The sequence below is a fragment of the Delphinapterus leucas genome, chromosome 1, assembly GCF_059928025.1.
Source record: "Delphinapterus leucas isolate spDelLeu-1000000601 "Yukka" chromosome 1, BTC_Dleu_Yukka2, whole genome shotgun sequence".
NCBI classification, from domain to species: Eukaryota; Metazoa; Chordata; class Mammalia; order Artiodactyla; family Monodontidae; genus Delphinapterus; species Delphinapterus leucas.
In genome coordinates this window covers 155,072,481-155,210,146 of record NC_143129.1, presented here as the reverse complement: position 1 = coordinate 155,210,146, position 137,666 = coordinate 155,072,481, and the positions used below count along the sequence as shown (strand labels likewise).

The following is a 137,666-nucleotide window of genomic DNA, read 5'->3' as shown; positions in this document are numbered from 1 at the left end:
GGCATTTCAAAAAACAAAAACAAAAAACTTCTCTCTCAAGGGCTGATCCTTGTGATACAAAGCCTAGTGTCCGAGGCTATTGTCTCTGCCATGCCTTTAGAAAACTCCCTTCAGAGATTCAATCGGCCTCTTTGTTCCAGGCTGCATTGGCCTCCTTCTGAGGTCAGTGTGTGCAGAAAGCGGCCCTGGCTGTGGCAGGAGAGGGTCACAGGTACAAATGTGGAGGGAAGGAGTAGGAAAGCAGCCTTAACTGGGTATAGCACCCTGACATATATCAAGATGTACCCCTGCTACATGCACCTGCGTGCGCGTATGCGTGCGTGTATACATGAGCGCGTGTGCCGGGCGTGAGTGCACGTGTGCGTCCCTGTGAGTACCCCCATCTGTATGTGCCTATGTCCCTGATACGTGTGTCCCTCTGCTTGTGCTCCTGCTTGAGCACATGTCCACGTGTAGTTCTCATGGATGCCCTGCATACGGGCCACCACTAGAACATGCGTGTGCATGCTGGTGTGTGCCTTCAGCTGTCCATGTTTTGTGTGAATCCATGTGACCTGTGTCCTCAGCCCTCGCCCCTCACGCTGGGCTGCAGCTCACGTAGGGACCGCACCCACCACCAGGTCTGTCTTAACCCTTCTTTTGGCTCTCATATTGGCAGCGCCCGTGATCCTGTTTAGCGGTTTCCTCTTCCTATCAGCCCTGCGCAGGTGGCCCAGCTCCTACTTGGTTGTGGGGAGTGGATGTTCCTCTTTTTTATGCTCTTTCTATCCTCAGGTCCTGGGGTGATTTGAGAGCTATGGGTGGCCACCAAGTGGGTGGACGGGGTAATCTCTGCTTAGACTGCTGTGGAGAAGAAAACCCATCCACTGGCTCCCAGCAGCTCACGGCTTAGCATGGAGTAGGTGCACAGTAAATGTACCCTAGCCCACTGCCCAGGGCTGGAATCCCCTCCAGAGCGTCCTAGGTGACAAAAAAAAAACACGGGTTGTGGGATCAGCACAACAAGGGGAAGCTCATTACTCCCCGTCACAGTTCATTCCAATTCCTTTCAGTTTTAAATGTTAGGAGTATCATCCTTCCATCGACTCACGCCGTGGCTTCTAGCAATTTTACCCACTCCTTGTTCCTCCAGAGCCCCACACACCTGATCCCCAGGTGGCGGCCTCTGCATTTCTCTCCTTGGACATCTGTCCACTCAACAGCCCACCTGTGGCTCCATCTCATATGATTCTGTCTCGGTATGTGTCCTGTGTCTGACTGTGCTTGGCTGGCCACAAGGGTGCCCTCTGTCTGAGTCTCTGTCCATTTGTCTAACCACTCTTTGTCTGCCCATCTGTGCATCTTGCTGCCCCTGTCTCTTGTGTGGACTGTCTGCCCACTTGTCCCATCCTATGAAGGGTGAGGAGACCATCCTGCAGTTCAGCTCGGGCACCTTGACACTGACCCGGAGGCCAAAACCACAGCCCGAGCCCCTGAATTACCCAGTGCTGGAATGGGAGGACATCACCTTTGAGGATCTCATTGGGGAAGGGAACTTCGGCCAGGTCATCCGGGCCATGATCAAGAAGGACGGACTCAAGATGAATGCAGCCATCAAGATGTTGAAAGGTCCGCTGCGAGTGACTCCCGCCCAAGCCCTGACCCTCTCCTTTGTCCCACAATCCCAGGCCCCACCTGGCTTCCACCAGCAACTGACACCAGCCCTCATCAGCCCATACCCTTTCTCCAGGGTTATTTTCGGCAAAAGTGATATTGGATTTTTTACACAGAGTATGCCTCTGAAAATGACCATCGTGACTTCGCGGGAGAACTGGAAGTTCTGTGCAAATTGGGACATCACCCCAACATCATCAACCTCTTGGGGGCCTGTGAGAACCGAGGTGAGCCCCCAACTCATCATCTACCCCTTCTTCCAAACCCCCATTATCTGCCGTCACCTTCGTATCTGTAGCTTGTGGGAAGCTTCGGGACACAGAAACATCACTATTGGTTCTCCTTTGTGCACCAGGTTCCCTGTCTAGTACCATGGGGTGCCTGCTACCACCCCAGGTTGCCTGAGTATAAACCACCACCCTGTATTCCTCACCTCCCAGGTTACTTGTATATCGCCATTGAATATGCCCCCTATGGGAACCTGCTCGATTTCCTGAGGAAGAGCCGGGTCCTGGAAACTGACCCAGCTTTTGCCCGAGAACACGGAACGGCCTCCACCCTCAGCTCCCGGCAGCTGCTGCGTTTTGCCAGTGATGCTGCCAATGGCATGCAGTACCTGAGTGAGAAGCAGGTGTGTGTGAGTGTGTGTTGGGGGAGGGGAGGGGAGACCATGGAGCGGACTTCAGGAGATTAAATCAGCAGGCTCTAATTGATGTGGGATTGAGGAATAAAGAGGGACGTGACCCCATCCTGTCCTGGATGAGCGGGTGAGAACACAGGGCGAGAAGCAGGTCTGAAAAAGGTGTTGCATTTGAAGCATCCGAGGGACATCCTGGTGGAGGTGTTGGCTTAGCGGTTGTAGAAGCCAGCCTAAAACTCAGGAGGGAGGCCTGGGCCAGGGACGACAGTCTGGGAGCTGTCACTTCACAGTTGGTGACACTGGTGGCCAGGGAGTGGGCGAGACTCACCAGGAGAGGCTGGAGGGTAGAACAGACAGGGGAGGCCCGAGCCCAAGTTCGAGGACACCCCGCTTCAATAAAAGGAGAGAGGGGACAGTTGAGACTGAGGGGAGGCATTTTGAAGTTATTAAAGTTTTGAGTATCTTTGAAAGCAGAGGGGAAGGGGCCAAGATAGAGGGAGGGGTGATGGAGAGAGGTCTCTGAGGAAGGTGGAGGGCCCAGTGGGGAGGATCTGGAACTCAAGGGAGAGGTCACTTTGGGCAAGAGAAGGGCCTTTCCACGTTCATCAGTGGGGTGGGGGTCGGGGAGAGGTCAGGAAAGACGGGGTCAGGGAGCATGCAAAGAGGAGAAGGTGCAGTGTGGTCACTGGGGAAAAGCCCACCTTCGTCCCAGGAGAGGGATACAGCCTGAACTTGGCCGTGGCCCAGGTCACTAGAAGGAAGGGATGACAGTCAGCACTGTGGTTCTTCTCAGGCAGGAGTTTCTGATCCAGAATGAGGCCTGGGTTCGGGGGCAGAAGAGTAAGGGGCTACTAAAGGCATGGAGGGGCCCACGAAGGCAGCCACGGGGCCAGACGCCTCGCTGGCCCCGGAGTCTGGGGCTCACTCATCCCCCATCTTTCCTGACTTCTGACCGTGCCTGCAGTTCATCCACAGGGACCTGGCTGCCCGAAATGTGCTAGTCGGAGAGAACCTGGCCTCCAAGATTGCGGACTTCGGTCTTTCTCGGGGGGAGGAGGTTTATGTGAAGAAGACGATGGTAAGTCTCACTGGGTCCCCCTCTCAGGGCCAGGCCTGGCCCTGCCTCCCAGAACCTGCTAAACAGCCCCTTTCTCGTCACCTGACCCCTCAAACCCACTCTCTCCCAGGGGCGTCTGCCCGTGCGCTGGATGGCCATTGAGTCTCTGAACTACAGTGTCTATACTACCAAGAGCGATGTGTGAGTGTGGGGGGGAGGGGCGGGAGGGTTTGGTCACCTGAGGATGCTTGTAGGTGTAACCTGGACGCACCTCAGAGATGTCTCAGGTAGTCCAAGGCATGACTTGGCCATCCCTACGGTGTGTTCCAGGTGTGACACAGGTGTGACAGATGTGTCTCAGGTATACCTTGGCCATGCCCGGCATCTTAGTGGGAAGGCGTGGGGCTAGCTGGAAGGAAGTTTCAACTTGGAAGGTGTGTCAGGAGTAGGATTGGAGTAGGGGTGGTTTAGGGCTATATTTGACTAAGAGACTGGAGGATGCCTTGGAGAGGCTTGGGGATGCTGGTGGATAACGCCTGGGTGAATGGAGAGACCACTCAAAGAATGTTCTCGCCTTCATCTCTGAAGGGGAGGTCATCCCCACCCGAGGACCTAACTAGAGCATGACCCCCAAGATGCCCTCTCTGTGCTCGCTCCTCCAAACAGCCATCCTGGCACACCCCTGCCCTTCTCTCCAGGGAGCCTGGCCTGCCCAGCGCTCCAGCCCTGGCTCTGCCCCTTGCCCCAAGCCCTTTGGCCTGGCCTGCCCGGCTCACTATCCACCACCCCTCTGATCACTACTCACCTGCTTCCCGCTTCTGCCCCAAGACCCCTGAGATTCCCTCCCCCACTAGAACTTCCACCCTGGCCTCAGCCGCCTCTAACCTGCACAGCTGTTGTTACGATATAAGAGGCAGTTAAGAGCAAGGGCTTTGGAGCGAGACTGCCAGGGTTTGAATCCCAGCTCTGCCACTTACTAGCTGTGTGGCCTTGGGTGAGCTAGCTAAGCTCTCAGTGCCTCTGTGCCTCCATCTGTAAAATGGGGATAATAATTGTACCTATACCATAAGGTTGGTGTGAGGGTTAAATGAATTAACATACACATTAAATGATCAGTGCCTCGCCTACGGTAAGTGCACAGTAAAAATGTTAGCTATGATTACATTAAGCCTGGGAGGGTGTGAAGGAGTTTCAGTTGCAGAGACAACAGCTGGCCAAGGCCAGACCCTTGCAAAGTAGATACACACAGGGGCTGGGAGGGGCTGCACACCAGGGGTAGGTTGACACTAAGCTGCTGGGCCCCGGGGCCTAGAAGGTAACTAAGTACATCCTCCTCGTTTCAGTTGGTCCTTTGGGGTCCTCCTCTGGGAGATCGTGAGCCTTGGTGAGTTCCTGACCCCTGTTCCCGAGAGGGTCCCCACCTTCTCCCTACCCCCCCCCGACCCTCCCTCCTGGGCCCTGGGCTGAGAGAGCATTGCCCCTCCCGCAGGGGGCACCCCGTACTGCGGCATGACATGTGCCGAGCTCTATGAGAAGCTGCCGCAGGGCTACCGCATGGAGCAGCCTCGCAACTGTGATGATGAAGTGTGAGTCCCCTCAGCCTTGAGCCCCGGGAACCCCGTCACCCCAGCAGGCCCTGACCCTCACCTCGGCGATCCCCCACCTGCAGGTACGAGCTGATGCGGCAGTGCTGGCGGGACCGTCCGTACGAGCGACCCCCCTTTGCCCAGATCGCGCTGCAGCTGGGCCGCATGCTGGAAGCCAGGAAGGTGAGGAGACTGGGGGGGACGGGGGCTGGTCTCGCCGAGCTCGCAGGGGTGCCCTCTCATAGGAGCCAGAGAGCAGCAGCCTCTGTGTCCCTGTCCCCACCACTAGCTGCACCACAGCTAGGCCGGGCCCTGGGATGCAGCCCCGCTTTCCAGCTCTCACTGGGTTGGGCACTAGGCCCTTCTAAACTCTTCCAAGGCCACTGATCAGCCTCAGCAGCAAGTCGTTGTCCCAGGTCCCAGACTCCCTGCCTGTCCTCTGCTGGGGCCATCAGCCCGCTCTCATCTGGGACACCTCACCTGGCACAGAGCCAGAGTGGAATCATGAATGGTCAGCTCACCAAATGGATGAAGGATGAATGAATGACCCAGTAACTGAATGAATGAATGAATAGAATTAGTGGATGGATGATACAATAATCATTCAAATAAACATGTAATTAAATAACTGAATCTAGTAACCATATAAATAAATGAATTATCACATAAATGTAAGTGAAGAAATGCATCAAAATGAGTAATGTGAAGAGTTCGTCATATGAATTAATTAATGACTAAGTAGTTAAAGGAATTATAAAACTATCTTAAGAGTGAAGGAATAATCAAATAACCAGAAATATGGGTAAATCATCAAAAATAGCCTTATAAACAGATGAATAAGTAAATGAATGGATGAATGCATTAGCAATCAATTCATCGGATAAGGGCATGAAAAAACTCCTATCGAACAATTGTGTCAAGGGTCTCTCACGTGAGCCCCCAGCTGTGGTCTGATGACCTTGCTGCTCTGGGCTGGTGAGGACCACCCTTGGCCATGGGGTCATCTTGAGTCTCCGAAACAAATCCGTGTCACTTCAGATACCCCAACCACATGGAAGTCAAGGACCTCCAGGGCAGGCACGCCCCCATCCCTGGCCCCCACTAAAGCTTGCTGTGTTCCCCAGGCCTACGTGAACATGTCGCTGTTTGAGAACTTCACGTACGCGGGCATCGACGCTACAGCTGAGGAGGCCTGAGCTGCCATCCGGCCAGAATGTGGCTCTGCTGGCCAGAGCAACCTCAGCTCTTCAACCTGTGACTTCTGATCCTTGTCGCCTGAGCTGCCTCAAGGAATTGTTTTTTAACTTAAGGAAGAAAAAAGGGGATCCAGGGATGGGGTGGGCTTAGCGGGGGGGCGGTCCTCATCCTTTGCAGTTGCTCCCAGTGCCTCCTGAATTACTGACGGCTACCCTCACGTCCTTCGTTCTAGTTCAGCTGCTCCACGTTTGTGCTCTTCTTTTCCCTGCCCTCAAACCCCTGCTTCAGCCCCTCCACTCAGGCCAGCACTCACACCACTAACATGCCCTGTTCAGCTGCACCCCACTCCCAGCCTTGTAATCAGGAAAAATAAATGCTGTGAGAAGCTCCATCCGATGTCTACCATTTACTGCTGGTCAATCCCAGGGAAAAGTTAAGCCAAAGAGGGAGAAACTGGACTTTCCAGGAAAAGAAATGCTATCCCTGGTTACACTGTCATTATTCCAAGCCCTCTACGGGGGTTGCCTCTCCATGATGGGAGATATTCTTGAAGACCCATTTTATACATACACTGCCCCCACATCTCCGTCATAATGAGAAGTCCAGTTCTCCCCTGGTCTCTTCCCAGCTTTCCAGCCTCTATCACCAATGTGTCTCCCTAGGTAGCTGCCAGCCTAGGATTCTTTGCTCTGTCCAAACAGTCCCCTCCCAGGATCGGCTCTAGGCCAGCCTCAGCTCAAACTGACACCTCAGCACCGGACAGATTCTGGCCTGTCTTGAGCTCCCATTTTCCTTATGTCTCTAGGCGGCCTTCCCTGGCTTGGCACTGCCCGGCTTGTGGGCCCCAAAGGAAGAAAGCAGAGGTCACTTCCAACTTCAGCCAGCCACGGTAGGATTCCTTTGCCTTCCTCAGAGTCTCTAAGTGTGTGGGGAGGTGATCCCTGTACTGAAAGCTAGTCCCAAATCACTACCCCATGCTGTGTGGCCTTCAGGTTTGCCTATCCTTTTGATTTGTCACTGCTGGCCTCAGATTTCTCTCCCACTGGTCCTTAAGAAACAAGACTTGTCTTGCTTCTCACATTTTTTCAGCGAATCAGATAAAATCGAAGAAGACATAAAGATAGGATGGTATTGTGGTTAAGAGCACAGATACTGGAATCACACAGACCCATGTCCAAGTCCCTGCTATATCACTTACTATCTGTGTGACCTTGGTCAACTCACTTAACCTCTCTGAGCTTCAGTTTTCTCCTCTGAAAAATGAAGTTAGTAACAGCTACCTCACTGCTGTTAGCACTAAATAAGATTACACAGGGACGTTTTTCACAACTATGACCTTGGACACAGTGTTCAGCAAGTGTCAGCTGATATCATTATACACAAATGCAGGAAGTTGGGGAAGGAGGTGATTATCAGAATCTATATTCCAAAAAGACTTGAGTGGTTAGAGAGTGGAGCTGAATTTAAGAAGAAGAAATTAACTGGAGTAAAGGGGAGGCTATGCATGCTAGGGGAGATGGGATTCTCTAGAATGAAATTCCATTTCAGATCTACTGCAGGGATATTTCCAGGTCTTGGATGTGCGGATTAAAAAGTTATCTCTGGTAGGGACCAATATATAAACAAAGATGCCCCTGTGGGGTGACAGGTATGTAAACAAACAATAAAATATAGTGGTGTATATGCTATAAGAGAGGGAGACGGGACCTGTGGATACATAGAAAGGAGATGCAGTCGGGAAGGCTTTTCCAGAGAAGGTAACATTTTAATATGGGCCATGAAGAAGAAGCAGGAGCTTAACAGAAGAAAACACCTGGCAGAGGAAACAGCACCTGTGACATGTGGTATGTTCAGGAGCTGCAAAGAATTCCCTGTGTCTGGAACAAAGGGAGAACATAGCTCCATGAGGGTAATGACCGCAGAGAGGTGACCGGGGCCAGCCCATACTGAACCTTATAGGCAATATTAAGGATATGGGTCTTTATCCTAAGGGCAAAGGGCAGCCATAGAAGAGCTGGATGCAGGGGTGTGTCATGATCAGATTTGCGTTTTTGAAAAGATCACTGGTTACTCTGTGGAAGATGGATTATAGAGGAACAAAGTGACATGCCTATAAATTAGATACCTTAAATAAAATGGACAAATTCCTAGAAAGACAGGAACTACCAAAATTGACTCAAGAAAAAATAGGCAATCTAAATAGACTTATGACAAGTAAAAAGATTAAATTAGTAATCAAAAAACGACCTACAAAGAAAAGCCCATGCCCAGATGGCTTTGCTGGTGAATTCCACCAAACATTTAAAGAATAAATACAAAATTTTCACAAACTCTTCAAAAATAGAAGAGGAAAGAATAGCTCCCAATTCATTCTGTAAGACCAGTATTACCCTGATACACAGAGCAGACAAAAGATCACAAGAAAACAAAACAACAGATCAATATATCTTATGAATATGGACACAAAAATTCTCAAGAAAATACTACAGAATCCAGCAACATATAAAAAGGATTGCATAACATAACCAAGTGGGATTTATCCCAGGAGTGCCAAGTTTGGTTAAACATCCAAAAACCAATTAATGTAATACGTCAACGTATCAGTAGAATGGAAAACAAAAACTACATGATCATCTCAATAGGCACAGAAAAAGCACTGGACAAAATCCAACACACTTTCATGTTTAAAAAAAAAAACAACTAAAACTAAGAATAGAAGGAGACTTCATCAACCTGATACAGGGCATTTACAAAAATCCACATCATACTTAATAGTGAAAGACTGAATGCTTTCTCCCTAAGAACAGGAAGGAATAAGACAAAGATATCTGTCTCCCCACTTCTATTCAACACTGTACTGGAGGTTCTAGCCAGGGCAGATGGGCAAGAAAAATAAACAAACAGCACCCAGACTGGAAAGGAAGAAGTAAAACCGTCTCTATTTGCAGATAACATGATTGTGTATCCAGGAAATCTTAAGGAATCCACTAAAAAACTATTAGAACTGATGAATGAGTTCAGCAAGTTTGCAGGACACAAGATTTATATACAAAAAGCAGTTTTCTTTTATATACTTGCAATGAACAATCTGAAAATGAAAATAAGAAAATCCCATTTACAATAGCACTAAAAATAATAAAATACTTAGGAATATATTTGGCATGCAAAACTTATACTCTGAAAACTACAAAACATCATTGAAAGAAATTAAAGCACATCTAAATAAATGGAAAAACATCTAATGTTCATGAATTGGAAGACTTAGTATTGTTAAGATAATAATACGTCCCAAACTGATCTACAGATTCAATGCAATCCTGTCAGAATACTAACTGGCTTCTTAGTAGAAATTGACAAGCTGATTCTAAAATCCATATGGAATTGCAAGAGACCCAAATCAGCCAAAACAATCATGAAAAAGAAGAACAAATTTGGAGGACTGACACTTCCTAATGCGAAACTTATTATAAAGCAATAAAAATCAAGATAGTGTGGTGCTGGCATAAGGATAGACAGATAGATCAATAGAATAGAACTGAGAGTCTAGAAAGAAACCCATGTGTCTATGATCAACTAATTTTAAACAAAGGTGCCAAGACCATTCAATGGGGAAAGAATGGTCCTCAACAAATGGTGCTGGGACAACTGAATAGCCACATGCAGAAGGATGAATTGGACCTTTTACAAACACCATAAACAAACTCAAACCGGATCAAAGACCTAAATGCAAGAGCTAAAACTATAAAACCCTTCAAAGAAAACATAGGGGTAAATCTTCATTACCTTGAATTTAGCAATGAATTCTTAGATATGACACCAAAAGCACAAGTAACAAAATTAAAAATAAATGAATTAGACTTCATCAAAGTTGAAAACTTTGGCATATCAAAGGACATTATCAAGAAGGTCAAAAGACAACCCATAGAATGGAAAAAAAATATTTGCAAATCACATATCTGAGAAGGGACTTATATCTAGGATATGTAAAGAAGACTTACAACTCAATAAAGATAAATATCCCAATTTTTTTAAATAAGCAAAGGCCCTGAATAGACATTTCTCCAAAGAAGATATACAAACGGCCAATAAGCACAAGAAAAGATGTTCAACATTATTAGTCATCAGGAAAATTCAAATCAAAACTGTAAGGAGAATTGGGGTGGGGGAGGGAAGGATTGGAAGTTTGGGATTAGCAGACACAAACTACTATATATAGGATGGATAAACAGTAAGGTCCTACTGTACAGCACAGGGAACTATATTCAATATCCTGTGATAAACCATAATGGAAAAGAATATATATATGTAACTGAATCACTTTGCTGTACAGCAGAAATGAACACAACATTGTAAATCAACTATGCTTCAATAATTTTTTAAAAAATACTATAAGGAGATACCACTTCATATCCACTAGGATGGCTATAATCAAAAGTCAGATAATAACAAGTGTTGGCAAGGAGAAATTAGAACCCTCATACATTGCTGGTGGGAATGTAAAATGGTGCAGCCTCTTTGGAAAATAGCCTAGCAGTTCCTCGAACAATTAAGCATAAAATTTCCATAGGACCCCGCATTTCCATTCCTAGGTGTATACCCAAGAGAAACGAAAACATATGCCCACACAAAACTGTACTTGAATATTTATAGAAGCATTATTCATAATAGCCAAAAAGTGGAAACAACCCAAATGTCTATCGACTGATGAATGGATAAACAAAATGTGGTATATCCATAGAATTGAATATTATTTCAGCCATTAAAAGGGAATGACATGCTGATGCACTCTACAACATGCATGAACCTTGAAAATACCATGCTAAGAGAGAAGCCAGTCACAAAAAGACCACATATTGTATTTGTTTGTATTTCATTTATATGAAATGTCCAGAATGGACAAGTCTTTAGAAATAGGAGGTAAATTACAGGTTGCTTAGAGTTTGGGATTAGCAGATGGAGAATTGGAGGGCAAGAGCTAAAAGATACAGGATTTCTTTTTTTTTTTTTTAATATTTATTTATTTAGTTGCGTTGGTTCTTAGTTGCGGCAGGCGGGCTCCTCAGTTGCGGCTCGTGGGCTCCTTAGTTGTGGCATGCAAACTCTTAGTTGCGGCATGCATGTGGGATCTAGTTCCCGGACCAGGGATCGAACCCAGGCCGCCTGCATTGGGAGCGCAGGGTCTTAACCACTGTGCCACCAGGGAAGTCCCAGGATTTCTTTTTGAGGAGATAAAAGTGATCTAAAATTGACTGCGATTTCATATATCTGTGCATATACTAAAAGCCATTGAATTGCACACTTTAATTGGGTGAATTGTATGGTATGTAAATTAAATTCCAATAAAGCTGTTAAAAAAGAGAGAGAGAATGAAGAAGTGATGGTGTGGTGGTGAGCTGGAAGAAATACTTAGGTGGAAGAATGGCCAGGGGTTGAATATGGGCGTGGAAGGAAAGGGAAGGAGTCTAGGATTATTGCCACACTTCTGTTTAGATGACTGGGTTGCTCGAAGTGTCAGTCACTGAAAGAACAAAAACAGCTGCTACGTACATGGTGCTTAATTGCCAGGCACGGCCCAAGCACGTGGCATGTATTAATTCCTTTCATCTTCAACAACCCTATTAGGTAGCTACTATTATTATCATTCCCATTCTACAGAAGAGACAACAGGCTCAGAGAGGTTAAGTAACTTAGCCAGAGTCTGACAGCTCATAAGTGGCCAGAGTTGGGGTTCAAATCGAGACATTCTGGATCCAGAATCCTTCTCGTAGCCACAGTGCTGTGGTGCTTCTCTGGCACAGGGGAAAGGGCCCGACTGGGGTATAATACCAACTTGCAAATCCAACACCAATACTTTGATTGCATACTGCACGCCAGGTCCTGGGCTAAGGGCGGGCCCCAAGGGCATTCTCCCCCAACAGAAGAGCTCACACATCCACTGTGGCACCATAGGACCTAGGACGCCACTACAAACAAGGCAGAGAACTTCAGGCCAAAGCACCTAAACTCTCAGCCTCACCTGCCCCAGCCCTGTCTAGCTGCAGTCCTCACTGCCTCGCTCGGCAGCTGTATTCCCACAGGGGATGACCTGGGTTGGGCAAGCGTTGGAACAAGAGACCTACTCAGCAGCACAAACTTGCTTCCAGGGAAATGATGGAAAAGGGAAGAGGGAAGGCCGAGGCATGCCACTTGAAGCCTCATTTGGCTGGTGGCTGTGGGAAAGGCGAACCCAAGTGCTTTGTCCAAGAGGCCTCACTGCAGCCTGCCAGGACTGCAAAAACGGAACTCCCACCCGTCAGCCCTGAGTCATCCCCCTCTCGGCCCCAAGGAAGGGGTGATTTCCTGCCTGGCCCTCTGGGCAGCTCAGGCTCCTCCCACGGGCTGTGCATCTCTTATCTCACCCCAGGCCCGCTCCCAGAGTCTGGCCGGAGTGGTCTGGTCCTCATGTTTCCTCAGCAGGAAACATGGATTCAGGGGTCAGAGAGAGCCCAGCAGGTCAGGAGGACAGAGGGCTTATCAAATTGGGTCCCCTGTAGCTCTCGCTTGGGGTCGCTGCTGGGCACCTAGGGGCCCTTTTCCCATTTACTTGAATAAAACCTCTCCTGATGTCTGTTTTGAACCCAGCCTCATCCTGTGGGAGAGACTCTGGCCTGGTGGCCCTATGCCAGGCACATAACGTTAAATAAATGAATAAAGTGGAGAAAACAGTAGTCCTAGTCAGAGGTGTCCATGTAGTAGTTATAAGAACAGGCTTTGGAGTCAGACAGACCTGAATTCAAATCTCAGTTCCCCTTAATAGTGACTTTGGACAACTCAGTTAATCCATCTCAGCCTGCGTTTTCTCTTCCGTAAGGTAAGAACAAGGGCACAGAATGGAGTCCTCGTGGGATGTAATGAGACAACGCATTAACGTACGGCTAGCAAATAGCAAGGACTCTTTTTTTTTTTTTTTTTTTTTTTTGCGGTACGCGGGCCTCTCACTGTCGTGGCCTCTCGCATTGAGGAGCACAGGCTCCGGACGCGCAGGCTCAGCGGCCATGGCTCACGGGCCCAGCCGCTCCACGGCATGTGGGATCTTCCCGGACCGGGGCACGAACCCGTGTCCCCTGCATCGCCAGGCAGACTCTCAACCACTGTGCCACCAGGGAAGCCCAGCAAGTGCTCTTTAATGGTAGCTGGTGAGACAGGGAATCAGGGAGGAAGAGGCTGGCCCACTCCCACCCGACTTTTACCCCAGGATGAGTGAGCTAAGATGACAGTCCCCTCTTGGCAGGGTTCACATCTTGTCTCGCTAAGGGGGAGGTGTGCACAGATGTTTATGTATAAAAGCACCCTCACAGGGGCACAAAATCCTGGGGGGACTCAGAGGGAGGAAAGATTGTGTGTGTGTAACCCAAATGTCCTCAAGGCTTGCAACGCTTTGGTGTCACCTTTTCCCTTTACATCCAATCAGAATAGCCCAGTCCCTATTCCGATCCTCTGGGAAGTCCATGCCCTCATCTATTTTGACTAGGACTCCAGTACATCCTCATGATCACCCCTCAGTCTGAATTCCTGCTCTTGCTAAATTCTTGATCACTGGATTGCTCACTTTCTGTGGCTGCCATCCTCTCTTGACTCCACAGGTATCATTACCTTTCTCCCTTTGTTCCTAAAATACCATGAATATAGGGTTTTGCTACAGAAGGCCTCTACTGAGTGTTTGGGGATGCTTTAGGGAAGCTAAGCTTTCACAGAATAGGAAGTAAACTTAAAACTGAGTATTAAGCATCACTGTTCTGAAATTTTCCTCCAACAGTCCTTCTACTGGAATTTCTCACTGGTGAAGATTTCTTTCCCTCAGGCTGCTTTCACTTACTAGCTCTCCTCCTTTTTTCTCTGGAGTTACCACAATACACTCCAAAATTCTCATTAATTTCATATTTGGCAAATTTAGCTCTCTAACTCCTTCCTACGCCCAAAGTGTCACCAGGTTGCTTCTGATCACAAAACAGTTACAAGGCCTCTGAAAGGAATGTGAAATTGCATTTTTCTTTTTAAGTAAGGCTTTTTTCCCCATTATATCTTGGGGGATAAGAGTCCCAAGAAGTAATGACTTGAATCCCAAAGACAGCTCCAACAGGCTGAGAGTTTGGAGGGTTCTGTGCTTGGGGAGGCAAGGAAGCAGGGCCTGTGGCAGGGTTTGGGAAAGAGTGAAGGGAGCATCATGAGGGAGAGAGTCCAGGAATAGGAAGATGAGAGGTTTAAGGACTTTAGTTCTAGCATCGAGAGATGAGCCCTGGTCCAAAGGATCACAAAAGGATTTTAAGCAGGGAAAGAATAAAAGCAAATGTGAGCTTCAGAAAAAGTACTGAATAAGGAGAGACCATTTGTCAACTATGGGAATAGCAAACATAACACTGAAAAAGGTGTGGGGAAACCACAGTGCTCTGACACACTGCTCCAGGCATCAATGGAACAATGGTCCTGGAGAGAAGCTTGGCAACGCTGGGAAAGAGACGGGGAGATGGAGAAACCAAGTGCCCAGAGCTACCTCTCCCGGGCTTTCTGACTGGAAGAAAATGACAGATGTTGGGAAATCTGGGAAAATTGGGAGGGAGAGGGCAAGGGCACAGGCATGGGCCCCTGAGAGCCCAATTCTCTTCCCACTCACTGTTCAGGGATATCACATTAGTAGCTTGAAATTGGCCGTGTGGGAGTATTTATACCACAAAGAGCAGCAAATACTACCCAATGGGCTCCCATCCCCCAGCCCCAGAGAGCAGTTCAACAGCACACTACTGCCTGAGCCAGTCCGCACCCAGCAACCCCTTGAGTTCTCTCAGCAGCAGCGGCACAGAGATCAAATGCAGACTTTGATACGCCAGGGCTTTGGCCTCATATCCCAACAGAAAAGCCTAGGCCTGCTGACCTGGGCTGGACCCATTGGCCCCTGACCAGAGAGTAGCAGATCTAAGTGATCTCCTTTCCCCTAGGGCTATTCCAGTCTCTGTTTAATATTCTAAAAAAGCAAAGGATTGGGGAAGGCATCTCTTTCCAGCTGTGTGGAAGCAGAAAAAAATGGCAAAATGACAGGGACAGGTAGTTGGTCGTCCTTCCACGCAGAAGCAGAAAGGCCCCAACTCAACTCTCTGATGGTAGTAAACAAGCCCCTTGTCTTGTGGGCCCTGCACCCCTAAACACTATTATGCTGCCTCCCTGTAAAGGTCATAGGACTTGGTAAGACCTGGATGCAGGCGTGGAGGGAGAATGAAAATTTGAGGATAACGTTCAGGTTCCAAGCTGACACGCCCAGGTCGCCTATGGTGAGATGCAAACATAGGAAGGGAAGATCCGATAGGATGCATGGGAGGTAGGAATAGCTCTGTTTGGGACACGGTGAGCTTGAAGTGCCCATGGAGCAACAACTCAAGATGTCTAATAAGTAAGTGAGAACTTGAAGTTCAAAAGAGTGATAAAACCTTGAGAGTTACTGGTATATAGATGGAACTGAAGCCATGAGACCACTCGGGGAATATGAAGGGGGAAACAAGGACATCTGGGGAACACCAACATTTAAGAGAAAGAGCAAAGAGAGAGAGAAACTGGGAGGGAACGTTACAGAAGCAGGAGGAAACCGGGAGAAGGTGACACATTGCAGAACACAAGGAAGGAGGAGAGTATCAGCACTGCAGAAAGGTTGAGCATGAGAAGGATTAAGATGAGAGACACAGTGAGGTTATTGTGGCTGGTGGAGATGGGATCTAAGTAGGCAGGGGCCGGATCAGGCAGAACCTTGTGTGCCTCTAGGAGGTGTTTGGATTTTATTCTAAGTGCAGTAGGAAACCGTTAGGGGTTTTAAGCAGGGGAGTGAAGAAATCTGATTTGCATTTTAAACATCTCACTCCTGTTCTGTGGAGGATCTGCCGGAGGGGTTAAGAGTGGAGTTAGTTAGGAAGTTACTCAGTGATCCAGACTTGGACAGACTAGGATGGTAGCAGTGGAGGTGGTGCAAGTTCAGGGTGCATTTTGAAAGACTATCTGGCAGGACTTGCTAATGAATTGAATGTAGGGTAAGAGGAAGACAGGAATCAAGGAGCACTGAGGTTTTTGGTTTGATCAACTGAGTAGATGGTGGTGCCACTTACAGTGTGGGTAAGACTAGAGGAAACAAAACAGGTTTAGGGGTGGGAACCAGAATCAAGAGTTTTATTTTGGCCATCGGTAAGTATAAGATGCCCATTAGACACATAAGCAGAGATGCCAAGTAGGCAGTTGGTGATCCAGATCTGGACCCCAGGAGGGGGAGTCGCAGCTAGAGATATTTTGAAGCCATCAGCACATACACAGCATCAAAGCCATGGGACTGCATGAACATTAGAGTTGTTTCCCCTCTCACCTGACCCGGCGGAGGTTGGGTGGCCCTTGATTGGGGTCTGGGAGAGGCATCCAAATCACCCCCGTTGGGCAAAGGAAGCTGGTCCTTGGAACTTGAGAACCGAACAGGAATCGGGACAAACCTAGCCTCAGGGACTTCTTGCAGAGAAATGGTGCGAGAGAAGCTAAGACTTCACAGGGGAGCTGTAGGTTTCCATGTCCCTCCTCCTACCCCTTCCCACAATTCTCTGTTAGTAGCATTAATTCAGGAGGAAGAGAGAAAAGTGATATTGAGGATACTAACTCTGTAAAGCCAGGAAGGGGAGCCCCAGCTGAAGCCAGAGGGGCTAAATGTGGGAGTTAATATGGTCTACACTGGCCCCATGCCCTGCAAGAGTCAAAGCTCCTGAGAATCGGCATAAAAGCTACCAGTCAGAGCAGTCCCAGGAGGGGACCTGGGCTACAGAGAAGGGATCACACCCACTCTTCCGCTACTAATGTGGAGATGAGCTCAAGCTGGAGGACTGAGACCAACCACCCCTTGATTCTGAGCCAACCTGATAAAAGTACTGAAGACCAGAGCTTCTCCAGCTTTAATATGTATTTAGAGAGAGTGCAGATTCTGTTTTAGAAGGTCTGGGGCGGGGCCCAAGAGTCTGCATTTGTAAGACACTCCCAGGGAATGCTCTTGCTGCTGATCCATGGACCACACTTTGAGTAGCAAAGGATGAAAGGCAGCTGTGGAGGGTCCCCACAATGGAGGTTTTTGTGTAGTTCCAAGGAGAATGTGTTTATTTGTGCACAAAGTGACAGAACCTATTAAAGTGGAAATAGCCACCATTTTGTCACAGTTGCAAGGCAGACAGTCATTTCTTGGCAAATTACACCTTCCAGCGGCACTGGTATGGTTGTTAAGCACTTGGGGTCTTAAGCTTGATGTCCTGAGTTTTACCTCTTAGGAGGTGTGTCATCTTAGGCAAGTCTTTATTTGCATCTCAGTTTCCTCATCACTCTAATGGAAATAATAAGACTATGGTGAGGGTTAGCTGAGTCAGTAGATATAAAGTGCTTAACACATGGCAGCATTGTAAGTAGCACTCAGTAAGTGTTGCTCTCCATGCTCATAATACACCCTTCTACAGCAGTGAACATGGACACACATAGAGGCTTACTCTGCTTTTGGTACATGGTCAAAAAAATGTAACCCCCCCATCTCCCTCCCACCAAAGGTCTGTATCCTCTCTTTCAAATTCCTCCTACCCTCCTGCCCACTCCCACACCCCCTCCCCTGGCCCCCGGCCCCAGTGTGGTCTGGATGGGCCCCACAGGGGCAGGGACAGGGACAGGACGTGGGGCTGTATCTGACAGGAACCTGAGGGGCTGGCCCGGGAGGGGATTGGGGCCCGGCTTCCTGCAGGGAGGATGGGCTAAGGCAGGCACACAGTGCCGGAGAAGATGCCCTCCTGGGCCCTCTTGGTGGTCATCTCCTGCCTCCTCCCAGCCCCCCAAAACATGGCACAAGTCACCAGCCAAGGTGAGGTATGTGGAGGGTGGAGATCACCTATACCCAGGAAGAGGGAGCCCTGGGAGGGGGATGTGCAAAGTAGGAGGCTCCCATTGGTCCCCGACTCTTGCCCACAAACACACCAGGGAGGACCCAGAGCCCAACTCACCAGCTATTCCTCAGATGCCTCCTTGCTGGCCTCGGACTCAGAGCCCCTGAACTGTTTCTCCCGAACATTTGAGGACCTCACTTGCTTCTGGGATGAGGAAGAAGCAGCACCCAGTGAAATATATCAGCTGCTGTATGCCTACCCGGGGTATGTGCTGCCTCATATATATCATATATATGTACCATGTATGTCCCACTCCCCTGGATCTGTCCTGTACATACCACAGCTGAGCCCCATTCCAGTAGCTTCCCTGCCTTTGGCGCTATCAGAGGACTCCTCCAAGTACATGCCCTAAGTAGCCACTTAATGAACAGATGTGCTTTGGATATACCCAGCTCACACCCTCTACATAACCCCTAATCCCACCCAGGCACTGAGAAGAAAAATGGCAGTATTGGAAATAGAACTTGGGTTTGGGCCCAGACCTGGGTCCTCAGGGCTGAACAGGTGGCCGTGTAGGTAGGATGGACTTCTCCTGTGCCCACAGGGAGAAGCCCCGTGCCTGCCCCCTGAGTTCCCAGCGTGTGCTGCCCTTTGGAACCCGGTACGTGTGCCAGTTTCCAGCCCAGGATGAAGTTCGCCTCTTCTCTCAACTGCACCTCTGGGTGAAGAACGTGTTTCTGAACCAGAATCTGACCCAGCGGGTGCTCTCTGTGGATAGTGTGGGTACGGACCATCCTCCTGTCATCCTGGCCCCCCCTGTTTGCTGCCCTCAGGCCAGCTCCTAGAATCAGACTGAGCTGTGCTCTTTCAAGACAATGTGGATGTCCCCCCACTACCAGACCCCCAGAGGCACCTCAAGACCCCCTTCTCATTCCTCTTAGCCTCAGCATCCAGAGCTAGACTTCATTTCACACCAGAGACACCCTGACTTTCCCATCATTAACCTATTCATTGACTCACTAATTCATCAGTTACAGAATACCTACCATGTGCCAGGCACTGTGCTAGGTGAAAAGGATGCACAGATGAAGAGACATCCCTGCTCTTGAGGAGCACTGAGCCTAAAAAACCTGCAGTGAGGTCACTGTTCTGAGGACAGGAGAACAGGATAAGGAGCCTCCCTGCCTTGCCCCAGGGGCTGCCCTCAATCCAGCCTCCAGTATCCCCTCTCCACAGTCCATGGGTTGAGCTGTAGACTGTGGCCCCCAAAGAGTTCTCACGTGCCCTGTCTCACCTTCAGGCTTGCCAGGTCCCCCCAGCCTCATCAAGGCCATGGGAGGGAGTCAGCCAGGGGAACTTCAGATCAGCTGGGAGGTCCCAGCTCCCGAAATCAGTGAATTTCTGAGGCATGAACTCCGCTATGGCCCTAAGGATCCAAGGAACTCCACTGGTCCCACAGTCACACTGCTGCTGTCCACAGAAACCTGCTGCCCAGCTCTGCGGAGACCAAACCTAGGCCCAGCTCCGGACCAGTCTCCATGTGCTCAGCCCATGATGCCCCAACAGGATGTACCAGAGCAGACCCCCACAACTAGAGAAGTATCCTGGCCTTCTTCTGCTCCACCTCCTGATCTCCTACCCACAATTTTGCCCCCAAGAAAGGATAGGCCATACTTTGGGGATTCCAGACTGGGTTGGTCCTTAGAGAGTTAGTATAGGCTCTGATTAGGAGCCATGTCTATTTAGGGATCTCCCACTTTGGGTCATTCATACCAACAAAATTGAGAGCTTCAGGCCTCCAAGTTAATGGGGATTTCCCTAAAAAGCCCTGCACTCCACCTGAAACCCACTGACCTGGCTCCCAGTCTGTGTGCATATCTATCCAGTGAAGAACTGAGTGTCTCTCCACAGGCATGTTGTGGGGCTTCAAATATAAGGGGTGGAGGCTCTCTTGGCTGAGAGGCAGACCTAGATTCTGAGGCTGGGATTCTTCTCCCAAGGCTCCATCTCTGACAGTGAAGGGTGGAAGCTGCCTCATCTCAGGGCTCCAGCCTGGTAACTCCTACTGGCTCCAGCTACGCAGCCAACCTGATGGGGTCTCCCTCCGTGGCTCCTGGGGATCTTGGTCCCTCCCTGTGACCGTGGACCTGCCTGGGGATGCAGGTGAGTCAACAAAGGAATGGGGAGATGGGGAGGAGATAGAAAAGATCTCTAGAGAGCCCTGGGCTCGATATGGAAGCTCTGTAAACCATGGTCCTTCCTGATGACCTCAAACTTGCCACTGGACAGAATGAACTATGTTCAGGGAGAGAAGACAGAATAGGAGTAAATGTTCCAAGTTACGTGTGTAAAGATGATCTGGACACCCTATAGAGTAGGAGCACATGGGCTCTGATGGGACTTCCTTCTCTGACCCCAGTGGAACTTGGACTGCAATGCTTTACCTTGGACCTGAAGAATGTTACCTGTCAGTGGCAGCAACAGGACCATGCTAGCTCCCAAGGCTTCTTCTACCACAGCAGGGCATGGTGCTGCCCCAGAGACAGGTGAGAACTGAACTGCTGACTGAGCTTGATATCATGGGAGAGAAGCACAGCCTTGCAGAAAGAAGGGAGAGATTGTCCTGGTCCTCTTCACTCCCCTCCCTTGTCCGCCAAACCAAACAGCCTCCATGCTCTCATCCTCCAATGGGTATTGTATCTTTTCAACCTCTCTTCATACTCGCTGGGAATGCCTTGGTTTCATGCAGCTTTAATCATGTCACCTGGACCATTCCAACAGCCTACATTCTCATCTACCTCCGATTTACCCCCCATGCTGCTGACAGACTGACTTTTGTTAAACTCAAACTTTGCATGGCCTTTCCCTACTCAAATATGTACTGCAGCTTTTCACTATCTATCAGATCCAATCAAAACTTCGCCTGGCCTTCAAGAATTTCCACCAAACACCTCACTGACCTGTCACTTCCTTCATATCAAGTATATAACCAAGTCTTACTGATTTTACCTATTAAACATCTCTAGAATCTGTCCACGTTTCTTCTTCACTGCCATCATCCTAGTACAAGCCATCATCATCTCTCACTTAGACTATTGAGAAGTCTTATTAACTGATCACTTCTTGGATCCTCCAAAACATTCTCCACACAGGAGCTGGAGTGAGTTTTTAAAAGTGTAAAACATAGGGACTGCCCTGGCGGTCCAGCGGTTAAGACTTCGCCTTCCAATGTAGGGGGTGCGGGTTCGATCCCTGGTCGGGGAGCTAAGATCCCACATGCCTCGCGGCCAAAAACACCAAAACATAAAACAGAAGCAGTATTGTAACAAATTCAATAAAGACTTTAAAAATGGCCCACATCAAAAGAAATCTTTAAAAATAAATAAAGAAATAAAAGTGCAAAAATAAATACAACATCCTCTGCTTAAAACTCTTCCAAGGTCCACAGCTTCCATTGATCTTAGGACAAAGAAGAGAACACTACTGTGGCCGTGTAAAGTTCTAAAAGGCTCAGCCCCCACCAATGCCTTCAGTTTCATCTTGTACTATGCTGCCTTCTGTGCTCTGTGCTCCAGTACTGGCCTATTTTTGTTCCCCCCTACCTGCCATGTCCCCTCCTGCCTCTGGATCTTTGCACATGCTGTTTACCCAACTCTCCTATCTTTACTTAACCTTTATTTATCCTTCAGATCTCAACTCAAATGTCACCTCCTCAGGGAGCCCTCCCCTGACCTTCCTCCTTAGGTCCAATGGCACTATTATACATCCTTGTTGTACCACGTACCTCTCCTTCTTAAATACTTATGATAGTTACAATTTTACATTGATACCTCACATAGTTTTTTCTTTTGGCTGCGTTGGGTCTTCGTTGCTGCACGCGGGCTTTCTCTAGTTGCAGTGAGTGGGGGCTACTCTTTGTTGCAGTACGAGGGCTTCTCATTGCAGTGGCTTCTCTTGTTGCAGAGCACGGGCTCTAGGCGCGTGGGCTTCAGTAGTTGCGGCACGTGGGCTCAGTAGTTGCAGCACGTGGGCTCAGTAGTTGTGGCTCGTGGGCTTAGTTACTCTGCTGCATGTGGGATCTTCCTGGACCAGGGATCGAACACGTGTCCCCTGCATTGGCAGGCAGATTCTTAACCACTGTGCCATCAGGGAAGTCCCATGGTTATTTGATTGATGACAAAATTCTGTCTCAGAGCTCCAGTTGAGAAAGGCTGATCTTGACTAGACATGATCCATGAGGGCAAAGTCAGTGTCTGCTTTTACTCACCAATATGTTCTCAACTCACACGGTGCCTGGAATACAGTAGATGCTCAGTAAAAAAAAATTGTTGAATGAATGAATAATGAAAAAAACCACTATTAACAGTTTTAATGTATTCTTCCAGATTTTATATGCATTTACATATGTCTATACACAATATTCAATTTTCAATATAAATTGGATCACATTATATGTATGATTTAGTAACTTACCTTTTTACTTAAAAATATGTCTTGGAGATCATTACAAAAAGATGTAACTCATTCTTTTTAATAACTGCACAGATTTCCATAGTATGGAGGGGCCATGAATGGATCAAAACGTGGCAAAACTGAATTCACATATTCCCTACCAAAACCTGCTCCTCCTCTTCTTGTCCATCCTGCTATCAAATCAGTTTTCCACCCTGAGCTTCTGCCATTTCTACACCCTCCATATCCAATCAGAAACGCTTGTCATTTCTACCTGTACAGTATCCCTTGAATCCATCTATTTCCCTCTACCCCAACTACCACAACCCTACTTTCAGATCCTCATAACTCTGCATGTAAAATACCTGCATGTAAAATTGTCCTAATAAATTTCTCTGCTTCTAGTGCACCCTCACAAGTCCTCTCCTACAAACTGCAGTTAGAGTGACTTTCCTAAAGTACAAAGCTAATTATGACAATTCCTGTTTAAAATCTTTAAGTGTCTCCATCATTACTGCAAGATTAAGTTTACGCTCCTTAGAAAGGCAATAACGCCATCCATGACCTTGGTCTGCTCACACTTACCACTCCCCACCAGACCCTCTATGCTAAAAGCATTCTGCACCACTGAGAATTTCCCCCAGAGTACCACATCTCTTATCTGTGCACAAGCATGTGCCTGGGATGTCTGTCTGTCCCCTTTGCCTGTCCTGTTTAGAGTCCAGGACTCAGTCTAAGCACTGCCTTGCACGGGAACTATCCTCTGACTCTCCCCATCTGGGTTAGATGATCCTCCTTGATATTCCCAAGCCAGCCCGTGCACATCACAGAAAAATATCATCTGTTTGTTTTTCTACCTTTCCCATTGAAATGACAGGTCCTTGAAAATTATTCCTCTGTGTATTCATAGGGCCTATCACAGTGCCTGGCACATAGTATCAATTATTTGTTGAATAAATTAGTAAACATAAAAATATATAAAATGATAAATAATTTTAGTAATAGCTAGTCATTTAGGGGTTATAATCAGGAAGGAGACAGGATTTACTTGTTCAATAAACAATTCGCGAAGGCGACTATGTTCCAGGCACTGGGGATAGAGTGACAAAACAGAAAAGCTTCCGGCATTGTTGGGGCTTCCATTTTAGTCGGGAGAAGGGAAGAGGGGGTGAGAAACAAGTAAAGAAATAAAGGAACAAGGTTATATGATAGAGACTAAGTGGGAGGGTGGGGGAGGGGTGCTAATTTCACCTGAGTGGTCGGAGAAAGCCTTGCCAAGGACGTGACAGGTGAGCTGAGATCCAAGTGGCAAGAAGAAGTGAGTCACGTGAGATCTAGAGGCAGGGCAACCCAGGGCAAGGTGAGCTGCAAAGACAGTTCATCTGGCACATCTGCTGCACAGAGAGAAGGCCTGTGTGCATGAAGGGTGGTAAACTGGTGTGAGAATTGTAGGAGATGAGAATGGGGAGGGGGGGAGGAACTCAACCGTATGGAGTCCTATAGGCTCTGGTATGGAGTTTGGATTTTATTCCAAGGGGGATGGGGAGTCCTTGAAGGATTTTAAGCAAAAGAGTGACATGATATGATTTACATTTCGAAAAGATGTTTCTTTGTGCAATTAAAAAGAAGTAAGAGTGGAAGCAGGATCACCAGTTAGAAATTTGCCTTAATCCAGGCAACGGATAATGGTTTCATCTAATGCAGCAGGGGGTAAAGATCAAAATAAATGGACAGATGTGTCAGATATTCTGGACATTATCAGATCAACATTTTGGATCTGGTTGCTGTGTGGAGAGTAAACTGAAGGGAGTGGCAGAAATGGAGGCAGAAAAGCCAGTAGGAGGCTGTCGTAATAATCTATTAGTAAAATAACATTTAGAGGTGACTAAGAGGGCCGCCTGATGAGAACAGGTTAAGAACATGTTTTCCTCCAGAAAGATGAAAGCTCTTTAATCTCTGAAATAATACCATTCAAAGTAGGCATTATTAACCTATTTCACAAATGAGGAAACTGAGGCAGAGATAAATCAAGTAATTTGCCCACAGTTATACACCAATAAGCCAAGACCTGAACTCTATAGCCCATATGCTATTTTCCTATCTCATCTAGCTCTTTTCTTAAGAAGAGGCTGGACACCAAAACAAACCTCAGAAAACCAAACATTATGACACGGGAGAGAAAGCCCTGTAGGCCCATCCAAAGAACAAGTTAGATTATAATCCAGTCCCCTGTGGGATGGGGGATATGAGGATTAGTCTCTGAGGCAAGCCTGATTCAGTGACTCCATGGGACTGATTCGTAGGGACCCCGTCTGGGAGAAGTGTGAAGAGCAGAAGAAAAATCCAGGATCACAGCCCTCCCAGTTCTCCCGCTGCCACTTCAAGTCACGAAATGACAGTGCTATTCACATCCTTGTGGAGGTGACCACAGCCCAGGGTGCCATTCACAGCTACCTGGGCTCCCCTTTCTGGATCCATCAGGCTGGTAAGAACTTTCTCCCCTTCTCCTCCCACATAGTTCCCACCTCTACCATATCTGACCCCATGCCCAGGATCACCAACTCTGATACTTCTGACCCGTGGCCCTGGTGACATGATGTCTCATGCACAGAAGGGCTTAGGCCAGTCCCTGCTGACGTCCCTGTAGTGCTCATTCCCACTCCAAACTTACACTGGAGGGAGGTCTCCAGCGGGCAGCTGGAACTGGAATGGCAGCATCCATCACCCTGGGCAGCACAAGAGACCTGCTATCAGCTCCGATACACAGGAGAAGGCCATCAGGACTGGAAGGTACAGTCAAGGAACAAATGCCCCCAGACCTCATAATCAGGGTATCCCTGAGTTTCACTGTATCTGTTATCAGGAGTGAAGGTGTCTGTGTATTCACGTCTGAGCTTGTTTATCTATGTTTTATCTGATTCAGCTGGTGTCTTAATCTCTCTTTGGCATCTGACATGCTGACTACTCCTATTTAAAATTTTCTCCTTCCTTTGCTTTTGGGATATCAGTCTCTCCTGATTCTCGTACCACCTCTCTGACTGAACCTCCTCGCTCTTTTCCTGGCTCCTCCTTTCTACACTTCCTTAATAGGTTGTGCTTCCAACAGTCCCATCCTAGACTCTTTTCTCCTCTAGATAAATATATACGCTCTCCCTAAGTGAGTGCTTCAACTCTGTGGTTTCAATGACTATACGTTAACCATCCCAAACTTATCATTCCAACACCCATATGAGAAGGAACTTCTATACCATAGGTGAATTACGTAAATTTTTGAAGTCTCAGTTTCCTCATTGGTGAAATGGGGATAAAGCTATGTACTTTCCAGAGTTACAGTAAAAATTAAATATATAAATATTTAGCATACTGCCTGGCAGATAGAAGGTGCTCAATATTCATTAAATATTAGTTTCTTTACTTTTATTCTCATTCACCACATGTATATACAACTTCAGACTCAGTATATCTAAAACTGAACTCATCTTCTTCCCCAGACTTATTTTACTTTTTTACTGAAGTATAAGTTACATAAAGTAACACAAATCTTAAATATACCACCAATTAATTTGTACATGTGTATACAGCCATGTAACCATTACCCAGATCAAGACAGAGATTACTTCTAGCACCCCAGAAGCGGCTCATGCCCGCAGGTCACATACGCATACCCTCCAAGGAAACCACTACTCTGACATTACCACTCATAATTTCTGACTGTTGTTGAACTAATAAAATAGAACCATACAGCATTTCTTCCTCAGACTTACTTCTCCTGTTCCTTGTCTCTGACAGTGGCACCAACACTTACCCAGTTACCCGAGTCTGGAATTATCTTTGACTCTTCTCCCTTTTCCCTTCCCTCTATTCATCAACAAATTAGTTGAGTTAATTGCACTAATCGGCCTCATGTCCCTACTACCGCTGGCTTAGCCTCACCTTTGACCATCCAGCCGGCCCATGCATGCTCTCAGTACACAGAACACTCTGTAACCTCCAATCAAGCAACTCAGGCAGCATTACACTCTTCTTGGTGCTCCCGTGGTACCTTACTTATATCATTATTATTGCACTAATTATTTCTTGTAACTATTTACTCGTTTGGGTGTCTTACTCTTCATGTTTGCTAACTGATCAAGTTAATAATGTCTCCCTGCTTGTACACACGATTCTTGTTCCCTGTGCTTGGAATCTCTCCTCGTACCCCCAGCACCTAGCACAGTGCTGGCATCCTCTACTCAGAGGATGTCATTTGTGGCCTGGTCTACGTGGCTCCGAGTATCTGAGCGTGTCCGGGGTTTCCATCGGCCGACCCGGTCTGGTGCGTGCCTGGTCACTGTGTGTGTACCAGATCTCTGTCGGTTTATCGTATGTATATGTGTCAGGATGAGTAGTAGTCTGTGTAGATGAGTCTGTGTGACGGGGGTGTACCGCGCCAGGCTGGGCGAGGCCGCAGGCAGGGCGAGGCTCTCTGTCCTGGTGTCCTCTCCAGCCAGCTTCCGCCGGGATGACCGTTTTCTGCCAGCGAAGCTCTCTGGGGGAAATCCCCGGGGACTCAACGCGGTAGGATTTCGGTCAAACAGATGCCGAGTTCTAGAGGCCCCGACGCCGGCCCACCCGGACCGGGAGCCTGACCACCCGCCCGCTTCTCCTCTGCGCAGGTGCTGGAGCCGCCTCTCGGGGCCCAGGGAGAGACCTTAGAGCTGCGCCCGCGCTCCCGCTACCGTGTACAGTTGCGCGCCAGGCTCCACGGCCCCACCTTCCATGGGCCCTGGAGCGCCTGGTCCGACCCAGTGAAGGTGGAAACCGCCTCCGAGACCGGTGAGGGCCGAGCCAGAGCAAAGGCGGTCAGCGCCTGCGCGAGCGGAGGGGCGCCGGCGCAGCGAGGGGCGGGGCCGCTGCCGAGCCGACTTACCCGGCGACCCGGGGCGGCGAGGGGTGGGGCCTGGTGGACCGGGGAAGGGGGCTTCTGCCAGGCGTGGCCCCCCGAGATCTGACTGCTTTTGTCCATTAGCCTGGATCTTTTTGGTGACCGCTCTGCTCCTGGTGCTGGGCGTCAGCGCCCTCCTGGGCCTGCTGCTGCTGAGGTGGCAGTTTCCTGCGCACTACAGGTACCGCTCCGGTCAGGCGGGAGACGGGGCCGTGGTCCGGGCGAGGCCAGCGGCCTCTAAAGAAGCATACCCGCGTCACTCTATGTCACCCGCTCTCCGGACAGTCCCACATCCACACCTGTGGCGTCAGCTGCTCCCAGCGCGTCTTCCCCGGGAGTCGCACTGCCTTCTTACACCCTAACATGCCCACTATACGGGACACCCCAAACAGGCCCACCTTCTGACTCCTCATCTCAGTAACAAGGCTACTGTCCCCCTGTCCCCCAAGCCGGAACACTTAGGCGCCACCCTCGCCCTTATCCAGTCTGGTCCGGTCATTCCACCTCCTAAAGCTCGCTCAAACAATAGCCCTCTTTCTCTAGCGGTACAGGCACTACCTGACTCACCAAAACGGAGCCCCTTCTCCCTCCCGTCTAGCCTCACGCAGCCATCAGAATAATCTTTCTAAAACTGCACACGTGAACTTGTCACTCCGCCTCCTTAAGTCACATTATTAGCGCCCCAGGATAAAGTCCAGACGCTAGAATGACAAGGAAGGCTGTGCAAAATCTGGCCCCTGCCAGGATTTCCACCCTCCCACCATGTGCATCAGCCTTGCCAGACTGTTGGTGATTTCCTCCCCAAGTCAAGAGATTCTACTTCTCAGTGCCTTTGCGCATAATGTCCCGTCTGCCAGGAATATCCTCCCTGGATGACTAATACCCATTTATCTATAAATAACTTTCTTCCCCAACTCCTAGGAAACCTTTCCTGACCTTCCCCTATTGGCTACTTTCTTTGTGCCCCAATGCAGACTTCTTCCATAGTACCAGAAGCATTTTACTGCATTCATTTCTTTATCTGTCTTCCCTATGCTTTACTTGGTCATCCTTAAATCTATAGCACAGGGCCTGCTAAATAGCACACACTTAAATAAATGTTATTAATGAATGACTTGTTTATGTGGGGAGACTAAGGCTGAGGAGAAATGTCATTGGAAGTTATAAACATGAAGGACAGAATCCATACCACCTCAGTCCTTCAGTTGGTAACATCTCTCGATTCTTGAAGACTCAGCTCAGAAGGTAACTCCTGCACGTGGCCTCTTTAGATGACCCTAGGCTAGATTAGATGCCCCTCTTCTGTGCTGCATCTCTCCTTGAACATGTCTTTGAGCTTTTAATCCACTCATATGTATGAGCAGACCGCAATGCAGCCTCTATGCAAGTAGACAGCCCAACAAAAAAGTTGGGAGAGAGGAGGGAGGTGGTGCTGCTGAACCAGGCGTACTCAGTTCCTTTTCCCCAATTTACCAGATACATCACTCCTCCTTCCCTGGAGAGATATGAGTGAGGTCACAGAAGAGGCCTGAAATGTCGTTCAGCTAAAGTCCCTCCATGTGGAAATATGAGCCTAAGGAATTGGAGGTTCCCCCAACATACCTTAATCCACGTTCTTCCTGGAGAGACCACCTTCCCCAGTAACTTAATAAAAGCCCCATTGGTTCTCTCCATTCATTCATTCAACTAATTTCTTGAGAACCTATTATGAGCCAGACACTGTTCTACACCCTGGAGCTACAGGAGTGAGCAAATAGACAAACTCTTTGCTCTCATGGAGTTTACATTCTCGTATATGTGATATATATAAGGATCTAATAAATACACAATAAGTCAAGTGCTATAAAGAAAAGTAAGCAGAGCAGGAGACAGAGAGTGATGGGGAAGGGAGGTGGTTCTATTTTAGGGCAGTCAGGGAAGCCCTCTCTGTCAGGACGACGTCTGAGCAGAAACCTAAATGAAGTGAGGGAACAAATCAAGTGTTCCAGGCAGAGAGAACAGGAAGTGCAAAGGCCCTGAGGCAGGAGTGTTTGAGGACACTCAAATCCCTTTTTTGAACCTCCGCACTGCTGAGTTCCCTCCACCACCAGAGGTTTCCTTTTCACCTATGCTCCACTACCTTACTTTACCACCTTGACTACACTGTTACCTCTCCAAGCTTGCTCCCCCACCTCACTGCCTCCCCCCACGGCCCCCCCTCAGGGCTCCCCTCCTAACTCACTCCCACAACTCAGTCTCCTTCTCTTCCTTCTCCTCAAGGAGCCTGAGGCATGCCCTGTGGCCCTCAGTTCCAGACCTGCACCGGGTCCTAGGCCAGTACCTTAGGGATACTGCAGCCCTGAGTCCGGTGAGTGCACCCCTGCTCTCCACCACCCACCACCAGCCCTGTGTGGAGCTGGATCCTTGCCCTACCACACAACTTTTCCAAGGCCCTTGCCCACCAGCATACCATCCCTGGGCCCTACCTCCAGCCGAACCCTCCTTTCTACACAATCCAGGTCCTGCTCCCACAGGACCTGCTCTAATCCAGACCCCTTCCCCCCCTCTCCCATCTCTCCCAGCCCAAGGCTGCAGCCTCAGATGCCTGTGAGGAAGTGGAACCCAGCCTCCTTGAAATTGTACCTAGGTCCTCAGAGAAGACTCCCTTGCCCCTATGTTCCTCCCAGGCCCAGATGGACTACCGAGGATTGCAGCCTTCTTGCCTGGGGACCATGCCCCTGTCTGTGTGCCCACGCATGGCTGAGACAGGGTCCTACTGCACCACTCACATCGCCAACCATTCCTACTTACCACTCAGCTGCTGGCAGGCCCCTCGCTCCCAGTACCCTGGACACATCCAAACCCTCTAGTTCTTCCTTCTGAACTTCCCTACCCACCCCATCCCAACAACACAACCATCTCAGACCTCACATCCTTCCCGGTTGTCTACCCTCCTAGCTGGGCTTCATAACACTGATCTTTCAGTACTGCTGCTGACATAAATCCAGGACAAGGCTCATTTGACTAAGCCCCTCTAAATTTCACCCCCTTTCTCTCTCTTCTTTAATGCCAAACTCCTTGAAAAGGAGTCTCCACTTCCTGACTCCCATTTGCTCCTCAGACTACTTCAATTCATTCCCCTACTACCACTCTGCTAATGAAACTACTCAGGCAAAACTCACCTCAAATTTTTCTCATCACAAGATCCAATCAGATTTTGTTAATTCTCAATCCATTTGATCTCTCTGTTGTCATTTGTCATGGTGACTACTCATTTCTCCTTTAAATTCTCTCCTCCATGGCTTGCATACATCACCATCTCTCCTGGCTCTGCTCCGGCCTCTCTGAGTATACTAATAGTTAAGAGCATAAGCTCTGGAGTCAGAGCTGGGTTCCATTCCTGTCTTTCCCATTTGCTAGCTGTATGGCCTTGAGCAAGCAAAGTCTTTGAGCCTTAATTTTCTCATCTATAAAACAGGGATAATAACAGAACCCCATAGAGTTGTAAAGAGCATTTAGTGAGATAATCTAAGTAAAGCACAGTAACTAGGACATAGTAAGTGTTTGATATGTCTAAACTATGGTAATTATTCCTTCCTAATCTTATCCTGGAATCTCTTCCACTCCTTAATTACTGCAGTCCCTCAAGAGTCCATTCTTAACAGTCTCCAATCCCATCGGCTCTCATTGCCTTTCCTATATGCTGACCATTCCAAAGTTCTTATCTCCAGCCCAGACCTCTACTACAGCACCTGTAATGGTTTATGCAAGTAACCGTTTACATGTCTGTCTTCTGTTACTAGATTGTGAGCTCCTTGAGGGCAAGGGCTGTGATTTATTTGTCTTCCCTCCAACCCCCACCCCCCAGCACCTGGAGTAGTGCTTGGTGCATGGTAGCAGGCCTTCAATAAATGTTTTCTAAATGAAGGAAATCTTTCTGGACAATGCCGCCTTAACCCCATGCCTCTCATCCTCTCTGCCATTCATATGCAGCAGTAAATGTGCTTAGCCATTCTGATTATGGATTCCCCTGACCCATTCAAATTCTCAAACAAACAGTATTTTTTGCTGACTCCAAATATACCCACTGTGTCAATCAGGGTCTTGGCAGAAATAGATGACGCACTCAGTCTGGGTATCTGGATGAGAGTTTAATAAAGGGCATATTTATAAAGATGAGGCAGGATTTAGGAACACCATCAAGGAATAGTGCAGTAACCCGGGGCTAACAACAGCTGGGAGCGGGTACCCACCGCACCCCACCCTGGGCATCGAGGGGTAACGGGAGAGAGTAGTTATGAGACAGGGAGAGAGTAGCTACAGAGAGGGCCGCCTGGCAGGAGCTGTGGCAGAGAGCTACAGCCAACCTGTGGCGATAAGGCAGGGACGGAGCCAGGGGAACAAATAGCTCATGTCTGCCCTCCGCTTCCCCCAAACCTCACTCTCTGATCTCCTGATCTCCTCCATCTGCCCTAACAAAGTACTGCAAACTTGGTGGCTTAAACAACAGATGTTTATTATCTCTTAGTTCTGGAGGCTAGAAATTCAAGGTGTCAGCAGGGTTGGTTGCTTCTGAGAGCCGTAAGGAAGAATCTGTTCCATGCCTCTCCCCTAGCTTCTGGGGGTTTCCTGGCAATCTTCAGTGTTTGGATTGTAGAAGCATCACCTACACCTCTGCTTTCATCTTCACATGGTATTCTCCCTGTGTGTGTCTGTGTCCAAACTTTTCCAGTTTACAAGGACACCAGTCATACTGGATTAGGGCCCACCTAAATGACCTCAAGTCAACTAATTATACCTGGAGTGACCCTATTTCCAAGTAAGGTCACACTCTGAAGTACTGGGGCTTAAGTATGCAACGTATAAATTTTGGCGGGGAGAGACACAATTTAACCCATAACATCCTCCCATTGGTGGAATACAAACAGAAACCAGAGCCCAAGGGAGTCCATTGACGCAGGCCATATGAGTCAGCCTCACAGGGCACAGGGCAGAGTAGAGGATGAAGAGTGGACCTGGATGGGACAAATGGATGACATCCGGTATACTCACTTTCCATAATTCCTTCCCCAAGCCACGTTCAAGGCTCCAACTCTACTCCTAGGGACTCAAAACTAGGATTGAGATCCAAACCACTGAACCTCCCACCTTTACACCGATTCAGCCATCATGTCCTGACCCCTTATACTTCCTAAATTCGGCCTCCTCTTCTCCATCTCCACTGAGCTATTACTACCTACCTCTACCTAATATCTCTGCCTCCAGTCTCTCCCCCTAAATCCAACCTGTATGTTGCCTCTAGATTGATCTTCCTGTTCATCTCACTCCTTGCTCACTCCTTACCTCTAAATCTTTAGCTTGACCCTTCAGAACTGATCTCGTTCTCTTCTACTATTTCCCCGTGTGAGGATTAACGGTGTTAACACAATGCCATGCATATAGTAAATAGTCAGTGTTTACAGGGTTATCTTTTTTTTTTTTTTTTGCGGTATGCAGGCCTCTCACTGTTGTGGCCTCTCCCGTTGCGGAGCACAGGCTCCGGACGCGCAGGCTCAGCGGTCATGGCTCACGGGCGCAGCCGCTCCGCAACATGTGGGATCTTCCTGGACCGGGGCACAAACCCGCGTCCCCTGCAGCGGCAGGCGGACTCTCAACCACTGCGCCACCAGGGAAGCCCAGGGTTATCTTTTTTTTTTTAATTAATTTTTGGCTGCATTGGGTCTTCGTTGCTGCGTGCGAGCTTTCTCTAGTTGTGGCGAGCGGGGGGCCACTCTTCGTTGCAGTGCGTGCGTGGGCTTCTTATTGCGGAGCACAGGCTCTAGGTGTGTGGGCTTCAGTAGATGTGGCACGCGGGCTCAGTAGTTGTGGCTCACGGGCTCTAGGGTGCAGGCTCAGTAGTTGTGACGCACGGGCTTTGTTGCTCTGCGGGCATGTGGGATCTTCCCGGACCAAGGATCAAACCCGTGTCCCCTGCATTGGCAGGCGGATTCTTAACCACTGAGCCACCAGGGTAGTCCCTACAGGGTTATCTTTATTTTTATCCCAACTGGGCTGTTCCACCCGCTGAATATCACCTATATTTTATTCCCTCCATGTCCTCTGCTTCCCTACATTCAGGTCCTTCCGGTGGGAGTTCCCCAATCCAAGCAGCTCCTCAGCCTCTAATTATCTATCTCTAAAGCCTTGTTCTCCTTCCCTCCAGCCTAAGAGGAATTAATCTTTCTCCCCTAGACTGAAAAAGCTGCCTGTGTTTTGTATCCCCTTTCTTCCTGGGCAAGGTGCTTGTTCTACCCTCTTCCATCTCCTTTGGCTCTTCACCTTCAAAGATGCATAGGCATCTTGATGCTGGCATTCCCTCCAGCTCCCATGCCCTACCCTCTTTTTCACTCCCAAATTTCTTATACAAGTAGCCCATGCTTGCTGCCTCCACATTCTCCCCACCCTTCTTTCTGCAACCCCTTCCAAACAGAACCCAAGCACCACCTCACCTGATCCCTTTCTCTCCAAGGTCACCGAAGATTTGTTTCCCAATAGCCAACTCTGACCTTTTCTGTCATCACTCTATTTGACCGTTTTGTATCATATTAGAATCCCTCCAACTTCAAGGTCCATGTCAGTTATAATCTCCACTGGCTTCTTTCATTCCTTTATTTTTAAATGTTCAAATTCCCTGAAGTTGTACTCTCATTTACCCTGTTGTTCTTTTCCTCTACAGTGACCCTTACACCAGAAGCTGCAAATTGCTCGCTATGTTCTGCCCTCAGAAATGTTTTGTTTGGCCCTTACCTGCACAGAAACTCACTGACTCCACAATGCCTGGCAGATAAAGTCCAAATTCCTTAGCTTAACATTGAAGGCCCTGACCAGCCTGACCTTTCTATGTCCTCTGGGGTTCAGGGACTCCCCATTTCCAACCCCAGGATATCTAACTCCTTGTTTTCCAAAGTAATTGGAAAGAGACAGCATGAATGCTTCAAAATTAAAAATAATAACAATATCATTTGGGTTAAAGGCCCCCAAATTTTCTCTGGCATCATCAGAGTTGACCTTAGGCTAATGATTGAAAACGCGATTTTTTTCTAGCCTCTCACTGGGGCAGTGTAGCATATGGTTAGATTGCTGAGGTTCGTTAGATAGTTTGGCTCCACTAATTACTATGGCCTGTATGCCTTTGGGCAAGTTTCAAACCTTTCCCTGACCAGGTTTCTTTTTTTGTAAAAAGGGAATAAAGCATCTGCTTTATGGGATTAAGGATTAAACGCAGTAATGTATGTAAACTGTTTAAATACCGCAGTTAGCAGATGGCCAGGAAATGGTACCCATGATTATTTTTATTATTGTTGCTTCACCTCTAAGCATATCATACAATTCACTGAAGTCATTATTAGAGCACGGATTGAATGGGAGTCAGGCCTGGACTCCTAACAACATGGGACCTCGGGCAAATCCTTTCTTGGGCCGCGGTTTCTTCACCTGTAAAATATGGGTATGTTGCTGGGATGGGGAGGGTGCACCATGTGCAGATTAGACTAGTGGATCTCTAAAATTCCTGACATCTCTAAAGCCCCATGGGGGTGAGCCCCTGTTTCCCTCGCAGGGCAGTCCAATCTTATCTCCCAGATAGGCAGATCTGAATCCTGAATCCTGATCTTTTTTCTTGACCGTAAGGAATTCACCCCTCTTTCAGCCTCATTTTCCTTGTTTGTAAAACAACAACAAACAAAACAGTTTTTAAAAACAAACAAATGAGCAACTTCCTTCCTATCAGTGTTTCCGCAGGCACTAAGCTAACAGTGGACGCTCCCGCCTTCTTTCTGCTTCTAAGCTGCTCAATCAACTCCTGCCCCGGCCTCCCTGCCCGCGGGCCGGCTGCCCGGCCGGCCACTGCATGTAACCTCCTCTAAAAAGGCTCAAGTGCTTTACGTCATTACGCCGAGTCCTGCACTTTGTATCATAAACACGATCCACAAGCAGAGTTAAGCGTGAAGGGCGGGTGCGGGGAGGCTGAGGAATGAATGGAAGCGACTGGGGAATGCACGCAGCTCAGGCCCCGCCCCCAGACGCGACGCGACGCGACGCGCCCAGCCCAGCCCCGCTTTCCGACACCTGGTGGCGCAGGACCTGCCTTTGCCTCTCTCCCACCCTTCAAACCCCGCTCCACTGCTGGACTCCCGTGAGATCTGCGACTTGCCCCGGAAGACCCGCCCCCTGTGCTGTGGAGGCCAATGGGCAAGGGCGACAGTTGCGACGGTTGGGTTTTGAAGGAGCCAATGAGTGCTCGGAGCGGAGAGTTTAAGAAGTGTAAATCCGCACTGCTAAGGCCGGTCTGGAATCGGAGTCTGCTTTGAGCTGACGGTGAGAGGCGGCTGGGCCGAGCGAACCGGGGTGAGGCCGCGGCCGGGGGTGCCGGGCTGGGAGGGGCTGCGGCCGGGGGTGGCCCTGTGTGGTCGGCTGTCCCAGAGCACGGTCGCCTTTCTTCCTCCGGGGCTCAGTGGGTAACCCTCCCCCTCCAGACACTCCCATGGCCCAGTTCGTGTTCGAGAGTGACCTGCACTCGCTGCTGCAGCTGGATACACCCATCCCCAATGCACCCCCTGCGCGCTGGCAGCGCAAGGCGAAGGAAGCCGCGGGGCCGGCCCCCTCGCCTATGCGGGCAGCCAACCGATCCCACAGTGCCGGCAGGACCCCGGGCCGAACTCCCGGTCAGTAGGGTGCGGCGGGACGCGGTCAGGAAGAGGGAAGGGCTGAGAACAGCCTTCACGACTGCTCCCATGGGAGCCTGTTGTGACAGTCTGACTTCCCTCTCCCTGCCCCAGGCAAATCCAGCTCCAAGAATCAGACCACTCCCAGCAAACCTGGCGGTGACCGCTATATCCCCCATCGCAGTGCTTCCCAGATGGAGGTCGCTAGCTTCCTGCTGAGCAAGGAGAACCAGCCCGAAGACAGTCAGACGCCCACCAAGAAGGTATGTGTCCCAGGGGGGCTTAAGGCAGGAAACCGATCTGTATAATCTGGATGATACCACCACCTCACCACCACCCTTATGTGCCAGGAGCATCAGAAAGCATGGGCTTTGAACCTGAACGGTTTTGATGTGGAGGAAGCCAAGATCCTTCGGCTCAGTGGAAAACCACAAAATGCCCCAGAGGGTAAGACCTGAAGTTTTCAGCTCTTGGAGGGAGGTGTCATTCCATCCCCAGGGCTCGGGATAGATGAGATGGCTCTTCCCACCTAAGACTGAGAGGAGTGAAGGTGCTTCTCTGGCCTTCCTGGTTAGGGGCAGGGGGAGGTGTCAGTTCTCCCAATGTCTAGACCTACTCCGTTGCTACAGGTTACCAGAACAGACTGAAAGTGCTCTATAGCCAGAAGGCCACGCCCAGCTCCAGCAGGAAGACCTGCCGTTACATTCCTTCCCTGCCAGACCGGATCCTGGACGCCCCTGAAATCCGGAATGACTACTGTAAGTGCAGCCTTCTCCCTGACCGGTGGATGGAGAAAAAGGGAGAGAGAGGGACTAGGCAAACTAGAAAGCTCATGCTCTTCCCTTCCCCCTCTGGCAGACCTGAACCTTGTGGATTGGAGCTCTGGGAATGTACTGGCTGTGGCTTTGGACAACAGTGTGTACTTGTGGAGTGCTAGCTCTGGTGACATCCTGCAGCTGCTGCAATTGGAGCAGCCTGGGGACTATATATCTTCTGTGGCCTGGATCAAAGAGGGCAACTACCTGGCTGTGGGCACCAGCAGTGCTGAGGTGCAGGTGAGACTTGTCCCTGTGCTGCAGCTCTATTGTTCCCCAGAACAAGACCCCCAGGGACCTTGCCCAGCAGGAGGATGTTAATGCCAAGCCCTGGTCTTCATGGTCTTCTCTCTCTGTAGCTATGGGATGTGCAACAGCAGAAACGGCTTCGAAACATGACCAGTCATTCTGCCCGAGTGGGCTCCCTCTGTTGGAATAGCTATATCCTGTCCAGGTTAGTGGTTTTTGCTAGTCTGTTACAAAATCAGTCTATGATTTTGGCCCCCTCTCCCCGGACTGTACACCTCTGAACTGAAGCAGCTCTGGCCTGCTGGTGGCGTTTGGCACTGCTATAGGACCTGATTCCCTTCTTTCCTCCTGCAGTGGCTCACGCTCTGGCCACATCCACCACCATGATGTTAGGGTAGCAGAACACCATGTGGCCACATTGAGTGGCCACAGCCAGGAAGTGTGTGGGCTGCGCTGGGCCCCAGATGGACGACATTTAGCCAGTGGCGGCAACGATAACTTGGTCAACGTGTGGCCTAGTGCTCCTGGAGAAGGTGGCTGGGTTCCTCTGCAGACATTCACCCAGCATCAAGGGGCTGTCAAGGTGAGAGTGGGGCTGGGCTGGGCCTCTGCAGACTCTCACTCAGAACCTCTGGGGACATGGGATGGTGGCATTGGACTGGGTTAATCTGTGAGCCCTATAGCTCTGTGTCTAGCTCTAGTACCTGCTGACCCCAACTTTTTATCACACCTAGGCTGTAGCTTGGTGTCCCTGGCAGCCCAATGTCCTGGCAACTGGAGGGGGCACAAGTGATCGACACATTCGTATCTGGAACGTCTGCTCTGGGGCCTGTCTGAGTGCTGTGGATGCCCATTCCCAGGTAGTCTTCCTTATTCCAGCCTCTCACTCCCAGATGCGATCTTAATTCTATATAGCCTTCTGGGCAACCATGTCCCCTCCAGTGGCTTCACCGATGCTATACCCTGATGGTTTCCAAACTTCTAACTCAGCTCTCACTCATGAGCTCCAGACCCACATTTCCAACAGTCCACAGAGAGCTTGTCTCTAACGCCATGTGCTATAGGTGGCACCACCCTAATATGTCCCAAATTAAACTTGTCACTTCTCCTTGCCTCCCTGAAATGCATTCCTCATCCTCCTATGTTGTTGTGAGGGACACCACTCAGAAATCTGAAAAACCTAGAATCTTTCATCCTCCCCACCTAGTCACCAAGATGTCTCAGTTTTACCTCAGAATATCATTTACACGTGTCCCCTCCCCTCAGCCTCATCCTTCTCCCCGGTGGAGGCTCACAGCACTGGTCTTTTCATATCTCTTCCAGTCTGTCCTCTTTTCATATCTCTTCCAGTCTGTCCTCTACACTGGTCTGGGTGGTCTGTTTCTGTCCTCTTTAAACCCTGCAAGGGCTCCCTATCACCTACAGTATATAATCCAAATGCTTTAGAGGCTCTTGCTGGTGTGTCTCCCTGCAAGCACTGCAGCTTCCTCTTGCCACCCCCTTGCCCAGCACATGCAGCCTTCATTCTAACCTTGGGCTCAGGTTCAAATTCTGGCTCTGCCTCCTACTAACTTAACTTGCATGTGATCTTAAGCAACTCGCTGAACTTCCTTCTGCTTGATTCCTGATCTGTAAAGTGAATAACAGTTATAACTCTCCAAAGGCTTTTGTAAGGACTACAGTCATTCAAGTCTGAGTCCGTAGCACCTGGTAGGGTGGCTAACACCACGGTGGACTTGGTTCTGATTTGAGTAGTGTTGGCTCTATGTACGTCATGCCCATGCCATTCCCTCTCCACAGGTGTGCTCCATCCTCTGGTCTCCCCACTACAAGGAGCTCATCTCAGGCCATGGCTTTGCCCAGAACCAGCTGGTTATTTGGAAGTACCCAACCATGGCCAAGGTGGCTGAGCTGAAAGGTAGGTGCTAAGTGACAGAAGCCAGAAACAAAAGGGCACGTATTGTATGACTATTTATATGAAATGTCCAGAAGAGGCAAATGCAGAGAGGGAGAAAACAGATTTATGGTTGCTAGAGGCTGAGGGGAGAGGGTAATGAGGACTTTCTTTATGGAGCGATGAAAAAATTCTGGAATTACTGTTGTGATGGTTGCACAACTCTGAATATACTAGGAACCAATGAACTGTACACTTTAAAAGGATGAACTTTATAGTGTGTGAATTGTTAATTATCTCAGACTGTTATAAACAAGTTCTCAAAATTGGAAGGCTGTAGGTATCTACCTTCACTTGCACTGCTCTCCCTTCTTCCCTCCTCACGCCCCAGGTCACACAGCCCGGGTCCTTAGTCTGACCATGAGCCCAGATGGGGCCACAGTGGCGTCAGCAGCAGCAGACGAGACCCTGCGGCTGTGGCGCTGCTTTGAGTTGGACGCTGCCCGGCGGCGGGAGCGGGAGAAGGCCAGTGCAGCCAAAAGCAGCCTCATCCACCAAGGCATCCGTTAAGGACCAACTCAGCTCAGTTTTTTGCCTTTTTTTTTTTTTTTTTTTTTTTTTACTTTTCTAATAAAGTCACGTCTCCCTCTTCTCCTGGCATGACCTCTGTCCCAGCAGCCTTCCCCGGGGCTCCTCTCTACTGTGATCAGAGAGCTAGAAACATCCATCCTGTGGGCACCTTGACCATCCCTCCTGTTTGCAGACAGGCTGGCAGGCTTTGTACCCACCTCCTCCATTCACACATGTACACACACAGCCTCAGCGGTTTCCTCTGTCACTTTTAATGAAGACATAAAGGAGTGAGCAGCCTCCACAGGCTGTATTCCCAGGCCCCCACCACCCTGACCTTTGGCCAAGAAGCTCCTACTTCAGTGTGGGGTGGAGAAGGAGGGAGCCTGGGTCCACAGTGACAGATTATTGCTGACCTCTTCAGTGTGAGGAAAAAGGCCACACGACCCTGGTGGGGACCAGCCCTGAGTGCTCCTCTCCCACGTGTAAGGCAGGGAGGGGGAAATAAGTGTCCAGCCCTTTCGGCCCCTGGCTCTGGAGTGGCAGAGAGCAACGAGGCCTTGTCCCTGGGGCTGGCCAGAAGAGGAGGAATGGAAGCAGTGGTCCCTGTGTACCAGCTGTGGGGAGCAGAGGACCTGTCACCTGCTCAGTCCTGACCACATAAGCCCTGGTCACAGGTGTAGCTGGGGAGGACAATGACAGATGCTGCCCGAGGTGCAGTCCTGAGGCACTTAGGTGGGCGCCTAGCTAGGCCATGTTTCTCAGTTAGCCTTGACTTTGGCAGTACCTGGAGCTCCATTTTGCTGAAGTACACGGGGCAGCCGCTTGCCTTTGGTGTAAGACTGATACCAGAAATTGGAGAAGAGCAAGAAGAAGATGGTGCCGTACATCCAGATGAGATGGATGATGATTGGATACTGGTAGTTACAGCCGGGCATGAAGTAGTACTGGGAGATGTGCAGCGAGACCAGGACAAACTGGATCTAGGACAGAAAGGCAAGGGTCAAAGGGCACAGTGAGAGGACCGGAGGGAAAGGGGGTAGAAAAACAGAATGCTGAGTAGGGAGGGCTGGGGTCAAAGGTGAAGTAGGCTGGCTAAAGGTAGGATCCAGACCAGAATGTTGAGGGGATGGTTGTAGGTCAGGCTCAGGCCCCTCACCAGCTGGACAGCTGTCATGTGCTTTTTCCACCAAAGGTAGGGCTGAGCCACAGGGCCAAGGGCAGACAATCCATAGTACAGGTACATGATGACGTGCACAGAGGAGTTGATCATGGCGTGGAAAGAGCCCATTCCTCCTGTGCATGGACAATCAGGACCTGAGTTGGGCCTCTGGTCCCCAGTGCCTGTCCCTCCTCCCCCGTGGTCTTCACCACTCACCTGGAGCAAATTTTACCCCCCACCACCAGCTCCAGGGAAGCACTGAGTGGTGGAAGACATGTAGGAAGGTCACCTGTCCATCTTTCTTCCGGAGAATAAAGATCACCTGAGAGAAGAGTGGGGTAAGGGGTTTCAGAGCCAGGGCCTCTCACTCCCTTCTCCCCATAAGTTCTCGAATCTCATGTAACTACTCACCGTGTCCATCAGCTCAATGAACTTGGAGAACAGGAAGAGCCAGGCCACTCGAACCATCTGTAAGAAGTCAGGGCAGCCTTAGGACCGCCAAGAGCCTCTCTAAACTGGCTCATGAGCACAGGGCACATCCAAACTGCTCCTAACCCCAGGCTGCTAAGGACCTGGCCTCCGTCCCCACTTACCCTCAGTGCCTCGGGATTGTTGGAAAAGTCCACTGGGTCACAGCGCCAGGTGTAGGTGCTCAGCCAGCCAGACATCAGGAACTATGAAGGGGTGTGGATTAGACCGCCAGACTTCCCTCCCTCCCCCAAGTCTCTTCTGTTCTCTAGATGGAGAAATAGAGCTGAGCCTCTCTGGAAAGGAGATGCCATGCTCTGGCCCTAGGGCCTGCCCCTTATCCTGCCGGCAGGAATTAAAGCCTAGGCGTCCTGGGGGCCCACCTCATAGACGATGTAGAGGGAAAATGCCACCAGTGAGAAGTTGTAGACAACCATGAAGCTGCGGAGCTGGAAGGGCTTCCGATTGGCCATGACGCGAGGCCCAAGTGAAAGAACGAAGTACACGTAGGTCAGGAGGATAGAGGTCATTAGCAGGGGGGACCCCATCAGAGGGTAGCCCTGGATCCGGGGATCTGTGAATAAGGGTCAAAGGAGTCAGGAAGGGTCACAGAGTACAAAGGGTCCCCACCAGGTGTGCAGACATGAGGTCAGGTCACAAAGGGTCAAGGGATTTGAAGGGACTCTCCACCATTAGGAGACAGCCCTAGATCCAGGGATGCCAGGGTGGGAGGGAGAAAGGGTTGGAGGACAGCATCTCACCTGCATGCTTCATCATCTCCTGGTACAAGTTCACAACAGCCTCCATCCTGGCTAAGGACTCTGGCGAGGTAGGGAGGATGGGTGTCAGACAGGGCCGACTGTGTTCCCCCCACGCCCCAATTTCACCCCTGACCCACAGACAGGACACAGACCAGACGCGACAACTCCCAACACCTCACTGCAGAAAGGACAGAGCAGTGAGAGGAAGGAATTGCTGGGGACTAGGGTGAGCAGGAGGCCGCTCGGGGTGGGGGGCGGGATCTGCTTCCCGCATACCCTGCCTGCCTGGGAAGGGCTCTTCCGCCCTTCCTCTCCACACCTTCCTCTCCTCTCCTCACGCTCTGCTCCTCTCCAGAGATTTTTACTTCCTGACCTCCCCTCCCTTCTTCCACAAGAGGACTCTCAATTTCTGGTCTCTTTCCAGAGAGTCTTACTTCCTACCAACAGGGAACTCACCTCCAGAACGAACCTCCTCTCCCTTCCTCGCCAGTCCCTCACCTCTCCAGCCCTGGAGTCTTCCTTCTCTCCAGGGGTCCTCCCCTTCAACTTCTCCTGCCCCATTTCAGGATGCACATCTCCCGGGATGGTCCCTCCTGTCCTCTCCCCTGCTGAGTCACCCCCTCGGGCTCTCCTCTGCCCTCCTTGGCTCTCACCTCCAGCCTCTCCTCTCGTCTCCGGAGCTCTCCTCTCACCCTCCCTCTCCAGGAGCCTGGCTCTTTGAGACTCCTGCCCTGGCGGCTCCACCTGTCTGACTAGATCTGGCAGCAGCCCCGCCCTCTGCTCGCCCCGCTGTACTGCACATGGGGTGGAGGGTGGGTCCAGGCCACAGGTCAGTACCTGGGGGACCCACCAGGATTGAGAAAGCCAAGTAAAGCTCAGGACTCACCACCCGCCCACCCCAGACCAGTCAGATGAGCTAAGGTTCTAGGTTTTGGCTAGAAACCTCCCAGGACGCCAGCCCCAGGCCTAGCCTTGGCCCAAAGAGAACTGCTGAAAACCCACACCCAGCATCCCCTCCTAAATTAGCCATAAATTCTCAGTTTGTCCTACTTCAGAATGGGTACCATCACCCTTCTCTCCCAGGGAGGGGCAGGGAGTGGCATGTGAGGAGGTGGGGAGTAGGGGAGGTCTCAGGAATCTTCCCCTCCCTCAAGTAGGGGGTCATAATGGGCTAGGCCCTCTTCCCCTCAGAGCCTGAAGGAATGTCGGGGGAGGGCTCACCGGGACACAAAAGCCTTGGCCCAGGCGGAGGACAGCCTGGGACTCGAGGCAGTCCCAGAGGGGCAAGGCGTTCCCCGAACAGCCAGGACAGCAGATGCTCTGCGAGCTGCCTGCACTCTGGTCGGCCAGGCTCCCTCTACCCAGAGAAGCACCTGTGCAGGTACTAAGTGAAGAACACACCTTCTGACACAGCTACGGAGGCTGCACACGCGCCCCTCACACACACATGTCACAGACGCTCCCCCAACTTCCATGCCGACCCACAACTGTCCCATCAAGGTCAGGCTCCAAGTCCTCCCATACACACAGCCCGTCACAGCTCCCCGCCACCAACGACAACTCGCCAGCGGCTATAGCACGCACGTGCACGCAGAGCCCACCTGGCTCCTGCAGGCTGCAAGTGCCCTCCTCTGACACTCTGACCACCCGGACAAGTCTTCATGGACTTTGACATGCATGGTCTCTAACACTCAGGCCTGCTCCTAGCTACGTTCACACTGGCAAACACACCCAAACACACACACACTCTTTCACAGGACCCGCATTACCATGTGCAAGTGCTTGTGCTCAAACGCAGGTTTCCTCACACGTCTGAGTCTCAGATGAATGTGGTCACATACATAAACTCACACAGCCCACCTGCAGGTGAACGAACCCAACATCACCCACACTGTGTGCAGACATATACCTGTCCTGGGTCAGGCACCCCCACAGCTCTCTTTTCACGGATGGCAGTCACCATTCATTCATTCATTCATTCATTCACAATCAGACTTTTGTTGGCTGCTTATTCTGGGGTAGGGCCTACCCAGAAGCATGTGATCTAACACACAGTTCCTCTCGGCCCATGTGAGCTTGCCAGCTTGTTATCTCCCAGGCTCTCTCAGCCAGCATCCCCAAGTTCACCTCCCCCCAGCCTACACACGCATGCACCCTGGAGGTCAGGGGTGGCTCGAGGCTTCTGGAAGGACCTCTCCCCAAGTCTGAGCTGAATCTGGGTGTGTCCCCAGTGGGGGAACTCAGTCTGGTCCTTCCTTCCTTTCAGATGGATGAAAGGGAAAGGCAGACAGGCAAAGGAAGGGGGCGGTGGCGGTGCACAAGGGCGCCAAGGGTTGGAAGGAGTAAGAGGGGGAGAGGGGCAAGAGAAGGAGGTGGTAGAGGAAGGCCCAGGTTCAAGCAAATGGGGGCCTGGCGGGAGGGAGGCTGCTGGGGAGGCCCAGCCCCGGAGAGCTGGGACCTCCCACCCACCCTCCCCAGGAACGGCCTCGCCCACAGCCTGGGCAGGGCAGGGCAGGCCGGGCGGCCCAGCGGGGCAGGGGCCTGGGCACGTGGCGAGCCCGCCCTGGGAGGTCCCGACTCACCAGTGGGGGCCAGGCGGGCAGTCGTGGAGGGCTCGGAAGGAGCAGGGCCGGAGAGGTGTCCCCAGGGCCAGGCTGCCTGCCACTTCCTCATCTGCTGGGCCGACTTTCTGTCACCAGAGGGGGAGGGGGCGGGCCGGGGGGGGGGCGCCCGCTGATTGGGCCGCGGGCTGAGGCAGGAGGGGCCGGCCAGCCCCGTCTCTGCTGGGCCCGCGGGGTGGGGGCGGGGGCGGGGGCGGGCCGCCGGGCCCCGGGCAGGAAGCACGCCCAGCCCCTGCTCCCTACCCCTTCCCGCCGCATCGCCTCCCATCTCCGTCAGCTCGCGCGGCCTGGCCCCGGCCCGCCCCAGTTGCACCCTGCGCCTTCCTGACGTTCAGCCTGCGCATGGCCTCATTCTGGGCCCTCTGGGGGTTTATCCACCAACAAGACCAACACAGCTTCTTTCGCGGCCGGTCCACCCGGCCTGGGACCCTGGGAAAAGTTCCAGGGTCAGCCCTCCCCGCAAAGAGCTCCCTGTCTAGAGGGTGGGACCGGAGGGGTGGGCTGCAGGCAGCCTGTGTGTGTGCGGAGAGCGGACTTGGGCAGCGGGGAGGTCTCAGCCCGAGGGAGAGGCTGCGCGGGGAAGCCTTCCCTACCAGCCCATAAGCCTGGATGAGCCTAGCGTTAGGAGTTGTTGAAAGGATTGTGTGGACTGGAGGTGGGCGAATGCAAGTAGCCTGGGGCAGCAACAGTTAGTGAATCACTGGCTACACTGGCCTTCAAGGCAGTGAAGGAAAAGGAGGGAAGCGACGCCCGCTGTGGCTGAATGTAGTGGTCTTGAAGGCCACATGGAGCGGTTTGGTTTCTTCTGGAAGCAGAGGAGAAACTGAAGAGTTGAGGAGGCTACAATCAGACCTGTATTGTTAAATATTCATCTCATATTTTTCGACCACGTACGGGGTTAAGTGCTGGTGGAACATCAATGAACGAGGCAGGTGCCGTCCCTGCATGGGGTTTACTGCCTAGCCCAATCACTTTGCTCTGGCATCCAGTGAGATGAGGGTACTGGCGGGGAGACCAGGTGAGAGAGCACCCTGACCTAAGAAGGTTTGGAAACTGACGGGATTGGAGAAGCAGACACTGGAGATTTCCCCAAGACAGCTGGGCCCTCTCTGTACACTTAGCTGTGTGGTCTGGCTCCGTGCGCTCTCCCTTCCCTCACCCACACACTCACCAAGTAGACTGAACTACTGGGGGTGAGGACTAGGTTTCTGCGAAATGAAATCTGTATCTCCAGCAGCGCCTGAAACAGTGCTAATAACTGCATACAGGATTATATGATGTACACGTGGAATTCAGAGGAGGTGGTGGTTTGGAAGAAATAATGTGTTCCTCGGTGGTGGGATCTAGCTATGTGGAAGTTTAGTCTCAGAGTTAAGAGGTCAGAGCCAAAGTACAGCTATGATCTAGCCCATTAGTACCTATGCTTGAAAGGAAATGGCAAAAGAATTCAACTATTCAAAAGGCTCAAACTTCTTAGCATGGTACACGACGGGCTACCTGATCTGGCCCTCAGCCTCCCATTCTACCAGTGCTATTCTCCTGGGCCACGTCCTATGCTTCAACTGTTCCCCAAGGATATCAGCGTCTTTCATATCCCCCCACCCCTCCAAGCCTTGTCTCCTAACTCAATACAAGATACAAGCCGCTCTCCCAGGCAATAAATCAGTCCCTGCCTTCGCTTCCACAATCTCCCTGCAATGCAGTTATCTGCGTGCCCCCTCACTATGTTTTAGTTGTCTCTGTACCTCTAGCATCTGGCCTAATGTCAGACTCACTTGACCCTCCACGATGTTTGTGGAATATTAGAGTGAATGAGAAATGTGTGAAGTGGAAGAGAGGTCAAGGGACCCAGAGTCAAGTGGGGAAAACATTAAGAATTCAAAAGACTTTCTACTTCCCTTGGGGTGGTACTATCTGTTGAGTCAATAAATATTTACTGTGTTAGGTATACTTCAGTGGCTTTGGGGTCACACCTAACTCCAAAGGCCTGAATTTAAATCTTCCACTTAGTACCTATATGACTTAATGTAAGTGGCTGAACCTCCATAAAATGTGAACAACGGTACCTGTCTCATATGATTGTTGTGAAGATTAAAGGAGATGACCCAGGTAAAGTGCTCAGCATGGCTTCTATCTTGACATATCATAGACAAGGGGGGAAGCAAGAAGGTATATACTTGTATGTAGATTCATAAGCATTCATTTAACAAACATTTCCTAAATGCTTACTGTGTGCAAAGCACCGTTCAGAGAGCACTATTGAGGGGCTTTGGACTAAGTGTCCATCTAGAGATGAACAAAGTCGACTATTATAAATGATGAAACAGTTCCAGAGGTCCGTTAGAGATAGAGAACTTCAACTATCCATTACTCACCTGGACCACGCGGGTAAATGACCACAGCAATCCCTCAGTAAATGCCCACTGACTACATGAATGAACATGCCCAAAGACTCACTTCCTTCAGTTCCTGTCCTAGTCCTAGGAGAAAGCGTCTTCAAATATCTGATATAGACCACCTATAGACCACCCGAGGTCCTACCAAATGGTATCTCCATGGCCCTGGGGTTACTGCAAAATACTCACAGTCTAGACGAGAAGACAGACGTATAAATTAACAATTACAGAAGCGTGTGGGGGGCATTCCCACAGAGATAAACCCAGAGAGTTAAGAGAGCACCAAGGGGGGCACCTTACCCCAAGGTGGGGATTAGTTCTTGAAGCCTTCAAAGAAATGACACCAAAGCTGAGCATTAAAGGACGCTTTCTAGAAGGCAGGGGAACGTATTCCAGGCAGAGGGAAGCATGTGTGTGAAGGCATAGAAGCAGGAGATGTGGCAGGTTTAGGGAGCTCTGGGTAGTTTGGTGTGGCTCCAGCCCAAAGGTCGTATAGCTAAGGGGGAAATGTCAGCAAGAGTCAGTTATGAAGAGCCATGTATGCCTCGCTTGGTAAGAAGTTTGGATTTTAATTGTTTATCTTTTTCAGCCCTGGCTACACACTAGAACCACCTGGGAAGTTTTAAAAATATCAGTGCCTCGCTCTCACCTCCAGATTGATTCTAAGGGTTGTTTTTAATGGGAAGGGGCTTGAGCGTGTTTATGTGCTGTATGGAAGGCAGTGAGATCCAGCGCACATGGACGGGTTAGCCTTTGGCTTAAGAGAACCCCTCCCAGTCTGAAATACATAGAAAAGAAGGATAACCTTGTCAGTGGACTGGGAGGAAATGGGACCATTTGGGACCTGCAGAGAAGCTAGGATGAAGGCCTTGGAGGTAAGAGGGTCCGCAGAAGGGTACCTACACCAGGGGCAGGCTGATGAACTGGAGAAGCTGAAGGGGTCCAGGAACTGTCTTGATAAGGATAAAGGCCAGGTGTTCGTGTGGGTAGGGAATAATAGGCAGTCCAACAGCTGAAACTCCCCCTGAAATACCTGGCGCCTTCCTGACTAACGGGAAGTGATGTGACAACGTCCCCTTGGCCCCGTTCTCTCTGACTCACATCTTACTCACGGCTCTCTGAGGGGCCTTTCTCCATCCTCTTTCCCCAGAAGACAAACTACTGATTTACCGTCTCCAATGTTCAGCCTGAAAACCACCATCTGCGTGAACGTTAACAACTCTGTTTCCCCGATTATGCAGCTTTATATGTTTCTGCAGAAAAACTAAAGGTAAATGGGATCACAGAAGCAGGAAAAAATGGGAAAAGGTATGCCTGTATGTGCATGAGTGGGTGAGGGAGGGAGCAGGTGAAGCCGTGGAGGGAACAGGGCATGGGAGACACAGGGGAACTGGCTGAGAACAACAGGCACTGAGGGTCGAGGCTGAGAGACAGCAGGAGTGGCAGATAGGAAGGGAAGCAGCCTCCCAGGGCCTGTGTCAAGCTTCTCCCTTCCCCATCCTGTAAAGGGCAAAGGGCGCTTTCTACACAGTATCCACACAGAGGAGCTGAGCAGAGGGCTGAGTCCGTGAGGACAGTGGAGTGAAGACGAGGGTGAAGGGCTCATCAGTTAATCATTCTGCACGTCCCTGGGCCTTAGCTCACTAGTGTCCTCTGCCTAAGGCTGGGACCTTGGCTGAAGGAAAGATATCCGGCCAGCAGAAGAGAGAGGCTGCATGCAAACAGTCATCACACCATCTGGAATTTGGGGATTGCCTGGACCCTTGAGAGGTCAGGGGCAAGGTCTGATCCATTGTAGGTAGCCAATGCCAACGCATTATGGGTATCATTCAGTGTTCACTGAACTGAAGTAAAGAAACTCAGCTTGGGGGAGAGGGCTGCGATAGAATGTGCAGGAAGAGCTCTGGAAAGAGAAAAGGGAAGGCTTTGGTGAGGGGACAATCCAGGGGAGGTTATCAAGGTGGAAGAAAGAGAGTTAGCAAGATCTGGAAGATGTGGGAGAAGGGCCAAAAGGGGAAAAGAGGAAACGCAGCTTACTGTTCAATACTTTCTCTGGCAAGTGTAGGGCCAGCTGCTTTCCATATGCTCTTATGGTTCAGTCCTGTAAGGTAAATACTTACCTGTAAGTACTTACCTGTAAGTACTTACCTGTAAGGTAAGTACTATGATCACTGCTTAACAGATGGAAAAAAAAACAAAATCAGAAAGGGTGAAGGATTTTCTCAAGGTCACACAGCAAGTGAGGTGGAAGCAACATAGATGTTCCAAGCTGAGGAAAAAGTGTGGACAAAGGGATGAATGGAGGGAAGCACAGGACGGGAGTAGAGAATTGCAAGTGATTCTGTTTGGCTAAAGGATATGGTGAGTGAAAGGCCTTCATATGCTAGGTTAAAAAGGAGGTTGGCCCCAAATCATGAAGTGTTTTAAATGAAAGACTGAGGAGTTTTATTTGTACTGGGATGTCCCTGAAGATTTTTAAGGGGTTGGTATGATCCCCATTGTTATTGATAACGAAAAACCTGGTGAGAGTGAGATTATCAAGAGGAAAGCAGAGGAAGGGAGAGCAGGTGGGAGACCAGCTCAGAGGCACAGGTGTGACAGAGTGAGGGCCTAACCTAGAGCAACGGAGTGAGAAGGAAGAAGAGGGGATAGAGCAGAGAGAGGACCCAGAACTGACAGCAAGGTTGGCACGCTGGATAATGCAGGTGGAGCAGGATGGAGGAAGTGAATGCAGTTTGGGACATCCGGAGTTTGAGGAAGGATGGCACATTCCCCAGGCAATCTGAAACACAGTACTGTAAGCTTAGGAGAAAGGATGGGGTTCGGGGGGAAAAATATCTGCGGATTGTCTGTAGAGATGAAACCACACAAAGTGGACTGTAGTAGCTGTAGGTCTGGTCGTATACAGATACTGTCCCATCCCCCTGCTTTCATCTCCTTTAAGGAACTCCTGTCCTGCTCCACTGGCCTTTTAATCATGGTGTTCTCTCCACTTCCCCCAATGCTCCTAATGGTACAGAATCCAAGCAGCAACAATCAGAGTTCTTTCATGGGATGAGCTATATGCGGTAGAGTGGAGAAACGCAGAGACAGAGAGCCTAGATGACACTGGAGCCCCTGACCCACCTGGAGCTGGCCACCCTTCAACTCCACATCCGCATAACCCAAATCCAGTTGGGTCTCTCCCTCTCTCTCTCTTTTTCAGTTAAGCTAGTTTAATTGTAATATGTTGCAATCAAATATACCATGTGATAAAAACGAGACTGCTCAGGAGAGAGTAGGAGAAGAATAGTATTAGCATTTCAGTGCTAACTATATGCCTGGAGGCCCTTGTGTGCTTTTCTAAGAAGCTTGGACTTTATCCTGTAGAAAATTAAGAGCTATTTAAAGGTTTAAATTGAATCTTAAATATGCTCGGTGGAAGGTACCTTTCTGAGGTTGGTGCTATAATCCCATTTTACAGAGGTAGAGATTGAGGTTCTTGGAAGTGAAGTAACTTGCCTAAGGTCACACAATGGATAAGTGTCCAGGTCAGGTGTAATTTAAGAATGGTCAAGTGTACAGGGGAGGAGGTGGTAAAGACTTTACAGAAGTAGGTGCCACTGGGAGGATGAATTGTTCACTAGGTGAACAGGGGTTTGGAGCAGGAAAAAAAGAGGGCAGACATACTGAGAGGGCAGAGCATGTGTTAGGTATGGAGGTGTGAGACAGCACCTGACCTGCAGGTGTTGCCGATAGCTTAGAGTAGTGGCAAGAACCAGGACGTTGCCATGGCAAAACAAGGCCTAAAGCACTGGTGGTGAGTGTGAGGAAGAGGCAAGCATGGAGCTCTGGTTTGTGATGCCCAGTGAATCACACAGCCACCCGTGAAGACCTGAGCCCGGATTGAGTAAGCACAGACAGAGGAGAGAACACATCCCAGCTGCACAGAGAGACCTCTGAGTGGTGAAGGGCCTCCTTTAGAGATGGGATGTAGGCAGACTGTGGAACTGAGTCTTCAGCTGGTGTGGACAGGGAACAGACACAGTTTAGAAGGGAGGAAAAGGAACACTGCCAGTGAGGGAGCTTGTCATCTGATCTCAAATCAAAATCACACAATTTAAGAGATCAAACTGGGCTTTAATAGAAGAGTGTAGGTGACAACTAAGTGCGAGAAAGTTCACACAACTAGATTTGAAAATGACTTATCACATCAGGCAAACCAATATAAAAATGTTCCAGTGCCTGTTCTGCACATTGTGGGGGATGAAACGTGCCCAGAGGGTCTCTCCTGACACGTGAGCATAGCTGTATGCACAGATGAGCTGCAGAGGGAAGAAGAGTTACCTCCTCATAGAGGGACTGGTCAATCATTGATTTAAGCAACAACTACCGACAGCAGACTTCTAGACACTACCCTGAAGACAGTTAATATTTGAGCTTCTACTATTGTCAGGCACACTATTCTAAGCACTTTGTATATACTAATGTATTTAAACTTCACAGCATCCCCCAAAATAAGGAAACTGAGGCACAGAGAGGTAAATCAACTTGCCTAAGGCCACACAGCTCGTCGGTGGCACGGCTAGAATTTGAACCCAGGCAGTCTGGCACTAGAAACTGCTCTTTTAACCAAAATGCTACATTATACTCTCTCTCCAAAGTCAACCTAATAATAATAATGATAGCAGCAACTACACTTAACGTGTTTATGATGGTCCAGATGCCGTAGGACGCCAGGCATGCACATTCCTTGCCAAAGATCATATGGCTCCCAGACAGAAGAACTGGATTCAAACCTTGGCACTTCAGGGTGCTTGAACCTGGGGGACAATAAAGAGCAGCAGGAGCTAGAATAAGTCTGCACAAGGCACAAATGTGGAGCGGAAAATAGGAGGTCGTTGACCTTACCTGGTGGGAGTGGCACTGGGTTGTAGACAGACTGGGTTGTTGGAAAGCTTCACAGAGGAGTGACTCATGAGCTGAATTTTGAAAGATAAGATTGAGTAGTCATCACAGAATGATGGGGCAAAATGTTCCATGCAGAGGGAACAGTGGGACTAAAGGAATGGGGTCTGTTACATTCAGGAAACTTCAAGCAGTTTGAAGTGGGTGTCAGGACAATACAGAAAATAAGTCAGAAGTCAGGGGCTGGATCACACAGAATCCTACTTGCCTTTCCAGGAAATCTGAGCTGTTTTTCAAACTTCCACTGAAGTAAATGTGAAAAAAAAAAAAAAAAGGAAGAAGAAATATCCCCAGAGAATCTAACGGCTAATTATGAAGCCCTTCAGACTAGTAGGAGTTCTTTGAAGTCTATTTTCTCCTACTGCATGCATGGTAATTCTGCATTCTGTTTAAATTATTTACCCTCGAGTAAAATGGGCATTCTAGAATGATTTTTTTAAAAAATATTTATTTATTTAGGCTGCTCCGGGTCTTAGCTGCGGCACGTGGGATCTTCGTTGCGGCATGCAGACTTCTTAGTTGTGGCATGCGGACTCTTAGTTGTGGCATGCATGTGGGATCAAGCTCCCCGACCAGGGATCGAACCCGGGCCCCCTGCATTGGGAGTGTGGAGTCTTACCCACTGGACTAGCAGGGAAGTCCCTCTAAGATGATTTTTATCCTGCGACTTTCAGTATGCCTAGCACACTGCCCCTACCAACCTGCCAGGTATGTGGACTCCAGTTTGAGAAACATGGGAAGGAAACTATCAAAAGGATTTTAATCAAGGGAGTAAGGTGATCAGACCTGCAGTTTAGATAGATGTATCTGGCAGCCATATGGAAGATGAGTTGGAGTGGGTAAGACTGGATACAGAGAGTCTGAACAATACTTTTAGGGTGAGAGGCCCAGGGCCTAAACTGCAGGGCAGGATCCTGGGGAGACAGAATTGACAGGATTTAGTATCTGATTGAGTTGGGGAGGTGGGTGTTTAGGATGGCTTCCATAGACCTGGCTTAGGTCACACCTAGGATGTTAGAAAAAAAACAGATTTGAAGGGAAAGATGATTGGATTTGGACATTCAGAACCTGAGGTACTTGTGGATCATATGGGCAGAGATACCCAATAGGCATCTGCAAGTCAGCAAAGAGGTCTGGGCTGAAAATAAAACCTGTTTGAGTTATGTACATAAAGGTGGTGGTCACAAGGAGAGCAGGCAGAATAAGAAAAGAGGGTTAAGGACAGAGTACTGGAGAACAACAACATTCAAGAAGCAGGCAGAGGGGGACTTCCCTGGTGGCACAGTGGTTAAGACCATGCACTCCCAATGCTGGGGGGCCCGGGTTCCATCCCTGGTCAGGGAACTAGATCCCACATGCATGCCGCAACTAAGAGTCTGCATGCCACAACTAAGGAGCCCGCCTGCCGCAACTAATACCCAGCACAACCGAATAAATAAATGCTTTTTTTTAAAAAAAGGAAGCAGGCAGAGGGACAAAAGGCCAAGAGCTGCAGAGAAGGAATGGCCAGAGAGGTGGGAGCCGGTGAAGGGCAAGAGGTGAAAAGTTAATGGCCAGCACTGTTAAACACCATGGAGATAAGTAAGAAAAATAAGGACTGAAAAAAGTCTGGATTTAGCCATCAGGTCAGCAGTGATCTGAGACAGGGTAGTTCCCGAGGAAGGGTGGAAGCGGGGCTAAACAGCGAATGGGAGGTGTGCAGGAAAATGGTAGGCTCTGTATTTCACGAGCGTGGCTGTGAGTCAGGGAGTGGGGACATGGGCTCAAGAAGGACTAACATGGAAGGATACTAACCAAGGCCATGAAAATGGGTGCAGCCCAGAGAAATTAGTACAAAAAAAGAAATAAGGATGCTCTACATTTGGGGTGTGGGCCAGAGAAGATGAAGAATCAAAATGACCATAAACTAGGGAAATTCGGGTGAGGGCCAGGGAAGGCAGTGGAATGGCCGAGGGAAAGCGGGAAGGGGAGCAGCCTAGGGCTCCTTGGATTTGATTTAGTAAGGAAGGGTATCATGACAGTGGAAAAGTATAATTTACTGCTTTTATGGGGGAGTCTCTCTGGTACATATATCTTGCCCAGGGGAGAGAGGGGGCTCCCTGAGTGGGAAGGTGACTTCTGGCATTCAATGCATTTATCTCTGCGGTAACTTACTACCTCTTTGATGAATTTTCACTAAAGAACTAGTGAAAGCTAGAAAACAATTTTAGGGAAGTGATCTAGAGGGATGTGGGTATTTTAAGCTGCAGGTGACAGGGAACTTTAGGAACAGTTTGGAGGGGTTCAAGGGATTGGCGGGCTGATCTAGGAAAAACCTAGCCTATAATAACATAGTCATGCAATGAGGAATATGAAAAATGCCAGGGGTAAACAGGCTGGAGAATCATTGCCAGAGACTTTAAAGCTAGTTAGGATCACTGGGAGCACCTAGGCGAGAAAACCGAGGCCTATAGGGAAGTCACGGGCCTTGTCCATGATGTACTTGGGGAAGCTGCCATGTCCAAGTGGTAGGCGACATCTTGAGAACATGTGAACTCATCAAGAGATGACAACAGGGCTTCCCTGGTGGCGCAGTGGTTGAGAGTCCGCCTGCCGATGCAGGGGACACGGGTTCGTGCCCCGGTCCAGGAGGATCCCACATGCCACGGAGCGGCTGGGCCTGTGAGCCATGGCCGCTGAGCCTGCGCGTCCGGAGCCTGTGCTCCGCAATGGGAGAGGTCACGACAGGGAGAGGCCCGCGTAGCGCAAAAAAAAAAAAGAGATGACAACAGAGATCCAGGAGCTGCCTCAGAGATGCACAGGAGCTCAAGAGCAAAAGAGAGATAAGTTAAAGGGAAGAAAAGAGGAAGTTTGTCCTTTGGGACAAAACACATGTTGAAGCAATGGATGCTATGGCCCTGTCAGATGGATTGGAGTTCACCTTCTGTTCCAGTTAGAAAGCCCCATCTGCAGGGTGGCAAACCCCTTCCAAGTGTTAGCCCCTGTGCGTTCAAAGCTGACGGGCCAGAGCCACATCACGCCTCCATAGGTTGGTACAGTGAACCCTCCGGACTGAACCAGAGAGGGACCACAGCCCCCAACCCTACTCCTGGTCCATTGCTAAACTTCAATAGGCTAGCCCCCAAATCTGGAACAGATGGAAGAAAATGTACACCCCTTGGTAGTTTCTCTGAACAGTAATCAGGAGTTGACCTAGGGTGGGCATTTGGAAGCATTCCGCCTCCGTCCTGCCTGGTGCTGGGATCAGCTCACACGGCTCCTGTGTCCACAGGGCACAGAGAATACATTGTCCATAAGGAGGATTATTCTGTACAAGAAGCTCAGACAAAGGGAGAGGTTGTTCCCAGCTGCCTGGGGGAGGTGAGAAGGGGGTGGGAAAGGGACCAGCCTTGCACTGGGGCATTCCTGCAGAGCTCAGCTTCTTCCCTTCAACAGCAGGACAGGAGGTGGCCGCTACACCCGCTGCAGCTCAGTCCTAATGGCAGGACTGATAATGGAGTTAGAAGGAGCACTTAGCTAGAACAACCTATCTACCTTGGCTGTTTCCCAAGAAAATGCAAGGTGAAGTTAGGTGACCTAGCTAGGTAGGGCAGCAATAGACACCAGGAGGGGAAGAGAACAGGGTGACTGGGGCAATCAGCAAAAGGGACATTCAACAGTGACTGAGTCCCAGCCTCAGGGCAGAGCTGGAGAGCGAGTGGTCCTAGCAATGGGTGTCGTGGGGACACTGATGCATCCACCTTCAGCAGGATGACCTCTGTGCTACAGAATATTGAAGTTTCACAGCTGCTGCTTCTTTCTCCATCCCAGACACACACCTGGGAGACGATGGCCTAATCTCATTCTCCCGGGGCCCCAAGAGTAGGAGAAAACACAAGCCCTAGGCCAAACAGAGCCATCAGAAACTGAGCAACACTACCAGAGTGGAGCAAGAGGGCCATCTTTTGCAAATCTGAAATCTGAGCAAGGGAGCAGGTCAACGTCCTCTTCTTGAAAGGAAACTCTGTATTCCCTCCTTTGGGAATGAGTGTGTTAGGGATGGGAGATACTCTCCATTGAGGCATTTACTGAGCTGTATGGGCCCCAAAGTTGGCAATGCTACATAGGTTTGTGCACTCCAGAGGATCTGGGGTTGAGGGGTTGGGAATGAGAGCACGTGCTCCCGGAGTGAATATAAAGACATGAGTGCCTGCGGAGTAAGGACTGTTGGTTTAAGGGCACAAGATGTAGGTGGGGTCCTGCATGTGTCCCTGCTGGCGCAGGAGGACATTTCCACTCTGGGAGGACAAGGAATCCATTTCAGATGGTACTTTGGGAATGACGTCGATATTAGCCTGGGACAACAAAGAAACTTGGGGTGGTTTCAATAGGTCCAAAAAGTTTTCAAGAAACTTTCAATAGGAAGGAATCTTTTGGTAGAATAAAGGACAGCAGTCACCAAAAGATGCTCCAGGGGTTTTAGAGAAGCACACCTTGAACTCTATCCAATATGACAGTTAGCTCTGACATTTCCAGTGTGAAGGGAAGAGAAGATAAGGAACATCTGAGTGGGCTGACAGACCAGTAAAGGAGCACTGTTGAAGTGGGGGACAGGTCTGACATTGCCTCAGAGCTGATGGCAGGACTTTCCGTGCTCTTGTGTACTATGATCAGTGAGCTGTGTGAATACCATTTCTTGTCTTGATGGAACAGGAATGGATGTGACATCTGCAACCACTTTTCCAGCCCTTTGCTGCCACAGCCTGGCAGAATTCTGCCTGGCACTGAACAAATGCCAAAGTACTAATGTGTGACAGAAGAGAACAGAAAAAAGGCAGCTGGAAGGTGTGAGAAGGGCCTCCTATTACCTCTCAGGACATTTAGATCAAAGCTAAGAAAACTTTTTATTGGAAAACAAATTAGAATTGCCTTGCAGCAACCTTGAAAGTCTCTGACATGTAGTCTCCAATCCCTACGTAGCTGTCTCAATTTATCTGTCAGATTAACCCTGATACAGTGGCCATCAACTTAAATAACTTTATTCAGAGAAACCCTTTGGTCCACTTCTGCTGACTCAACCCCTGCCCTAGCTCACAACAGAGAGCTAAGCAAGGCAGCTTAAGCTGGAGACCCAAGCCCACTCTGCTCTCAGCTTTATAAAAGCAGGCAAAAGTACTGGCGGCTGCCACCTCCCGCCATCCACCTGGCCCTTATTGGAACCACAGGCTCAGTGTACTGGAGAAAAACCATCCTGGCTGGAGCCCAGGAACCAGGCAAATTATGAGGATAACTCAATCATGATGAAAGATGGTGTGAGGTGCAATTCCCCTCTCCCTCTAAAATAAGAAAAAAAGAGTCTGGGGAACAAGGGACTTTTTCATCTGCTAAGAAAAACCCTTTCTCACATAGTCCTGCCTGGTAGAGCCACTTCCTGAAGAAGCCCCCATATACCGGGCCTTCAACATCTTCCTTCGTGTGTGAGGTGTAGGGTAAAGGATAGGGTTCTTTGTGACTATTTCCCAGGTAAGAGCTGAACTGGCTTCTCAGAGGATGGAGAATAGAGCAGGCCTGAGCTTCTCCAGAGCCACAAGTGGACGGTCTGTCTCAGACCAGAAGCCTCGTCACCTGCAGCTTGGAGAGATGGCCAGGATGGAATCTGGGCAGGAAGGCCTGCGGAGACAGTAGGCCTCTAAGGACACAGAGGCTGTCACCGTTTCTGGCAGCACGAAATAAGCACAGGCTTTCAAATAGAGCTGAGCGGTCCATGATCTTGTGTCCATCAGCTCACCACAGACATGAAGCAGTATCAGACCAGGATAAGTTCTGGATCGAGGACTGAAGAGGGGGCAGTGGGGAGAAGTGGCTGTAGAAACTCTCATTTATTGAATACCCATTATTTCATAGACTGTGCCAAGTGTTTTACATGCATTTTCCCATTTTAATCCTCACAACAACCCTTTGAGGTAGGTATTATCACCATTTATAAACAAGAAAACCGGCTCAGAAAAATTAGGTCACTTGCCCAAAGTCACGCAGCTAGTCGGCAGTGGAGATGGGATCTGTCTGTGGCTGAAAGCCCGTATTCTTTTTATTATACCCATCTAGGTCAGCTTTGGGCAAAAGGCAGCTTCACTGCCGAACTCTGCAAAGAGCACCTGGGAGTGGAGGTTGTCGGCCACACTCACCGCTGGTAGGGATGCATGGAAGCCGACTTGATGTTGGTTTTTATTCCACTTGGCATTTTCCCTAAAAGGAACATGAAGAAAGACACCTGAAGCACAGTAAGACGTTCATGGTAAATCAGAAATGTGGTCCCTCAGGTTCCCTTCTGCACCTCCGCTATCATCTCAGAATCTCTGTGGCATCTGACCCTGGACGGCAAGGCTCAGAGGTATGGCTCTTCGTCCAGCCCTCTCCCTGAAGGTGTCTAGGAGGAGGAATAGTGGGAGGGGTTGGAACACACCTGGCTCCTGCTCACCCCCTCCTAGAAAAAGAGAACTAAATCTGTGGGACCCCCATTTAATGTCACAGGTAAAAGAGTGCTACGTTCTCTCTTATTTTAATTGTCCCTTTGTCTAGACAGCTTGGAAGAAAATACCTCTTCTAGCTGCTTGCATCTGAACTCTGCCAGGCTGTTCTTATAATTACTAAAAGCGAGCAGGAGAGACAGGATACGGAGAAAGGACTACACACAGCACCGGGAAACTTGCCTGCTTGTCCATTCCCAACACACCTACCCAATGGTCCTAATGAAGGTCTGACCATTCATTTTTCTACCTAAGACAAGACAGTGAGAACACACCTAATACCCGGAGTTAAAGGGGACAGAAGGGTAGTTGAGACCGAGATCTGAGATGGGGTGGGAGGCGAGAGCAGTTTCTGCTTGTCAAAGTTCTTCCTCGTTGTCTGGTACCTACTAAGGGTCTCAAATGAGACTTTTACTCCAAAAGTTTTTTTTCTGGGTCACAGTCCAAGGGAGAAAAGGAGAATATCTCCAGCTCTGGGGACGCTGGGGCCCCAGATAACCCAGCTTATTCCCACTTCCCTGCTCAAGGTCTGCCACCATGCCAATCCCTGTCACCTTACCTGGTTGACCTGCTTGGGCCATCTGCACCCCACTGAGCATTGGCTGCTGCTGACTCGGAGCTCCTGCCATCTGCACCTGCTGTAATCCTGAGGCTCCTGCGAGGATTGTCCCAGCTCCTGGCTGGCCCGGCTGGCCAGGACCACTGCTGCCTGAAGGCCTCCAATTAGACAGCCCCTTCCCAAAGGCAACAGCTGCCACTAACGCATTGGTGTCTGCTGGGTTAAAGGTCTGCTTGTTCGGCCGGAGACCTGAAGAAAAAGTAAGTGGGGACCCCGAGGTATGCCTCTGGCCCTGGACCGAACCTAGCAGCAGGAAGACCAGTATGGGTACCAGGGCTTGGAGTTCTGACTTCAGCAGAATCTAGGCTCCCTGGCAGCCCAGAGGAAGAGCCAGAGGACCCCCATGACTACTCAGAATACTCCCTTCTCCCTTTGCCCATTTCCTCCACCTGCTCCAGGGCTGGCCAGAAATACAAAAGGCTAACAGAATGGACGCATACCTTTTCCTAAGCAGCACATCCTTTCGTCCTCACTTCACCACTACCAACACCACCCTTCCTATTGATCTTATCCCTCTTTCCTCCTCCGTTTTGCCACCAATCCCTCCATACCTCCACTCTCCGCTTCTCGTTCCTCTTTGCTGATTTTCTCCAGAAGGTTTGAGCACATTTTATTCAAGCTCTGGATCTGCTTCTGCAACACACATAAATTTGTGCAGAGATTAGGGCAAGCAAGAAATGATTACGGGGACGTTTCTTCCTTGGGCTATTCCAGGGGCAACTGAGGGGTAACCAGCTGTGAATCCCTACCATACAGAGGTGGTAATGCCCAGCTTCTCATGATAAAATTCGGGGTTGGGGGAGCAGGGCAGTGACTCAGTCCAACCTGAGCTGCATCAGCACCAATGCGGGCAGCATCTGTTGTCAGCTGCTTCTCTTGCTCTTCTACCTCAGGGTCAGGCTTGGTTCTCAGATGGTCAGGGACCACCTCATGGCTAAAAACAGGTACCCGTCCTTCAGTCTGCCTCTGTAACACACAGAATTTATTGATCCTACTGTGCACTCCAAGAAGATTCAATCTGGCCTGATATATACATAGTTCCTTCCACAGGCAAAGAGTGCATTTTCAGGGAAAACACAACCTGAGACTAACAATATCTGGCTTCCTAAGACACTATCCCCCTCACTCCATCCTCCAGTTCTGTCTACTCACTCCCCTATCTCTACCAGACCTAAGGATAAACCTCTTTCTGCCACATTTAAATCAAAGATTGAAAGAGAAAAAGTCAGGGACTTCCCTGGTGGTCCAAAGGTTAAGACTCCGTGCTTTCACTGCAGGGAGCACGGGTTGGATCCCTGGTCAGGGAACTAAGATCCCACATGCCGCGCAGCTCAGCCAAAAAACAACAACGACAACAAAACCAAAAAAAAAAAGAAAAAGTCACAAAAGAACATACTTTCTGCTCAAGACAGGTGTTGAAGGAAAAAGGTCTTTGTCTTAGTGACATATGCCTCAGATTAATTCAGTTTGGGAATGGCTCTCCCAACTCCAGAAGGACAAAAAGCAAAGCCTCCAAAATGCAGCCCTCGCTTCTTACTGCCACACACTACTGCAGATTCAGAACTTCTAGAATAGCCAACCAACCACTGTGCCCTCAGTCCTCATCTAAGAACTTAATTTCCCAAGTTGCACCCCTCTCCTCCTCTTACCATGAGATCTTCATCTCGGTCTGGGGACAACACCAGAGGGATGATGACCTGGTTACGGAACAGTGGTGTCTTTTCATGCTTCAAGACCTTGTTCAGAGTGTTCAACTGTCCAGAGAGCAAGGCAAAGCTGTCCAGGACAGATGGCCTGGTGGTGGAAAGAAGGTGTCAGAATGTTCCCAGTAAAGGAGCCTCAAAGGGGTCCTTCAGACTAGGAATACCCAGACTCACCCCCAAAACACTCATAGCCCTATGGCTGGCCTGGGCAGGAACTAGCCTGGCTCACAGGTATTATGGGGTTAAGAAAGAGGGACACACTTTCAGTTTCTGATACAGATGGAGAGGAAAAGCAGGTCATTATAGCAGGCCCCCCTTATCTGCAGTTTCACTTTCTGAGGTTTCATCTACCCGTGGTCAACCACAGTCCAAAAATATTAAATGGCAAATTCCAGAAAAAAACAATCCATAAGTTTTAAACTGGGTGCTGTTCTGAGCAGTGTGACGAAATCTTGCTTCATCCTGCTCTGTCCCACCCAGGACGTTAATCACCACTTTGTCCAGCATATCCATGCTGTATACACTACCCACCCCATTAGTATAGAAAAAAACACAGTATCTACAGTATAGGTTTCAGTACTATCACAGTTTCAGGCATCCACAGAGGGTCTTAGAACTTATCCCCCACAGATTAGGGGGACTACTATATTTGAATGGGGGTGAGGACAATGGCAAAGTAGGAACCATGGCTACACTATTATCACTAAAACTTCAGAAACTGGGTAAAAGTCTCCTTTCTGGCCTAAAAATAGTATCCACACTTCCAGAGTAGATTGGACCTAAAAGACTCAGCAACAGCCATGGCAAGAGATCCAGTATGAATACTGTAGTGGGAGGACCCACTGCGGGAGGAACTCCTCCCAGAGAAGTCAAATGATGAGAATCAAAAGCTAGTGAGAGGGGCTTCCCTGGTGGCGCAGTGGTTGAGAGTCCGCCTGCGGATGCAGGGGACGCGGGTTCGTGCCCCGGTCCGGGAAGATCCCACATGCCGCAGAGAGGCTGGGCCCATGAGCCATGGCCGCTGAGCCTGCGCGTCCGGAGCCTGTGCTCCACAACGGGAGAGGCCACAACAGTGAGAGGCCCGTGTACAGCCAAAAAAAAAAAAAAAAAAAGCTAGTGAGAACCTGGGCTGGGAAACTGGGCATTTCTCTACTTCCTTACCATGGGGGCCCAAAGCCAACTTCAGTGTTAAATGTTGGGAAACCCAACTCTTTCTAAATCAAGAGATGTTTGCAAACTGATAAATGGTTACGTCACTGGAGATGTCCTATCCAGCAGGTAGCCTGGCCCCCCATCCATGGAGCCCTCCCCAGCTTGCCCTGGCAACCCTTACCAGGTCAGCCGGTCATATTCATTCTCCAACTTGTAAATGAAACTCCCCAGCGAATTCTTCAGATCAGCCACTTGACTCAGCAGTGCATCTAATGATGCCTCAAGCTGCTTCTCCTCCCTCTGCACCAATAGGAATAGGTTGGTTACTCAGATGAGTGTGAGGATGACACATACAGAGGAAGGCTGAAAAGCCAGGATGACAGTGTGCGATACCAGTCCAGTGACATAGGATCTCATTGGCGTAGTGAGAGCCAGGTTGTTTACTTTCTTTGGTATTAGGGTTACAGACAGCGTCAACCCTTAGACCTTTACACCCATTCATCTGACCTCAATTCCTCCTACCTACTGATTCCTTTCTCTCATTGCTCCTAATCCAGGCCTGGTTTTTCTCTGTATTAGGTACACTCTATTCTCTCCCACTGAGTAATTTTCACCAGACCTAAATGCCTGGGGTTTATTATCTTTTGGGCACCTCTGCAGCATACATGCTCTGACTTCCTCTGTCCTAAAACCTGCCGGTGAGTGTAGCCGTTCTTGCCCATGATACAATCTCTGGAAAATCTACCTACACCTGAAGGCTCTTCTGAATACCTGCCACTGCCACCGCCACCACCGCTGCCATCCCCACCTTCATTTGCCCTCAGTCTTTGCTCCTTCAACCTCCTCCTTGCTAAATTAATCTGCACTCATTTTATCTCTGTACCAATATTCCTGTGCCCCTTTCACAAGCTTAGTCAGCCTATAAAAACTTACGGAGAGGCTACCAGCTGCAAGAAACTAAGTGACAAATGAAAAACGGGCACAGACTAGGAAGAATGAAGCAAAACTGTCTTAGCAAATTGCCAACGTGCAGGACAGGAGCCTTGATCCTGGGTTCCACCCACGGCCTCAGATTATATTAGTCTGGCTTTTGGCCACCGCGGTCCCATAATTCCTTCCACCCTCGGGCTTCTCTCCAATTACAGATTACCTGTTCTGTCGGCATCCGACAACGGCCATCCAACAGCCTAGGCCGGGGCCTGAGCCGATCCACCACTTTCTTGAGCCGTCTTCCTTGGACTGCACCTCAACCTTCCCAAATTACAACCTGATCCTTTCCCACACCCTAGCAAGTCAGTGCTGCCTTCTCCCTCCCGACTTAACCGCAGTCTGTCTCCCGTCAGCCGGGCTCCACCCCCATCTCTCATCTGCGCCGCTCCCTCGCCAGTGGGCCTCTGCCCCATCGTGCGTCCCCTTATTCGACGGTCGAGGGCTCTACCCCCTCCTCTCAGCCCCAACTCCTCACTCACTCCTCCGCCAGCCCACTCTCTGTACCGATACCCGAAGCTAGCTAGCGGTCACTAGCGCCAACCTGGCCCTCACCTGCATTGCGGCAACAGGGTCAGTGTCAAAGACTTCCTCTTCCGTTTCCCAAGTCAGCCAATCACAAAGCTCAGGACTCGGCCCTCCCCCTCACTTCCTGTCCCGCTGGTCGCCAGGCCGCCGGGTCAGGGGTCACGAGCGGAGCAGCTTCTTTGGCCCGGGCCGGCGCGGGAGGGCTGTGTGATGGCCTCGGAGCGCCCGGAGCCGGAGGTGAGGGGCGGGCGGGCGCAGCGCTGGGTCCCGAGATCCGAGGGGGAGGGTCCGGCGGCCGGGCGCGGCCGTGGCCTCCTCCGGGTCCGGAGCCGCCGGGTCAGCCCGAAGCCCAAACATTCGTTATCTCCTCCCCCGCACTTTCCTGGGGGGCCTAGAGGAGCTTGTCGCTGTTTTGTTTGCCGAAATTTCATCCACGACGCCAACCCTAGGGCTCTCGGGTTCTTTGACCTCGCAATGGTATTAAGAAAACCTGTATTTTGATTTTCCGTTGCAGTTTCAGTGGGCAGCTTTGCCAGTTGCTGCATTTCTTCAAATATTGGAATGCCATAAACAGCATGAATTTAGTTCTAGCGCTCATGCTTTTGGAGAGCAGCTTTGGTTTCATGAAAAAACATTTGACTCAGAGAGAAGCCTCGTTCCGGTATTGGCGCTGCCGTGTAAACTATCTGTGCAACTTCGGGCAAGTCTTGACTTCCCGGCCTGTTTCCTTCTTCATAAAGTACTTATCATTGGTGTATTGTTAGGGTCACATGTTTTAAATCAGAAAATGCAAATAAAGTATCCATAAGGTGCTAAGGACCATGCAAGGAACTTTATATACATTGTGTCATTCAGACTTGTGCAAAGGAAGGTGGCAATACCCGCTGTCATTTACAGGTAAGAATCTGAAAATCGAGAGAAGTACCTTACCCAACTGCTACTCTCAGCTGGGGTGTAGCAGAGTTTTGGAGTTAGATGATCTGAGCGTAAAATCTCAGATTTGGAAAGAACAACGTCACTAGGAGAGGGGCGCAGTGTTACAAGAGAATATATGAGTAGATGGGAAGGGTGAGAGATGTGTATAATGATGCCAATAGTTGTCATTACTTATTGAATGCTTACTGTGTGTCAGGGACCATCTCAGCACTTTACCAACAATTAATACTCTGAACCCTACGCAGTAGACAATATTATCATCCCCATTTTTCAGTTGAGGAAACTGAGGCACAGAGATAGATATTAAGAGTAATAAAGTTGCACAGCTAGTAAGTACCAGAGCCAGGACTCCAAAACTGGTGGTCTGCTGTAGATCTTGTGTTCTTAGTCATAATGTTTACAGTATAAATAATAAAGTAGCCACAGGATGGTAAATCTCCAATTCGATGTCACGAGCCCCAAGATTAAATATGGTTGTAGGAAACTACCCTGTTAAAAAGGATCAGATGTGTTGACAGGGGTGATGGAGTAGCGTATGCATCAGAAATATTGAGAAAAACCGATGAAGGAATTTGGAGTATGTTTTGTTATGGATTAAAATGAGAAGAAATGGAGGGATGTTGTGGTGAAATACAACGTACCTTTTAGGCAGGTAGTCTAAAACAGCATTGCATCCAATGCAAGGCATATATGTCAGTTTTCTAGTAGCCACATTTAAAAAGGTTAAAAAAAACAGGTAAAATTAACTTTAATAACATATTTTTCTTTAACCCCATTATTTCCAAAACATCATTTCAATATGTAATAAATATTAAAAATTATGAGATATTTAACGTTCTTTTATTGTACCAAGTCTTTAAAATCCAGAGTGTATTTTACAGCATATCTCACTTTGGACTAGCAACATCTCAAGTGCTCACCATATGGTAGTGGCTACCATATTGAGCAGTGCAAATCTAAGGGAACCTGGAGTCAAGACATACGCTCCTGGAAGTCTCACTCAGCCAAAGGTTCATTTGTTGAATTCTTGATTTACATTTCTGAAAATTTTATCTCAGAAGGTAAAGGGAGTGAAGAGTCCTGCCCCTGAGCAGAAAAGTGACTGATCGTTAGATGTTATTACAATTCTAAGAGAGAAATATTGGGCATAGTCAGATTTCAGAAGTCATTCATTCCTCAGATACTTAAATTATTTTATGCTGCTGCTATGGACTCAGAATTGTGCTAATTATCAGGGTGGATATGGAGCAGTGTAAGACACATTCCCTATTCTAATGGAGTGCACATGTTGAATTATGATAATAAGTGCTTCAAAGGAAAAGTACAGATTGAATGAGTGTTTAACAGGGGTTCTTAACCTAATTGTTTAGTGGAGGGGGTGGATCAGAAAGCCTCAGAGGAATGACATTTAAGCCGGAAGAAGGAGTGGAAGGTGGCTGTGAGAAGAGGCAGAGCGCATGCATTACAGGCAAAGGGGACAGTGAAAACCCTGAGGTAAGGAGGAGCTGAGGACCTTCAGAGAACTAAGACGAAGCAGCTGCCAGTGTGGGCGCAGTGGCAGTGAGAATAGCTAACACTAGTGCTTACTGAGTATCATCTAATACTGGGAAAACCCCTGTGAAATAGGCACCGTTGGGACTTCCCTGGCAGTCCAGTGGTTAAGACTAAGCCTTCCAGTGTAGGGGGTGCGGGTGCGAGTTCGATCCCTGGTCGAGGAGCTAAGATCCCACATGCCTCGCGGCCAAAAAACCAAAACATAAAACAGAAGTAATATTGTAACAAATTCAATAAAGACTTTAAAAATGGTCCACATCAAAAAAAATCTTAAAAAAAAGAAAAATAAGCACTCTTACTATCCCTGTTTCTCAGATGAGGAAATTAAGGCACAGAGCGTGTAAGTAACTTCACCAAGGCCTTATACTAATAAGCAGCAGAACCAGCGTTTGATCCGAGGTGCTCGAACTCAGGTGGACGCGGGTGAGAGAGAAGGCTGGTGAAGAAGATTCAGGTTGAAGCCGTGCTAGAGGTTCAGGACTTTGGCATAAGTACAGTGGTTCAAGGGCAGGTGGAGACTACATTATTTTGTGGGATTCTGTTAACAGAAAACAGCACAGGGGTTGGAAAAGTCCAGGAATAATTTATACCTTAACCACCAAGGGACAGGGGCAATGAACAAACAACAAATTAACGAGATGGACAATGTTTGCTTCATCCTGGTATACATGGTATGCAGCACAGTGCCTGATAATGTTTTATTCATCTTGCTATAAATGGTATATAGGCCTAAATAAATTTTCCAAAGAATGATAGGCTTCCTCTATCATTGTTCTGACTCTCCTGATTAATTGCCACAACATCCTTCTGAAGTAGACATTCTTTTCCTTTTTTAAAATTTATTTATTTATTTTTGGCTGCATTGGGTCTTTGTTGCTGCACGTGGGCTTTTCTCTAGTTGCAGCGAGTGGGACCTACTCTTCGTGGCAGTGCGCGGGCTTCTCATTGCCGTGGCTTCTCTTGTTGTGGAGCATGGGCTCTAGGCACACGGGCTTCAGTAGTTGTGGCACTTGGGCTCAGTAATTGTAGTTCGCGGGCTCTAGAGTGCAGGCTCAGTAGTTGTGGCGCATGGGCTTAGTTGCTCCGTGGCATGTGGGATCTTCCTGGACCAGGGCTCGAACCCGTGTCCCCTGCATTGGCAGGCGGATTCTTAACCACTGCACCACCAAGGAAGTCCCTGAAGTAGACATTCTTATCCACATGTTATAGATGAAGAAACTGAGGCCTGGGAAAACTAACTTGTCCAAGCTCACCTAGATAGCAAGTAGTAGAGCCAGATTTAAATCCAGATCTCTGACTTAGAAACCCTGCTTTCCCTTTGCCAGACTGCTCCAGTGAACTTCAGACTCAGAAGGATTAAGTATCAGGGATTAAAGCTCCATATGAGTATGGGTGCTGGGAGAACACAACCAATTCAGGGATTCTCAAACAGTAAAGCGGAAGAATCACTTGGGGGAGCTTGTTACGTATAGCTTCCCAAGCTCTCTCAGCTCTTAATTCAATTGGTCTCAGATGGTGCCCAGGAATCTGCATTTTAACAAGCACCTCAGGTGGTTCTGATGCTGCTGGTCCTTGGATCACACTTGGAAAAATACCATTCTAGCTGCTTTAATTAATTCTTGAGTCTTTAGTTCTGTTAAATCACCTCTTGAATGTGAAGAAAACTTAGAGATGATGTTTGTGAAAATGTAGTCGTTGACTTGGAAGGATCATGTATGGGGGGAATGTTGCGAGAAAACTCGAGTTAGGAAATGTTCCTGGTTTCAAGAGAGTGGATTCTATAAGAACTGATTGGTGAACTAGACTTCAGTTTGGCCTTGAAGAGTCAGTCATTCAAAATAACCTTCGAAACAAGGTGGAGAAATGGAAGCTGCACAGCAGTGGAATTCAGCAGCCTACGAACAAATAGTGTGAAGAAAATCTAATAGATCAGTGCTTGTTTATCCTCCATCTGGTGTATTCCCCTTTCCCTCCTCACTAGGCCAACCCTGCTCAGTCTTCAGGGTCACCTTCTCTTAAGACTCTTGCCTGAGTCAGGTTACTTTGTTACATGCTGTCATAAAACCACATTCTTATCCTTGGCACACTTAGTTTGTATTAATGTAGTATTTAGAGTGATTATTTGATTAGTTTTTTCCTCCATTACAGGGTAAATCTTGCGAGGGCAGAGAATGCCAATTTTTGCTTTCCATTGTATCCTTAGGGCCAGCCCAGTGCTAGCATGTATCAGGCTCTCCGTAAATTTGTTGACTGATAAATGAATGCATGCTCACCTTGCCTTTGTCCTCTTGGGACTTGGATGAGGACTTGATGGCATCCTGATCAAATTAGCAGGGAAATTAAGCTGGAAAGGGATTTACTAGCAGACAAAACAGCAGTCAAGCTTCACAATAGAAAATAGGCTGGATTTATCCAATGTAATAGGACGAATTGAATAATTGTGTGTGTCCCAAAAAAGCCAGCTGCATGAGGAGAGAATGGGGGATGTGTCTAAGCAGCAGCAAAAGGGAGAAAGTCAGAGAGGTTTCTTGGGTCAGTAGCATGGTAAAGCTTCGCCTGAAGTAAATAGAATCTAGGAGATTCTGAATCTGTGACCTCACCTGGGTATTGTGCTCTATTCTGGCCCCCATATTTTAAGTTGAAAAGTAGACCAACCAGAGTTCATTCGTAGGCACGTGATCTAAGATTTAAAATAGTGAGGGAACTTGAAACCATGCCGTTTTCTTTTTATTTTATTTTTATTTATTTTTGGCTGCGTTGGGTCTTTGCTTTCTCTAGTTGCAGCAAGCGGGGGCTACTCTTCGTTGTGCGGGCTTCTCATTGCGGTGGCTTCTCTTGTTGCAGAGCACGGGCTCTAGGGACGCGGGCTTCAGCAGTTGTGGCTCGCGGGCTCTAGAGCGCAGGCTCAGTAGCTGTGGTGCACGGGCTTAGTTGCTCCGCGGCATGTGGGATCTTCCCGGACCAGGGCTCGAACCCGTGTCCCCTGCATTGGCAGGCGGATTCTTAACCACTGCGCCACCAGGGAAGCCCGAAACCATGCCGTTTGAGCTACATTTAAGGAACCTGGAGATGTTTATTATGGAGAATCAAAGACTCAGAACCATCATCAGATGTTTGATAGCTTCCCCTTTGGCAGAGGTTCAGATTTTTCCCTGTGTGGCCTCAGGAGGTAAAACCCAAAGTGAGTTAGATATGTTCAAGAGAACAGATTTCAAGAGCAGGCCAAGGTAATATCAACAAGACAGACTCTGGCTCAGTGTGAAGAAATTTCCAACTCTGCCACCTAAGTGGGGGTGAGCCAAAAAAGCTGAGGGGAATGGCTGTGCAGGACTTCCTCCAGACTCAAAGAAGCAACACCTTGTTACCACTACTATGTGCATTTATGTGACACTTTTAACTTTACAGTGTGCTTTCACCCATCATTGGGGTAGGTGGTGGTATTTTATAGAGGAGGAAACTAAAATTCAAGCCCGGAGTCTCAGCTATCATATCACATTTTCTTTCCATAATACTGTAATTCTGTCTAAAACAAATCTATTCAAGTTTACACAACTCCCCTTCCCCCGATTCCAGAATTGTGGAAAAGAAGATGATACCAGTAAAGAACATACTAGTGAAAAAAAACTTGGTAAAAACAACTTTCAGGGAGGCAAAGTCCAAACAACAGACTGGGTTAGTTTTTCCATAAAGCAGATGAGGAAGGATGAGAACTCTTGAACAACAAAAGCCAGATGTTGATAAAAATGAAAAATTAGGAATCTCTGGTAAGATACTAAGAACATAGCTTGAAATAGAGAAGAAAATAAATATAGCTTGCGAGAGCAATTTCCCTCATTCATACATTCATTCAACAAATATTCAAACCCTTAGTGTGTCTTGGCACTGCGCTAGTTACTAGAGATACAACAAAGAACGATACAGACAGCCCCTACCTCCCTGGAGCTTCTACACTTGTAGGGGAAACCAACATTAAAAAATACACAAATTCTTCATTATGAACTGTGGTGGATGCTATTAAGTAGTCCAGACTGCTTTGTGAATGCCTAGCAGAGATAACCAACAGTGTAGGGAATCACGGAAAGGTTCATTTATTAAACCCAGAGTGGCCAGGATTTTAGTCCTAGAAGATGAAGTGAGCAAGTGTCCCCAACTGTCCTTATGGTGCTCCCTCCTTTAACCCTGGCTCAATATGGGCCAAAACTCCTTTCCTGGATATTTCCTTGCATAACTGAAACAGGCTGGCATTTGAAAAAAAGTCTTCACTAAGCACCAAAGAAGAACAAAAGGAAAAATATGGAGACTAGTGTTAAGATTACCTTACCTTAAGAAAAGTTGTACTGCGTGTGATTCATTTTAAATGCCGCGTTTGCTTTGCTTAGCTTAGAACATATAGTGAATTCGCTTATTCAGCAAAAGTTTATTGAGCATCCGATTGCCAAGCAACGCACCAGGCTCTGGGGATAGAGTGATAAACAGAGAGGGCTGCTGAACTGGGATATCCTTCCTATTCTGATAACACTGAGCCCAGCCCGTCCTTTTTTAGATAAGAACCTTGGCAAGGATCCAGCATAGTCAGCTTGCAGACGAGAGCGGTCACTAATACCATACCCACACCAGTTCAGCCAATCCTGAGGGAGAGGTTGCCTACTGGCATTGAGCACAGTTGCTCTTTCTCTGAGAAAGCCAAAGCCCAATACAAATGAATATATTTTATGGTGTTTATTGGTGCTCTAATCATACGTATGGAAGCCATCAGGCCTTGAATTTCTTATCAGGGTGTTGACAAAATACCAATGAAAAGTTAATATTAAATGTTTTACAGTACAGTATGTAAGTATACCCAAGTTAATAGACTAACACTGTGGGAAAGAAATTAGGCAATCTGGCAGAATTTTCGAGATGTTAATCAGGGAGAAGGCCGTCTTTTCTATTTATTTATTTATGAGAGTATCTCCTCTTGAGACCAAGGATCAGAGAAAGAGAGGGCAGGTAATTGCTGCAGTTTCCTTCTTTGCCAGTAGACCCCTTTTGTCTTTTTAGGAGTTTGGCAATAAGAGCGTTCAGTTTGATGGGACCTTTTGAGGGGGATGGTGGTTAGAAATGATGGGAAATAGCTATATCTGATTTCTCTAGCTAACGGAAATCATCCTGCAACTTACTGGTTTCTGATGTTGCCTTAGTCATCCTTGACACCTTGTTTTTTTGGCTTTTTTTTGGTTACTTTCCTCCCTACTTCAGTTAATCACCAGTTCTTGTCCACTTTTTTTTTTTTTTTGCGGTACGCGGGCCTCTCACTGTTGTGGCCTCTCCCGTTGCGGAGCGCAGGCTCCGGACGCACAGGCCCATCGGCCATGGCTCACGGGCCCAGCCACTCCTCGGCATGTGGGATCTTCCCAGACCGGGACACGAACCCGTGTCCCCTGCATCGGCAGGCGGACTCTCAACCACTGCGCCACCAGGGAAGCCCCTTGTCCATCTTATTTTAAAGATTCCTTAAAGTACAATTGAGCTCACTTCACTTGATCACTTGTCTTGAAGGTTAGTTCAACTGACTTTTCCAAGACTCTCTCAGTGAAAGGCAGTGCTGGTTTTACATTCTAGCACAACTACTTGTCTCTTCAGGAACAGTCTCAAGCAGTTCACAGAATGGCTACTTTGAGTAGCTCTGGTCTCGGCCATTGTCATCTCCCCTGGTTGTTAGGGGATCTTTCTAAGTCATGTGGTAGCCAGATGGAATTTTTTTTGAATGCAGATATAATAGTACTGCCCTGCTGAAAAAAGAGTTTGGTAGCTTGACCTAACTCTTGGATAAAATCCAAAATCCTAGCCAGAGCCTGCCTCAGGCCAGTGCAGGAAAACAGTACAACAGAGAGTAGTATTTCCCAAAATGTGATTTTAGATGGTGCAGAGACAAAACACAAAATAATACTAAATCACATCATATTGATGTTTAAATTGTCTTTTTGATTATGTCAAAGCATCCTTTCTATTTATAAACACCCATCGTGTTCCTTCTTGTAACCACTTTAAATCTTTTCTGCTCTTAAGTCCCCAGTTTGATCCAGTTATCACACTCAGTAGATGGGTTTTGCAGCTCACCAAGCCTGGGTTTGACTTCTGACCCTATGCCTACGAATTCTGCTAAGAATTCTGCTGAGAAATTAACTTTTTTGGACCTCAGCTTTCTTCTATTAAATGTTTTGTGTGAAGACTGAATGTAGTTACTTAGGTAAAGAGCCTAGTACTGGGCCTGGTAATAACCTGTAATAGTTGACTTCTATTATATTCTTATAAGTGCCATGCACCATGCTGAGTGCTTCATATGCATGGTTTCCCTTCATCTGCAGGACAGCACAATTAGATTGGTATTAGGATTTATCTCCATTTTACAAATGAGGACACTGAGGCTTAAATAGTTTAAGTACCTTTTCCACAATCTCACAGCTAATAAGAGGCTGAATTGGGATTCAAACCCAGGCTGTTTGAGTCTGAAATTCTTGTACTGAACTTTTACAGTGTACAATTGAATGTATTTTAGGTGCTTAATAAATATGAGTTCCTTCCCTCTTCTTCCTTCTCCTCTCATCCATGCCATTTCCTAATATCTGTTTCTGTACCTCTTTATGCTTGCCTTCTGAGGAAGAAAGACTTCCTTCATCTTTAGTCATTGCATCTCTGCTCTCCACACTCTTCTCCGACATCAGGCACCCTTCATTATTGCTTTTCCAGGACTTTTTCCATCTCTTCTCCATGCATATTTCCCCATTATTGAAAAAAAAAAGCTTCACTTCCTTTCAACATCCCGTTTCCCAACAGGTAGTCACTGACTTCTGCTCACTTCCTCACAGCCTGTCATTTCCGCCTCACTAGGAACACTGGAGGAGAAATTTGCAGTTTGTCTAAACAGGAGGAGAGTAATCTTTTCATCTGAGGCAAGAGTAAGGGGGTAAAGGAATGTTACAGATAAGGGTTAATCTGGAGGAAACATTGGGGGAGTTCACACCAGTTGACCCTTATTTTCTCTGCGAAACAGTAGGCACATTTATCTGCTGGGATGGCGGGGGTTGAGAGATTGGAAAACCTGAGTGGAATAAGGAAAGGTTACTGACCAGGGAGAAATAAAAGGATTGGTAAAGGCCACTAGAAGTGGCACCACTGGCGAGTTGACAAGTTTCTTTCTGTCAAAGTACAGCTGGTGTGGTATTTGTGTGGATAAGGAAGAAAGTCAAATTCATCCTGAGTCAAGATTTAGCTGGGCTTGTGTAGTGACAGGTGAGGACACGGGCAAGGGAACTGACACCTGTTAGGACACAGTTGAACCGACTGCCCATGAGGCAGCGGAAGGAAGGAACTAGAGCGTTGACAGCTGAGAAGGGTGTGGGTGGGAGACTGTGACCCACAGAAGTTGGGCTTTGAGGTCTTTAGTAGGCTTGCCATTCACCCAGTGAAGATCCTTTAGTGCGTGCTGATGTCAAGGCTTATTAGGAGAAACTGCCAGGCATTATTGTCTGCTCTGTTTTAAGCAATTTGCTAAGCACAGGGACACAAAAATAGAGCAAGGCACAATCCCCACCCTCAAAGAACTTAGAGTTTATAGGAGAAACTCACATACCCGTTGAAATGTGCAAAAGTCACTTGGTCTACATAGAGGTCTTTATAGGGGGAATGGGAGCCAAGAGTTGAGAATTGAATCCTTGGGAAGCCCTTGCACTGAGGTGGGGGTAAACATTTCACTTCTGCTGCCTTACCTCTCACTAATGGATTCTGAGCTCTTTGGACAAGTTACTTGCACCATGATCTATATGTACTAGGAACTAGTGAATTTTTATGGATTTATTAAATGTCTCTTTGTCCCCAGGTGGAAGAAGCTGGGCAGGTGTTCCTGTTGATGAAAAAGGATTATCGAATATCCCGAAATGTTCGCCTGGCTTGGTTCCTCAATCACCTGCATCAGACTGTGCAGGCCACGCCCCAGGAGATGCTGGTGAGGCCCAGAGACACACAGGATGTGAAGGGCTAGCCCCGAGGATCTGTTTTTTTAGGAGGGTGCTGGAAACACTCAGGAGGGGAGACTAACTCTGAGGGGTCTGATTCTAGGAGGGGCAAGTGACTTTGCCCACAAGATGATTCCCCAGGGGAAATCTTGTTTAATTGTTTTTCCAGCTCGGAAGAGTGCTTGGTTGGGTTGCAGAAGGTAGAACCAATGGTGTGTCATTTTGGATATGGAAGTCAGGTCCTGGAAAGAAAGGGGTGACTTCCTGACTCTTCCCTTTCCTCCCCGTCCTAAATGTCAGCTTCAGTCTGAGCAGGAGTTGGAAGTCCTCAGTGTCCTGCCTCCTGGATGGCAGCCAGAGGAACCGGTGGTCCCCAGGCCATTCCTCCTTGTACCATCCACCCGGGTCACCTTCCTGGCCTGGCAGTATCGGTTTGTCATTGAGCTGGACCTCAGCCCATCTACTGGCATTGTGGTAAGGGGTTGGTTGAGGGGAGGCAGTGGGAAGAAAGGATTGGGTGGGAAGTGAGGAGAAGAGGAGGGGCCTGGGATAAGTGAAGAATGATCCCACAATGATGCCGTTTTGGAAAGGAGACAGGTTTCCTTTACACAACGGAAGGAGTGGGGGGTGTTTGAAGACAGATCCCATTCATCTGTGGCACCGTATTTGGATGTGTGATCAACCTTAAGAGTCCCACTGACCCATGGAAGCTGCTTGTTTCTGCCCTCCGCTCAGGGCTGCCTTTGGTTACCCTTGAGAGACCTTTCTCTGCATTGCCCTCAGGATGATTCCACAGGCGAGATCTTGTTTGATGAAGTTTTCCATGCCCTCTCCCGCTGCCTAGGCGGGCTGCTCCAGCCCTTCCGAGTGCCTGGATCTTGCATCGACTTCCAACCTGAGATCTACGTCACTATCCAGGCCTACTCCTCAATCATTGGCTTGCAGTCCCACCAGGTATTGCATCCTTTCTTCAAGTTTGTATCCTCAGACCTAATTTCGGATAGTCCACTGACCAAGTCCTTATCCTGTCTCCACTGTCCGTGCCCAAAGTCCCCAGCTCTCCTCGAACCTGTTCCTAGTCATCTCTGTGAGTCTCTGTCCTCTTAAGAAGCATCCATTGCTCTGGTCTTAAAGGGCCTTCCCATAGCATTAGGTGAGTTGGCATTGACTGGACAAATGCCCCTCTCATTCCTCCTCTAAGTCTCTGGTCCTGGCCACTGAATGACTGTTTTCTCTCCCCCGCTCCCTTTAGTTCCATCAGAAGGTTAGCTAATGTCCTAACTCCTTGCACTACCAGCAGGAGAAACAAAGACCCAGAAACATAATTTCTTCCAAGGACAGAGGAGGGTCATTTTTCTCCTAGAGCCCTGTGAACTGGTGGGTGTAACGCTGACCACACAGATAATTATAGGGCTTATCCAGCACCCAAGCAGGCCATCAGAAGGCACTCCTTTTTGGAGAACGGCCAAGTCTGTTACTGGAATATCTGTATTGGGCTTAGATAAGCATTGGTCCAGTTTCCCTTCATCTACTCTTAACCACCCTCAACTCACTGGTAGAGGCTTACCCTGAAATTGTCCCTGATGGCTTCATTGTCACCTTAGCTATCAAACTGGCTTTGAGAGAGGGGGATGCAAGGAACAGTATCTGAGGGGCTGAAATATACACAAGGCAATTGGTACATGCCTGGATCCCAGCCCTCTGCCCTGGTTTAAAGTGTTCTCCTAGTGCAGGTGTTAGGACTGTTGGTTGTGGGCTACATCCCCAGACTTTGCAGGTGCTCACAGTCAAGGCGGGAAAAGCTTGGATATTAGGTAATCACTCAACACTTGGTTCACTTTGACAAACACTTACTAAAGCCTGATCTATGCCAGGCCTGGGCTAGGTCCTGGAGACACATGAATCAGACCCTGTCCCTATCCTGATGGGAGGGGTTGAGAGTTAGTTGCGGAGACAGATATTAAAGGGGGTAATTTCAGTTGAATGTGATAAGGGCACTGATAAGTTTTGACTCGTGATATGGGAGCACCCAGCCAAGCCTGGGGCAGCAACAGGAGAGACTTTTGGACAAAGAGGCATTTGAACTGAATCTTGAAGGATGAATTGATGTTAACTATTCAAAGAAGAGGAAATGGGCTTTCCAGGCAGAGGGGCCAGCAAAAGCAAAGGCACAGAGCTATGAAACTGTGCTCTCAATCACAGGGGTTCTAGGGAACTACATGTTACTCAGTTGGACACAATGAAGTTTGAATGATGGGGGGAGGGTTAGGGGGGTGGTAAAGAGGAGACTGGAGAGATAAGTGGGGGCAGAATTATGAAAGGCCTTGAATGTCATGGCTAAGAACTTGTACTTTATTCTGTAGGGGAGTTTAGTGTGGTGGTGAAGAGCACTGGATCTGGAATAACAGTGCCTTATGTGCTTCCTGGCTATACCACTTACTGGCTGTGTGCTCTTAGGCAAGTTACTTAACCTCTCTGTGCATCTGGGTCTTTTCTCCAAAATGGGGATGTCAACAGTACCAGTGTTGCATGGTGATTGAATTAATACATGTCAAGCATTTAAAACGGTGCCTGCCACATAGAAAACATGCAAATGTTAGCTTTTAAAACTATTAGCCATGGGTAGAGAACCACTGGAGGTTTGGAATGTCAGTGACAGGATCAGATGCGAACACTAGGAAGATCACACTTGTTTGTGGCTGGTGAGAAAGATGGATGGGGGACAAATTCTGGATTGGGGAGAACAGGCAGAAGAGTATTGCAGCATGGGAGAGGAGATAAGTCCTGAACAAGGACAGCAGCTGTGGAGAAGACAAGGAGTGAGAACTTAGGTAAGCCTCCAGGGCCACTTGCCACTAAGTCAGCTAAGAAGTCAGACAGCTTCCTCACTTGTCTCTGTAGCTCCCTCAAGATGCATCCTGCTGTTTTTCAAAACAAACAAACAAACAAACAAACAAAAAGTCACGTTTATAATACATGCCCAGTGAAGATGATTTGAAAAATACGTAAAATATAAAAAACTCACAAAACTCACTCATAATAACCACCCAGAAATAACTATAACTACTATTGACATGTTGTGGACTGTGTTTCTTCTCTTTGAGTTTGTGTTTACTTCCCTCGCCACCACCCCTCCATCCAGAGAGAGGAGAAACATCAGGCTCATTCTAAACACACAGTTCTACATCCTGCTTTTTTAACGTGTGATACGGGCATTTTTCCATGTCACTAAATATTTTTGAAAACACAATTTTTAATGACCACTTGTCTTCATATTTTATCATATTTTGTCATTATATATTTAGCCAAACCTTTACTGTTGGACCCTTAGGTTGACCCAGTTTTCACTCTTCTAAACAATACAGCTCTGAGCATCTTTCTCACCTTTTCACAGCCCCAGTTCCCACTATTCCTCTGATTCTGTTTCTCTTCTCACAGTCAGGCCTTTAGTGGTCCAGAGTCCCGCTCTGCCCTCTTCTGGCTGTCCCCACCCACTCACCCAGTTCTGAATAGAGAGAAGAAGTAGCTGTTGCACGGGGGGGCAGGGGTTGGGGAGAAGTGGGCAGGCTGTAGGAGTCTGATGGGGGCAGGGAGAGAGGAGAGATCCCGAGGGCCACCACAGGGACCACCAGGCCTTTATAAAATTTTTAGGATGGGGGCACTTATTTATATCTAGAGTAGAAGGAAGGAAACCCCATGGAGAGAGAATGAAGGTATTAGATAAAAGATCCAAGAGTAGATGGAGCGATTAGCTTTAGGGAGAAAAAGGAGGAAGAGGAATCTTTTCTTCTGAGCCTGAAAGGAAGAACTAGAACACATAGATATAAACATCTAGCAAACACTGAGGACATTTTCGATGGGTTGGAGAGCAGTACACCCTCAGGGTTAGGGTGAGTGGGTAGTTCCTGTTGACTTGTTTCCTTTCTCTGTGAAGAGGGGGGTGGGGATTATCTGCTGAGGGTAAAAGGAAGGAAGGAGCATTCACTGGGGGAATAAGATTTTGAGCTTAAAAAAGAGAAAAGGTCCAGAACAGCTTCTGTGTGCAGTGCTTAGAAATCAGCAAGAATAAGAAAGTATGAGTCAATGAGAAAGGCTTTGCCTGACCAGATAGGGCAGCTTATAGACAATGTTCCAGAGGCCGAGGTGGAGGAAACTGGAAGATCTTCTGGTGCCTCCATGCTTGGGGAAGCCCAGTGTGGAGAATAAACAGGGAGACCAGAGGGGTACTGCCCAGTGTCCCCCTGACCTTCACGGCTTGCTCTTTCCATCGTGCTTCTCAGGTGCTGGTCCAGGGCTGCCTTTTGGACCCTTCCCAGCGGGAGGTGTTCCTGCAACAGGTGTATGAGCAGCTCTGTCTCTTTGAGGATAAGGTGGCCACCATGCTGCAGCAGCAGTATGATCCCCAGAGCCAGGTATGTGGGAGAGAAAGTGGGTAGAGGCCACTTAGAAAGAGGAGCTGTTAAGGGACAGAGAGGAGAGAGGAAGGACAAGCCAAATATTATAGAGGGAAAAGACAGCAGAAAAAAAGGGCTAAAAGCCGGGGACAGAGGGAGCCAAGGAAAGAAGTGATAGCGAGTGCACACAACAGGTTTCCTGTTGAAGAGCGCTCGGATACACTCCCCAAGACACACGTTCTTGCTGGGAGAAAACGTGAAGACAATTTGCTTGTGTTTTTTCAGTCCTGCATCTTCTCCCCCAGTGGCTCTGAGAAGGTGATCATGGGTGACTTTGATCTCTAGTATTTTGTACAATCAGTGATAAAGCTGCTTGGGCTCACTACAGTGCACTTTCTCATTCCTTTAGATATCCTAGAAGTAGCCAGGCAGATAGCAGGTCTGTATGTCTGAAGACTTAATCTGATGGATGTGTAAGACATTTCATAATGGCGATGGGAAAAATATGGAAAAGGGGCCTTATTGGCAAAAGGTGGGGAAGCCCTGCTGCAGTGCAGTGTGGTGCTTCATCTGGTGCTGGACCCCCTGCCCATCTGAGGGTCAGTATCCAAGCACACACTAGGGGAGGGAGCATAGTCAGGACTTGGCCGCACAGTAGGGGAATTGGGGCCCTCACAGGATTAGGCCCGTCTGGCCTGGGCAATGCTGGGCTATAAATTCTGATTTTGCTGTGGAGGGGGCAGCAGTGCCATCTGTCCCATTCTATCTTTTCTGTAACTTGAACCAGGCAGAGGACCAGTCCCCAGACTCAGGGGAGCCCCCGGGCCGGAAAGTGGGAGTCTCCATGGTGACAGCTGATCTTGGACTGGTCAGTATGATCCGTCAGGGCATCTTGGCACTGCAGTTGCTGCCATCAAACTCTAGTGCAGGTCAGTAGAAGGAATGTCGGTGGGATTGGGGAAAAGGGGGAATACAGGAAGGGAAGGGGGCATTATCAGCAAAGATAGAGGTTCCAGGGGATCAGTGGGCCCCAGGGAAGAGTGTCTATTTCCTTGTTTGTAAAAGGTAAGTGTTTATTAGTGTATATCTCAAGTACCCCCTGCTCTGACAACCGTCATGGACCCTAGTGGGAAGGAGTAGAGCACCAAGGTCGTCACTTAGGAGGAAGTTGGGATCCAGCCCTCCAGAGGAAGGAACAGGAGGGAAGGAGAGAAGGAAAGGTGCTGGAGGATTATAAAACACATTGGTTGGTGGACACTGACGCCCCGTCCATCAGATGGCTCCCCGTGACTTTGATCAGGCCAGGGTCCCCAGGTCTGAGTCTGATGCTTCCTGCTCCAGGTATCATTGTGATCACAGATGGGGTGACCAGTGTCCCTGATGTTGCTGTCTGTGAGACGTTGCTGAACCAGCTTCGCAGTGGCACTGTGGCTTGTTCCTTTGTGCAGGTGAGGACTTTCTGGGAAGGAGGAGAGGGAAGTGTCGTATATCACAAGGTGGGCTGTGGCTGGTTACTTTCTTGCAGGCAATGATTTCCCAGGTAAAGCCAATGACATAGTTCTGGAGGGTGTGGGGGACATCATGTCTAGAACAGGGTAGGTACTGTGGTGGGAGAGGACTCTCATCTTTGTCCTCTTTCCTTAGGATGTGAGAGACAGCATGTTATAGGAAGAAGAATGCAGAATTTGCAGTCTGGCAGTCAGTTCCAGTCCCACCTCTTATTAGATTAATTATTACTGTTTTGGTTGCAAGGGTCAGAAAACCCAGCTCAAACTGGCTTAAGCAGAGGAGGGAGTAGGTATATTCAGGGACCTGCAGCCAGTTTGGATTGACAGACTATAGGATAGGAGGCAGAGAGCTGTGGGAAACAAGGCTGGAGGGTAGGCATAGGCCACGCATGGAAAGCTGCTTCTGCTGTGTTAGGCGTTCCAGCATAATTCTGCGGGTGATACAGATATATGGAAGGAAAACCACTAGCTGGGTTTATGTTTTATAAGGTCACTCGTGTTGTTGGGGGAAGGGCAGGAGAGAAGGCAGGGAGGCTGTTAATTGCAGTGGTCAGGTAAGAGAGGATCAGGGTTTAAACTGGGGGAATTCAGGGTAAGAGAGAAGGGGGTAGGATTGAGGAAATGAAGCGGTAGAGTCAACATAACTTGTGATCAGCAGAATGTAAGGGGTGAGCAAGAGAGAGGGGCTAAGGATGTCTCCAGGTTTCTGACTTCACTGATGACTGTGTATCTGGCAGAGCAAACAGAGAGCAGCAGTTGGGGTGGAGTGAGGACAGGACGGTGAATCCAGGTGTTGTGCATGTTGTGTTTGAGGTGCCTGTGGGTCAACAGGGTAGCTGTAAAGCATCACCTCTGGAGTTAGGCATGCCTGGCCGGCATCCTGGCTTCAGTTACTGGCTGTGTGACATGGGGCACATCACTGTCGCTTCTTGGTTGGATTCATTTGTAAATGGGTGAGATGATGCATTTAAAGGGCTTAGCATAATTACGTAATAAATGACTGCTGTTCATAGCAGCTAGCAGTTGGATATGCAGATCGGATACTCAAGAGACAGCACTAGCTGAGAGATAGCAAGTTAGGATTTGGCAGCCTACACATGGTGTTTGAGAAGGGAGGAGGGTCCCCAAAGAACCTGGGGGCCGCCAGTGTTCAAAGATCTTTCATAGGAAGAGGGCCCAGCAAAGAATGAAGGAAAATCATCAGACAAGAGCCAGGAGCTCTGGTGTCAAAAATTTCAGAGTTTGGGGGAAAAAAGCAGAACTTAACAGCATGAGATGCAGCAGAGAGATCATGTAAAATGAGGAATGAAAAGTGCCCTTTGGGAGATCAGCTTGGTGCTTTGTGACCACCTAGAGAAGCGGGATAGGGAGGGTGGGAGGGAGACTCAAGAGGGAGGGGATATGGGGATATATGTAAATGTATAGCTGATTCACTGTGTTATAAAGCAGAAACTAACACACCATTGTAAAGCAATTATACTCCAATAAAGATGTTAAATAAAAAAAAAAAAGAAAAGTGCCCTTTGGGTTTGGCGATTAGGAGGTGGTTATGGGGATTTTTTTCCAGGTCATTTCAGTGAAGAGGCGGCGAGGGAAATGATTGCAGTGGATTGAAGAGTGGATAGAAGAGAAGGAAGTAGAGAAAAGTGTTGACACCCAGAATTTGGTTGTTCAGATCAAGTTGGGAGCGAGAGAGAGAATGGCAGCCAGAGGGGAGTACAGGGTGGAAGGAGAGGGGTGTTCTGCTTTGTTTTGTTTTTTAAGCTAGAGACTTCAGCGTGTTTCCAAGGAGCTGTGGTGAAGCAGAGTTTGAAAATAAGGGAAAGGAAAGGAAGCCGGATGGAGTAAAGTCCCTAAATTGACAGGAGGGCATTGGCTCAAGAAACAGATGGAGGGACTCTTTAGGAGCAGGAGAGTGTCACTTCTTCTTTGAGACTAGAAGGATAGAAGTGAAGATGTAGATAAATTCTGCCAAGGGGGCCTCTGATTTCTCTCCAAAGTAGAAGGTGAGGGTGTGTACTGGAGGGAGGGAGGGAGGGAGGGAGGCAGAGCCAGGAAGGACGAGCGGCACTGAGGACGGCCCTGAAGGACTAGCTGGGTTGGGTGTCGTATGTTTTGATGTGGTGCCAACCTACACAGCTATGCAGGGTTTTTTTCCATTTGGGATTCACTGAGATCTCATTTGGGACCTGGGTATAGAACTTGTGATCCTAGTAGGGGTTTTCAGGTGGAAGCAGAGAAAAGGTGAAGGCAGCCAGGGAGTTGAGAATGATGCATAAGAAGTTGCTTGACCATGGGGTCCAGGCTGGGTTGAGAAAGGAGGGCCAGGAGGACATGGATAGATTTGAAAAGAGTAGAGGTTCAAGGCCTGGGAGCCTTAAGGAAGTCAAAGAGCAGCAAGAGGAGGATGGAAGGAACCTAAAAATGGGACAAAGTTGTGTGTAATCAGTTGGATGTGGCAAGTGAATTTGCAAAGAGGAAGTAGTTCCAGGTGAAGCCCAGGGCTAATGTGTAGTCAGCGGGACACGGGCGTTCTCTAGTTGCGACTAGCACGACTAGCGAGGGCTGCTCTTCGTTGCGGTGCACGGACTTTGCATTGTGGTGGCTTCTCTTGTTGCGGAGCATGGACTCTAGGCCTGTGGGCTTCAGTAGTTGTGGCGCGTGGGCTCAGTAGTTGTGGCTCACGGGCTCTAGAGTGCAAGCTCAGTAGTTGTGGCGCAGGGCTTAGCTGCTCCACGGCATGTGAGATCTTCCCGGACCAGGAATCGAACCCATATCCCTTGCATTGGCAGGCAGATTCTCAACCACTGCGCCACCAGGGAAGTCCCCTGACTAGTAAACATTTTAAGCTTTGTGGTCCATGTGGTTGTCACAACTACTCAGCTGTGCTCTTATAGCCTGAAAGGAGGCACAGGCAATAAGAAAATGAATGGGCATGGCTGTGTTCCAATAAAACTTTATTTATTTTACTTATTTTATTTATTTATCTTTTTGGCTGCGTTGGGTCTTTGCTGCTGCATGCGGGCTTTCTCTAGTTGTGGCGAGCAGGGGCTACTCTTCGTTGCAGTGCGCGGGCTTCTCATTGAGGTGACTTCTCTTGCTGCAGAGCACGGGCTCTAGGCGTGTGGACTTCCATAGTTGTGGCATGCAGGCTCAGCAGTTGTGGCTTGCGGGCTCTAGAGTGCAGGCTCAGTAGTTGTGGCGCACGGGCTTAGTTGCTCTGCGGCATGTGGGATCTTCCAGGACCAGGGCTCGAACCCATGTCCCCTGCATTGGCAGGCGGATCCTTAACCACTGCACCACCAGGGAAGTCCCAATAAAACTTTATTTACAAAAATAGATGATAGGCTAGATTTGACCACAGGTTATATGTTGTTTGCCAATCTCCAATCTTTAGGCTTTGTGCTCAAAATATTGTCCACAGTCCAGCATCCTTGGCATCACCAGGGAGCTTGTTAGAAATGCAAAATCTCAGGCCCCACCCCAGACCTGCTGCATTTTAACAAAATCCCCAGGTGTTTTGTGTGCACCCTAAAGTTTGAGAAGCACTTTGTTAGACACTGTAGTCTTGAGATGATGACAGGAATCCAATGAACCAGTGGCCAAAATCTTCAGTGAATGGGGGCCGGCTGGTATTTGATGTGGAGCAAGAGGGGTGTGGCTAGATGGCATGGGCTTCAGACAGAAGGGCTCAGGGAAGGAAAGCTGCAGAGCAGTGGTCTGTCTTGGGAGAACACTGGCCCACTTCCCACCGTGTGGGTCAGGGATGGGAGCAGCCACCCAGCCCGGTGGCTCTTTTGGAGCTAGGTCTCTAATTGCTCACTTCTTCAGGTAGGAGGAGTTTATTCTTATGACTGTAGTTTTGGCCATGTGCCCAATGTGGAACTGATGAAGTTCATCGCGATGGCAACATTTGGCTCCTACCTGTCCACTTGTCCTGAGCCCGAGCCAGGCAACCTGGGTCTGACTGTCTACCACCGGGCGTTTCTCCTCTACTCCTTCCTGCGCAGTGGGGAAGCCCTGAACCCTGAATATTACTGCGGTGAGTGGCAGACTGGGGCAGGTATGGGAACGGGGGAATATAATGTGGACCTAGAGATGATGCAGGAATCCATCTAGGGCTTGGGTCCCCGGGGCACTAGCAGTATAACTGGGGCTGATGGCTTTGCCCCTGTTCTCTCGCGACTCAGTGTAGCCTCTGCTCCTGTGCCTCTGTCAGCTAACAGATAAAACACTTTCCCCTTTCCCATCCTCACTGGTCTTCTAGGCTCTCAGCACCGCCTGTTTAATGAGCACCTGGTCTCCGCAAGTAGCAATCCTGCCTTGGCCCTGCGCCGGAAGAAGCACACTGAGAAGGAGGTGCTGGCTGACTTGGTCAGCACTGTGTCTGTGCGGCTTCGAGAGGGCTACAGTGTCCGAGAGGTCACACTGGCCAAAGGTAAGGGTTTAGGTCCTGCTGTATCCCACAAGTCTGAACAAAGCAGAAGACACACATGTACCGTGCATGAGAGGGTGTCTCAGTGACAGATTCTGCCTGTCATTTGAGACAAGTGGGTTCTGAGTTGCCTTCAGGGCTTAGTTCTCATAGCGTTTAGCTTCCCAATTCCATCTCCTTTTGACCCAGGTGAGTCAGCTGACGATGGTGTGGTGTCCTGAACTTAGCTTTGTTTTCAGATTACTCCTACAAACTTCAGTTTGTGTCAGTTGGCAGGCTCTGGGCCTGCATTCTGTGGAACCACGCTTGGAACCTTTGGCCAGGCTAGAGTTCCATGTGGTAGGTGGGGTTTCAGATAGGACTCAGTACCAGGCCTGGAGTCCCATGCCCTCCTGCCCTAACCAGCTCTCCTTCTTCCCCTGAAGGAGGGTCCCAGCTGGAGGTGAAGCTGGTGTTGCTGTGGAAACACAACATGCGCATTGAGTACGTGGCTGTGGCACCCTGGCCCCTGGAGCCTGAGGGCCCTCGAGGCACCCGGGTGGAAGTGACAATGGAAGGTGGCTATGACATCCTGCACGATGTGTCCTGCGCACTAAGGCAACCCATTCGCTCGCTGTATCGGACCCACGTTATCCGGCGGTTCTGGAACACGCTGCAGAGGTGAGTGAGGTCACTGCTCAGCGAGGGGTGCCCCATTTGTTGTGTGGAGGGACAGATGTGTGAAACTGGGGGCTAGAGAGGGTCACCCCGAGCACTAGGCTTGTGTCCAGGGCCCCCTGTGCCCCTGGGGCTCCCCTCCTCTGACTCACCGGAGTCTGGTGAGGCTCAGGGTTGGCACTTGTTCTGCAGCATTAATCAGACGGACCAGATGCTAGCCCACCTTCAGTCCTTCTCCTCAGTCCCGGAACATTTCACGCTTCCCGACAGCACCAAGAGCGGAGTGCCTCTCTTCTACATCCCGCCCGGCTCCACCACCCCGGTGAGGGGCCCCAACGCTCACTCTCCCCATCTTGTGCCCACCCAGACTTGGATTGGCACTGCATCTAGAGCCCAGAACCACGTTCGTTTTCCTCTCCTCTCAAATCTAAGGCCCCCAAACCAGGACCCTGAGCTTTCGCCTTGAGAGCCCCCTCCCTCCTTCCATGCCCCCGGGGGAAGGAAGGGTCTCTAGAGAGAGGCTGTCCTCAGCAGACCACGGGCGTCAGAGGTAAAGACTTGCAGAATGTCTAGGTGGTTGTCTCCCAGCCGACTGCGAGCCCCCTTGCCCGTCTCCATGTGGCATACTCTGGCCTCCCCCAGCACCTTCAGCCAACCACCGTGAACTATGCACTTCCTGAAGACCATGGCTCCCTTTGTCCTGTGCTTTCTCCACACTCAGCCCCGGCTGTCAGCCTAGCACTGACAAGCAGGGGGCTTATGCTAGCAAATAATGGCCTCATCCTGGGGTCCTGCCATCACTCAGCGGCTTTCCTCCAAAGTCAGTGGTGGAAGTTCCATCCTTTGCCTGGATTCAGCTTTAAAGGGCTACACAGCCTGTCCCTGGGTTCGTTCATCCTAACCCAGCCTTCATATTGGAGGCCGTTTTTGCCTCTGTCCCAGGCTGGGCCATGGGTTCCTTTAGCCTTACACCAGTGCCACCTCTGACCCCCTGAGCCCCACGGCTCTGTTTGCTGCGTGGAGGTTATTCATGAATGCTCCTATAGGGCTGTCCTTCCTGTCCCCAGGTGCTCTCCCTTCAGCACAGTGGTTCCGACTCCTCCCACGCCCAGTTCGCTGCCTACTGGAAGCCAGTGCTGTCCATGGATGCTAACTCATGGCAGCGCTGGCTGCACATGCATCGCCTGGTGCTAATCCTGGAGCATGACACGTGGGTACCCACCATAGCTGGGCCATCGTTGTGGGGGAGGGGCTGGGGGGAGGGGACAGGGAGTGATGGAGAAGGGAAGCAGCAGATGAGCCCATACCGACCTCAGCCAAGAAAACTCCGAGCCGTCCTAGCCTTCCTGCTCATGAGCCTTCAGATCCTCAGACAGGTCCTAGCAGAGAGGGAGGTAGCAGTCTGTTCTTCTGCCCCATGACTGGGGCTGGGAGGGCTGCCCTCTCTCCACACCCTCTTCCCAGGCCAATCCCCAAGCACCTGCACACCCCGGGCAGCAATGGCCGCTACAGCACCGTCCAGTGCAGGATCTCACACTCCTCGCTGACCTCCCTGCTCCGTGACTGGAGCAGCTTCGTGCTAGTCGAGGGCTATTCCTATGTGAAGCTGCTCTCCAGGTGGGCAAAGTGATGTCCCCTCACTCCTCCCCCTCCCCCTCTTCCCACGTCTCTTCCTCTCACCCCAAACCCTCTCCCTCCTACCTCCTAAACCCATCTTCTCCCAGCCAAGGGCTGCTCACGGACTCCCTCCCGTTTCTCCCCAGTGCCCCAGACCAACCCCCCTCCTCCTTCTACATGGTCCGCATCATTTCCAAGGCCCCGTGCATGGTGCTCCGCCTGGGTTTCCCCATTGGCACGCCAGCACAGGCTCGGCACAAGGTGAGCTGGGCCCCGACTCACTCCCAGACCAAGGAGCCCTGGAATGTTGACTAGCTCTTTCTCCCCAGACTCCCCAGGGCCAGGGCCAGTAGAGGGAGGAGCCCCCAGACCAAGTAAGGCTTGGGGTACAAGGCTTTCTCACCTTGTCTGTGGGCCCCTTCTCCACATCTGTAGGAGACGGGAGTAGGAGGGTCCGATCACATTTTTCCCTCAGATCGTGTCGGATTTGCGGGAAGAAATCCTGCGCCTACGTTTCCCCCACCGGGTGCAAAGCAAGGAGCCAACACCCAAGGTGAAACGAAAAGGGCTGGGGGGCGCCGGTGGGGGCAACTCTCCCTCCAAATCACCCCCGCTGCTAGGGCCACAGCAGGCCCTGTCTGATCGGCCCTGCCTTGTGGTCCTGCATAAGCCACTGGACAAGCTGCTCATCAGGTTGGTAAAGAGAGTGGGGACAGGGCCAGGAGCACGTGGGGGGCTGCAGCTAAGCTGGGTATGAGTAGAGATCAACTGGGAATTGCCCCCGTTGCTCAGGTATGAGAAGCTACCACTGGACTACCGGGCACCCTTCTTGTTGACGCTGGAGCCACCAGGGCCACTGCCCTTGGTGTCGGGCCGCTCGGCCTCTTCTAGCCTAGCGTCGCTATCCCGCTACCTCTACCATCAGCGCTGGCTCTGGAGCATCCCATCAGGACTGGCCCCCGCACTGCCGCTCAGCGCCATCGCCCAGCTCCTCTCCATCCTCACTGAGTACGTCACCAAGCCTGCTGGGCAACTTGGGGCAGAGTCTAGTGTAGACTCTGGGTTTGGAAGCTGGCAGAAAGCCTAAGCCAGATACTGCCCCGTCTCAGCCCCAGTTTCTGCTGTGGCCGCTGCTATGCAGAGGATCCAGCACAGAGCAGTGTGGGCTGCTGCCCTCCCCACCACAACTCCCCCGACTCAGTTTATTTTGGTCTCTGGCCCTAACTGGACCTGCCCCCCTGAGGGACCAGTCGTTTGGGCAGGGCCACCAGCAGACAAGTCTGCCTGGATGGCTGCTGGAAAGTGGGTATGTAAGTGGCATGGGAAGCAGGGGCTGTACACTGAGTGTCTCTCCCCATCTCATCCTGTCCCCGCCCCCACTCTTGTGGGCCTTCAGGGTCCGACTCTCGGAAGGGTTCCACTTTGCCTGCAGCGGGGAAGGAATCATCAACATGGTCCTGGAGCTTCCAATTCAGGTATGTGCTGTCCCTCACGACCCCTCCCACCAAGGTCCATCATCATCCCAGGGATACTCGCCTCTGAGCTGGGTTGGGACCGCTGGAAACACTGCCTCACAGGGACCCTGTGGCCAGAGGACCCAAGGCCTGAGGCCAGTCCCAGGACAGTGTGGCGAGGGGACTAAAGTGCTGAGGGTCAGAGCTGGGCCAGGCCAGATCTCTGCCTGGGCTGGGGCAGGGCCAAGCTCTCCCATCCTGTCCCAGAATGAGCCCCCGGGGCAGGCTGCAGTCGAAGAGAGGCACACGTGCGTCGTCCAGTACATCCTCTTCCCCCCGCACTCTACCTCCACCAAGGACAGGTGAGGCCCAGCCCCTCTCTGAGCCGCCTTGCTCCACATTCCGCTTTCTTCCTACTGTCCCCTGAAGTCCTGTCTCCCAATGCTGAGAGTTGGGGTGGGAGATACTGTCTCCAGATGCTTTACTGGGCAGACGCAGGTCTGGAAAGACCACGTGTGAATTGTGGCTGTCCCGTGTGCCCTGGCCTTCCCGCCCTCCATGGGCCAGCTCCCAACCAGGTGGTGGTGGGTTGGACTCTCCTTTCTTCCAGGCTCAGAGCCCTTCCTCCTTTAGCTTCTCAACAGATGACGACAACGATGTGGAGGTGGAGGCCCTGGAGGGAGACTCGGAGCTCAACCTGGTCACTGAGGTGTGGGTGGAGCCGCAGTATGGACGAGTGGGACCTGGCCCTGAGAGCTGGAGGCACCTCCAGGACTTGGCATACTCTGAGATCCCTCGAGCTGTGAGTGGCTTCAGGAGTACCCCACCACTTGCCAGGTTGGGTGCATCCCCTTGGGAGCAGCACAGCTTGGTGGCTTCCTGGTCCCCCTGAGTCTCCGTGTTCTGAATGTCCGTGACTGTGAGGGCTTCCTTGAGAGCTGGAGGCTGGGGTCCTCTTGGCCAGGAGGGGCTGACCCCTGCCCTCTGCTGTTCCTCCTCTAGCTCCACCCTCGGGATGCTGCCTGCATAGGCTCCATGCTGAGCTTTGAGTACTTGATACAGCTGTGCCAGAGCAAGGAGTGGAGTCCCCTGCCCCCGGAGCCGAGGGTCTCTGATGGTCAGTGGGGAGGGGGCCCCTGGGGAGGAGCAGGGGAGCGGGTGGGGAGAAGGCAGCCACAGGCAGGGACTGTGGGCCTCACTGCGCTCTTGTCTTCCTTCCCTCCCTCCCAGGCTTGGACCAGGGAGGAGACACCTGTGTCCATGAAATCCCTTTCCGTTTTGACCTAATGGGACTATTGCCACAGTGCCAGCAGATCCAGATGTTCTTCCTTCTGCTTTCCAGAGGTGGGTGAACCTTGTACCTAGAGGGCCAGCCAGCCAGGGAGTGTTAGAATACAGAGGGCAGATGAGCCTGCGAATGAGCGGGAGAGTGAGGGGCAGGAGGGGGCTGGGAGGCTGCAGGAGGGGCTGGGCTGGTTGGGGCTGAGCCGGGGGCGCCGGGCAGCAGGAGACCCTTGGTGCTGAGCAGAGTGTGTGTCGGGCAGAGCCAGAGGGCGTCCCTCTCGCCGAGGGGCCCTGTCCCGCCAACGACATGGTGCTGTGCCTGCTGCACAGCTGCCTGGGGCAGGAGCTGAGTGACCGGGAGATCCCGCTGCCCGCCGCCGACCAGGCCGCCTTCCCGCGTGAGGTGCTGCGGAGGAGCTGCCACAGTCCACGTGAGCCCCCGCCTCATTCCTGGCACCGGACTTCGGCCCAGCCGCTTTCCCCCACCCCACAGGGTGCCTTCTGTCTGGGTCTTGGCCTCCCCTACCCTTCACCTCAGAGCCCTGCCTCTCTTGCTGGCCCTGCTCTCTCCCACCCCTCTCTACCCGCATTGTAGGTCCAGAGGGGCCACCGGTAGGGGACTGTGGGATCCTGAAGGATGAAGCAGGCGGCAGCGCCCAGGCCAGCGGAGACTCAGTTCTTCCCACCCGGGTCAGCACTGGTGCATCTCCTTGAGCCCTTCGTCATAGTGACCTCCTGCCATCCCCACATATTCACACCCCAGCTTTCCATCACTGGGGATACTAAGTGCCCCCCTCCACTGACAGGATGCCATCATTCCCCTTGGTCCCCGATCTTGCAAGCTATCCCTGAGGATGGACTCTCGGGCGGAGGAAGAGAGCGGGCATTGGATGGTCCCTTATAGATGGCTCTAAGTTTGTTTCTCTCTTACAGAGTCTAGGCCCTTCTGAAACTCTCGGGCCTGTCAACTCTGCCCAGCCCCCTCAGTGGCGCTGCTATGCAAGGCTTGTGACCCCCCAGCATGTGTTTCTGACTTTCCTCCCTGCGACCTTCTCAGGTACCAGCCGCAGACCTCTCTCACTGACCCCCTCAGATACAAGCCCCGGAGCTCCCTCCCCAGCCCAGCAGGCGGCTCTGAGTTATGTCCTGCTTTTCCTCTTCAGATGTCCAGCATCTGGCTCCCTATGGCCTGGAGGGACCCTCTCAAGAGGAGACAAAGTCTAAGTTCGAGGACTGGAGTGGGACACCCAGCCTGAAAGATCTGGGAGGAACCGGGGTCAGGGCAACAAAGTCCCAGGTCCCCATCCTCAGTGTCACCCCAGCCAGCGGTAAGGCTGCTGACTCTGAAGTCAGTTAAGCAGCAGCGGAAATGGGAACAGATAAGAGGGCTCAAAGCCATGTGCCACCTCTTGCCCACAGACAGTGTCCAGAATCCAGGAGAGCTGAGCCCACCCTTCCATCGGGACTTACCAGCTTACACTGGGCGCCAGGCTTCACAGACAGAGGGTGCAGATGGGCCCCGGACGCGGTGTCCTGTCTACATCTATAGCTGTTCCCTGGAAGCGCTGAGGGAGCAGATGGTGGGTGTGCAGCCCCCTCAGGCACCCCGAGACCTCGTCTTCCGGTGAGTGCCCTCAGTGTTGACCTAGGTCCTCTCCCAACCCCCAGCCAACCGTAGCCCCCAGCTGTGGCTCAGATACATACTCAGTGGTACGGGCAGACAGGTTGATGGTCAGTGGCAGGAGCTCAGCTTCTGAGCCATGTCCTGCCCGTTTCGTGCTGGACTTCCTCAGCACATCAGTTGAGCTTGCTGGGCCGTGGATACATTTGGTAGGGACCTCGGGATGATCCACTGGAAGGTTGAGGATGGTGAGTCTGAGGTGTCACCAGGGGAGCTGGCCAAGCGGTCTCTTTCCTCCTGTTGCTAGGACTCAGCTCCTCGACCAGCCTTCCCTCTCCTCAGCCTGGATGGAGCCCAGGCACAAGGAGGCAGCTACCCACTGTGCCTTGCTGCAGGAGCATGCACAGCGATGCTACGTCCGTGGTGAGTGTGACGCCGTGGCAGGGAGGAGCCCACTTTGCAGGATTACAGGCATGGGGACTGGAGAGGCCCTTGCAGAGCTTGACCCTCGTGGCCCCTTCCACTTCCACTAGGGCTGTTCCGGAGCTTGCAGCAAGCACAGAGCGTGACCTCGCAGGACATGCTGATAGCAGTGGACGCCTGTGAGGAGCTACTACAGGAAGTAGACATCACCCCTTTTCTGCTCGCACTGTGTGGCCACACTCGGGGTTTGCCTCATGCACCCCCAAGCCCTGGTCCTCTCAGCCCTGGGCCCTTCAGCAGCAGTGTGGAGGAGGGCCCCGAGCCTCGAGAACGAGCTGTCTTGGCTTCTGAGTCCAGGTTGGGATGGTCCTTGAATGACATATAAGGGGGCACACAGACAAAGCCCCTATAAGCAGGGGCCTTCTGACCTGGGGGAGTGGCTGTGCATGGTAGTCCCCAGCCGTGCTTTGTCCTGGCTTCCCACCCCTCCTGCCCAGGCTTCTTTCTCCCATTTGGCACCCACGGCGGTCTTCCTCTCCTACTCTCCTTGTTCTCCTGGCTCTCCTGTTCTGGTGTGGAGTGTTGAGCTACGTTAGGGGTGGCGAGTTGTCAGTGGCCATCAGTGAAAGTAGAAGTTTGTTCTGAGGACATTCACATAATAGTAATAATCCCCCAAACTGTGAGTTTCATAGAGACAAAAACTGTTGAAGGGAGGGAGAGAGGCATGCAGACGGACGGCTACGTGCCTGGTGTCTGCAGTGGATCAGCACTGGGGACACAGAAGGGGCGGAAGGATGAGGACACTGGTGATGCCCAGATCGAAGTCCAGCCCAGTTCTCTCTCCGGAGGTCTAGATCCCACACCTTTCATGCCTCCTAAACGAGTGCACTTTCTTCCCACCAACCCTTGCTTCTCCGCCTGTGTCCCTCCTCCACGGTGAAAGATCTCTCCCTCCACCCACTGGTCCAAGTCAGAAAACTGGGAGTCAGCCTTACTCATTCCTCTGTTTCACAGCAATGTCCAGCCACTAAGAAATGTGGAGGTTAGAGCCAAGACGGGTGGGTTGGCTCTCCCGGCCTCTTCCCGCCCGTGTCGTCTGCTAATAAGCACCCTTCCTAGAGGCAAAGACAGACAGGTGTGTGCTGCTCCCACTCGGGAAGCAGGCTCATTTAGGCCTTGATGGTTCCTAACACTTCACTGTCCCTCACCCCACCCTGACCACTCAGCATAGAGACCGAGGACCTAAGCGAGCCTGAGTTTCAGAGCACCCGTGTCCCTGGCCATCCAGACCCTGGCCTGGAGATATCTCTGACAGACGTCTGCCAGCTCAGAGGAGAGGCACATGATGCCCTTCATAGCCTCATCCAGGTGAGGGTAGAGAGAGCAGAGTCCTGCCTGCACAGGGGGGCAGTGGTCCCTCCTGGGTTGGGGGTGTATAGGTGTCTGTTCTAGGGTGGGAGCAGTGTCCTGCCGAGCAGTGACTGACATCGTAGCCTCCTTCTAACCCCCAAACAGGAGAAGTTCCTGGAGATCAGCGGTCTCTACTTCCGCACAGTGCCCTCCAATCCCCACTACTTCTTCTATTGCCCTCCATCGAGCAGGCGTGAGGTGAGTGGCTTTCTCCCTTACCTCCCTCCTACCCCCAACCTGTAGCCCCAGAGGCCCCGCTTGACCCACCCGGATCCTCTTAACTCTCGGTTCCCTGAGGCCCTGCCTTGGATCATACTGTCTCTTTCTTTTGCCCAGGATGAGGGCCCCCGGGACGCAGGAGACAGAAAAGTCAGTGACTTGGAGTTTTCAGAGGCTGAGCTCATGGGAGAAGAAGGTATATAGGCAAGCGGGTAGAGGTGGAAAGGCTGCTTCAAGCCAGGATTCGGGGGCCTTTGCTGCCAACCTATCCTGTTGACCACATGACGTGTATCTCTAGGAGACACATCTGCCTGCTGTGTGGTCACCGAGAGTGACCCAGAGCTGGAGGTGGAATACCTCGAGAGCCGTGAACCAGACCTGGGGCCTGCTGGGCTGGACTCCGCCTCATTGTCAGACGCAGATACCGTGAACCCCGATGAAGACTCCTTCAGCATCCTGGGGGGCGACTCACCCACGGGGCCCGAGAGCCTGGCACATGACCTGCCACCACTCTTCCTGCACCTCACATGCTCTGTGCGGCTACGCGGCCAGCACAGCTCAGTACCCGTGTGCAGCCTGCCCACCTGCCTGGGTGAGTTTGGGGTGCCTAGGGGAGGGCCACTGGTCCGATGCAGCCTGTCTGCCTGCCTGGGGAGAGAGCCTACGGGTTTAACTCTTTAGCCCTGGAGACTTGGAAGCTGTGTTCATCCCAGGGCTGCAGTAACCCCTGACTTTCCCCCTCTCCCAGGCCAGGTGCTTTCTAGTCTGGAAGGCCCCCCCATTGGAGGCCGAGTTACTCTGCGGGACCTCAGTGTCACTCTGGACGTCTTTGTGCTGACCTTGCCCCTGGAAGTGGAGCTCCCCCCAACCTCAGACCCTCAGCACCACCGGTGGGACAGCAAGTTTGGTGGGGGGTATCTGGGGTCTTGTTGGAGTAGCGGGACCATTAAGGAATCTGTGGGCACCTGGGGACTAAGGGTACCTTAAGGATTCCAAGAAAGGAATGCTGAGGAGGCCCTAGGAGGATAATAGCTGCTGACCTTTGACCTTTGCTCCTACCCTGTTTCAGGTCTACATCTGAGAGCAGTACTTCCTTCCCACGATCCCCAGGGCAACCGTCCGATGATGGCCTGGGGCCCCCACTGCCACCTCCAGGAGAAGACAGGTACTTCCTTATGCTCCCTCTCTGAGTTCCTTGTTCCCTGTTGGTTTTGTTTTCTGGAAACCAATATCTAAACCTTTCTTCCAATTAGGCACCCAGGACTATCTAATTTGGCCACACCCCACAGACTGGCTATGGAGACCACCATGAGTGAGGTGAGGGCCTTCCCTCCCCCAACCTAAGTGGCAGCCCCTCAACACTGTAACTGACACCCTTTCCATCAGATGGTGAGGTGAGGCACCCTGTTTATGCTGGGGTCCAAGTGGGGCCTCTCTCAGTCTGTGAGGTGGAGTATCTTCCAGTATCTTCTAATCTAAGAGTGCAGTGATGTCCCAATCAGCATGGGAAGTGCCCTTCACCACTTCCTGGGTTGCTCTCCGCCTGTAGATCCGCTGGTTGCTGGAGGACGAGATGGTGGGGGCACTCCGAAGAGGGGGCCTCCCCCAGAGCCCCGCCCTGCACCGTGCAGCTGCCCACATCCATAGCTCTCTTGGACGCTCCACCTGCCTTCGCCAGACTCTGCCACTGAGCTTTGTGTTCGGGCCAGAGCGTTCCCTCACACAGTTCAAGGAGGTATGCTGCCCTCAGAATGCTCCCTGGTCACCTGGGCGCCCGTCCGTCCCTGGACTCCACATGCACAACCGGAAGGCCCTCTCTTGGTTTGAGTTCACCTCCTCACCCTATTGTTTGACCTCTACCTCATGCCTGGCAGCCCAGCTCAGTGGGAAGAGACCCAGCTCCACCTTGCCACTGGGCCTGTTGAACCTTAGGCAAGTCACTGAGGCTTTTCGTAACTCAGCAGTAGGGATGCTAGTGTCTGCTTCACCAGGTGGTTGTGAGGGTCTGATGAGGAAGTGTGGGGCGCCGTGACCAGGAAGGGCTGTCCTGCCTAACCTCTGCCCTTGGTTCCTGCTCCCCAGGAGTTCCGCCGCCTCCACCTCCCTGGGCATGTTCTTCTTGAGGACGCCGACAGCGGCTTCTTCTTTGTGGCAGTTGGCCAAGAGCCAGGTGGGTCCCATGGGGAGCCCCCTTCGGCGGCCTGGGCTTGGCACAGCCAGGAGGACAGGGCGGAAGGCGTCGAAGGGGAGGTGAGTCTTTCCTGGGCTGACCTGGGAACGGAGCAGGTGGTGGTGGAAGTGTGGGGCCTGTACTCCATCCTGACCTCCTGCCTCTCAGGCCCTGACAGCCAGCCCCCAAGCCCCTGGCTCTCCAGAGGATTCTGAGGGCCCCCTGCTCATCAGTCTGCCCGGCCTGCCCCAGCGAGGTAAGAGAGGACTTGCACCTCCCTGGCCCTGCTTCCACGTTCAGAGGGCATCCTCGGCAGGATTGAGAGAGGCTCCAGGCATTTCCCTTCTCTTCCCAGGGAGCCAGCCTGGGCCCAGCCGGGGACTCAGACTCATGTCCAGTCAGGGCAGTGTGGACTCAGACCACCTAGGTAAGCTGGGGTGGGGCATGGAAGACTAAGCTGATGGGAAGTGGACTCAGGGCTGCACAGTGAAAGGTCTGGGCAGGGCCATCAGTAGGGACTAACCTGGAGGGGCCCACCGAGCTGATACACTTGGGGCTCAGATGAGCCTAAGGATGGGGTTGAACTTCAGCACGTTTGACACAGGTTACGACGGTGGCAGCAGTGGCTCAGACAGTGAGGGTCCCAGTGAGACCCCAGGTGAGAAGGCCCCCTTCACGCTGCGGACCCCGCCCGGCCCGGCGCCTCCACAGCCTTCGCTCGCGGGCCTCCCTGGGCCCTGCCTGCCTGACTTCTGGCTCATCATTCGGGTGCTGCAGGACCGTGTGGAAGTGTATGCACACGCGCGGTAAGGAGCAGCGGGGCCCTACACCCGACTCTGATGTTAGCTTCTCCCTGGTCCCACGTCACCCCTCTTCAGTGTCGTTAGAAGGCTAGACTTGGGGCTGAGAGTTTGGGTAGGGGTCTGACTTGTATTCTAAGGTTGGGGGCTCCTGACCACTTCCCACAGACTGTAGCGAAACACATCACTCTGCTTTCCTAATGGAGTTGAAAAGTTGATGAGGATTTTGGTTCCTAGCCGATCATTAAGAGCATCTGTAGTTCACAGCAGCTTCAGGAGCTGTAGATACATAAAAATAAGGGATGATAGATAATATTTAACAAGTACTTGCTATGCGGCAGGCACCGTTCTAATTTTTTTACACGGATCAACTCATTTAATCTGTAACAGCCCTATGAGGTATTACTATCCTCGTGGTCTGAATGAAGAAACTCCAGCACAGATAAGTTAAACACCTGCCCAAGGTCTCAGTTAGTAAGCGGCAGCGCCAGGAACCATACCTAGGTATCTGGTTCAGTACTGCTGTAGTCACAGTGTTGAGAGGGGTGGGGGTACTGAGAGAAGGGAGGACCCACCATTCTGAGGAAGAAGATCTGAGGGTAGAGAAGGTGAGCTGCATGATGGAAGCCTCAGTATGGCAGCTGGTGAGGCAAGCATGGAACCCAGGCTTCCAGAATTGCTATCGAGAATTCCATCTTTCCCAGTTCCCATCTTGTTTACTTCCCCTTGTCCAGTCCTCCTTCCTTTTCATGGTTCCTCTTGGTGCCAACTCCCATGACACACTCCCCCCATTCCCTCCCCATGCAATTCTGTGTCTGATCCATCCTTCCCAGGAGCCTGATTCGGGAGGATGGGGGGCCAGGCACTGAGTGTCGCCACCTGCAGCAGCTCCTGGTGAGGCGAGTTGGGGAGATCTGCAGGGAGGTCAACCAGGTAAGAGGCAGCCGGGGTCAGGGCTTTCCAGGCATGGGACACAGCCCAGATGAGGAAGGGGTTTCCAGGAACTTGACCTTCAGAGGCTGTTGATCCATCTTGGATGTTTTCTTTGACCCTTAGTTACTGGGATGCTATTACTCCCCAGGCTCCCTACAAACTGGGGAGCTCTCCCTAACCCACCCCCAGAGTGGGTTACTCTCTCGTCCCCTCCCAGTGTCTGTGAGATGCTCCCTCTCATTGCACTGTGCTACCATTTCGGACATGATAGTGAACAAGACAGAGGGAAACCCTGACTCTCTGGAGCTTATGTCAAGTGGAGGAGATAGACATGGAACAACTAAAACACACTAAGTACTTCCGCTACAATTGTGAAGGCTTCTACAGAGGAAAAGCAGAGACTGGTGTGAGAGCGTATAACAGGGATCTGACCACCTGCAGTGTCAGGGAAAGCTGGGAAGAAGAGATTTTTTTAAGATGGTGAGCAGATTCTGGCAAAGAGGAGGGACAGGTGTTCCTAACTGGGCTTCAGTGCTCAGAGCCTGGAGCCCAGTGGCTGTCAGACGTCATCTCTGAGCTCCCAGTGGTCACAGGCGCTCTTTTTGACTTCTTACCCCCAGTGATAATGGGCGTTCTCTCCAGCCTTGGATCCCCCCTCCCCACCCCCACCATTGTATGGGGGAATATTTCAGCTCCCTGAGACCTTGCTCCTTCTTCTCCCAGCGGCTGCTGCTTCAGGACCTTCATGACAGTCACGTGTGTAACTCTCTTCTGGTGGCTGAGAGTGAAGAAGATCTATGGCGCAGCGAGACGCCCTTCCACTCCCGTCAGCGGGTACCACTGCCCAGTGATGGTGGGTCCCACCCAGGAGCCTCCCTCCCCAGGGGGTGCTGCTGCCCTTGCCTTTATCGAAGACTCTGTTGAGAAGCTACGGGTAGAGTCACCATTACCTGGCCATCAGTGCCAGGTAATACAGGGAGGGCAAGGAGGAGAGGACAGAAAAGGATCACCAGGTTTGGCTGTTGCGAGTTCATCAGTGACTTTAGTGAAAATGCTTTCAGTGGAGAGACGGGAGTAGAAACCAGAGGAAATGGAAACATGAAAGGATGTTCGGGAAGAGGAGCTGGGACTAATTGGTCTTTCAAGTAGCCTGGCAGTGAAGGAGGAGACAAAGTAGATCCGGCAGAAACTAAAGGAAGGTGGGAGGCAAGGCAGGAATTTAAAATAAGGTAGAGGCTTGAGCAACCTTATGTTCCACGGGAAAGAGCCAGCAGAGGGGGAGAAATACAGGAGAGAAGGTACACGGAAGAAGCCCCTGCTGTGACCTGTCTTCCTAAATGCACGCCTCTGCCTGGCCCTACCTTGTTTTCCAAAATGACCGTCTTTCCCCTGCAGGGTAATAGACAGGGCCGAAGAAGGGGGCAGGGGCATCGTGGACAAGCGGGCCAGGTCACGGGGGAGAAAAACAGAGGGGTGGAGCCTGAGGGCCGGTAGAAGGATTTGCCTTCTGATTGGCTGTCCCTCCAGGCGGGCAGGCAGGCACAGAACCCTTCGGGTTTTCTGAGATTTCTGGTCGTGGTTAGGAAACGTGATAATCTGAGATTTCTGGTCGTGGTTAGGAAACGTGATAATCTACTCGAGATGGTAATTGAAGTCTCCGCAATTCTGCTCCCTTCTCTTACTCCTCATGACCTCTCACCCCAACTCACAGAGGAAAGCCGGATCATGCCATTCCTTTGCCATTGTCTCTCTGTTATAAAAGTCAGGTCACTCCTTATCTTTAACATTCTCAGCAAGTCTGTGGACGAACGTTCCTAACAGCTCCGGGAGAGTACATCTCTCAGCTCATCCTGGGATGTATTCCATATCAAAGCAGAATCCCCATAATTGATGGACTTCCCAGGGTTTTGAAGCATCTTCTGCAAATTGAGTATGAGCTGTGACAGCCAAGCACTTTTACTTCACAATGGCTCCCAGCAGCCCAGGACGTTAGGTCAGTCAGAACCCAGACCCAGCCCTTCCTCATTTTAGTCTCTCCATATGGTTTTGCTGAAACCCTTAGCAACCAGCATTCCATTCCAGACTCTGCAGCCTCCCAGGTATCCTGCGTGCTGCTCACATCTGACAGCAGCTTCTCTGGGAAACCAAATTGCCACCTTGACCTACCGGAAGGTTCCTCATCGACCTGGAAACCTAAAAAGGGTGGATTGAGGCCATGGGCTATGGCCATGGGCTCTTGCGTAGAGCCACACTACCCTTTGGGTTCTCTGGGATAGCTGTCCTCCAAAGCACAGGACGTAGTTTCCCCCCACTTTGCTGCACGTGTGTGTAAGCAGTCACGCCCTTTTTGTTTTAATGGGGTTATTGTTGCAACTCCCAATGAGCACACAAGGGGGGTGTATGTTGTGTACCCCGTATGTGTACATGTATATGTGTGTATATGTATATGTGTGTGTATATGTATATGTATATGTTGTGACAGGCTCAGAGTGTCTTGGCATTATCTTCAGGATTTTCTCATGCTTTGCCTTGCCTGACACCTTTTCTTAGCTCCTTCTCCACATCTCCCTGACATAGTTCTGAAAACCTTTGTGCTGTGACTTATCTTCCTAAAAGCATGGTCCTATCTTATTACCCAGAATGACCATCTATCCCCCCTGCAGAGTCATAGGCCCGAGGAGTAGGACAGGTAGGCCGGTTCACAGGTGAGAAGTCTCTGAGGGCAGAGGGCTGTGTCCCATTTCTGATCCACTGTCTCCCTTCCCCCAGATTACACTGCTGATGAGAGCTGTGGACCCCGAGGGTACCTAGCAGCCACCATGCAGTTTGTCCCTGGCCATTTCTCCTGTGACGTTGTGTGGGGAACCGTGATTCGAGTCCACTCACGCCTCAAAATGGGGCCCAGCATGGGGGTCTCTCGGGGTATGTGATTGACATGAGAGGGCAGGTAGAGTTCAGGGGAGTCGAGGTTGTGTGTGTGGGGGGGATCTGGAGAAGGGAGTTTCCTAAACCCATGTTCCTCTCACAGCCATCCAGGCCCTGCGCTCTGTGCTCAATGCCTTCTCCGTGGTGAACCGGAAGAATATGTTTGTTTATCAGGAGCGAGCAACGAAGGCTGTATACTATCTGCGGTATGTGGGCCCTGAGAAGATGGGCTACAGCATGGGTTAAGGTTGGCGCAGGAGGAGGTATGTCCAAAGCCCTTGCCACTCTTTCCCAGGCTCCTGGAGACGTCCTGCAGTGAGCGGCCATGGGACGGCGATGCCCTGCCCCCGTCCCTAGCTCTGTCCCGAAGCCAGGAGCCCATCTACTCTGAGGAAGCCTCGGCATGTATCCCCCCACTCCCTGATGCCCCCGTGCTCCCTCATACTTTGCTCCCTGGAGCCGGGCCCTGACCAGAGTTTCCCTGCAGGGTCCTCGTTCCCCCCTGGACATGGCCTCCAGCCGAGGTTCAGATGCTGCTCGTCCTGTGGGCCAAGTGGACAGACATATCCAGCTGCTGGTGCATGGCGTAGGGCAGGCAGGTGAGGGCCATGAGGAGGGGTAAGGGAGTGAGCAGATGAGGTTCCAAAGTCCTCTGGGACTTCTCTTCTTCTTATGCCAGCTCATGCTATGCTCTGGGCTTCTCTCGAGCAGGAGCTGGGTGGGAAAGGACAGGCTCCTGGGGTGTTTAGGGGTAGGACCTGTCGCTGACTGAAATGCAGCTTAGGGGAGAGGAGCTGTAAAAGTTGACACCCAGGTGTCTGTCCTGGATGACTGTGTGGATAGATGGTGGTACCACTGGCCAGGTACTGGGGCAGGTTTGGGGTGAAGATGATGGGTTCGGTTTGGGATACGTTGAGCCTGAGGCATCCAGTAGGCAACTGGCTCATTTAATTTATTTATGGCTCAAAAGTGTGCACTAGTCTTGGGCTAAGACTGCGACATATGAGGTAGTTGCTATTATTATCCCCATTGTATTGAGGGGGACACCGAGGCTTTGAGAGGTTAGACTCACTTGTCCACGGTCATGTACGAGTAGCTTGGCAGAACCAGAACCTGGCGTTGGCCGCCTCTGGTGCACGGGAGTCTGTTTGAGTCTGGGGTTAAGGGCTGGGATGGGGGTAGCTGGATCCTCCGCCCGTGTCCCCACCTTGCCACTGTGGCTGTGTCCAGGTCCCGAGATCACAGATGAGCTGGTGCGGGTTCTGCGTCGGCGCCTGGATGAGGCCACCCTGGACGTCATCACAGTCATGCTCGTTCGGAACTGCAAGTTGACGCCGGCTGATGTGGAGGTCAGCTCCCTCCCAGGCTCCCTGCATGGCTCCTCCCACGCAGCCAGCCGCAGGGACGGTCTCCGCGGGAACCTCTTCCTTCATCTCTGACTCCCCTTCCTTCCCTCTCTCTGCAGTTCATCCAGCCCCCAGGAAGTCTGCCCTCGGAGGTGCTGCATCTGGCGCTGCCGCCCTCCTGCAGGCCCTGGCTTCCTGCCCTGGCCTGGTACCTGCGGCAGAATCTGCTCATCTTCCTGCACTCGCCCAAGTACACAGACAGCAACAGCCGGAACCACTTCCAGGTGAGACTGCACGCACCTCTCCCCACCCGCTTGCACCAGGCCCTCCACCCACCACACACCCTTGCTGTGTAACTGTTTGCTACAGATGCCCCCTGCCAATGTACCTTTGCCCATGGACCTGTGTACACCCAGGCCCCCCTTCCCTGGCCTTTATTATCTACCTGTGTCTTCCTGTGCTTTTACGTGTAGCTGTCCCCCACTTCCCCTTGTGGGTACCCATTCCCTGATGGCATTTGTCCATTTGCCTGGTCTTAGTGCTCGGTGGCCGTTCTCTCCCCAGCATCCACTCCCACCACAGGGTGGCCTCCCCGACTTGGACATCTACTTGTACAACAAGCCTGGAGGACAAGGCACTGGGGGCAAAGGTACAGTGCAGGGCCTGGGCCCGTGGCACCACCAGGCATGGGAAAGCCTGTTCCTGTCTCGCGGCTGAGGGCCTTTCCCAGCCTTGCACCTGAGGGGGATTGGGTGGGGTGGGGCAGGGCCTGGAAGTCCCAGACCTGAGCTTTCCTGTGGATTTCTACCCAGGGGTCGCCTGCATCACTCTAGCTTTTGTGGATAAGGAGGGAGCCCCCATCTCACTGGCATCATGCCCCCCCTCTTCTCCGGGGCCCCCAGACCCACTGCAGGAGGAGGAATTTGAGCAGCTGACTCAAGTCACTCGCTGCCCAGTCGTGCCGGATAACTCTTCAGGTAGGGAAGCTTGGTCAGAGGAGGGGGTGTTTATTTAATGCTATAGAAACCAGGGCCACACTCAAGTGGCCCCCATTCTCTCCTCCAGCTCCGAACGGGGCCCCACGGCTTCGACTGGATGTGTGGGAAAAGGGGAACATCAGTATCGTGCAGCTGGAGGAGAAGCTCCGAGCAGCAGCTCGCCAGGCCCTGGCTGATGCCATCATGGAGCTCCGGCTGCTGCCAGCTTCACTATGTACAGAGGACACGTCCCCAGGTATGCAGGGTCTGGAGAACCTCACAGGTCTAGGTGCAAACGTGAGAGTCTGGGGAGACGTCGCAGAGGCCCCATCTGAAATACACATTCACAGTTGTCCATCACCTTCCCTGCATCAGCAAGGTGATACGCCTTGGTAGAAATGTATGCATGCTGGTCACTCACTCAGAGGCGGAATATATGGTCAGGAACTCCCTTCACACACACACAGCCATGCACCTTCAATTGCATATACTGCCATTCAGGAACAGGTAGAGTAAGTGGCACATCACTCTCTTACCAGTCTTGGGGCTAGATTGTCTGAAATGGGGATTGATAGTCAGTGACAGGAGTCTGTAATGTCTGGTGCCCACAGGAAGTCTCAAGAGCGGGTCATTGGAAACCAAGAGCCCTGCAGGCCGAGCTAGCATCTTTCCCCCTGGCCCTGGCCCTGGCCCTGGCCCTGGCCCTGGCCCTCGCCCTGGCGAGCCTGTGACACCCCCAAGCAAAGCTGGCCGACGTAGCTTCTGGGATATGCTGGTAATGGGAGAAAGGGAGGTGGTGAAGTTGACATCTGCCTTCTTGTCTGCCTCCTGTCTCCCCTACGCGCCCCGCCCCAGATCTCCTGTTGTGTAAAACTGCTCTGTGCCTTGTATAGGAGTGTGCAGAGCGTGGCAAGTTCTCACCGATACAGAGAGTGCCTCAGCTTGTTAAGTGCTTTCACTTCCACTTTTCCTGTCAGATCCTCACAGCCTGCACGATTGCAGCAGGCCTTTCACCAGTGAGGTAGCTGAGGCTCCAGAAAGTTGAGCAGCCTGTCCAAGGCTGCTTGGCCAGCCTCCAGGGCCTAAACCCGGGCCTCCAAATCCTCCAGGCTCTTGTTACCGTCCATGATGCCTCCGTCCTCCGCCCCGTTCCCCTTCCCTTTAGCCCCTCCTCATTTACTGCATTGTTGCCAGAGTAAAACAGAATGTGGGGACTTGGGTTCCCCGAAAACGACTGATGACATTGTCCTGGATCGGCCAGAAGACACTCGGGGCCGGAGGCGTCACAAAACGGAGAGTGTTCGGACTCCCGGTGGGACTGAGCGGGCAGCAGGCCCAGAGTCTGGAGCCCAGAGACAAAGGTGTGTGTGTGTGGTCACAGGGGACGTTGGGTGCATGTAAACACAGCCGTCTTGTATGTGGGTGCAAGGCTGTTACTCCTGCTGTGTCTTCAGACGCAGGACCACACAGCTGGAGGAGGGTGAGGCAGGCACCCTGCAGCCTGTGTTTGCTCTTGTCGCTCAGCGCTGGATGGAGTTCATGGTTCAGATGGGTGAGACCCCAGCCCCCCTCCCACCCTTAAGCTCCTGCCCTGGTCCCCATGCCACAGCCCCACCGTGACTTCTGTGTCCTGGATCCAGGATGTGCCTCGGTGTCCAGGAGCTCCACTCACGTGGTGTCCCGGTTCCTGCTCCCATCTGTCCTGTCTGAGTTCACCACTCTGGTCACCTCAATGGCTGGAGACACCAGTGTCCGCATCTTTGAGCAGCATTTGTGAGTTTGGGGTCTCACGGAAGCTGAGGTAGGAGAGGTGGGGGCCTGGCCCAGGAGGAGATAACCAGGGAATGGGGCCATGGATGGTCTGCTTTCTGTCCGTCCCTCCCACTAGGGCTTCTGAGCCAGAGCTCTTCAGTCCTTGTTCCCTTGGACAGCTGGGCCCAACTCCCCGCCCGGCAGCTGAGTGGCATCTGCTGCTTCTGGGAAGGAACTTCTCGCAGTGGAGGAGACCCACCCAGCAGGGTGAGGCCACGGCCCGGAGGAGGGTGGGCTCAGAGTGACTGACCCTGGAGCCGCTGACCCCGTGGGACGCAGGGTGGGATCGAGGGGGATCGGCCCCCAGACCCTCATTTTGCCCCTCCCTGACCCCGTAGCTGCCAAAGCCGTACAGCGCTTCGAGCCAGGAGGCGACGGGAGCTTGGGGCGAAATGCTCCCCGGCAGAGGTTCTTGCTGCTGGAGGTCATGGACAAGAAGGTAGACGTGGGGCCAGGGGCTGGCTGGGAGGAGGGGCTCCATGATCCCACTGACGCTGAGCCCTGACTTCTAGCTGCAGCTGCTGACCTACAACTGGGCCCCAGACCTGGGGGCGGCCCTGGGCCGAGCACTGGTTCGCCTCGTGCAGTGGCAGAACGCACGCGCCCATCTCATCTTCTGCCTCCTCAGCCAGAAGCTTGGGCTCTTCCACCACTACGGCCAATTGGACTTCCCAGTGCGCGACGAAAAGGTGCCTGCTGCTCAGGCTCCCTCCTCTCCTGAGTGGTCAGCTAAAGGAAGTAGCAGTTCGGGAACAGGAGAGGGAGGGGACAGGCTGAGGGCAGGGGCAGTGGGGAGGGAGAGTCTGAGAGAGGAGGCCACGGGGGCGGTGGGCGAGGAGGTCTGAGGGCAAAGGCCATGGACCCATTGTGAGGCTCCGTCTCTCTTAGGAGCCAAACCCATTCCTGCTGCCGACCATGGAAGCAGAGACCCTCATCCGGAGTGCAAGCCCCCCTCTGAGCCGCGAGCAGGGACGGCTGAGTGGGTCCTCTCGGGGTGGGGGCGCCCTTTCCCTGGACACATTCCCCTTCGATGAGGCCCTAAGGGATATCACGGCCGCCCGCCCCAGCTCCTCCCTCGGCCCTGTGCCCAGACCGCCCGATCCTGTCACCTACCATGGACAACAGTTCCTGGAGATCAAGATGGCAGAGCGCAGAGGTGAGGGCGCTGAGCCGGGAAGCGGGCAGGGCAATCTGTGGAGTCTGGCAGGGCCAGGGGTGGCCATTGCTGGGGGCCGCTACTAATGCCTCCAACCCCCAGAACTGGAGCGCCAGATGAAGATGGAGAACCTGTTTGTAACGTGGCAGCAGCGCTCCGCCCCAGCCAGCATGCCCATCAGTGTGAGTGGCCAACCCGCGTCCTCTGGGAGCGTCCCATGACCCTGCCCTGGCCACCGCCCCGGTGCTCACTGCCCATTTCCCCAGGCCGGGGAGCTGGAGACCCTGAAACAGTCATCCCGCCTGGTGCATTACTGTGCGACGGCCCTGCTCTTCGACCCCGCAGCCTGGCTGCATGGGCCCCCAGAGACCTCTGGGCCCCCGGAGGGGCAGGTGAGGCTCCAGACTCTGGATTTCTCCTGTGGGACCTCCCTTTACCCAGCGGGGACCTCCATTCCTCCACCCCTGCTAGGGTGGTTGACGGTGGGTAGAGCCTTTCTTAACCTCCACTCCCACAGCGGCGCCACCGCCCTGAGTCAGGGTCTGGGAGCCGAGAGGCCTCCGCCAGCTGCGACTCCTCAGATGGGCCTCCACCGGGCGCCCGGGAGGAGCCTTGGCTGAAGGAGCTGAGCTTGGCTTTCCTGCAGCAGTACGTGCAGTATCTGCAGAGCATGGGCTTTGTGCTGGTGCCGCTGCGGCCCCCCTCGCCCGCCCGCAGGTGAGCGCGTCTCGTCTCCCCACCCTCCTCTCCTCCTCCTCAGCAGGTGAGGCCCCACACACCCTTCCTCTTGGGTCCTATTTGGGTAATTTGGGCCTTGCGTACATCCATCTCATCAGGCCCGCACACACACGTGAGGATCTGGGACACCTACCTGCAGCCCTCAAGCACATTCCGTAAGCCTCACACATCTCATGGAACTCATGGCCACGTTCATACACAAACTGGGTACATTTTCACAGAGCTGCTTGCCCACGTGTGTCTTCTGTGCTTTCACGCTGGTGTCCATCCACACACACCAGTCCTGTACAAGCTCTTGGACGTGGGTCTTAATGATTGTTGTCCTGATCACCTCCTGACCTCTCCAGAGATTTACATAGTTCCTGGCCCAGGAAGTTCTTTTCTCACCATGTTTTTTTGTTTGTTTTGTGTTTTGTTTTTTTCTCACCAAGGACCCCTGCAATGGGCCTACTCGCATCACTGTCCTCTGGCCTGTTCTTGGTCATGTTCACTCACTGGCCAGTAGTGAGAGGTCTGAGTCATGGGAGGTAGTAGACAGCTCCTCTGGCAACACCTTCCATCTCCCCAGAACGCAGTGAAAACTCTGCAACCACCTTTCCCATCCTGTGTCAAGTCTCAAATTCCCATTGCTATGGCCCGTGCCCTATGCCCCTCTCAACGTCTGAGCCTCCAGATTCTATGTTCCCAGCTCCTTCCCAGTGGCTGCATGGGAAAATGTCTGTTCGTGTTATGCTGTTGCTTTCGTGTATCCAGATGTGTGAGTTTGTTTTCTCCCTCCTCTCTGCTTTCAGTTTGATACTTTTTCAGACTAGTAAATATAAGTTGTACTTCCTTACTCAAGACGCCCTCTTGGCCCAGAAAGCCAATTCCAACTCCTAAGCATTTCTGTAACCAGCTCTCTACCTCCCAGGCCTCCCTCTCATTTCCAGGCCTTAGGAAGAGAGGACAGGCCTGCGCCTCTGGGACATTTCATTCAGCACCCCTCTCATTTCTCAGTGACAGACCCCAGGAGGAGCTCTCTGCTCATTGCCCTCCACAGCCAGTTCCCAGCTGTAGGGATTTCTCTGGAGTTCGCATCCTTCCCATTCAGTTATGTTCTTCCCAGAAATCAGAATTCCCTTTTAAAACCAAAGATACTAGGATTAAAAATATGTTTCTAGAGGAGAATCTAAAGTCAGGCCTTCCTTCCTCTCCAGTCTCTAACCATCACCAATCACTAGTTAGGTCTGGTCCCTATTTCCTTGAGGATTAAGTGGGACATTTCTTGCCAGAGGCTTTGAACCCCCAGCAGGAGTTCCAGTGGTTTATAGCTCCTGAGTATGAGTGCGTCCCACTGGCCCTTTCTACTTTGTCCTCATTCACAGTATTTCTCTTTTCCCTTTGCCTCTGAGTTGAGAAATGAAGAACAGCAGGCCTGTGGAACACTGAAAATGCCCTTCCCGGGTCAAAAGAGAACCCCTTTCCCTCCCAGGGGAACGTCCCTAACCAGGGCATCAAGCATATCTGCTTGCACTTTCCCCATGAGCCTTAGGCAGACGCCACGCTCCCCCTCCCTTGCTGTCCACGGTAAGCAGGTGTCTCCATCCGCTCATAAGTGGCCCCCAGTCACAGCAGCCTCTGCGGCTCTGCCCTCACCCTCTCACTGGAGGAGAGGGGCCTGGTCTCCGCCCCCCTTAGAGCAGCAGCCGCTGTGGAGAGCCCCCCCACATTCGAGCCCTGGACTCCTGGCCTAGCCTTGCCACTTACCCACCGTGGAACCCCAGGCAGGTTCTTCCCTTCTCTGGGCCTGTCTCCTCTCCTGCAGAACGATTCCACGTGAAATGGGTTCTGGGTCTGATAGCCGTGACCCTTCACCCCACTGGCCTGCCTCACCCCCTTGTCCCTCTCTTCCTTTTCTGCAGCACCAGCCGGCTGCGGGCCATGGCTATCCTTGGAACAGAAGGTCGGGGCTCCTTCTCCTGCCCGAAAGCCAAAACTGAAGGGAGCCCCAAGGTAACACGTCGTCGTGTTCCTTCCCCAAGAGTGAAATCAGTGATGCCTCAGACACCAGCATCACTGAGCCTGAATTATTTGCCCAAGGCCTAAAGCGGGGGGCTCTGGGTGATGACTGAGGTCATTGATCCCAGCCTGACACCATTAAAGTCACTGACCCAGGGGACTTTTTCCCCGATGGTCCGACGCTGGTGAGCCCCCTGCCTTTGCCCCTGAGCCCGTCTTTTTCCTTTCTGCAGAGCACTGGCTCTCCCGTCACCACGTACCACCTGCAGCGGGCACTGCCTGGGGGCATCATCCTCATGGAGCTGGCCTTCCAGGTGAGCAGAAGGAGCTCTACATGGGGAGAGCCAGGCCCACCTGTCTCTCACCCTCCTGACCTCATCTTTGTCCTCTCTCCAGGGCTGTTACTTCTGTGTCAAACAGTTTGCCCTGGAATGTTCCCGAATCCCCATGGGGCAAGCTGTCAACTCCCAGGTATGTGGTGGGGACGGAGGGCCGTGAGGTCTCAGGCATAGTCAGTGCAGCCCCAATGACCACCTGGTGCTGCAGGCGTCTGGGCCATTCCAGTGCTCTGCCTTCCTCAGGCACCAGTCTTACTCTGTGGTAGTCTAGACCTGTATTCAGCCATGGCACTGGGGGCAGAAGGCAGTGCAGCACAGTGGCTGGTCTGGCCCTGTGGTCATTCTGGCACTGACCATACATGGGTAGACAGTGAGGACATTTGAGCAGAGCGGGTAATCTGACACATGTGTGGGTCGGTGCCATGGGCAGTCCCGGCCTCGTCTAGGGCTGGGGACAACCTGGCACTGTCCATATAGTCACTAACACTCAGAATGTGGACTAGAGTCCCCACCCACACAGCACAGCCCCCCACACTCAGTTGTTATTTCTGTCCCTGTCTGACTGCCTGAAGGCAGGGCTTCTGCACCCCATGAGGTTCTGAGCACTCAAGAGGGCTCAGAAAGAATGAGTCGCGACTGAGTGTGGTCAGAGACCCGAAGCCCTCCAGCCTTGAGTGTTTTCAGCCCCTTCGTTGTTTGGCTTCTGCCTTCCTTGTGCCTCGAGTTGAGATTCGGAGAGATCAGGGTCTGACTGGGTGCAGTCCGTCGCCCTCCAGTACAGATGGCACACACTCTTCCCGTATCTGGACAGCTCAGACCCAGCCCACAGGTGTGGATGCCTGGTCTAGTCATCCCAGGATAGTGAGATCCAGGAAAGCTTGGTGACTTTAGTGCAGGAACCTACCTGGCCCAGGGCACAGAAGGGAGATTGGACAGGCAGGTACCCTTTCACACTTTGCTGTAGTATTGGCGGGAAGGACCCACCCCATTATTCTCTTGAGCTTCCTGAAGTCCTGGCTGCCCTGCCCCCTGATCTCCATCCAGTTTGGCTCTCTCTGCACCTACATATCTAATCTCTAACCTCACTTAGATTTCTAAGTTGCTTTATTATAGCTATTACTTATTTATTAACTGCTTAGTATACATGCTAAGGGAAGAGGAGAATTTTACTCCTACTGTACAGATAAGGAAACTGAGGTTCACGGAGGTTAAGTGATGTGCCCCAGGGCACACAGCTAGTTGCTGGCAGTACTAGGGTTGCAAGCTGGGTCTCTGACTCTGAGGCTTATCCTTGGTTACCGCAGTTTATCACGCAGCTCTAAATTTATGAGGACCTTTCCTTTATCTCCATGGTAGATGAGGAAACTGAAGGAGAGAGGTTGTGACTTAACCACGGTCACGCAGCTACTCTGACTTCTAGGCAACTGCTGCTTCTACAGTCACTGATTTCCTTTCCTGTTAATTTTTATGCCCTGTGCCCCCAAGGGCACGGTCAGGTAGATTCTGCCATTCTAGCATCACCTATCCAACTGTTAACACACTCTCAGTAACGCTGATGTACACCAAGAGAAGCACCAGCTCTGTGTCTCTGCCCTCCTTTCTTCCTCCATCAATGGTTCGTTCGTTCATTCATTCATTCACAGATGAATTAGAGGAGGCCAGCCCTGGACTAGCCTTGGCAGGATGTCCCAGATGAAGCTTTACAAATGAGTGGGAGTTAGCCAGCTTTGGGGACCAGGGGGAGCAGCATTCAGGCAAAGAGAACAGCAGGTACAAGAGTGTAGAGAAAATATGTAGTATACGTCGCAAGAGCAAGTAATTTGATGAGAAGATAAAGCCGGAGGGATGGGAAGCGACCAGGAAAGCCTTTCTAATAGTGAGTAATTACACACCTGGCCTACCCTGACCACCCTGTTTAAAACCACACCTGCTTTATTTACTGCTTGATTTTCCATAACCATCTACTAACGTGCCATTTACTCATTTACTCTGCCTAATGTTTATTGTCTTATCTCCCCACTACAAGACTGTAAGCTCCTTGAGGGTAGGGGTTTGTATCCCCAGCAACTAGAACAGTACCAGGTAGGCACGTGGGAGGCACTCGACAAGTATTTGTTACATGAGTGAATCTGTGCCAGACTTGAGTGGAGACTGGGATACAGAGTAAAAAAGGTTCACGTCTCAAAATGGTCAGTTCATGCAAACAGAGTTACAACACTGTACAATGTAATGAGGAGGGCTTCTCACAGAAGCGTTTCTGGCAGAGGGGCCCACGGCGACGGGGCGAATCTTGAGCTGCCGTTTCCCAGGCAAGGAGGGAAGTGAGATGGGTGGGCAGCCTGCCACCGTTTCCTGACCAGGTCCTCCCTCCCCGCTCCCCAGCTGTCCATGCTGTTCACGGAGGAGTGTGACAAGGTGCGGGACCTGATGCACGTGCACTCGTTTAGCTACGACTTCCACCTGCGCCTCGTGCACCAGCACGTGCTGGGCGCCCACCTGGTGCTGCGGCATGGCTACCACCTCACCACCTTCCTGCGACACTTCCTGGCCCACCACCCTGATGGGCCCCACTTTGGCCGTAATCACATTTACCAAGGTCGGTGCCCAGGGGCAAGCCAGTGAACCCGAAAAAGAACAGGCCGCCAGGTGTCTCAAGCCAGGGCCGGGGGGACCACTTCCGGGGACCAGACCTTGTCTCTGCCTCTCCTGTCCTATATGGTCAAGTCGCCTCATGTCACCTGGACCCTGTCCCCATGTCTCTGTCTTAAGTTCTTCCCAGTCTGTTTTCATAGCAAGTTTGGTTTAATTTTCATAGCAAGCAAAGTTTAGATCCTGTGTCGTGTGTACCCTGCCCCCTGTGTGTCCTGAGCCACTTCTGTCCCATCTCCATGTCCCTCAGGAGCTCCCCAGAAAGAATCGGCCTGCTTGCCCATCAGAGCCTCAGGGATTCCCATCCTCCGGCCCCACCAGATCACTGTTTCTGTCCCAGGCTCAGTGTCTCCTGTAACTCACCCCTCAGGGACCCTGGAGCTCCCAACTCCGCTCATTGCTGCCCACCAGCTGTACAATTACGTGGCCGACCATGCCAGCTCCTACCACATGAAGCCACTGCGGATGGCCCGGCCAGGAGGCCCGGAACATAACGAGTACGCCCTGGTGTCGGCGTGGCACAGGTAGGGCGAGAGGGGATGCCTGGAGCCAGAGTCGGGGCCATCCTTGCAGTGGGGGACCCACGTTTTCTTGGACAGAAGGGGTGGGGTTGGCTTCATCCGAACCTCAGGCTTGACGTCTCCCCAACCCCCACCACACAGCTCTGGCTCCTACCTGGACTCTGAGGGACTTCGTCACCAGGACGACTTCGACGTGTCTCTGCTTGTTTGTCACTGTGCCGCACCCTTTGAGGAGCAAGGAGAGGCCGAGCGGCACGTTCTGCGGTCAGCAGATCCCCTGCCTCGAACTTGCCCGTTGCCCAGCCGCTCCCTGCTGTTGCCCTGTGTCTCTCCTGCTGTGACCGTCACACTTGTGCCCCTCCCCACCCTAGGCTACAGTTCTTCGTGGTGCTCACCAGCCAACGAGAGCTCTTCCCCAGACTCACTGCTGACCTGCGCCGGTTCCGGAAGCCGCCCAGACTGCCCCCTGAGCCAGAGGTTCCTGGGAGCTCAGCCGGTAGCCCTGGGGAGGCCTCAGGGGATGGTCTGGCCCCTGGACCGGCTCCCCTCTTCCCCCCACTGGCTGCAGAGGTGGGTGTGGCACGGGCACGGCTGGCTCAGCTGGTACGGCTGGCTGGAGGGCACTGCCGTCGGGACACCCTTTGGAAGCGCCTCTTCTTGCTGGAACCACCAGGACCTGATCGGCTGCGACTAGGGGGGCGCCTGGCCCTGGCCGAGCTGGAGGAGCTCCTAGAAGCAGTCCATGCCAAATCCATTGGGGACATTGACCCCCAGCTGGTAAGCAGCTGTGGGTTCCAGAAGGGGCTGGGATGGATGCTAGGAATTCCACTGGCAGCCCGGGTAGAGGTTGCAAGGGTCTCAGAGGTGGTTCTGGAACAGCAGATCCATGCCTGTGGACCTTCCCCTAGGACTGCTTCCTGTCTATGACGGTCTCCTGGTACCAGAGCCTGATCAAGGTTCTCCTAAGCCGCTTTCCCCAGAGCTGTCGCCATTTCCAGAGCCCAGACTTGGGAACTCAGTACCTGGTAAGTCTCTTTGACCTTCCTCTGAAAGGGGAGACACAGCAGAAATCCTCATCAGAGAGATGACAGGGTCCCCCTCAAAGAACCCCAGTCTGACTAAACAGGGAGGCTGAGATGGAGTGACCACACCGGTAGATGGATGTAAAACCTTTCAAGCACCAAGCCACAGCATGTGATTCACTGAGAATAACCTAGAGCTGTGCCCTCAGGGCTCACAAAAAGCACAAACCTTGGCTAGCGATCCTGAGGGCCAAGCCAACCTTGTGAGTGGTTGCTCTTGGAGGTTCCAGTCCCAGAAAGGACGTCCTGGGCTTTCAGGCCTTTTTACCAAAGTGTGGTCCTCACACCAGCAGCGTCAGCACCACCTGGGAGCTGACCGAAGTGCAGACTCTCAGACCCCACCCCAGACCTGCTGGCTCGGAACCTGCCTTTCAGCCAGATCCGCAGGTGATTGGTACGCACAGTAGAGGTTGACAGGTTGCTGGGAAGGACAGGTAGAGAGGAGAGCTATGGCAGTGGGCACAAGCCTGGGGATTGAGAGCCTAAAGGATGGCCCCAACGAGAGCAGCGATCAGGAGAGGAGACATTCAAGAGAAGATTTCAAAAGAAAAGGTGCTTGGTCTGTGGTAAGGGGTCCTGCGACATAGTGCTTGTGAGGAAGGCAAGTTTCAAGGTGTGACAAAGCAACACCCAGAGAAGCCGAGGTTAGTTAGGGTAAGGCTGCGGTGGTGCAGGTGGGTGTGAGCAGATGGGGATGCTTCTGTGGGTGGCGGGAACGCCGAAGCAGGAGTGGGTTTGGGGGAAGGGTGAAGAATTGAATCTGAGGCCCAGGAGGACCTTCGAGGACCACAGTCTAGAAGGTATATTGGCATCGGGGATTGGAGCTCAGGAGAGAGATGTAGGCAGCACTTAAATACAAACAGGTGGTGACTGAAGCTGGGCATAGAAGAAACTGCCCAGGGAGAGATCACAAAGCTGAGCACCAGGGACAGGCATCAGGGAGGCCAGAGACACGAAACCCAGGAGGAAAGGAGGGCTCGCGTCAAGGGGAGAGAACCCTCCTTTGCTTATGGGCTTCGGTGTGTGAGCTTATGCAGGGCCTTCCAGTCAAGTACCACTCGCTCATCCTGGTGAGGCTGGACAGGCTAACCGGGGGCCAGTGAGGACGAGGACCGAGGTTGGGCTTGGAGGAGGTCCTGGGTGACCGTGCAGTGTAGGTGGGGTCAGGTGTGGTGATGGAAGCGGGCCCCCCTCAGGCTGGCCCCACTTTCAGGATGCCCTCCGGGAGGGTGTGTGCCTCACTCCGCATCTCATTCTGTCTTTTGCTGCAGGTTGTGCTGAATCAGAAGTTCACTGACTGTTTCGTGCTCGTGTTTCTGGATTCCCACTTGGGAAAGACGGTGAGAATGGGAGGGGGCGGTGAGGGGCTTTGTGTCAACCTAATGCTCCATCCCAGAGCCTGCTGAGGTCGGGGAGCCCTGCTCCCTGGGCTCACCCTGCCCTCCTCTCACCACCCCCGCCCCGTGTTCCCCACAGTCTCTGACGGTGGTTTTCCGAGAGCCCTTCCCGGTACAGCCCCAGGACAGCGAGAGCCCCCCTGCCCAGCTCGTCTCTACTTACCACCACCTGGAGTCCGTCATCAACACAGCCTGCTTCACCCTCTGGACCCGCCTCCTCTGAGGGATGGACCACTGAATGTCCTCGAATTATGGCTCTGTAGGATTGCCCACTTGCAGCAGGACTGACCAGCCCTCTGGGCACCCGGGCAAGACTGGACACTGAGGGATGCCAGTCGTTGTGTGAATGTGTCTTGGGGACCTGGTAGCAGGAGCTGCCCTCCCTAAACACTCACTGCCACTGACCAGCCCAGGGATCCAGAAGGTCCGGTCACCTCCCTGAGGTGCCCGTGCCATCTCAGGTCCCTGGGCCCTTCCAGAAGGAGACTCCTCCTCCCTGCTCACTTGGTGGAGTCTGGGAATTCTTCACATCAGGCGGCACATAGACCCCTTAGAGTTCCTCTGCCTGAATCCTGCCTCCGAGTCTTGGCTTGCGGTCAGCCACCCGCCTTCCCCACCCCCATCTTGAGCCCTGTGGTCTTCACTTCCCACGGGGACATCATTGCTGGACAATTGCCACTAAGACACCTGGGTTCCAATCCCAGCTCTGCCTTTGAAGCATCTGTGACCACGGGTGAGTCCCTTTGCTCTCAGACCCTTGGTTTCTCATCTGTACGTGAGGTGGTGAGCTCGAAAGCTCTCCCATCTCCACAGCAACACTGGCACAGACTGGAGGACTTGAACGTGAGCTGTATGTCCCTTCTCTGCAGGAAGGAAGTGACCCAAAGAAACTGAAAAGTTAGGCACTGTGTGTCCCTCCCCCTCCCCCTCCCCCTCCAATAACACACACATGGAAACCTTCAGCAGATTGTCTTTAATTCAGAGGAGACTCGGGATGTGCAGCTCACCATCCCAGAGGTGTGTGGCTAGAGTGCAGGACCTCACTGGCCAGACTGTGGGCGGCCCTGCTTATCCCAGTACGAACGTAGCCAACTCAAGCCCTCTACCGTGTCTCCTGAGGGGAGAGGAACCCGAGGCATCTCAACCCACGAGGAGGAAAACAGCCCCTGCCCGACACCTGTCCCTCCAGAGCCCCCTCCCCAGGGCCAGGCCTGGAGCTCAGCCCACCCTCACCTCGAGGTTGGTACTCGCAGCCCACAAAGCCTTTGTAGCCTTCATCTTCCAGCAGTTGGAACAGATAGGGGAAGTTCAGCTCTCCAGGGCTGCCGGGTTCCCCTCGGCCTGGGACCTGTGCCACCTGCACGTGCCCTGGGAGCAGATGTGGGCAGATGTGGGGGGGGTAGAAAGAGTGGGAGGACAGAGGAAGCAGCATGGCAGACTAGGAAGGAGCCAAGAAAGGGGCCCTCACCAACGAGGGGCAGGAACTCCCGGATGTTCCCTGTCAGGTTCCCGTCCATGATCTGCCAGTGGAATATGTCCTGGGGCAGAGATTCCGAGTCACAGACCCTGCAGGCCACACCATTCTGCCTGGATTTGGAGAACACAGGCGCACGGGCCCTCTGAGAAGCACTCCCTCTCCCACTTACCATCTGTAACTGGAGGTTGGGTCTTCCAACTTTCTCTAAGATGGCTGCCGCTGGGAGAGAAACCAGGGAGGGGGCCATGAGACTCAAGGAGGGCGCCAAGAATCAAGGGACAGGAGGAGACACAGGGCTGGGGTCCTACCCTGCTGGGGCGTATCCAGGAAGTACCGGGGGTCCGTGATGCGGGTGTTGATGGGCTCCAGCAGCCCCACAAGGTTCTCCTAGCACCAGGCAGGATCCGTGAGTAGAGCTCTCCCTGAGGTTTGTACCCCCTCAATCACCGATCAAGCCCATCACCAATCCCTCCGGCCTGGACCGGGGCCCAGTCTCTGTGCCTCACTGCTCTCCCCACTGTGCATCCCCTCCACACACACACACACACACATTCATGAAGCATGTGTCTGTATGTGTTTTCACCGTCTCACCTGAGCCAGAACCCCAGCTGCGTGCCTCAGGTTCTCCAGAAAAACTGTCTCCATTTCATCCCTGACTGCTGCTCGATCAGCCCCCTGGGGCACTCGGCCAGCCATCAGGTAAATCCTGTGGGGAAAATGGGCCTGGAGGGGGCTGTGGAGTCCATCCTCGAAGCGTGAGCCTTCACTCCGTCGCTCCCTGGGTGCACCTCTTCCAGCTGCTCTCCGATCATGCCGGCTTCCCATCTCCCCAGGTCTCTCACTTAGCCCCTCCTGTACTTCCAAATTCTCCTTTTCCGTGCCCCTTCTCCTCATGCCTACAAACATGATTCTCACCTTTAAAAAATTACTTTGACCCTTACCCTTCTCAGGAATTCCACGCTGCTTGTCACTCCTCCTTGCATCCGTTTCTTAGCTTCCCATCTGTTTTCTGCACACACACTCCTCCACCCCCTTAATAACCCCTTGTTGCCAGTTCCTTCTCAGCCTGGTTGCTCTGTGCAGGATTTGACATTTATGAGATCAGTCCCACTTTGAGTCCCCCTCACTTCACCACCTGATCCTTTTCAGCCACCTCCAAAGCAGACAGGTTACATTTCCAGCCTCGTAAACTCTGCAGAACACACCAAGCCCCTCTTGCCTTTGGCCCCTGCATCCTTGACGGGAATGCTCCTTACCTCAAGCAAGTGCCCACTAGAGACCCACTACTTACTACCTGTAAGAAGCTTTCTCTGATCCCAGACAGAGTTACTGCCTACCTGCTCCCACAGCCTCCTTGAACTGACCTGTCCTCAAATGGATCACTCCGTTTGTTTACTGTGCTACCTATCTCCCAGGTCAGACTAAGCTCCCAGCATGGGATCCCTGCATGAGTTGAGCAAGAAAGAGTTGCAAACTGAGAGTGACACACAACAGATGAAATACAGGAGGCAATTTACAAGGGACCCGGACGGAAGGGGCGAAGAAAGGCCAGTGCGCTCGGACCTCTGAGCCTCTCAAGCCCCGGCGGCCTGTTCTCTCGCGGGTCATGGCGGCGGGGGACTGGAGAGAGGAGGATACCTGGGACAGCCCAGAGCCTTGGCGTACACCACAGCCTGCTCCAGCCCATCTCGGAAGGCCGCCTGCCTCCCGGGAACGGCCCCCAGCCCCATCTCCCCTTTCTCTCGGTCTCCTGCGGAGAGAATGGACCTCAGTTCCCGGCTCGCTCTCCCGGCTCGCCCCGCCCAGGCCCGGGCCCCCACTGCGCACCCGGGGGCGTGTTGATCAGCACGAGCTGTAGCCCCACTTCCTGCGCCGTGCGCGCCAGCGCCTCCGGCGGCTCCCCATACGGCCAGCCGACCTCGGCCGCCTCGAAACCTGAACTTCCCGCGGCCCGGAGCCGCGCGGGGAGGCTGGGGAGCTCGGGGAACAGCCACGACACGTTGGCCGAGAAGCGCAGCGGAGCCATGCCCGGCCGGGAGCGCGCGTGGGGCAGTATCCGCGCAGCATCCGCGCAGCCGGAAGGCAGCAGCCGCGGGCGGGGCCGGGGAGGGGAGGGGACTTAGGGCCCGAGCGGGGGGCGGGGCGGGGCGGGCGCCGAGGCGGCGGAGGAGCCCGGCCCCGCCGGGCGGGGGCGCGCTGTCGCCGCGAACTGGGTGCCGGCTCTCTCCGGCTGGGAAAGCCGTGCGTCGTAAAAACCGCGGACTGGCCAGAAAAGTGCACTTTCCCTGACGGGAGAGGGCGGCGCGCGGAGGAGGTGCGGGCCCAATTAACGTGAGGGAGCGTGGACGCTAACAAACGCTTCGTGTTTTTCCTTCATTATAACCACAGTACCTGTTCATTATGGAACATTTGAAAGTGTGTGCCGCACCACTCACCCGTTAACTTTCCCGTACAGAGCAAAAACTAAACACGTGCAGTCTTTTCTTAGAAAACCCTGATCATAGTGTATATGCGATTTTATGGCATGTTATTTCGTGAGCATTTCCCGTGAAAACCTTGAATTAGCTGCTCACTGTTCCGCACCTGGACATCCCAGAATTGATCACGCTACTCTGTTGATGGTCATTAGGGATTTCAACGTGTGTGTGCGCGTGCGCTACAAAAGCACTTTAATGCACTTCTTAGTCCCAACTCTGAATCGTTTTCTTAGGTTTCTTTTGTAGGAACAAAGTACGAAGTCCTTTATAAGGAAAACTGCCCCCACCCCTGGACTCCGCACTGAGCGGCTATGGGCGGGCTGTCCCCTCTCAGCCCCGGCTGATTGGATCACGGAAAGACATCTGATCCAAGGGCAGCCAATCCATAGAATAGCCCAAGACCCTTGATTTGTCCAATTTGGAAAGATAGTCTGGCCAATCAGGCTCCCTCTTGGAGAGTTCAAACAAGGAAATACTGAGAGCCAAGTGGGAGGTGGGTTTGCCGGAAGATGACTGTGGCTGTAGAAACTAAATAAGCAGGAGTCAGGTGGTAAAGAAAAGCTAGAGCAGAGGGGGTGGGAAACTGAGCACCATGAATAGGGGTAGCACGTTGAGATACCGCTGCTGCAGAGTTCTCAGGACTGGCCAAACCCACGGCAGCTCCCAGGTCTACGCTTCCCAAGGCCAGGATGTTTAGACTTCCCCGGGTTTCTGTGTCTGTAGCCTCTTAACGTTTCTTCAGATCATTCAAATGAATTTATCAATATTTCAGCCACACTAAACCAACTGAATGGGCAGATTCCAAGTTGGGTGAAAAAATAGGAGCATGCTTAAGTTCTTGACGACTGTTCGAAATGGCTTTTCAAAAATATTGTCAGTTTACACGTGGACAATACATTCATAGACGTCATCTTGATCTGCTTCCTGTACTAGCTTTGACAAAAAGCAGCTTGAAGTGCAACATCAGGAGAACCCAGCGTCCACTGTCTTCCTGTCACTGCTCTCTGGCATCCCAAGTCGGGCTCACCCAGGCACCTGGGGTCCAGGCTCAGCTCAGAGTGAATGCAAGTGCCTGGCAGGTACTGTTTCTTCAGCTCTGCCTCCAAGCACGGATCGCCACCAGCTATGACTGATCACCTGATTTCTTGCCCCCCTGCAGCTGGCAGTATACTTGGAAATCAGACTCCTCCTGGAACGTGTTTCTTGGGTACTGTCCAATCAGGATGTGACCTCACTAAGTTTAACAATCCCAACTTCAATCCCAACTTCAGCGTGTTTGTGATCCATTGTTGGCAATACAGAATAACATCTAAGGTAAGTAATTCCTTATTAACACTTCACTGTAAATCTGAGTATGCAAATTCTATTTAAGACTTTCAAAGCACCACCATCTGCTGGGGTCTGTACCAGAAACAAAATTTGTCCAGCCTCCAATGGTTCCACTCCTTTTTCGCTTGTATTCCCTGTAGGGCAGCAGAGATGATGTATAAACTAAATGTGCGTGACTCACTTTTCCCCTTAATTCCCTTACAACCACCTTTACATAATGTATCAAAATATATACGAGAGAGGTACAATGCCCATGACAATTATTTTCTTTAGTCACCATTTGTCTATATCTTAACCCACTTTGCAACAGAAGCATTACACGAAGTTATTACAAATCTTGATTCTTTGCATTTAACTTTTAATCAAAGAACTTGTACAGGTATGATGATCAGTTAAGGTAACAACAGCTTGTAAATAGTTACATGGATAATGGCTGACACTTGCACATAGAGTTCAGATTCGCATTTGACCACTGGATTGCACTTGCCAATGTCATAAAAAATATTACAACTAATATGGGAAATGCAAATCAAAACCTCAATGAAATTTCATTTTATACTTTCCAGATTGGAGGGGAAAAAAAACACCTTAAAAGTCAGACAATAGCAAGTATTGGAAGGGATCTGGAACAACTGCAACATCTATTCACTGCTGATAGGAGTATAAATCACTACAACCACTTTGGAAAATAATTTGGCATTATTTCTTAAAACTGAGCATTCATATACCTTTGATCCAGCGGTTCCTTGCCCAGGTTTATCTCCTGGAGAAGCTTGTGCGCGAGTGTACCAGGAAATAATTCAGTGATGTTCATAGCACCACTATTTATGTAGCAAAAATAAGGAATTAACTCAAATGTCCATTGATAAATGTATAGATGTGTTGTTGTATAGTCCTACAGTGTTGTTTATAAAAGTGAAGAAAAAGCTGGTGACTCAAATGGTAAAATTGAGTTTGCTCTTGGATTAGAGTAGTATATGAAGAGCTTAGTGACGTTTAGGTCGAATTGAAAGCATCAGTGTGAACACATCGAATGGATAAATCTCAGAAACATAATCGTAAGTGAAAGAAGCAAATCACAGAGAAATATATACAGTATGATTCCATTTACGTGAAGTCAAAAGCAGGGAAAACCAAACAATATCTTGTGTAGGGCTACAAACATCTGTGGTAAAACTATAAAGAAGAGCAAGTGATAATGACCACAAAATTCAAGATGATAGTGACCTCTGGAGTGGGAGGGAAGGGAGTGGCATTGGAGACTTCAAGAGTAATGGTTGTCCCTTTTCTCTGGTGTGATCACACATCTTTGTTTTATCACTACTCTTTATATCTTACATATATTTTATAAATATCATTTTGTATCTGGTTCATATTTAATAAGAACAAAATATTTAAACTTTCTGTATGCACTATTACCACCTGTTAGCACATTTTCTATTAACATCCTCATTGTAGTATCATGAGAATCTCAAGGTTTTTCTACAGACTCAGCTTGTTTGTATTAGACCAGAATTACTACTTTTTGGATTCAATGTGTCACTGCTCAGGCTAGTGGTCTTTGATTGTATTACCTGCTCAGAACCTGTGCTAGGCAGCCTGTGAAATGGTCCCCAGTGATCTCCACATTCTGGTCTCCATGCCCCCTCTGCTTGAATATGGGCTGGACCTCGAGATTCACTTCAAACAAATAGAATACAGCAAAGCTGGTCCAATGTCACCTCAGAGATTAGGTTACAAAAAGGCTTTGGCTTGTGTCTTGGGTGCCCTGTCTCACTCTTTCACTCACTTGCTCTGAGGAAAACCAGCTGCCATATTGTGAGCTGCCCTATGGAAAGAACTATGTCAAGGGGCTGATGCAGCCTGTGAATGAGCTTGGAAGCAGGTCTGCTCCCACTGAGCCTTAAGATGACTGTGATCCTGACCAGCACCTTGACTGCAGCCTCATGACAGATAAGGTTTGAGTCAGAGACATCCACCTAAGGCACGCCCAGATTTCTGGCCTACAGAAACTCTTTGATAGTAAACATTTGTCATTTTAAGCCACTGAGTTGTGGGTTAATTTGTTAGCAGCAATAGATATCTAGTAGAGGTTCCCTTTCTTCTTCTGGGAACTGTTCCCTTGTTTGGGGGAATTATCACTTTCACCACTTCTTCATCTTAAGTGTGAATAGATGCTGTCATCTTCTTATAAGATCCTCTCTTCCCAGTCACAGTGATTGGTCAGTGAGTGGGCACCTGACCCAAGTTGGACCAACCAGAGTACCTGTTATAGACATTGTAGATTGCCTACCCCACATCTGTTGCCTCTTTTCTCCTTCTTAATAGAACCATACCTCATGGGGACATTCAGGCAGAGAGAATAGAAATGATGTGCAGAGAGATGTGGCAAGAAAAACCGAGAGAGGCGTTGTATTCGCTTGGAACATCTGTAAGGAAATCAATCAAGCTAGCCTTCCTGCTTCATCTTAATTCTTTCCAAAAAAGAGATGTCTCAGAACTAACTTGCTTTTCCCATCCCAAGACCAAGCATTGTGCACATTTCAAAAAACACCTGGTGCTTTTGGTAAGAAGCAATTTGAAGACCTGGACCCTGGGCACTTGGGCTATGTATTTATATCATTTCATGAATTTATATCATTTCATATAGCTGGTAGTGGTGAACTGGATGACTGATAGCAACTTAGGGATCTCAGTGTCTCTGAGGGAATCTTTATCTTTCAAAGTCATGAGTTTATGCTGATGATTTTTATTTCACCCGATCTTCATTAAGCTTTTTCCTACCTTGCTCTAATACAAGAGCATCTTCATTTCTATTTTAACTTTCTTATTTGAGCTCCCAGTCTTTTTATCACTTTTATACAGCATGTTCAAATCAGGCTCCATATATCATGTTATATATTTTCACATCCAACCATGTGTTCAGAATCTAGTGTCACTTTATTATTTGTTTGAACCATTGAGTCTGCATTTCTAAGGCTTCGGAATTTAACTTTCCCACTTCACTCAATTTTACCAGTAATAGTCCATATCACACAGATTCATGATAGCTTGTAACTGTGTCAAAAAGGAAACTAAACCTTTGGTAAAGTTTTTCTTTCATAGGGTATCCAAGTATGTCATAGGGGAATATTCGTGATACATCTATTATACATTAGGACTCGATAACTAAAATTTCAGCACATTTACACAGAATCATTTCACACACACAGTACATTGAATAATAACATCATTATACAAAACAGCATTGAATCACTTTACAAAATTTGTGCTTGCATGAGCGATCATTATATTCTTGGAAGAATATAATAATATTTGCTGTTCCATGTTATACATCCTTATCTTTAAAAGGAGGGTCCTATAACTGGCCCTTATCTTTAGTTTCTGTTCTATTACTGGGTGGCTGGATTGCATCCAGAAACTCTTCTTGTGCCGTTCCCCTACATATGCATGTTGTTAGGAACACATGAAGGCTCTTGGCCATATTATTTAATAGAGTGTTAGCTAATTACATTCCCATCCACATGCAATCTTTAAACTTAAATACAACCAGTGAATGTATGACTCAAAGAGTACAAGTGTGGATAGTCAGAAAGGTTTTTTTTCATGTTTAGAATTTTGAAAAATCTCAATAACCTTAACTACAGAATCTTATTCTTCCCTTGTTTAATTTTTACACTCATGAATTCTACCCATGGTATTAGGTATATATTTTTTGCAACTTGTTTTTTTTTCCACTTAGCATTATACATAGGAGGTCTTATAGGATGTCTTTCCTTTGTGGGGGGGAATATATATATATATATATATATATATATATATATAAACTCAATCTATCTTACTGTTCTCCCTTTCTTTGGCCATTCTTTTAACTGCATTTTATTCCAGAATATGAAATTTTTTTTTTTTTTGCGGTACGCGGGCCTCTCACCACTGTGGCCTCTCCCGTTGCGGAGCACAGGCTCCGGACGCGCAGGCTCAGCGGCCATGGCTCACGGGCCCAGCCGCTCCGCGGCATGTGAGATCTTCCCGGACCGGGGCACGAACCCGTGTCCCCTGCATCAATCAGCAGGCGGACTCTCAACCACTGCGCCACCAGGGAAGCCCCAGAATATGAAAATTTTATCCTTCCCCTATTGATGGACAAAAAGATTGCTTCCAATTTATCAGTATTACAATAAACATCCTTGTACATGCCTTTCTGTGTGTGGATACAAATATGAATATTTCTCCAGTATATCTCTCTGAAAGTGGACTTGCTTGGCCAAAGGATATGCATGTTTAAAGTTCTAATTCACTGCCAAATTGCCCTTCAAAACGCTTTATCAGTTTACATTCGTACCGACAGCCTATGAGCGCCTGTTTCCCTGCATCTTCATCAAGGCTGGATTCTTGCCAATCTGAAGCGGGGGGGGAGGGGAACATTTAAAAAAATCAAATCGTTCATTATGACTGAAGTTGAACATCTTTCCAGATGTTTATTTGCCATTAGCATTCCCTCTTCTGTGAATTGCTTATCTGAAGACTTTGTCCATCCTTCAGTAAGATTCTTAATGTTTTAATTAAACAGTTTGTAGATGTTCTTTATAGAAATTCTGGATATTAAGTCTTTGGCTGTTTTTTGCTTACCTTTGACTTTATTTAAAGTATATTTGCTGTTCAGAGTGTTGGAGGAGTGCCACCTTTCTACCAGGCTTCGCGTTCCTGTTTGGAAGGAGGTCTGCCCTCTATAGATGTCTCTGGGCGCCTGCCCCGCCTTCTCGGTCTTTCCCAGGGGAAGGAGAGTGACTCCTTTGTCAGAAAGGAGGCGCCAAACTGCTCAGCTCAGTCCCATCCTCCCTTCTCTCTGTGAAAAAGCACGCTCCCTACCCTACCCCCCTCTGCCATAAGTTTTACAGGAATAAACCCTCACAGGGCTGACCTCAGGGGTGAAATATTAGCAACCTGCTTGCCTAGCAGACCTAAGCCATATTGTCCAGTGTCAGTTGTAGTGGTAATAAAGGTAATATTTGTATCTCCATCTGCCACACTCCCCTGCCTATCTCTTAATAGGTTCTTGTATCACTGAGTCCAAACAGAAAACAGATGGCACACTCAAATTAGGATAATTCAGAAGATTGAATAAAGGGACTATTTATGAAGGCGTGGGCAGGCGTAGGGGAGATACATGGGATAGTGAAGCAACCTAGGGCTGGGAACAGCAGAGCTGTTACTCCTCCTAAGCCTGAAAGGGTGAAGGGGATGGGGGCATGGGGACTGAAATCCGGGAGAAGAAAGTCGTGCAGAGATAACTGTCCTACGAGGAACCGAAGCCCTCAGTTGCAGGACACGGGCAACCTGAGGCAGCCTGTAGGGAGGAAACCTGAGAAATAAATACCCTACCTGACTCTCCTTCTGCCCTGTAATCTCCTGCTGGGCCTCCCCACTAGATAAACCAACCAGAGCCCAAGGACAAGGGAACCCATTGATGGAGCCAACATCAGTCCCTCTGTTTGGGCAGAAAGCAAGGAGGAAAACAGAATGAGGGACAAACAGGAAATATCTAGCAGGGCTCTCCTCTTTCCTCCCTCAGTATGCCCTCTCATTCTTCATCTGGGTGAAAAATTCGCATCCCCATCAGCGGGATGCACAAAATCCCACTGACTACCATTTTATCAAGAGGCGATCTCAATCCAGAAAAACCTCTCTGGAAACCTAAAGCTTTACTACTACTAGTGTTCTTCAGATAAGGAATCGGGTTAAAGTGAGGAGAGGTGTGGTAGGCAGAATCCGGAGATAGTCTCCCCAGATTCCTGCTCCCGGGTGTACACACCTGGAGTGTGTTTTCTCTGTTTTTCAATCAAATACTAGTCTAGATACTGCTATGAAGGGATTTTGCAGATGCAGTTAAGGTCCCAAATCATTTATGAAAGGGAGACTAAGCTGGGTGAGCCTGACCTAGTCAGGAGAGCCCTTAAAAGGCCCAGGGCTCTTCCTGGTGAAAGAGATTTGAAGTTAATGCGTGAGAAGTTGTCCATTGGTGGCTTTGGAGATGGAGAAGGAATATGGGTGGCCTCTAGGAGCTGAGAGTAGCCCCTGGCTGACAGCCAGCAGGGATAAGGAAGCCTCAATCCTTTGGCCATGGGGAGCTGAATTCTGCCACAACGAAGTTAGCCTGAAAGAGGACCCTGAGCCCCAGATGGGAATGCAGCCCAACACCTTGATTTCAGCCTTTTGAAACTTTGAGCAGAGAACCCAGCCATACATGCCGCGCCTGGACTTTTTTTTTTTTTTTGGCCGCGTCACGTGGTTTGCAGGGTCTCAGTTCCCCCACCAGTGATTGAACCCGGGCCATGGTGGTGAAAGCCCAGAATCCTAATCAGTAGGCCACCAGGGAACTCCCTGCTCCTGGACTTCTGCCCTACAGAGCTGTGAGCTAGTAAATGGGTGTTGTTTTAGGCTGCTGAATTTGTGATAATTCGTCAGATAGCAGTAGAAACCCATATGGGAGCAAACAGTAAAGAAACATAGACACAGCTGTTACGGTTTGCATTTTTGGAGCCGGTAATAGGGCCTAAATTGGTAATCACAGCTGTCTTCTTCCAGCACTCAAAGCAAGTTCCCTTTGCCCTTTCCAGCACCGCAGCTGGATGAGTTTCTTTACCTGGTGGAATGACACATGCCTTCATTGCTGTAGTATCCAGGTCTTTGGTGGCCTTGACAGTATTGGGTTGTCAGTTTCCACTGACCAGAACTTTAGAGCAAGAGAAGAATTAGAGTTGCCCTAAACCAAGTCCTTCTCATCCCCACTGTGTAGCAGCAACACAACTTTCCCTGGTGATCAGGATCAGCCACCTCAGCCAAGCTAGAGAACCTCTCCTCTGACTGCTTAGTGGCATGTGGAGCCTAAAATGAACAGGGGAAATCTCAGCTTCTAGTTCACTGGAACCATGACCATGTTTCCTGGCAGAAGAATTTACTGCTGTGGACACTAGAAGCTTCAGATCCACCAAGACTTTGGTTGCGAGGATGGAAAACAAAAAAGTCTTCTAGTGAATGATTAGGTGAAACAGTGAGAGGGACCACTCCCAGAGCCCTTTGTTCTCTGGCCACGAATCCTGCCATGGGGGAGATGGCACCAAAAACTGACCTCCGGTTTAGAACATATACTGCTGGAAGGGTGTTTTCTTCCCTCTGGCACTGTAACCGTGTTCTTAGTAATCCACCTCCCGTTCTCTCTGGCTGTTTCATACTAGGTGATCAGCCACGTGATAATATCAGTGAGTTTCATGGGCATGAGACTGTTGCCACACTTGTTTTGTTTTGTTTTTATTTTTTAATTTAATTTATTTTTATACAGCGCATTCTGATTAGCCACCCATTTTATACACTTTATACATGTCAATCCCAATCTCCCAATTCATCACACCACCACCACCCCCCACCACCACTTTCCCCCCCTTGGTGTCCATACATGTGTTCTCTACATCTCTGTCTCTATTTCTGCCCTGCAAACCGGTTCATCTGTACCATTTTTCTAGGTTCCACATATATGCGTTAATATATGATATTTGTTTTTCTCTTTCTGACTTACTTCACTCTGTATGACAGACTCTAGATCCATCCACATCTCTACAAATGACCCAATTTTGTTCCATTTTATGGCTGAGTAATATTCCATTGTATATATGTACCACATCTTCTTTATCCATTCATCTGTTGCTGGGCATTTAGGTTGCTTCCATGACCTGGCTATTGTAAATAGTGCTGCAATGAACATTGGGGTGCATGTGTCTTTTTGAATTATAGTTCTCTCTGGGTATATGCCCAGTAGTGGGATTACTGGGTTGTGTGGTAGTTCTTTTTTTAGGTTTCAAGGAACCTCCATACTGTTCTCCATAGTGGCTGTATCAATTTACATTCCCACCAACAGTGCAAGAGGGTTCCCTTTTCTCCACACCCTCTCCAGCATTTGTTGTTTGTAGATTTTCTGATGATGCCCATTCTAACTGGTGCGAGGTGATACCTCATTGTAGTTTTGATTTGCATTTCTCTAATAATTAGTGATGTTGAGCAGCTTTTCATGTGCTTCTTGGCCATCTGTATGTCTTCTTTGGAGAAATGTCTATTTACGTCTTCTGCCCATTTTTAGATTGGGTTGTTTGTTTTTGTAATATTGAGCTGCATGAGCTGTTTATATATTTTGGAGATCGATCCTTTGTCCGTTGATTCCTTTGCAACTGTTTTCTCCCATTCTGAGGATTGTCTTTTCATTTTGCTTATGGTTTCCTTTGCTGTGCAAAAACTTAAGTTTCATTAGGTCCCATTTGTTTATTTTTGTTTTTATTTCCATTACTGTAGGAGGTGGATCAAAATAGATCTTGCTGTGATTTATGTCAAAGAGTGTTTTTCCTATGTTGTCCTCTAAGAGTTTTATAGTGTCCAGTCTTACGTTTAGGTCTCTAATCTATTTTGAGTTCATTTTTGTGTATGGTGTTAGGGAGTGTCCTACTTTCATTCATTTACATGTAGCTGTCCAGTTTTCCCAGCACCACTTATTGAAGAGATTGTCTTTTCTCCATTGTGTATCCTTGCCTCCTTTGTCATAGACTAGTTGACCGTAGGTGCGTGGGTTTATCTCTGGGCTTTCTATCTTGTTCCATTGATCTATATTTCTGTTTTTGTGCCAGTACCATATTGTCTTGTTGACTATAGCTTTGTAGTATAGTCTGAAGTCAGGGAGTCTGATTCCTCCATCCTCACTTTTTTCCCTCAAGACTGCTTTGGCTATTTGGGGTCTTTTGTGTCTCCATACAAATTTTAAATTTTTGCTCTAGTTCTGTAAAAAATGCCATTGATAATTTGATAGGGATTGCATTGAATCTGTAGATTGCTTTGGGTAGTGTAGTCATTTTCACAATATTGATTCTTCCAATCCAAGAACGTGGTATATCTCTCCATCTGTTGGTATCATCTTTAATTTCATTCATCAGTGACTTATAGTTTTCTGCATACAGTTCTTTTGTCTCCCTAGGTAGGCTTATTCCTAGGTATTTTATTCTTTTTGTTGCAATGGTAAATGGGAGTGTTTCCTTAATTTCTCTTTCAGATTTTTCATCATTAGTGTATAGGAATGCAAGAGACTTCTGTGCATTAATTCTGTATCCTGCAACTTTACCAAATTCATTGATCAGCTCTAGTAGTTTTCTGGTGGCATCTTTAGGATTTTCTATATATAGTATCATGTCATCTGCAAACAGTGACAGTTTTACTTCTTCTTTTCCAATTTGTATTCCTTTTATTTCTTTTTCTTCTCTGATTGCCATGGCTAGGACTTCCAAAACTATGTTGAATAACAGTGGTGAGAGTGGACATCCTTGTCTTGTTCCTGATCTTAGAGGAAATGTTTTGAGTTTTTTACAATTGAGAATATTTGCTGTGGGTTTGTTGTATATGGCCTTTATTATGTTGAGGTATGTCCACTCTATGCCCAATTTCTGGAGAGTTTTTATCATAAATGGGTGTTGAATTTTGTCAAAACCTTTTTCTGCATCTATTGAGATGATCATATGGTTTTTATTCTTCAATTTGTTAATATGGTGTATCACATTGATTGATTTGTGTATATTGAAGAATCCTTGCATCCCTGGGAGAAATCCCACTTGATCATGGTGTATCACCCTTTTAATGTGTTGTTGGATTCTGTTTGCTAGTATTTTGTTGAGGATTTTTGAGTCTATATTCATCAGTGATATTGTTCTGTAATTTTCTTTTTTTGTAGTATCTTTGTCTGGTTTTGGTATCAGGGTGATGGTGGCCTCATAGAATGAGTCTGGGAGTGTTCCTTCCTCTGCAATTTTTTGGAAGAGTTTGAGAAGGATGGGTGGTAGCTCTTCTCTAATTTAGTTTGATAGAATTCACCTGTGAAGCCATCTGGTCCTGGACTTTTGTTTGTTGGAAGATTTTTAATCACAGTTTCAGTTTCATTACTTGTGATTGGTCCATTCACATTTTCTATTTCTTCCTGGTTCAGTCTTGGAAAATTATACCTTTCTAAGAATTTGTCCATTTCTTCCAGGTTGTCCATTTTATTGGCATAGAGTTGCTTGTAGTAGTCTCTTAGGATGCTTTGTATTTCTGCAGTGTCTGTTGTAACTCCTCCTTTTTCATTTCTAATTTTATTGATTTGAGTCCTCTCCCTCTTTTTCTTGATGAGTCTGGCTAATGACTTATCAATTTTGTTTATCTTCTCAAAGAGCCAGCTTTTAGTTGTATTGATCTTTGCTATTGTTTTCTTTGTTTCTATTTCATGTATTTCTGCTCTGATCTTTATGATTTCTTTCCTTCTGCTAACTTTGGGTTTTGTTTGTTCTTCTTTCTCTAGTTCCTTTAGGTGTAAGGTTAGATTTCTTATTTGAGATTTTTCTTGTTTCTTGCGGTAGGCTTGTATAGCTATACACTTCCCTCTTAGAACTGCTTTTGCTGCATCCCATAGGTTTTGGATCATCGTGTTTTCATTGTCATTTGTCTCTAGGTATTTTTTTATTTCCTCTTTGATTTCTTCAGTGATCTCTTGGTTATTTAGTAACGTAATGTTTACCCTCCCTGTATTTGTGTTTTTTATGTTTTTTTTTCCTGTAATTCACTTCTAATCTCATAGCGCTGTGGTCAGAAAAGATGCTTGGTATGATTTCAATTTTCTTAAATTTACTGAGACTTGATTTGTGACCCAAGATGTGATCTATCCTGGAGAATGTTCCGTGCGCACTTGAGGAGAAAATATATTCTGTTGTTTTTGGATGGAATGTCCTGTAAATATCAATTAAATCTATCTGGTCTGTTGTGTCATTTAATGCTTTTGTTTCCTTATTAATTTTCTGTTTGGATGGTCTGTCGATTGACGTAAGTGAGGTGTTAAAGTACCCCACTATTATCATGTTACTGTCGATTTCCTCTTTTATAGCTGTTAGCAGTTGCCTTATGTATTGAGGTGCTCCTATGTTGGGTGCATATATATTTATAATTGTTATATCTTCTTCTTGGATTGATCCCTTGATCATTATGTAGTGTCCTTCCTTGTCTCTTATAACATTCTTTATTTGAAAGTCCATTTTATCTGATATGAGTATTGTTACTCCAGCTTTCTTTTGATTTCCATTTGCATGGAATATCTTTTTCCATCCCTTCACTTTCAGTCTGTATGTGTCCCTAGGTCTGAAGTGGGTCTCTTGTAGACAGCATATAGATGGGTCTTGTTTTTGTATCCATTCAGCAAGCCTGTGTCTTTTGGTTGGAGCATTTAATCCATTCACGTTTAAGGTAATTATCGATATGTATGTTCCTATGACCATTTTCTTAATTGTTTTGGGTTTGTTTTTGTAGGTCCTTTACTTCTCTTGTGTTTCCCACTTAGAGAAGTTCCTTTAGCATTTGTTGTAGGGCTGGTTTGGTGGTGCTGAATTCTCTTAGATTTTGCTTGTCTGTAAAGCTTTTGATTTCTGCATCAAATTTGAATGAGATCCTTGCCGGGTAGAGTAATCTTGGTTGTAGGTTCTTCCCTTTCATCACTTTGAGTATGTCATGCCACTCCCTTCTGGCTTGTAGAGTTTCTGCTGAGAAATCAGCTGTTAACCTTATGGGAGTTCCCTTGTATGTTATTTGTCATTTTTCCCATGCTGCTTTCAATAATTTTTCTTTGTCTTTAATTTTTGCCAATTTGATTACTGTGTGTCTCGGCATGTTTCTCCTTGGGTTTATCCTGTATGGGACTCTCTGCGCTTCCTGGACTTGGATGTCTATTTCCTTTCCCACGTTAGGGAAGTTTTTGACTATAATCTCTTCAGATATTTTCTCGGGTCCTTTCTATCTCTCTCCTCCTTCTGGGACCCCTGTAATGTGAATGTTGGTGTGTTTAATGTTGTCCCAGAGGTCTCTTAGGCTGTCTTCATTTCTTTCCATTCTTTTTTCTTTATTCTGTTCCATAGCAGTGAATTCCAACGTTCTGTCTTCCAGGTCACTTATCCATTTTTCTGCCTCAGTTAGTCTGCTATTGATTCCTTTTAGTGTATTTTTTATTTCAGTTATTGTATTGTTCATCTCTGTTTGTTTTTTCTTTAATTCTTCTGGGTCTTTTTTAAACATTTCTTGCATCTTCTTGATCTTTGCCTCTATTCTTTTTCCGAGGTCCTGGGTCATCTTCACTATCATTATTCTGAATTCTTTTTCTGGAAGGTTGCCTATCTCCACTTCATTTAGTTGTTTTTCTCTGGTTTTATCTTGTTCCTTCATTTGGTACATAGCCCTCTGCCTTTTCATCTTGTCTATCTTTCTGTGAATGTCGTTTTTTTTCCCACCAGCTGCAGGATTGTAGTTCTTCTTGCTTCTACTATCTGCCCTCTGGTGGATGAGGTTATCTAAGAGGCTTGTGCAAGTTTCCTGATGGGAGGGAGTGGTGGTGGGTAGAGCTGGGTGTTGCTCTGGTGGGCAGAGCTCAGTAAAACTTTAATCCACTTGACTGCTGATGGGTGGGGCTGGGTTCCCTCCCTGTTGGTTGTTTGACTTGAGGGGACGGAACACTGGAGCCTACCCGGGCTCTTTGGTGGGGCTAATGGCTGACTCTGGAAAGGCTCAGGCCAAGGAGTACTTCCCAGAACTTCTGCTGCCAGTGTCCTTGTCCTCACGGTGAGACAGAGCCACCCCCAGCCTCTGCAGGAGACTCTCCAACACTAGCAGGTAGGTCTGATTCAGTCTCCTATGGGGTCACTGCTCCTTTCCCTGCGTCCCAATGTGCACACTACTTTGTGTGTGCCCTCCAAGAGTGGAGTCCCTGTTTCCCCCAGTGCTTCGAAGTCCTGCAATCAGATCCCGCTAGCCTTCAAAGTCTGATTCTCTAGGAATTCCTCCTTCCGGTGCCGGACCCCGGGTTGGGAAGCCTGACGTGGGGCTCAGAACCTTCACTCCACTGGGTGGACTTCTGTGGTATGTGTTCTCCAGTTTGTAAGTCACCCACCCAGCCGTTATGGAATTTGATTTTATTGTGATTGCGCCCCTCGTACCGTCTCATTGAGGCTTCTCCTTTGTCTTTGGATGTGGGGTATCTTTTTTGGTGAGTTCCAATGTCTTCCTGTCGACAATTGTTCAGCAGTTACTTGTGATTCTGGTGTTCTCGCAGGAGGGAGTGACAGCACGTCCTTCTACTCTGCCATCTTGAACCAATCTCCCGCCACACTTCTTATGCTGTAAAATGTGTGCCCTTGTCAGAGGTGATGTTGCATTTGATAGCAAAGTGAAGGATAAGGCATTCTGTAAGTCTACAAATGATCCTGGAAGAAGAACTTCAGGCAGAGAAAACAATCGGAATATGTATTTACCCCATGAGAACCAAGCTTCGCTCCCTCTAAGATAGAGGGGTCCACGGTGGCCTCCCTCCAATCCCAGTGTCTCTCTTTCTTTGTGGTGTGAAATTCAAGAGGCCGCAACTTGTCTCTCCCTTTAGAAGTTTACCCCAGATCACAGAGGCCCTAGAAACTTCCCCTATATGGTGGGTCCCCCTCCACCTCAGGCACATACATCTTACAAAGGCATCTAGAGTGCTAGGCAATTCCCACTCACAGGTCCAGTTAGCATAATACCATCAATGTGATGAACCAAGACGTCCTATCTGATATCAAGATACCTGAGTTCCCCTTACATAATATGACAGGGAGGACAAGACTTGACATTGTCCTAGTGAAGATGGTAATGGTATACTATTTTCCCTGCTATGTAAATTCAAATTGCTTCAGCTTTTCCTGGAAAGAAAATGTTTTCCAGGTCAAAAGCTGAATGCCAGGTGCCTGGGCTGTGTTGACTTGCCACAGTGAAGATTCCACATTTGGTACTCTAGTTGTGATTGGCATCACTACCTAAGTTTGCAGAGATTTACTCTCTTTCTCTATGTCCCATCTGGCTCTTCCACTAGCCAGATAAGTGAGCCAAATGGGGATGTGCTAGGAATCACTACCCTTGCACATCTCAAGTTTTAAAGGTAGTACCAATCTCTGTAATTTCCCCAAGGTGGAGGTATTGCTTCTGACTTACCTTCTTGGTGTGGCGGGGATGGGAATGGGGGAGTCGTTTCAGGAGCTTTCACTTTGCCTCTCTCATCATAATAGCCTTCATTTCACGAGTGAAAAGACCAGTATAAGAATTCTACCCATTATTAAGTATCTCTCTTTTCACCATATATTCTGGGGGAAAAACACAGGGTCCATGACCCCATGGACACTGTATTAGACTTGGGTCAGGACTCCATACATAACCTGACTCTCATAAGTTCCCAGTCTCACTGGTGGCACTTCAGGGCTCTGGGGATCAACATGAATTCAGATCCAATATCTTTTTCTTTTAAATATTTATTTATTTATTTGGCTGTACCAGGTCTTAGTTGCGGCATGCAGGATCTAGTTCCGTGACCAGGGATCGAACCCGGGCCCCCTGCATTGAGAGCACAGAGTCTTAACTGCTGGACCACCAGGGAAGTCCCATATCCAATATCTGTTAACCTAAGGAAGATCATGTACCTTTCAGTAGTGCACAGTTACCTTGGTCAATGGCAGCAAGTCATTTGGGGACAACACATGGTATCTATCTGCAGCTACATTGCGGGCTCCTCCCTCAGTTGAGGGTGTCTGAATCTGTGAACTGACTTAATTAGATCTGGAAATTGGGTAAAAGGCCAAGAATACCCACCCACCCCCAGTTTCTAGAAATCTAGAATTTTTCATCTGTGTTTGTCAAGCAATACCTTAACAGGCTGCCCAACTGTTTCATTTCTAAAAATCTTTGCCACAGTTCCCTAGAGATCAAAGCACTTGGATTGCCATTCTTGGCTTACCTGGTCTCTGACAGGTAAGCATGGCCATCTTGCCCTTTCTACTCTGGGATCCCATTATTCCCACTGAGATCAAGGGATATAATTCCTTTGCATTATCCCCAACCATCATCTCCAGTCTATAGATGACAGTCCAGTCACTGCAAGCTCTTCAAGGACTTCTTAATGCCTTCATGAGGGGAGTGTCCTCCAGGCCTTCCTGAGGGCTCTGGTTGGGGAGAATCGAGCAGGTTTACCTACTACCATCATTCTCAAACTGTGGTGATTCTGAAACATGCTGAAGTTTGAAAACCATTACTGTAGAACAGGGCTTCTCAAACTTTAATGTGCATGCAAATCACCTGGAGATCTTTTTAGATGCAGAATCTGATTCAGTATGTCTGGGGTAGAGCCGAAGCTTCTGCATTTTTTAACAAGCTCCTAGCTGATGCCAGTGCTTCTGATCTGATACCACCGTTTTGAGCAGTAATGCTATAGAGGAGAGTGTCTGATGACTCAGGAAATGGGAATATAATGGATCTATTCTCTCAGTGGTCCTCAAACTTTGGGGTGTATCAGAATCACCTGAGAGCTTGTTAAAACGTAGATTTCTGACCCCTCCCCAAAGCTTATGACTCTATAGATCTGAGGTGAGGCCCAAGAATTGGCATTTCTAACATGTTCACAGATGATGCTGATGTCGATGGTACAGGGACCACACCTTGAGAACCTGTTATCTAACATCCTTAGAATCCACTACCACACATATTCCCTAGATCCTTGTTTCTACACCTTGGCAAAGTTTTGTAGCCTTTAAGTGCATAGGCCATCTTCTTCTGGAGCAGGCCTTATACCTCTCCGTCTGGGCCTTGATATGGGCCTGAACGTGATAAGATAAGGAGATGGGACCTAAGGAGAATTGACCTCAGCTTATGAGGCAACTGCCCTGGGTGCAATTATTGTAAGGCTTTTATACAAAGGAGAGCTAGTTTTTCCAGCCAGAAGAAGAGGTTCGAAGGAGTATGGAGGGTCAGAATTTTCAGCCATGTCATGTCTGCATCATGACTCCCTTTCCCATGTCTCAGAGTTTTACTCCACCCATCAATAACCTTGACTGGGTGTAAGAGACTTGGCAGAGTTAAGCATTTAATTGGTGTTGCAAATCTACCACCCTTACAATCAGACCCTAGGATTGGTTCTTAGCCATATTTCCTCTGCAATTAGTGGAAACAAGGGACTCCTTCATTGCTTCCATGGAGGTATTCTGGTTTTCCATGCATATTTTTAATTGTATTTCTGTAGCTTTTATTTTCTCTTTTTCCCTATGTATACTTTTCAGGGTGGTAAAAAGAATGCAGTTGGTTCCACTATTTTATAACCACCGTTCTTACCGTAGCAGTGAAGTGTCAGAGCCACTTGATCTCTTAATGCCTTGCCCTCCATCTGCATTTCATCTCATGCTGCCACCATTGATAATTTGAGTAATGATGATGCTAGCACATGCCATGGATTGCTTACTTCCTAATTCTTCCCGCAAGGTTATCACTGTGATCCTCAAATTTGTGAGCAACTGAATTCCAGGATCCCATTTTGAGGGACTATTTCCTGATTCCACAATTACTGTATTATTCTGAATCCAAATAGGAAACAGATGGCTCACTGAAATTAGTATAATTCAAGGAGGGTTTTATAAAGGTACTATTTATTAAGGTTTGGGCAGTGGAAGTGTATAGGGGACCCACAAGGGATAATGTGGTAATCCAGAACTAAGAACAGCAGAACGCTTAACACCCGTAAACGCTTAACACCCGTAGGCCTGAAGGGATGAAGAGAGGGAGTGGTTTCTGTAATCCTGAAGGAAATTCCGATAGAGTGGGTCAATTGGAAAGAAGCAATGACTTTTGATCGACGGACACAGCAGCCCAAGTGGACTTCTAAGGGAGATGTCTTGCTGGGGATCTGCATTGGCTGAACCCAACAAGAAGCCAGAAGGTGAAGAATCCACTGACATACTCCATGCAGGTCAGGCCCAAGGCAAAGAGCAGGGTGGAAAAATGTACACAGTGAATCTGGAGAGGCAAATATCCTACTAATTTTTTTCTGACACTCTTACTATTTATTTTTTCTTTACATTCAAATCTACCATTTTGTTCTTTGTTTTCTACTTGTTTCACCAAGTTTTTGTTCCTTTATTTCTCCTTTATTGCCATCTTTGGGACTATTTTTTATTTTTCCATTTTTCCCTCCATTACCTTGTCAGTTTTACATTCTTTTCTTATTCTTTTAGTAGTTACCATAGAGACTGAATAATCTCCTTACATCCATATGAACTCATGTTTAGTTTAATATAGATACAGATATAGAAATATATATTTATAAATATTTATACATACACACACATACATACATATGTGTGTACACAGGCTAGTATACAAACATATGCTTCGTTACTCTGTCAGCTGAGAGGGCACCCCATTAGCAGCAAGCACAGCTAGTACTGAACCTTGGTTTCTAATGCCATTCTCAAATCAAAGAAACCAGGGCTCTTTGGAGAAATGGCTGGCTAAAATTGGAACAGAAAATATACAAGATAAGCCTAAATCATCGTGTAGTGCCAGAAAGTGAAGAAGTGCTTTAAAAAAAAAAAAAGGTGAGGTGGGCTTCCCTGGTGGCGCAGTGGTTGAGAGTCTGCCTGCCAATGCAGGGGACACGGGTTCATGCCCCGGTCCGGGAAGATCCCACATACCGCGGAGCGGCTAGGCCCGTGAGCCATGGCCGCTGAGGCTGCGCGTCTGGAGCCTGTGCTCCGCAACAGGAGAGGCCACAACAGTGAGAGGCCCGCTTACCGCAAAAAAAGAAAATAATAATAATAGGGGAAATTGAGTATGGGAACTCTCTGTACCATCGTCTCAATTTTTCTGTAAATCTATTCTAAAATTTGAAAGTGTATTTAAAAGACATGACTCCTTGACTCAGTACAGTCTACCTTAAAGTAGTACTTTTGTTACTTCCCAAAAAATGAGAGAAACTTATGACAGTTTAACTCCATTTACCTCTCCCTCCCCACCTTTGGTGCAATTTTTGTTATCCTTTTTTATTTCTATATCTGTTTAAATGCCACAAGACATTATTGTTTTCGTTTCTGTTTTTGTTTTTTGCGGTACGTGGGCCTCTCACTGTCGTGGCCTTTCGCGTTGCGGAGCACAGGCTCCGGACGCGCAGGCTCAGTGGCCATGGCTCACGGGCCCAGCCGCTCCACGGCATGTGGGATTTTCCTGGTCCGGGGCACGAACCCGTGTCCCCTGCATAGTCAGGCAGACTCTTAACCACTGCGCCACCAGGGAAGCATCCATTATTGTTGTTTTAAACAATTAATATTTAAACACACACCATCTATATCTATATATCTATGTACACACATGCATACATGCATACACAAAACCTCTGTGTGTTTATATATTTACACACATATATATATACTATGTGTGTATGTGTGTGTGTGTGTGTGTGTGTGTATGTATATAGTGTTTCACATTCCTTCCTGCAATACTGTGCTTCCATATAGGATTATTTTCCTTCAGCCTGAAACTCCCTTTAATAGTTTTTTTTTTTAACATCTTTATTGGAGTATAATTGCTTTACAATGGTGTGTTAGTTTCTGCTTTATAACAAAGTGAATCAGCTATACATACACATGTATCCCCATATCTCCTCCCTCTTTTGTCTCC

At 50.0% G+C, this 137,666-nt stretch overlaps 7 protein-coding genes across 24 annotated transcripts in view; 4 read left to right on the top strand and 3 right to left on the bottom strand.

Annotated features, from left to right (window-relative positions):
- TIE1 (tyrosine kinase with immunoglobulin like and EGF like domains 1) overlaps positions 1-6,522 on the top strand; it is a 19,265-nt gene extending 12,743 nt beyond the window's left edge. For both annotated transcript variants that reach the window (XM_089894651.1, XM_022575467.2), the window contains 9 exons: positions 1,398-1,608; positions 1,770-1,880; positions 2,094-2,284; positions 3,258-3,371; positions 3,481-3,551; positions 4,694-4,734; positions 4,840-4,936; positions 5,020-5,119; positions 6,061-6,522. In XM_089894651.1, the coding sequence (XP_089750777.1) occupies positions 1,398-1,608; positions 1,770-1,880; positions 2,094-2,284; positions 3,258-3,371; positions 3,481-3,551; positions 4,694-4,734; positions 4,840-4,936; positions 5,020-5,119; positions 6,061-6,132 (1,008 nt within the window). In that variant the 3' untranslated portion in view covers positions 6,133-6,522. The remainder of the gene's footprint in view (positions 1-1,397; positions 1,609-1,769; positions 1,881-2,093; positions 2,285-3,257; positions 3,372-3,480; positions 3,552-4,693; positions 4,735-4,839; positions 4,937-5,019; positions 5,120-6,060) is intronic.
- Positions 6,523-17,806: 11,284 nt separating this feature from the next.
- MPL (MPL proto-oncogene, thrombopoietin receptor) lies at positions 17,807-35,043 on the top strand. The gene is made up of 11 exons (XM_089894771.1): positions 17,807-18,306; positions 18,647-18,825; positions 19,343-19,641; positions 20,043-20,205; positions 20,462-20,588; positions 24,798-24,979; positions 25,106-25,284; positions 27,150-27,309; positions 27,503-27,599; positions 29,678-29,765; positions 29,980-35,043. Exons 1-11 carry the CDS (start codon positions 17,942-17,944, stop codon positions 30,265-30,267), a joined length of 2,127 nt encoding a protein of 708 aa, XP_089750897.1. The 5' UTR covers positions 17,807-17,941; the 3' UTR covers positions 30,268-35,043.
- A 605-nt stretch (positions 35,044-35,648) lies between these two features.
- CDC20 (cell division cycle 20) lies at positions 35,649-39,744 on the top strand. 3 transcript variants are annotated; one of them, XM_022575470.3, is made up of 11 exons: positions 35,649-35,752; positions 35,911-36,099; positions 36,214-36,362; positions 36,450-36,546; positions 36,729-36,857; positions 36,958-37,154; positions 37,274-37,368; positions 37,518-37,746; positions 37,898-38,023; positions 38,964-39,081; positions 39,449-39,739. In XM_022575470.3, the coding sequence occupies exons 2-11, from the start codon at positions 35,919-35,921 to the stop codon at positions 39,625-39,627; spliced, it is 1,500 nt and encodes a 499-aa protein (XP_022431178.1). In that variant the 5' UTR covers positions 35,649-35,752; positions 35,911-35,918; the 3' UTR covers positions 39,628-39,739. The 3 variants fall into 3 exon arrangements, with proteins under 3 accessions (XP_022431178.1, XP_089750795.1, XP_030615800.1); XM_089894669.1 differs by having other exon boundaries at positions 35,661-35,752; positions 35,890-36,099; positions 39,449-39,744; XM_030759940.2 differs by having other exon boundaries at positions 35,698-35,782; positions 39,449-39,742.
- Positions 39,745-39,879: 135 nt separating this feature from the next.
- On the bottom strand, positions 39,880-44,730 carry ELOVL1 (ELOVL fatty acid elongase 1). 7 transcript variants are annotated; one of them, XM_022575472.3, is made up of 9 exons: positions 44,601-44,687; positions 43,788-43,878; positions 42,019-42,078; positions 41,641-41,831; positions 41,383-41,463; positions 41,201-41,257; positions 41,006-41,111; positions 40,787-40,923; positions 39,880-40,610 (listed from the first exon to the last, which is right to left on the bottom strand). In XM_022575472.3, the coding sequence occupies exons 3-9, from the start codon at positions 42,062-42,064 to the stop codon at positions 40,389-40,391; spliced, it is 840 nt and encodes a 279-aa protein (XP_022431180.1). In that variant the 5' UTR covers positions 42,065-42,078; positions 43,788-43,878; positions 44,601-44,687; the 3' UTR covers positions 39,880-40,388. The 7 variants fall into 7 exon arrangements, with proteins under 7 accessions (XP_022431180.1, XP_022431179.1, XP_030615801.1 ...); XM_022575471.3 differs by lacking the exon at positions 43,788-43,878 and having other exon boundaries at positions 44,601-44,728; XM_030759941.2 differs by lacking the exons at positions 43,788-43,878; positions 44,601-44,687 and adding an exon at positions 43,240-43,378.
- Positions 44,731-51,133: 6,403 nt separating this feature from the next.
- On the bottom strand, positions 51,134-63,567 carry MED8 (mediator complex subunit 8). 5 transcript variants are annotated; one of them, XR_002644796.3, is made up of 9 exons: positions 63,505-63,567; positions 62,144-62,262; positions 60,757-60,901; positions 59,933-60,073; positions 59,659-59,740; positions 59,048-59,296; positions 58,147-58,207; positions 51,926-51,996; positions 51,134-51,837 (listed from the first exon to the last, which is right to left on the bottom strand). XR_002644796.3 is itself a non-coding variant. In XM_089894741.1 (8 exons), the coding sequence occupies exons 1-8, from the start codon at positions 63,125-63,127 to the stop codon at positions 51,990-51,992; spliced, it is 819 nt and encodes a 272-aa protein (XP_089750867.1). In that variant the 5' UTR covers positions 63,128-63,457; the 3' UTR covers positions 51,134-51,989. The 5 variants fall into 5 exon arrangements, 2 of the variants coding, with proteins under 2 accessions (XP_089750867.1, XP_022431185.1); XR_002644795.2 differs by lacking the exon at positions 63,505-63,567 and adding an exon at positions 63,113-63,457; XR_002644797.2 differs by lacking the exons at positions 59,933-60,073; positions 63,505-63,567 and adding an exon at positions 63,113-63,473.
- A 41-nt stretch (positions 63,568-63,608) lies between these two features.
- On the top strand, positions 63,609-114,787 carry SZT2 (SZT2 subunit of KICSTOR complex). Of its 5 annotated transcripts, none has more exons than XM_089894631.1 (72): positions 63,609-63,714; positions 73,826-73,951; positions 74,262-74,435; positions 74,745-74,915; positions 78,242-78,373; positions 79,143-79,284; positions 79,715-79,803; positions 83,695-83,905; positions 84,131-84,301; positions 84,724-84,958; positions 85,148-85,277; positions 86,023-86,165; positions 86,420-86,572; positions 86,719-86,833; positions 87,048-87,265; positions 87,365-87,580; positions 87,969-88,047; positions 88,294-88,388; positions 88,660-88,828; positions 89,029-89,143; positions 89,257-89,370; positions 89,571-89,741; positions 89,906-90,000; positions 90,244-90,367; positions 90,474-90,638; positions 90,730-90,934; positions 91,239-91,354; positions 91,465-91,711; positions 92,581-92,722; positions 92,870-92,962; positions 93,101-93,179; positions 93,282-93,575; positions 93,732-93,873; positions 94,053-94,148; positions 94,237-94,300; positions 94,533-94,718; positions 95,066-95,233; positions 95,322-95,409; positions 95,488-95,580; positions 95,758-95,959; positions 96,787-96,886; positions 97,610-97,739; positions 99,656-99,808; positions 99,915-100,017; positions 100,107-100,212; positions 100,299-100,410; positions 101,042-101,160; positions 101,277-101,441; positions 101,722-101,806; positions 101,970-102,134; positions 102,223-102,390; positions 102,746-102,909; positions 103,329-103,495; positions 103,589-103,686; positions 103,775-103,907; positions 104,023-104,153; positions 104,285-104,385; positions 104,459-104,635; positions 104,835-105,102; positions 105,205-105,284; positions 105,369-105,494; positions 105,620-105,819; positions 107,742-107,832; positions 108,072-108,152; positions 108,235-108,309; positions 110,559-110,772; positions 111,196-111,349; positions 111,488-111,610; positions 111,718-112,123; positions 112,255-112,371; positions 113,700-113,768; positions 113,905-114,787. In XM_089894631.1, exons 1-72 carry the CDS (start codon positions 63,688-63,690, stop codon positions 114,046-114,048), a joined length of 10,320 nt encoding a protein of 3,439 aa, XP_089750757.1. In that variant the 5' UTR covers positions 63,609-63,687; the 3' UTR covers positions 114,049-114,787. The 5 variants fall into 5 exon arrangements, with proteins under 5 accessions (XP_089750757.1, XP_022431183.2, XP_089750756.1 ...); XM_022575475.3 differs by having other exon boundaries at positions 79,697-79,803; positions 95,509-95,580; XM_089894630.1 differs by having other exon boundaries at positions 79,697-79,803.
- Positions 114,783-117,388, bottom strand: HYI (hydroxypyruvate isomerase (putative)). Its single transcript, XM_022575476.3, has 8 exons — positions 117,130-117,388; positions 116,941-117,052; positions 115,894-116,008; positions 115,611-115,689; positions 115,472-115,521; positions 115,294-115,363; positions 115,059-115,193; positions 114,783-114,939 (listed from the first exon to the last, which is right to left on the bottom strand). The coding sequence occupies exons 1-8, from the start codon at positions 117,326-117,328 to the stop codon at positions 114,866-114,868; spliced, it is 834 nt and encodes a 277-aa protein (XP_022431184.2). The 5' UTR covers positions 117,329-117,388; the 3' UTR covers positions 114,783-114,865.
- Between the last annotated feature and the right edge of the window lie 20,278 nt (positions 117,389-137,666).

Excerpts from the sequence above, each read along its gene's own strand:
- SZT2 (XM_089894630.1), top strand. The coding sequence starts at position 63,688 with ATGGCCTCGGAGCGCCCGGAGCCGGAG. Across the intron at positions 89,742-89,905 it reads GAGGAGCTGCCACAGTCCAC|GTCCAGAGGGGCCACCGGTA; the intron begins GTGAGCCCCCGC and ends CCCGCATTGTAG. Across the intron at positions 112,124-112,254 it reads GGGACATTGACCCCCAGCTG|GACTGCTTCCTGTCTATGAC; the intron begins GTAAGCAGCTGT and ends ACCTTCCCCTAG.
- HYI (XM_022575476.3), bottom strand. The coding sequence starts at position 117,328 with ATGGCTCCGCTGCGCTTCTCGGCCAACGTGTCGTGGCTGTTCCCCGAG. Across the intron at positions 115,690-115,893 it reads CAGCTGGGGTTCTGGCTCAG|GAGAACCTTGTGGGGCTGCT; the intron begins GTGAGACGGTGA and ends GCCTGGTGCTAG. Across the intron at positions 115,364-115,471 it reads CCAACCTCCAGTTACAGATG|GACATATTCCACTGGCAGAT; the intron begins GTAAGTGGGAGA and ends TCTCTGCCCCAG.
- MPL (XM_089894771.1), top strand. The coding sequence starts at position 17,942 with ATGCCCTCCTGGGCCCTCTTGGTGGTCATCTCCTGCCTCCTCCCAGCC. Across the intron at positions 20,206-20,461 it reads GGACCTGCCTGGGGATGCAG|TGGAACTTGGACTGCAATGC; the intron begins GTGAGTCAACAA and ends CTCTGACCCCAG. Across the intron at positions 25,285-27,149 it reads AAGGCCATCAGGACTGGAAG|GTGCTGGAGCCGCCTCTCGG; the intron begins GTACAGTCAAGG and ends TCCTCTGCGCAG.
- MED8 (XM_089894741.1), bottom strand. Across the intron at positions 60,074-60,756 it reads ACCGAGATGAAGATCTCATG|AGGCAGACTGAAGGACGGGT; the intron begins GTAAGAGGAGGA and ends TGTGTGTTACAG. Across the intron at positions 59,741-59,932 it reads TTGGTGCTGATGCAGCTCAG|AAGCAGATCCAGAGCTTGAA; the intron begins GTTGGACTGAGT and ends TGTGTGTTGCAG.
- ELOVL1 (XM_022575471.3), bottom strand. The coding sequence starts at position 44,691 with ATGAGGAAGTGGCAGGCAGCCTGGCCCTGGGGACACCTCTCCGGCCCT. Across the intron at positions 42,079-44,600 it reads TGCCCGCCTGGCCCCCACTG|AGTCCTTAGCCAGGATGGAG; the intron begins GTGAGTCGGGAC and ends CTACCTCGCCAG. Across the intron at positions 40,611-40,786 it reads ACATGACAGCTGTCCAGCTG|ATCCAGTTTGTCCTGGTCTC; the intron begins GTGAGGGGCCTG and ends TTTCTGTCCTAG.
- CDC20 (XM_089894669.1), top strand. The coding sequence starts at position 35,919 with ATGGCCCAGTTCGTGTTCGAGAGTGACCTGCACTCGCTGCTGCAGCTG. Across the intron at positions 36,100-36,213 it reads GACCCCGGGCCGAACTCCCG|GCAAATCCAGCTCCAAGAAT; the intron begins GTCAGTAGGGTG and ends TCCCTGCCCCAG. Across the intron at positions 36,547-36,728 it reads ACCACAAAATGCCCCAGAGG|GTTACCAGAACAGACTGAAA; the intron begins GTAAGACCTGAA and ends CCGTTGCTACAG.